This window comes from Haematobia irritans, chromosome 1 (assembly GCF_050003625.1).
Source record: "Haematobia irritans isolate KBUSLIRL chromosome 1, ASM5000362v1, whole genome shotgun sequence".
Taxonomy (NCBI): domain Eukaryota; kingdom Metazoa; phylum Arthropoda; class Insecta; order Diptera; family Muscidae; genus Haematobia; species Haematobia irritans.
This window is the reverse complement of record NC_134397.1, coordinates 43,260,435-43,380,969: the sequence shown is the minus strand read 5'-3', so window position 1 is coordinate 43,380,969 and position 120,535 is coordinate 43,260,435. Positions and strand designations below refer to the sequence as shown.

Genomic DNA, 120,535 nt, shown 5'->3' with positions numbered 1-120,535 from the left:
AAAGTGTAGAATTGCAGAATGCATTGTCACTCAGTATTCTATTAATTGCTTTACACTGAAGAGTATTCACTGCCACATTACCGAACCACGGCTTCTTCCGCACCGTCGGAAAGATTCTGAAGTAACAGGAATTTCGTACTGACGCCTCTTGTATATATTCCGTTGACCATTTCAACCACAATTTTTCCTCTATTGTACGAATAGCATCACCTAAGGGCCATTTCAAATCTAAACGCCATCCCTCTTCAAATGCCTTTTTCGCTGCTTCATCCACTTTCTCATTGTGAGGTATTCCCATGTGCCCGGGAATGAAATGTATTTCGATGCTTCCACAGTGTTCATTTGCAAGAGCCAGAAATTGATGTGCCAAAAAATTAAGTCCTCCGTTGTTTTTAAGCGCTTGAACTCCAGCTAGACTATCCGTTAAAAATGCAATATTTGTCAGCCCGTTGTTTGTAGCAAATTCAAGAGCTTTATATAACGCAACAAGCTCCGCCGACATAGAAGACAGTCTTTTGGTGACACAGAAGGCCTGAACCAAACCAGAAGCCTGGTGGTAGAAAGCAGCCCCCGTATATTCAGCATGCACTGAGCCATCCGTGAAGATTAAATCAAACTTTCTATCTTGTAGATCCGCCTCCTTCTCCAACCTCAGACTCCTAACCAGTTCAACGCTAGCTTCAGCCTTATTTTTGACAGCTCCTTTGAAAAAGTCCTCATCAAACTTTATATTACTTGGCTTAATGATTGATTCAGAGATCTGTGCGACGTCTTCAAAAATATGCTGGAATTGATGATAGATTCTGTAGTAACTAGAATTCAATGGACGATCCCGAACAGCCATTATCTCCTTTGCCGGAAGGTTCAACGCAAAAACTTTTATTAGTTCCTTTGCCGTTGCCAATTCAAATCTCTTGTCAGGAGGCAATTCACCAGCCATATGATATATGACTGAAACAGGTGTTGTGCGTATGAGACCCAGGGCCTTTCTCAGGACATTATTAAGGCAACTTTTAATTCTGCCAGAAGCAACTTGAGACATATTTGAAAGAGCCGAGGCTCCATATTCAGCTTTCGACCTCACAAATGCTTTATAAAAAAGTAATGCCTTAATCGGATGCACTCCAAAACGACACCCATTGATAATATTCATGAAGCGGCATTTCTTTTCAATCTCCCTGATCGTAAAGTCCACATGTTCGTTCGACGAACCATTTGTCGAGATCACCACACCTAGGTATTTCATTTCCTGTACTTGATTCAGGAGTGTGTTTTCAACGCATATGTTCAAATCTCGTTGTCTTCTGTTAAAGTGAACCACACTTGTCTTGGCCATGTTGAAATTAAGACTCTTTTCATTACATCTTGCCTTAAAGTCAATAATTTTAGACTGAAGCAATGTCTTGGTACTGTTAAAATCCTTGTCATAACAGATCAAAACAAAGTCATCTGCATATTGAAATAAACGACATTGACTCGAATTGACATGATGAAGTGAAATGGTGTATAAGTTAAAAAGAATTGGACTCAGCCCACTCCCTTGAGCTAGTCCACCAAATGTCTCTTTCGACTTTGTCCCGCAAATTAATATCCTTTCTCTAAAAAATTCATAGATCCACCAAGTAATGTGACTGTTAAAGCCCAAAATTTCCATGACATCCTTCAGAACCTCTATATCTGTGCAATCATACGCTTTCTCCACATCAACACACATACCCATTACATGCATTGACCTCGACTTCAGGTCGGCCACAAAATTCACAAGGTCGTTTATGCACATGGCTGTCGAATGATGAGGTCTAAAGGCATAAGAGCGTTCAGGGAGCAGGTTAAATGATCTGATATGTTCATTAATCAGATTTTTCAGCACACCTTCTATTAATTTGACATGTACACTCAGAAGCGATATCGGTCTAAAGTTTACGATCATGGTGGCATCTTTGTTCCTCTTTGGGACCGGCGTTAAAAGAATTCTCCTCCAGGAATTAGGAAAAATACCGTCCTCGAAAAGCTTCTTCAGGATTTCGAAAAACGCAATTCTGTCTGAGTCCTTTAAATTAATAATCATTTCATAAGTTATCTTATCAGCACCAGCTGCAGATCCGGGATTTCTTGATCTAATGAACGATTCAAAATCACATACTCCGAATTGAGGTAATGGGTCTCTATTTTTAAAATCAGTTGAGAGCGGCGGCGGGATGTTAATGGGAGCAGATTCTGTGACCATATTGATAAAACACTCTTTCTGTTCCTCATTCCAGATGTTGTTTATATTTTTTTCCTTACCAAATTTCCGCACGTTCTTCACTTTATCCCAAACCTCCCTCGGAGAGCAAGCCGAAGAGACTTCAGAGAGGAAGGCTTGAAAATTCGATTTCTTTAAAGTTCCAATATAGTTCTTCAATTCATTGTCAGCCATAATCCAATCTTGACAGTTCTCATAAGTTCTGTATCGGTGATATTTCAATCTAAGAGCATTGCGCCTTCGAAATAATCTTGAGGCCTCGGGGTCCCACCATGGTTTGGGTTTATATTTGTTCCTAGAATCTATGTATTCCGAACAATTTTGAATTATAGAATCCATTTTGGAACTGAATTCCTCATATGAGGTGCCCACACTCAAACGACTAACACCGTCTAATACACGGCGATGGCACACTTTGTAGAAACCCCTTGGTGCCGGATCAATATCACAGATTTCAATTACAATGGGAAAATGATTACTGTTAGTCAGTTTTGCCTTCCGAACAGACCAACTCGGATTTCGAACAAAGTTTCTGCAGAACGTAACATCAAGAAAAGAGAATTGGCCATCACGAACAGAAAAAGTGTAGTCACCAGTGTTGAGACAGCAAAAAGAAGAACCATACATCAAATCTGCAAGAATGTCACCTCTCGTATCAGAAACTGGAGACCCCCAAAGATGCGATTTGGCATTCAAATCACCGCCAAAAATCATCGGAAGGGACATGTTCTCAACAGAGTCAATGAAACTGGAAATAATCGCCTTAAAAGCACCGTTTGAGGTATTAGGTGGTATGTAAGCCGAAACAACACAGACATTTTTCCTCAAATTATGAGTACGAATACCAACCACTTCCCCAACAGGAAATTTGTCCAAAATTGAAAATGATATATCTCTTCTAATGTAGATGCCTACACCTCCATATCCATCACTCCTGTTCTTATAAACATAATTAAAATTACAAATGCTTGTAGTCGAATTATCAGTCAACCATGTTTCAGACAGTAGTGCTATGTCTATCTTGTTAGTCTCAAGAAATAATTCCAAGACATCTTTGTTCTCTCTCTTTCTCAGGCTCTGAATATTCAGTTGTAAAATTCTCATCTTTTCTTTAACAATAATAATACAATGAAAAAAAACAAAATTACACTGAGAGGCTAGTGGCCCCCCCAGCTTTTATCAACTCGACGTCTTGCGTAGCAAAAAAGCGATTCATATCTTGATGAAGATCTTGAATGAAGTTCAAATGGTCTCCTCCGGAGCCATTTGCACCCACAACAATGTAATTATTTAATTTCTTAGCTAATTCATTTATAGCTCTCTCAAAACCAGATGTCTTCAAATTCTCCGCTGCAATAATACCTACACCGTTTGGAGCTTTATACGTCTCACCTTCTTGTAAAGCAGCCTGGTGCTCTTTTTGTGTCCTTCTTGCGTTAGCCTCCTCTCGTTCCTTATTTATATTCAGTTTGGCGACTCGCGCAAACGAAAATTGTTTATGAAGATCTTTTGCTGCATCAAGATTGTTGCTCACATTGCTGTTATTAGCGAAAGGCTTAAAGTTCGGCTTGTGCCGAATGGGGGGAAAAGCCACATCAAGATTTTGATCCAAAATATCAAACCTATTCGAAAAAATGGCAGAATATTTAGATCTTGCCTCTCGGATGGATAGATTCTCAACGACCATGATTTTTTTAATTCTAAAAGCCTTTTCCCTTGCAGGGCAGTCGCGGCTATTGGAAGGGTGCGCCAGTCCACAGTTAGAGCATGTGATCGGGTTACTGCAATTATTCGGGTCAACCACTTCGTGGCGTTGGAAGCAAATACGACAATTAGCAGGTGATTTGCAGTGATCTGCAAAATGGTTAAATCGGAAACACCGATAGCATTGACCAAAGGGGATAAAATGGTGTACCCTCAATTTTGCACCACTATAGTCAATAACCTCTGGCAATTTGCGCCCCTTGAAGATGACCTTCACTCTCCTTGTATTTATGGTCTCTCCTCTTTCTTTTCTAGTCATTCGAATAATATCCAAAATCGTTGTCTCATTGGTTTTTAAATCCTCTTTTAGCTCCTCTGTGGAAATTTCTTCCGGTACATTATAAATAACTCCTACTATAGACACGAAGTGAGCCAATATTCTGGCCTGATATCCACCTTCACTTAAACGGGCATCCTTCACGAAGTTATTTGCCGAAGCACCATCTTTGAAGACAACTTTCACTCTTCCATACCCAACTTTAACAATTTCCAGAATATTGGGTATATTTAACGTTTTGAGGAATCTAGCCGCAGCCATGGTGTTAATCGGCTTTCTTTCGTTGCCAGACGTAAAAGTTTCTAAAAACGTTAAAAAGGGGCCTTCGCTTGTTGCATCATATTCATAAACACGGCTAGAATTAGTCAGCATGGTCGATTGGTTCACCTGAGAACCTCCAGATGTTTTAACATCACGGCGACCCTCTAATCTCGGTACCTTAGTGCCTTGCTTGTCCAGACTTTCCTCTCTTCCTCCTAGTTTATTCCGGCTTCTAGATCTGCATCTTCGCCCAATGTCCGGTGGTGGTGGAATTGGCGGGACATTTGCCTCAGTCCCATTCGGCATTTTTACCGCCTATAAACAAAAATCAGCAAATACACCTTGCCAATAATAGGTAACAATTTTTCTTTTCCAAATCAAAAAGAAAAGAGAAACCAAATAGATAGAATTTCACAATCTTCTTGATTTCGAAAAACCGCAGTGATCAAGTTCCGTGAAGCTCAGCCTTGAAAAAACACAACCTTGCTTGACGAACGACGCTCACGAATGTGCAGCAGACTTATTTATGCATGTGGTGGTGGTGTATGGCCAAATACGAATGTCAGTTTGAAAGAAAAATGAAGTTACGAATGTCGTCCAAAAAGTAATTAGTAACGTGCATCTAAATCTCAACGTACGCGTAATACGCTTGACGTTGGCCATCACATTTTGAACTTCGTCATTTTTACGACGCCGGTCCCGATATATATGTCCTAAGGGTACAGGAGATGGTTGTATGGGTGGTATGCGGGGGGAATATGTACGGCGTCATTGCGCTCGACGCTCTTGACGTTATATACGTATAATGATTCACGCAGAAATTATTATTTTCAATACAAACATAAAATTAATTGATCCAATTAATTCTTTTTATTGAAATTGCTTCAATCACAATGATGGCATCAATCACAAAATTACTTGGAAATTAAAAATATTATTGACTTTAATATTAACTTTCAATTAACTTCTTAATTGAGGTAATCAAACATTTATATATTAATAATTATTTTAAAATTACAAGAAAATAATTTGTAAAATAATTTTCTTGTTGAGCATTTCTTGTTTTGTATTTTGCGATTATAATTATAATTGGTCTTTTCTGTGACTAATGTTAATTTTATTAAAAAGTTAATTGTATCAGTTAAATTTTTCATTGATTACGAGTTTAACTTCAATCATTTTTTTAATTAGAAATATTACGATGATATTGTTACGTTTTTATATTGAGGCGTTTTTAATTACCCGACAATTAAAACACAGTTCTTTTAAATAACGACAATCTACAATTTATTTACTATGACTTCACACTTTACAATTCGTTCACACTGAAGTTATTCGTTTGACGCTTTAATTAAGACTGACTCGTTAGCAGCATGTGAGCGCTTTTATATATGACGGTGTGGCAATACGAGAACATTCTGGTAGCACTACAATATTCTGGTAACGCCATAACATTCTTAGACAAGGCTAGAAGGATCTACGACCATTAAGTTATTCGTCTGGTGGCTGCCAAACACATACACACTCACATAGATATATGCTCGCATTACTACAACAACAATGACAATAGACAATGAGATGAAATGAGAAAGCAAAATAACAAAGCAAAGGGGTTGTTATTCTATGAGAGAGTAAGAACTAACATTTCGGTAAGCAAACAAAAGAACATAAAAGAAATTCAGGAAAATACTAGAAAATGAGTAGATGATTCCAAGAAGTGATAGCGAAATTTTATCGTTACAATTTGAAATTTTAAATTAACGGAAACTAATTTAAATAAACTTATGTCTATAATTATCAAATTCGTCACACTGCCTCCCGCTTAAGCCTGTTCGTCCCGAACAGGCACAGAACCTGTTCCGTAAGGAGCCAATCGTTCCAGATGTACAACTTTCATCTTTGATCTAGGGCTGTCGTCCTTCTGAATCCGGTATACAACATCATTGATCCTCTTGATGACTTTGTATGGGCCTTCCCACTGTGTTTGCAGTTTAGGACACAATCCTTTCTTTCGTTGCGGGTTAAATAGCAGAACCAATTCTTCTTCTTGGAAGCCCTTAGTATTTACAGCACGATCGTATCTCGCCTTCATTCTGTTGCTGACCATTTTTATTTTGTTGCGCACTGATTCGTGAACTTCACCGAAAGTGTTTGGGATGTCGTTTCTGTTTTCTTCCATGGCGAGCTCATTAGGTTTAGCGCCGAATATCAGATCTCCAGGCAACTTTAACTCAGTTCCGAATAGAACATTGGCCGGTGTTCGAGAGGTGGAATCATGAATGGCAGATCTATAGGACAGCAAAAACTTTGGTATATGCTCGTCCCAGTCCCTCTGGCCGTTGTCCACCACTTTTCGAAGATGTTCCTCCAGGGTGCGATTAAACCTTTCTACCATGCCATCGGATTGTGGATGTAATGGCGTAGTCCTCGTTTTCTTGATACCAAGGGATTCACACATCTCTTTGAATATGGCCGATTCAAAATTTCTTCCCTGGTCTGAGTGAATCTCGGACGGCACACCGTAGCGACATATCCAGTTTTTGTTGACCACATCCACAATCGTTTTTGCCTCTTGGTTTGGAATTGCATACACCTCCGGCCATTTGCTGAAGTAATCCATGACCACAAGGACATAACGGTTTCCAGAATCACTTACTGGGAAAGGGCCTGCCACGTCCATTGCTATTCTTTCAAACGGGGCTCCTGGTCTATACTCTTGCATAGGACCTCGACTTTTCCTTGTTGGACCTTTCGCCTTCATGCACTTCTCGCAATTGGCTACCCATTCAGCAATTGATTTCTGGCATCCAACCCAGTAGAATCGTTGCTTCACTTTCTCGGCGGTTTTGGTTATTCCCAGATGACCTCCACTGGGACCATTATGGAACTCCGCCAAAACGTCTCTTATTTTGGAATCTGGAACGATGATCAAATTTCGGCTGCTCTTGCCATCTTCGCTTTCCCATTTACGTTGCAGGGATCCATTGACCAGAACTAAACTATCCCATTGAGCCCAGTATGCTTTCATCAGTGGACTTTCGGCTGCGATGTCTTTCTTGCTGGGTTTCTTATTTTCTTGTTTTGCCGAAATAATTTTTCTCAGAATGGGATCTTTACGTTGCTCTGTTGACCAGTCTGTGCCAGATTCGATGTGTAGCTGCCTGACATTTACAACTGTCTCCTTTGGTTCAGCCTTTGAGTAGCGTCCGTTTTCTACATTGCAATGCCGTCGTGACAAGGCTTGATGAATAACTTGTTTGCCACCTTTTCTATTATCCGCAAAATTTGAATTTGAGTCGCTTGGCTTTGTGGTCGGCTTCTTCTGACTATTGTTTAATGGAGATGGCGAGATTGACCCCGACGTTTTACGCCACGCTTTACATTCCCGGGAAAGATGTCCAGCCTTATCACAGTTATAGCATTTTATTCTAGATTTATTTGCCTGCTGCTTCATTTCTTGCATTATCTGCTTTAGAGCCTCTTTTTCCAATTCAATGACCGATTTCGATTCTTCACACTCGGTCTCTACTCTGCGTACTTTGTGAATTTGAGGCCGTGCCAGCAATCTCGCAGTCTCTTGTACAAGTGCAAATGTCACTGTTTCTGTGAATGTAGCTTTTTGTGCGGCATATGTTGCACATTTTATGTCTGGGTCTCGAATGCCATTCACAAAGGTCTCAATTTTGATGCGGTCCACAAGTGGGTGACTCTCTCCTGGGTATGCCAAAAGCACCAACCGCTCAACCTCTGTTGCAAAGTCTTGTAGAGTCTCATTTGACTTCTGGACTCTTCCTCTTAATTCCATTCTGAAGATGTCCTGCTTGTGCTCTCCACCATACTTGCGTTGAAGTGCCGCTATTACTTCATTATAGTTATTTCTAGAAGCAGCGGGAATGCTTTGTATCACATCAGCAGCATTGCCCTTTAATGCCAATAGAAGTTCAATTGCTTTATCATCGTCATTCCACAAATTTCTACAAGCAACCATTTCGAATTGAAATTTGAAGACATCAAATGACGTTGAGCCATCGAAAACAGGAGTTTTGATTTTTGAGCCCTCGATGACGCGCACTGGACCACCTTTAATTTCCAGCTCTGACATTTTTTTCTCGATGTGCAGAAACTTCTCATCATGAACCATAATTTTCTCATCCACGGAAAGAACTTTCTTATCCAATTCCACAATTTGATTTTCTATATGGTCCACACGTTTCTCCATGCCTTCAGAAATTTGTTGTAATTTTTCGTTGAGAATTCTAGAATTTTCGTCGAATTTTTCTTCCAATTTTCTAGAATTTGTTTCCATTTGTAGGGCATTTTCTTTCAGCAATTTTCTAGAATTTTCTTCCATTTTTCTAGAATTCTCATCCATGATTTTTCTAGAGTTTTCTTCCATCATTTTGCTCAAAACATTGAGCATTGATGTGTAATCCACAACACTCGAAGCCACAGATGGAGTTTCTACACTGCTTGTATTGACGAGTATTGATTCATCAATGTCTTCCTTATAATCAAACTCATGCGTCGCAATGTCCATATTACGCCGTTCAAACTCTTCCAGTAGACGCTTTTGAAGCTGGGCCTTATGCGCTTTACAGACTATCAGTTATTCCGGAGGGAATGTCGGTGTTTGTAAAGAATCTTACAGTATGTCGGATCGATACGACTTGTCGGCGATGACTAAATAATCGGTAAAGGTGTTATCGATCCCCTAAACATGCAGCAGTATCGATTATGCCGTCGGACTTAACTTATAATGTGCACAATATATGGGATATGTTCGACACGAGCACTGTCGTCCGGAATAACTGATAGTCTGTAAAGCGCATTATTGCCTGTTGTCGGCAGCTCCAGTTTGCTCAATTCCTTTTTTAAGTCTTCCACACGAAGCTCATTAAACTTCATTGTAGATTTTTTTTTCCGTTATTTCACTTCCGTCACCAATTGTTACGTTTTTATATTGAGGCGTTTTTAATTACCCGACAATTAAAACACAGTTCTTTTAAATAACGACAATCTACAATTTATTTACTATGACTTCACACTTTACAATTCGTTCACACTGAAGTTATTCGTTTGACGCTTTAATTAAGACTGACTCGTTAGCAGCATGTGAGCGCTTTTATATATGACGGTGTGGCAATACGAGAACATTCTGGTAGCACTACAATATTCTGGTAACGCCATAACATTCTTAGACAAGGCTAGAAGGATCTACGACCATTAAGTTATTCGTCTGGTGGCTGCCAAACACATACACACTCACATAGATATATGCTCGCATTACTACAACAACAATGACAATAGACAATGAGATGAAATGAGAAAGCAAAATAACAAAGCAAAGGGGTTGTTATTCTATGAGAGAGTAAGAACTAACATTTCGGTAAGCAAACAAAAGAACATAAAAGAAATTCAGGAAAATACTAGAAAATGAGTAGATGATTCCAAGAAGTGATAGCGAAATTTTATCGTTACAATTTGAAATTTTAAATTAACGGAAACTAATTTAAATAAACTTATGTCTATAATTATCAAATTCGTCACAATATTTTTTCTGTGCGGTTTTTCCCAATACCATTTCTTTTGATATGAGAAAAACGACTCGTTGCTAAATGCATATGTAGGAAAATCATTTCAAAAACAAAAAAAATATGCTTGGTGTGAACGCCGTACCAGAGAGATTAAAAACACAAGAGAAGGAAACTGTGAAGCGAAACTACGTCAGTTGGTGGCAGTCATGAGAAAAATTTCTCTAATAAGCCTAGTACTAAGATCACGTTTTCGCACGAAAAACTTTTGTACTCCATATAAAAAAGTTAGCGCGGAATAAATGCGAAATCTTTGTTTTGAGCAGTTTCCAACAAATATTTATACGACCCTGGATTTTTCGCACGAAAAAATAGGCAGGCATATTATTTCGCATAAATAAGATAACATCCCTGGGTTTGAGACCCAATATCATGCAGTTTTTGTCGGCGCTTCTCTCAAACATCATACACTTTGCGTCGGCGTCACTCACTAAATCATGTTTCCATTCCAAAAATAGCGCTTCGCCCGCAACGACGGTTATACCAAAGCTGCAGGCATTGTGCGACATCTATACGGTTGACATTTGTTTTCTTTGCTGAAGAGATCGTTTCGTCCTCTTGTGTTTTCTTTCTTTCTGCACGGATGAAAAAGACTTTTTCATATGTTTGGCTATAAACATTATATGTTTGGAACACAAATTTTTAAACACAATATTTTTGAGTGCAAGCATATAATGTTCATAAACTAGCATAACATGTTTGGGACATATATGTTAATATGTTAGAACATATTATGTTTGGGACATAAAATTTTTGTAAATATAATATGCTTGGATGCAAACATATATTAATTTAGAAATAGCCTATAAACATATATGTGTTTAGTAGCTTGGAGCGCTATTTAAAAGGGGCGATATTGAATTAAGTTGGTGGTTGTTGCTTGTTATTACAAAATTAACATTTTATTTTTCCTTGGGCAATTGATCAGCTACTTCTTTGATCCTTACAAACTGTGTGGTCCGCTGTTCGAATCCCCGTCCGGCAAAAGGTAAAATTAAAATAAAAAAAAATCATAAAATTGAATAATTTCTTCTACATGTTTGTATTACAAAAAAGGTGCTAAGAACTAAAAAATCTCGTGGAAGTGAGAAAGATGTCGGGGAATATACAATTGGGCAGAAACAAAATTTTGAGCATTCAGGTCCAAAACCTATGTTGTTAGCACCTATATTACCTGTTTATTTTCATAATTCATTATGATTGTAAATATATAAATAAAATTTTGAGCACAATATTGTTTGGGAGAATTTTTTTTAAGCATATAATATTTTTGGGTGCAAAATGCTTCCAAACATATTATATGGTCACATAATAACATATTGTTTTTTGGAAGACAACATTATTGAATTTGGATGCAAAAATACAAAATGTTTGGAACTTAGACTACCCAAACATATATTGTTTAGACCAATATGCTTTCAAACATATTATATATTGGTAGAGATCAAACATATAAATGTTTGGGCAATACCCAAAAATGTATATGCTTGAAGCAAAATATGTTTGGGAGTATATGTTACAGAAGCGATTTTTTGTGAGGGTGTGGCCGTACATTGATTTCTACCATGGCTGAATAAGGAGGTTGAATCAAGATAACAAAAACAACAAATTTCAATATGTTGTTTACAATTTTAAGAAGTCAAAATCAGCAGATAAAAGAATCGTATGGCATTGGTAAAAGTGGCAATTATTTATTCTTTCAATTGTCCTGAAAAAAAAATTAAAATCCAGAGAAAAATAAAGGTTCAAATTTAATTGTGTCACCTATGAGTGATTGTGAAGTGGATAATTCATCCGAGGAACGCCGATATGAGACAAATAAGACTATAATACCCACCAAAGTTAAGAATGGAAGTCAGTCAAAAACCAGTTTATGATGCAGTTTAAAAACTGATGTGCGTGGTATTTTGGGTCTGGAATATGTTATCAAGATACTCAAGTCATCTTTGAACAATTCTCCAGCTATGAATGCGCGAGTTTGTTTGAGATGCATTTGCTATGCAGTGTCATTTGGAGAGCTGCAATCACCATAAACATATGATTTTGACATCTTAATATTTTGTCGAAATAAAAAAATTGTAATCATATGGGCCCATGATTTTACCTTCTTGTTCAGCCATGATTTCTACAATTACCTCATTATCGTATCATGTGTTTTGAAGACACATTTGTCAACAAAAATCCCATAAGCAATGAAGTTGGCAACTCTGTCTATACGTCATAATAAAAAAAGAGGACTCAATAAATTCCTCTACAGAAATTGGAAACCCGGGAGTCCATACAAGGCGACAATAAACATATCGACTAATAGTTGTAGCAAAAAGAACTTTTTTGTGTCGGAAAAACAATACTTGTCGAGTCCACGTTGTTGTTCACAAATTCTGGAATCTATTTTTGCCGATAGAATATTTTTGTTGCGTTGCCTTTCAAACTTTCTGGGTTCCTATTAAAGAGTGGAATCTGGAATTATATTCACAGATTTCTAATAAGAAAATTGTTGTTGTTCCACAGCCGTTGGATTTCGAATTCATTGGTGGTCGTTGCAATTCATTCGTAATATTATCCTGCGAGATCTTAAAACAGATACTTCTGAAATGAAATGAATGTGTCCTGGATCAATGCATTTATTGGCTCCGTTATCAACAGTACAGTGACAACTTGTGGTTTAGCCGCCACAGAAATTTACAGTGCTTATCAACAACAACGTGTGCAATTGCTTGGAAACTCATCGGGGCTTAGTGTTTTGCAGTCTACATTTGCTGCTTTACATCCCAAAGCTGTATATATACGTTTAGTAGAGAAATCGGCTGAAGCCCTGGAGCATTTCATTTACGCTGCGATTGCATACTTTCTAGTATGCTTAGCCATTTACACTTTGATCTTCCGATACAAAGGATTAAGTCAATTTCGCCTGCCATGGGGTTCAAGCACAGCCAAAAGAGTACTCTTTGTTATTTCACACCCCGATGATGAATGTATGTTCTTTGGACCATTAATATATACACTAACGCGCCAGCAAAAGTGTGAGGTCTATTTACTTTGTTTGTCGAATGGTGAGTCATTATAGCCGAAAATGAAGTAATTGTATTTGGTAACAGTTTTAAGACTTTGATTTTTTTCTTTTAAACATTCAGGCAATTTTGAAAAGAAATCTTCAAAACGACGCGAAGAACTCTGGCAAGCTTGTACCCATTTGGGATTAAATCAGGGCAACATAATACTAGTCAATGCCACCAATTTGCCTGATGATCCAAATGTAGATTGGAAAACAGATATTGTAGCAAATATCATATTAAATACCGTGGAAACGCTGAGCATACAAGCGGTTTTTACTTTCGATCGTGATGGGGTTAGCCAACATCCGAATCATTGTGCTGTATACTATGCTGCTGCATCGTTGTGTTTAACTAATTTATTACCAAAAGGTGAGTATAGAAAATATATGTAAGACCAATATATTTTCATTATGCTATCAAAGTTTGGTTTGTTGTTTTTTAACTGATTTCTATACTTGAGCACTTTTTTCTAATATGAAATGCTCAAATTTTTCGTTTCAATTTCTGGGGGATTTAACAACAATTTAAATATACTTTTTGAGGTTTTACAGTTCTCTATGAGAATTTCTAACTCTCTTAAATATTCGCTTAATCCATATAGTAATAACCAATTTTGTCCAATTTCATTCTCAACTCGTGTAACAAGTGGTGGTGTAGCAGTCCGTTCACGGTTGTCACAGTTGGTAGAGTTCAGATTGGTAGAATTCTTGATGTTTTAAAAGATTTTGCAAAATATTCCTCTCCAAGTAAGAAGTATTTCATAATTTTTCTACAGAAATAATATTTTGACAAAATTTTCTATGGAAATAAAACTTTGACAAAATTTTCTATAGAAATAAAATTTTGACAAATTTTTTATAGAAATAAAATTTTGGCAAAATTTGCTATAGAAATAAAATTTTGACAAAATTTGCTATAGAAATAAAATTTTGACAAAATTTTCTATAGAAATAAAATGTTGACAAAATTTTCTATAGAAATAAAATTTTGACAAAATTTTCTATAAGAATATTATTTTGACAAAATTTTCTATAGAACTAAAATTTTGACAAAATTTTCTATAGAACTAAAATTTTGACAAAATTTTCTATAGAAATAAAAGTTTGACAAAATTTTCTATAAAAATAAAATTTTTACAAAATGTTCTATAGAAATAAAATTCTGACAAAATTTTCTATAGAAATAAAGTTTTGACAAAATTTCCTAGAGAAATAAAATTTGGACAAAATTTTCTATAGAAATAATATTTTGACAAAATTTTCTATAGAAATAAAATTTTGACAAAATTTTCTATGGAAATAAAACTTTGACAAAATTTTCTATAGAAATAAAATTTTGACAAATCTTTTTATAGAAATAAATTTTTGGCAAAATTTGCTATAGAAATAAAATTTTGACAAAATTTTCTATAGAAATAAAATTTTGACAAAATTTCCTAGAGAAATAAAATTTGGAAAAATTTTCTGGAGAAGTAAAATTTTGATAAAATTTTGACAAAATTTTCTATAGAAGTAAAATTTTGACAAAATTTTCTATAGAAATCAAATTTTGACAAAATTTTCTATAGAAATCAAATTTTGACAAAATTTTCTATAGAAATCAAATTTTGACAAAATTTTCTATAGAAATCAAATTTTGACAAAATTTTCTGGAGAAGTAAAATTTTCTATAGAAGTAAAATTTTGATAAAATTTTCTATAGAAATCAAATTTTTACAAAATTTTCCTGAGAAATAAAATTTTCTAGAGAAAATATTTTGACAAGATTTTCTATAGAAACCAAAATTTTACAAACTCTTCTATAGAAACCAAAACTTTACAAACTATTCTATAGAAATAAAATTTTCCACAGAGATAAAATTTTGACTAAATTTTCTAGAGAAATAAAATGTTGACAAATGTTATAAAAATAAAATTTTCGTTTTGTTTTGTTATTGTTGGTTTGTACTTCAATCATATTTGTTGTTTTGATCTCAGCTTAAAAACCATTGCGTTGACTAAACTACAAGAGTAGCTTAACCAACAGAGGATAATATTGTTTGTCAAATTTATGTGGATAAAGCCCTATAGACTGCAAGATGGTTGGATGGACGCACGTTTCGGAATTAACACATTCCTCATTAGCAAAACTATCAACCAATTATCAGAACAAATTCTGGTAGTTCACCAAACCCAAAGTGAACCACACTTGAACCTTCCGAAAGAAGGTTTATGATAGTCGGCTTTTGCCGAAATAAATTTTGTACAAACATTTTGACAACATTTTCTATAGAAATAGAATTTTGACAAAATTATAGGTTTTATTCTTATTAACAAAATTTTCTGGAGAAGTAAAATTTTGACAAAATTTTCTATAGGTTTTTTTGGTAGTTTTTTGGCTCGAGTGGCAACCGTGATTGCATTTTGAAACGCTATGAAAATTGTATTTAGCTCCACTTATTGAAACAAGAATAAGTCTCATGATGTTCGTAGAAAATGTGTTAAATAACCATTATCAAAATTTTCAAAAATCGATCTCCACGTACTGAAAATTCATTGTCAGACAAAACCCTCAAATTTCTTACTCATATTTATTTTTTTTTTTTAGATTGTAAATTATATGCCTTGGACTCTATAAACATCGTTAGGAAATACTTATCAATTTTAGATATAATATGTACATGTTTTATGGCAAGACATTGGTAAGTGATAAACTAACAGAAATTATAATAATAATATTAAAATGTTCCCTACGGTTTCTCATTATTTAACAGGTGCATTTTAAGCTGGCAACAAGCTTCAGTTGTTCGCAGTGCCATGAGAAAGCATGAGTCCCAAATGAAATGGTTCCGTTGGCTTTATATATATTTTTCACGGTATATGTTCATCAATTCAATAAGGGAAGTTAATCTAACCGATGTGGAACTGGAGATGCAAATTCATGATAATTAAAAATTCTAAGCCCTAAGTGTATAGAAAATACACACAAAACTAAGGACGAGTACAACAAATATTTGCCAAGGAAAACATTAGCAATAATAAACATCGAAGATGATGATGATAATAAGGTGATTTTAGCACTGATATTGATGATATTGAAACCAAATATACAGTATACCTACAAATAGAAAATGCACCAAACGCAATAATAATAACAATACACTCAAAAAAAAGGAGACAACCAACTACCTTCAACCGTAACAACAACAAAAGATACCATAAGCAAAAAGAATATAAGATTATAGAAATCTTAGAGATGGCTATCATGAATGTTCCAAGTTTTAGATAATACTAAGAAAACCTAACAAATAATCATGACAAATTGATTGATAAGAAAGACGATGATGCAAACGTTGAGTATGAAGATGATTAAAATAATTCAAAATGGTGATTTTTTAAGGAGGCAGCAGCAACGCTTTACACGCCCCATTCATACACACACACAGACACTTAATATTTATATACTTTAAATGAAATTTGTATATAGATTTTATTAATACTATTATTTTATTTTTTTGTTATGTACACAGATGCGGTAGTAACGTAACGTGAAGAAAAAAAAGATTTATTGTTTTTTTTAAGAGACTCCTATAAAATTTGTATAAGAATAAAGATTTGTATACATATACAATATGTGTATATAAGGGCCTGAACAAAAATTTCATGCTGGTGACTTCTGAAGGTTTCAAAGCTTCTTTAAATAGTTTCACAGTAACTTCAAACACTGTTCGGAAAATAGAGTTTCCTTGTTATTGAAACAAAGAATCGGACTATATATAGATTTAAAGAAAACGGCAAACTAATTTAATTTGAAAGAAAACAAATTTACCAATATACGCTAATATTTTTTCCGAACGATACCAACGCTCACTGTATTATGTCCAAAATGCATAAAACATTATGCTTTAAGGGATTTAGTTCTGAAGCAAACAAATATCTTTTTAAATATGTAAATAATTAAAAATATTAGCCGGGTTTAATTTCAAAAGTGGGTTTTCATCTGTGCCGGCTGAGTTGATTATTTGGAATGTATCACTGCAATGAAACAGAGGTTTCAACCCAGCTGGTCCTACCGCTTCCAGAACTTCCTTAAGTTCTTCCATATTTTATCCACATTGATCTGTGGATAGTAGGCAACGCTACGCATGGAGAATACACGAATATGATTCACTCCTTTGAAAGATTCCCCCAGGGCATTGCAGCTCATCGCATGCTATGCATACACATTTTTCAGATGAATCCAACGTTGACGTGAAATATGGCAAATCACTGGGAAATACCTTCCTGGGAAGTGATTTCAGACGCATATTGTAAGATTGTAGCAACAGGTGGCCTTTAAAAAAATACATAGCATTAACATATTTATCTTCATAGGTGGTGTATTCGAGTCATAATAGCATTGTGAATAGTTTGTATAAAAATTTATTTGTTTCCATTTTAAGTATTTTGAATATTAAAAATATTCCCTTAAAATATCCCTTCCAGAGATAATCGGTGCTACACATGTTGTATGATTTGTTCGCCAGTCTATGTTCTGTTCTGTTTACAAATCGAACCAACATCGTTTTACCAATAAGAAATAATCGTAATCGGTATCTGTCACACACACACAACACAACTGTCAAAATAATTATTTTTCTACGTCGTCGTTGGTCGGTGTCTGCAAATTGCGAAAAAACAAATCGTATTTGTTTGTTAAAATTAGAAGAGATAATTAATTTCAAAACGCTATTGTATAATTTTTTTACTCGTCCAATAAAAAATCAATTGGAGTACGGCTCGGTTACGGTTAGAATCAAAACAAATTATCCAATTAGAAAGTGTCCAAACCCACAAAAATAAAGGTGTGTGTGCGAGAGAGAGAGGGCTTGAGTGATTTAATGATGATGAATACAAAAACAACAAAAAATAAAATATCCATGTTATTATTATATTGAATATTTATATTTATCCAGTGAAACAAGGCAATTTGGGTGATGTTTTTTTTTCATCTATCGTAAACCCCTCTTAGCATCTATGGAAGCAAAAAGAAACAATTTTTAAGTTGCAATTGCTTGGTATTCTTAAAAATATTCCGGAAATATCGCACAAAAGGTATGTGGTATAAATGTAATTCATGTTAATGTTTTTCATTTTGAGTTGGTTACATATTTGAATAATTAGAACAAGTTTGTGTTTCATTAATACATCCATCGTCATGTCAAAATTTTCTATTAACCCGTTTGTTACACTCACTTTAAATAAAAAAAAGAACTCCCACACTCGGAAGTGATAGCGTCAATTTGGGAGTCTATGCTGTTACGTGTTGATATTAGAGGTGTGCACGTGGGTAATATTTTAGTTCACGGTCACACACACTCTCGTGACTTATGGAAACTCTGGTAACTTCCGAAAAATCGCACCATTCAAGAAAACCTTAGTAACTCGCCAATGAGTGGTATATCAAGTTAGGTTAGGTGGCAGCTCGATATATCAGGCCCACTTAAACTATTCAGTCCATTGTGATTACACAGTGGTGAACAGCGTTGCCATTTTGGTCCGATCGGACCAAAATTGGTCCAAAAGGTTTCTAATTTTTAAATTTGGTCCGATGGTCGGACCAAACGGAATTTGGTCCGTTTTGGTCCATTTTCATAAATTTTGTCATATTTATAATTTTTTTCTAGTATTTAAAATTTTTATCACATATTCAATAGTATCTATGCACTGAAAAAATATTGTCGTGAGGCCGAATATTTCATGTTGTTAAATACGAATGCGAATTTTGCTTAGCACAGTACACTCATTTCTCTGATATAAAGTTTTTTCCTTTTCAATGAAGACGTTTTGCCTGTTTTTGTTAAACGATTCGACTTAAAATTGGGTATCCTAACATGAAAGAAAATTTCGTTTTACTTAAGTCAACTTGGCTTTAATACTTCTGAAAAAAAAATCTGCAAAATTAATGAAATCATCTATAGTATTGTTGAATTTTTGTATATTGAGTATAAAACTAAAACCATATGCAAAATAATTTATTGACAGTTTATCTAAGGAATTTATATGGTAAAAGTAGGCTAGAATTTTTCTTTAACTTTTTTGCATATGAGGGATATAATTTAACACTTTATTTTAAAGTCGTTTTTTATTTGAAACATAAAATAATTTTCCCTTGTAGTCGACAAGGACAAAGACAAAATCTATGGAACCGTGAATGTTTTTTGTTTCAGTGTGAGATTAGATACCATTTCAATCACAGAAAATCTAATGAAAATTTCGTGTTTTAGATATTGGGTCAGGTTTTATATTTTTTTGACAATTTTAACCCCAATATTCGAATGTGCACAAGAAGTGGAATATTAAGATTGAGCTATATAAGAATATGGGCCGATATGGACCACATTTTCCGCATAAAATTATGGGTGCGAAGCAACACTACAGCAAATTGAATAAAAATTCGGAAATCTATTGTATTCTCTCAAGTAGGGTCCTCATGGGTCAAAGGCAATATAAACCAAATGCGTGACTGTTGTGGTCTTTAATTTCCTCTAAGTCGGAAGTTTAAATCAACTTTTTGTAATATTGAATTTCGACTTTTGATGTCAACTAAAATTGACTTTAAAATTCGACCTTTTCAAAAAGTCTATTTTCTCAAAATTAAAAAAAAAAAAAAACGATGATAAGTCGACGTTTTGATTAATATGTCAGCCGCTAAATCATATCAGTCCTTTCTGTTTACTTTACTTTTTTTTTAATAAAAGTACTATGTACGCCAATAAAATACGTTTTAAGGCATTTTTCTTCGCAATTGGAAATTTGGTCCGCTGGAGGGAATTTGGTCCGATTTTGGAAAAAAATTTGGTCCAAAATATAATTTCGTTGTGGCAACGCTGGTGGTGAACTTCTCTCTTATCCTTAAGCGCTGCCCGTTTCCATGTTAAGCTCAATGACAAGGACCTCCTTTTTATAGCCGAGTACGAACGGCTTTTAACATTGCTGTGAAACCACTTAGAGAAGTTTTGAAACACTCAGAAATATCAAATGAGTTGTATGTTACAGGTGAAGTTTCCTTTTGAGAGTGCTTAAGGAGTTGAAATACCTTCGTCGTCCAGAATAATGTGGTATTTGTTATTGGATAAGGGAACAATCCTCCATGAGTAATTTACCTGGGCTACCTGATTGATTAAAATCAAGATCGTTGTTAAATTATTAATTGATTGATTGAACTTTTCATTTAAATTGAGCCAACGAAAAAGTTTTATTGATATAATGACAATGAAAATATTCGTTATTAGTACGACACTTTCGTTGGTGAACAGAAATTTCTTTATAATAAGAAAAACAGTAAATAAGTTATAGTAACAAATTTGTTTCATTGGCTCAATTTTACGAAGTTTAGGTGTAATTAAAATGGTAATCGAATTCAACCTGTAAGCGTTATGCCCGTGAGCGGGATTATCTTTCTTCCGAAATTCATTACTCGTACACACTCACGAAAATATTATTTTCGTGGCTGATGCTCACACACGACATTTTGATTGGTTAATCACGCACACTCACGATGTTGTCATCGGCGTGACTTACTACTCACGAGTGAGTTATGAAAAATTTTCTGAGTTACGACAATTTTGTGTCACGTATACATCTCTAGTTGATATATCTTCTTTTTTCATTTTACTTACAGTGGATAAACTCTTCAGCAAAGCAGGCTACATATTAGGCATGTAAACCTATACATAAAAAAATTCAAACCTTTTTTCAATAAATAAAATAAAGTGAATAGTAATTTCTATTCATAGAATTAATATGAATAGAAATTTATAAATTTAATTTCAGCTTCCATAGTATTTATATATAATTTCCATAAATGTTTCATATAATAAAATAAGAATGGCAAGTACATACGGCCGAAAGTTCGGCCAGGCCGAATCTTATCTACCCTCCATCATGGATTGCGGACAGTTTATATTGGGGCTATATCGAAGCATAGACCGATAAAGCTCATCTTCGAACTTGACCTGCCTGCAGACAAAAGAGAAGTTTGTGCAAAATGCCATCACAATAGCTTCATTATTGAAGGTAGCGTGATTACAAAAGACAGCTAGTTAGACGTTCGTCGTTATATAATCTTAGAATTTCTCCCTGATTAAGGATATATATACGTTATATAGGCGGAAATTAATATTTTGATGTGTTACATACGGAATGGCAAACTTATTCTACCCCCCCATCACCATCCTATGGTGAAAGCGGTACTGCAAATCGGTACATTTTTTTTCTATGAATCTGAGGTTCTATTTTATTTTCAACATATAGCGTCGTTTTTATTTTCACAAAACATAGACATCAATTGATCTTTACGTAGCACTTGGTTAATGGCCCCAATCTCAATTAGTCGTAGTCTGAATTTTATGCCAATAGCATCAATGATATGACATGGTAAGTAAATACGAGTTGGGAGGGAAAGAACGAAACGAATACCAAAACAAAAGTGATGGCCACACACAAAATTATTCGTCAGATCTAATTGAAGTATAATTTTTTGTTTTTAATTTAGCCTCTCTGTTTGCCACCATCTCGCTTGAACGCATATCTTCCATAGCCCTCGTATCTTCAATAGCCTCTCTTGTGCACTTGCTATGTGCTTTAGTTTATTTCAATTTTACTTAGACATTTCCGTTCTATAACATATGTGACCATATTGAGCGTTCGTTTATTTTTACCACATATGTGCACCTTCATTCTGTAGTATCGTAAGTCTAAAATTTTGGATCTGCAGTATTTTTGTTGATGTAGATCGAAGCCTTTATAGGGGGAGTAAATCTTAAGAGTTTGTGTCCCACTCAAAGCACCATTCATCGCGACCGTTACATCACATCATGGTAATAGCTTATTTTCCATGATTCAAGATTTCCATAAAATGCATATGCTGATGGTGGTGAGTTTATTCACAAACTAATAACGTGAAATTATATTAATATCACAATATTTAAATATTACAAAATTCTACTAATAAAATTATTCTCTTTTCTCTAAAATATTTGACCAATAGAAAGAAACTAAATTGACTTATCTTCATATGAAAATAAGGTAACGATGTGCACTTAAAAATATTATTTATAAATAGCATGCATTAAAAATAATGATGCATATTTATTTAGCTAAAATGCATAAATGGGACATATATGGAATGATGCTTTTGGAATACTAGGTGGGAGATAAATATGGATCTCTGACCAACCATAATGTTTTCAAGCCCAATAAATTTAATAGTTAAATTAACTTTTTTCTATGTCATCCAAGACACTCATTTGTTTCAGAATGTGCATTGTATGACTTCCTAGGTAGAGTTTTGTTAGCCATAACAATTTTTTAATATTTCTACAATTTTGGCAACATTTTCTATAAAAACAAAATTTTTGCAAAATTTTTCTAGATAATAATATTTTGGAAAAATAATCTAGAAAACTTTAGCAAAATTTTCTATAGAAATAAAGTTTTGGTAAAATTTTCTATAGAAATAAAATTTTGACAAAATTTTCCGTAGAAATAAAATATTGACAAAATTTTCTAGACAATAAAAATTTTGGAAAAATTTTCTAGAGAAATAAAATTTGGAAAAAATGTTCTAGTGAAATAAAATGTGGACAAAATTTTCTAAAGAAATCAAATTTTTACAAAATTTCCTAGAGAAATACAATTTTTACAAAATTTTCCGTAGAAATAAAATATTGACAAAATTTTCTAGACAATAAAAATTTTGGAAAAATTTTCTAAAGAAAGAAAATTTTTACAAAATTTTCTAGAGAAATAATATTTGGACATCATTTTCCGTAGAAATAAAATATGGCAAATTTTTCTAGATAACAAAAATTTTGGAAAAATGTTGTAGAGAAATAAAATTTTGGCAAAATTTCCTATAGAAATAAAATTTGGATAAAAATTTCTAAACAAATAAAATTTTTACAAATTTTTCATTTCATTTTCATTTCATTTGTTTTATTTATTTAATCGAGCCTATATAAATAATATGTTGACAAAATTTTCCGTAGATATAAAATATTGGCTAAATTTTCTATAGAAAAAACTTTTTGGTAGAATTTTCTATAAAAATAAAATTTGAACAAAATTTTCTATAGAAAAAAATTTGAACAAAATTTTCTAGAGAAATAAAATTTTTACAAAATTTTCTAGAGAAATACAATTTTGCCAAATTTTATAGAACAATAAAATTTTGACAAAATTCTCTATAGAAAAAAAATTGGACAATATTTTCTAGAGAAAGAAAATTTATACAAAATTTTCTAGAGAAAGAAAATTTATACAAAATTTTCTAGAGAAATAATATTTAGACATCATTTTCCGTAGAAATAAAATATGAAAAATTTTTCTATATAATACAAATTTTGGAAAATTTTTCTAGTGAAATAGAATTTTCGCAAAATTTTCTATAGAAATAAAATTTGGACAAAATTTTCTAAAGAAAGAAAATTGTTACAAAATTTTCTAGAGAAATAATATTTGGACAAAATTTTCCGTAGAAATAAAATAAGGCAAATTTTTCTAGATCATAAAAATTTTGGAAAAAAATAATAAATTTTTAGTTGCAAATAATTAAACTTATTGGTTAATAACCTGCGTTAGTAGGCATTTGAGAGTAGTAATCAATTCCTAAATTTTTATTATTATATATCAAATGGTTTTTGTAACGCAGTCTACATATAGTAGTAAGATATATACTTAGTAATAAGGTGTAATAATGTCAAGTTTTTGCAGTCCTTGATTGTAGTCCTAATTATTTTTATAAATTTTTTTAAAGTAAATTTAATGTAATTCTTTATTTTGAGTATCCCTGTAACCGTATATGGCCATTTCGGCTTGGTTGTAAAATGAGTTAAATAAATAAAAAAAAAAATAAAAAAAATTTGGACAAAATTTTCTATTGAAATAAAATTTGGACAAAATTTTCTAGAGAAATAATATTTGGACAAAATTTTCCGTAGAAATAAAATATGGCAAATTTTTCTATATAATACAAATTTTGGAAAAATGTCCTACAGAAATAAAATTTGGCAAAATTTTCTATAGAAATAAAATTTTTCAAAAAAAATTTCTATAGAAATAAAATTTTGCAAAAATTTTCTATACCAATAAAATTTTGCAAAGAAAATTCTATAGAAATAAAATTTTGCAAAGAAAAATTCTATAGAAATAAAATTTTGGTAAAATTTTCTATAGAAATAAAATTTGGACAAAATTTTCTAGAGAAATACACTTTGAACAAAATTGAATAAAATGGTGACAACATTTTCCGTAGAAATAAAATATTGGCAAAAATTTTTAGATAATAAAAATTTTGGAAAAACTTTCTAGAGAAATAAAATTTGGAAAAAATTTTCCGTAGAAATAAAATATTGACAAAATTTTTGGAAAAATTTTCTAGAAAAATAAAATTTTGGCAAAATTTTCTATAGAAATAAAATTTTGGTGAAATTTTCTAGAGAAATAAAATTAGAAAAAAATTTTCTAGAGAAATAAAATGTGGACGAAATTTTCTAAAGAAATCAAATTTTTACAAAATTTTTCGAAGAAATAAAATATGGCAAATTTTTTTAGATCATAAAAATTTTGGAAAAATGTTCTAGAAAAATAAAATTTTGGCAAAATTTTCTAAAGAAATAAAATTTGTACAAAATTTTCTATATAAATAAAATGTTGACAAAATTTTCCGAAGAAATAAAAAATGACAAAATTTTCTATAGAAATAAATTTTTGGTAGAATTTTCTACAGAAATAAAATTTGGCAAAATTTTCTATAGAAATAAAATTTGGACAAAATTTTCTGAAGAAATAAAATTTGTACAAAATTTTCTATAGAAATAAAATTTTGGTAAAATTTTCTATAGATAAAAAATTTTCTGAAGAAATAAAATTTGAACCAAATTTTCTATAGAAATAAAATTTGAACAAAATTTTCTAGAGAAAAAAAATTTTGACAAAATTTTGTAGAGAAATACAATTTTTTAAGATTTTTTAAACTTGGTAGATTTTTGGTAGAATTTTCTTCAAATTTTGTTAGATTATTTTTGGCACGAGTGGTAAAAATTCAAATTCGAATTTGAAAAAGTAAATTGGTATTTAAGGTGATGGTTTATGTCTCGGCAAAGTTTTTGCTGCAAATTTCAAATTCGAATTTTCTTCAAACACATTGAAACGATTTGACAAAAATCTTCCGACTCGCAGTAATGTTTCATTTACGAAACAGAGAGAATTATGTCCATATAAGAAATATATGGAAAATATGGGATCTAGATTTATATGTGAAATATCAAAATTTCCATTAAAAGTCAATTAGTCGATTTTTGGTCGACGTCAAAATCGATTTGAGGCGAATATAAAAAAAAAACAAAAGTGTATATGTATTTTGAAAATCATAAAGAATGTCGACTTTTCAACATGTTTGTTTTTTTTTTTTATAAAAATTTATTTAGTCGAAAAGTTGATTTTCGGGTTTTGTATGCATACTACAGATGAATATAGAAGGACTGGATGTATCATTCATATTCCAGGAGATATAAAATCTGTTTGCTTGCTTCTAGCAACATACAAACTATATGCTGATATTGTATTCCGTTCTCTTCATAATATATAAAATTAAAAATAAAAAAATAAAAAAAAAATTACAATGGTGCAATTTAAATTGTTATAGAGAGTCAATTGCATCAATTGAATTATACGTTTTTATAACCATTTTTTGTAGTGATATTTACCATTTATTTATATTTTATTGGTGCATTTAAATTATAGACTTAATAATTAGTAAAAAATATACGAAATTATTATTGGAATTTTCCAATATCGACAGCACTGGTAATTGTGTAAATGCACTTCTTTTGTAAACATATACCATGATCAAAAATTATCCACCCCCAATTATAGAACTAATGGCATTGAATGGTTTTTGTTTTGTATTTAGCACATTTAATAACATAAAAAAATTGCGCCAATAAAATGTGCGTCCAAATAGTTGCCAAAAAGGGATATCTAATTTGTACAGTGAGGGCGACAAACTATTTAGATTCATATACGCACATAGCTTTGCTATTAATTTTGAATTCGTTTGTAGAGTATACATACATACATACATATTCTTTAAAATGTAATAGTTAAATGACCTTAGTCGGCTCTGTAATGGTTATTTTAAATTAGTTTAGTGTCTGATTACGCATTTGTTGTTCAATCTTATCTATATTCATATATCGTTAACGTAAATGCAAAATGGTGTAAGAAACTTTACGTTACTTCTCTACCAACTATTGGAATTTACTACCTTGCGCTTTAATTTTTCTAGGAATAAATACAGGAATGGTTAAACCGGACAAATGGGACCTTCTGCGAATCCATACATTCATATTTTGTAGCCCTTACTATGGTCTCCCAAACTTCCAAAATAGAAAAGTACCTCAGGTTGTCATCTAACAAATTGAACAGCAACTTTTTGTATGAAATTAAGTACGTAACACTATTTGTTTTACACGTTCTTTATGCGCGAAATATTTGGGAGAAAGTAGATTCCAAAATGTTTATGTTTCATAAATCGGGTTTTTCTATGGGGCCAGACTCAATGAATAGGATTGAAAAGCGGCCACCAGAGCGAGGGAGGTAGCTCCTATTGGTGCCCGTTCGAAGGCTCGAACCTTCATGGGTCGCTGGACGAAATAAAAACGATCGATTGTGAGCTGTCGAAAAGCTCAATTGTGATTTTTTTTGTTAGAGAACATGACATTTAATTTGCTCTTTCAAATAAAAAACATTGTTTTTGATCATGTGGCTCGGAATTTCTGTTGCATCCTCCGAATTTATTTATTTACACAGCATAATTAGCAGCTGGTTACAGTAAAATAAAAAGTATGACGCTTATAATACATTAAAAATAAAATAAAATAAAATATATCTATATAATCTATTTTAGAAATTGTAGGGACAATAGAAGATTTATAGGCAGGATTGGGACTAAGAATTGGATACAAACAACAAAAAAACAAGAGAAAAAAAAGAAGAGAAAAAAACGATAAGATAAGGAACAATTTTACAACAAGAATTGGGAATATAGTGTAAAGCTGGAGTAAATTCATTGCAGAAAAAATGGGATACCAGGGATAGAATGGGTTTTGTATGAGACGAATTATGGGTCAGGAACTAAGAGAATCAGGAAATAGGATGAATCAGGAACTAGGATGAATCAGGAACATGGTGATAGCAGGAATAAGAACAGCAGGAACGGATACAGGAAATGACGCCAAAGCATAGTAGGTATGTTGAAAGGAAGAAATTTAGGCAATTACAAGTCAGGAACCAGGAAGAATCAGGAACACAGCAGTATAAGGATGAATCAGGAACTAGGGTGAATCAGGAACATGGTGATAGCAGGAATAAGAACAGCAGGAACGGATACAGGAAATGACGCCAAAGCATAGTAGGAGCATAGTAGGTATGTTGAAAGGAAGAAATTTAGGCAATTACAAGTCAGGAACCAGGAAGAATCAGGAACACAGCAGTATAAGGAAATGGAAAATAAAATCGGAGAGAATAATATCGCTTGAACGGGAGTTATTGCAGGAACATGGTGATAGCAGGAATCAGGAACACAGTGATAGCATGAATAAGGATAGCAGAAACGAACACAGGAAATTACGTTAATGGACAGGAGCATAATAGGGAGTTATTGCAGGAACAGACAGGAACAATAAAATACGATATAATTATAGTTGACAACCCATTAGAGCACAAATCTAATCCATAAGGATAGCGCGTTTCAGATTTTCAGTAATTTTATTTTATTTTTTTTACAACCACGTGGATTTAGTTGAATTCAAGTCTTCGCCAGTTGTGATTTTCCAGCAAAATATAACGCAATCTCCTACTGATAGAAAACTAATTCATACACTCACAGAAAAAAGTCTGCTAAATATTGAATTGGCTTGCGCCGCTGTTGTGATAAGACGTGTATGTGGTTGCTCTGAGAAATTTGTATTGTTTACATTAATATTATATTTTTACTAGCGTAACCCGGCCCGCTTCGCTGCGCCTTCCGAAGCGTATTTTGAGGAACATTTTGCGTTAACTTAGTCAACTATATCCTTCGTGCTGAAAACAAATTCGAAAAGATTTGAATTCCTTTAAACAAATCGGACTACTTGATTTTTCGTTTATAGGTATAAATACGGCGGGAATGCATATGTAAAACGGTTCGTCTTAAGGAGAGGGTGTACCCTTTCCTCCAAATTTGTTATATAATGTTTTGTATTCAAGTAGTTGGACAATCTTCGATATTTCTTGTGAATTTTAAGTGTGGTTTGTCAAGGAAAGGTATCCTTCTCCTCAACATATCTGAAAATTAAGCACTATATTATAATAACATACATACAAAGAATTACTGTTTCCCATCCAATAAATCGGAAAAAACAAAAGTAGTAAAAAATTTTACCACATTAACATTTGCTGAAATGTTGGAAAATGATGCACCCTCTCCGTTGGCTGCCAATTTCATGTAAATGTAAGTTCTTTACTAAAAAGAAGTCTGGCAGAAGCCTGTGCAAAAATCATACAATTATGTACCGAGTTCCCATTTACGGACAACCCTCTACTTTCAATTTAAGAAAACAAAAAAACGGACAAAAGAGAACCCTCTCCCCACCTTCGCTCCACTCCGACCTGATATCGGACTATCACGTATCCTATATTAATTTCGCAACTACTCAATGGTCCCTATAAATTCTATCGAAGTAAATCGACAAAGTTTATTTAAATTTTCCCCTTCCCCAACCACATATCGAAAAATCATATACTAATTTAAAAGTCATGTATAAATTTGATCACCTCCTCCCACGTTCCCTGTAAATTTCAAGTAGATCGGCGATGCTTAAATTTTGCTCTATTGTTTTAAAGGGACGTCATTTTCCCCGATACAGTATCGACAAACACCGTAGTGAATAGCACCCCTAACCTTCCCCGAAAAATTCTTGAAACTTTCCTTCAAGTGTGGGGCAAGGAAGGTTGCCTATTCGTTCATAACCTTCCCCCACTGCTTTTGTAAATTTCAAGAAAACTTACATTTTTTTTGCAGTTTTATAGGAGGACCTCCTCCCCGACCAAATGTCGAAAAGCACATCTTTTGTAAAGGTCCCAGAAAATGTCAAGCAAATTATAAGCCTAAAGGGGCGGCCTCTCTTCCGTCCAAATATCACAAAATCAGGTATCAACTATTACGGTTGACGGAGGTTACGATCTCTCCCCAGTCCTCTGTAAATTTCAAGTAACTCGGTAAAGTTTAATTGTTTCTCTGTATGTACTTAAGAGAAGCGGATGTCTCCCTATGCCCTTTTATTTTTATTAAAAAATCAGGAACCTGATATGAATTTCATAACCCATTGTTTCCGTAAAATTTCAGTCGGGGGAGTTTAGTTTTGTTTGAACTTTCAAAAAAAAAAAAAATCTGGCAAGGGGGTGGTCCCCCTCCCCGACCAAATATCGAAAAATAATGTAGCGGATTTTTGTCTACATGCCAACCCCAATATTCAATGAAAATTTCAAGCAAATCGCATAATTTTGTTCCAAGTTTCAAAAAGTAGGGCAAGGGGGAGGTGCCCCTCCCCATCCACATATGAAATCATCGGGTACCCCATATTAATTCCATAACCTCACCACATGTTCTCTGTAAATCTCAGATAATTTAGCGAATTTTAGTTTTTTCACTGTACTTTAAAAAAGTCGAACAAAGGGGAGGCCCCCCTCCGCCACCAAATATCGAAATAAAAAGTAGCGGATCTTTGTCTAGATGCCAACCCCAATCTTCAACGATAATTTCGACCAAATCGGTCAACTTTGGTCCAATTTTCAAAAAGTCCGACAAAGGGGAAGTCCCCCTCCGCGACCAGGTGTCAAAAAATGAGGTACCCTATTTTCACCACATGAACGCCCCCTACGATCTCTGAAAGTTTTAAGTAAATCGGTTCAGCCGTTTCGGAGCCAACTCGGAACATACAAACAAACAAATAAACAAACAGATTGAATTTTATATATATAGATACTTCAGGGCCTAGCGAATAATTGGAAATATTTTGGTGATATTTTTTCTATGAAGTTGCAATTTTCTTGGTTCTTAAAATGTTGCCCAATACGATTAGTCGATTACTGTGAAAAATCTCAGAAGTGAACACCCGTCTTAATATTGTCCACATTTTGGAAGTGTCCTCTTATGAGATGTTAATTTTAATGTGATAGTATAGCAAATATCTCACGAAAACTACCTCTTTTGAGTGGTATTAGGGTTTTCTTTTTCCGGGACTTTTTGCATTCCCGGGAAAGCGGGATTTTTTTCGAATTTGCCGGGATCCCGGGAAATCGCCTAAAGCTACGGTTATAAGGCGCTCTCTGGAAAACTAACAATATATATTATGTTGTTCTCTTACATCAGCCATAAATCATACTAAAATACGAAATATTTTGTAATACAAAACATTTTGACAATGGTTAAGGCAGTCTCTTTTGCTATAGTTTTCGGAAGAACACTATTAATATAGTGGGATTTTTTGTAACACTAAAAAACTCTTCGGAAATGAAAGAAACTTTTCACCATCTATAAACGGGGTCAATAAATGCACATGTTCAGTCAATATTCCCAAAAGGGAAACACTACCATGTAATACGACATTCACGTTAAATAAGAGCTTTAAATCCCAATTTTAATAGATTTCAAGCCTAATGTGTATAAGGTATAAATTTGAAATTAAAGTAACTATCTTAAAAAAGGTTGAAATTTTCTTATTTCATAAAAAACATCCTTGCAATAGTTATGAAATTTTGAAATTATGCAATTGCCAACGTGGTTTACATAAGGTAAAATGTCCCGTTGTTTTTAAAGGTTTACTCAGTCTATCGGAATGTCTGTTTACAGAAATATGACAATCATAAATTAGGAAATGCAAACTTCTTTTAACAATTGGGAGCCCGTTGTATTCTGGATTAGAACCCACGATTTTGTATGTTCCACAAGGCAACTACTAGGACTTTTTTTATCGAACGGTCCCATCGCCCACTCCCCCCTCCCCCTCCGACCGTGAGGGCCTCGTCCCCATGACGTAGGGACTGCGTACACACCATGATCCGGACCATGGCGGGGTGGAGGCAGAGGGATTTGACCAGCTACAGAGAAGGGCTCATTAAAACACAAGATCAAATATTAGGTTATTCAATAAAATTAATGTATTAGTTATCCAAATATGCTAAAATTCTAGTCTTCATCATATCAATAATAAGGTTAGTGTCAACTAGATGATAGATTGAATTAAAAATAATGCACGTCCTACGAATAGGCTCCACAGAAGCATAATTCGAACGTTGAAAATCAATGTAAAGAAACTGGTAATTCCTAGATGCCCTAAAAGGAACATTTATCCTAATCCTACATATCAATTCCGAGCATGGAATATCCCCACTAACTAACCTATACATCATCATGGAGCTAAACATCGTCCATCGGCTCCTAAGAGTAGGCAAATTAATCAGCCTCAATCTAGAAGTGTATGAAGGAAGAACAAAGTCACTGTTCCAATGAAGATGTCTCAAAGCGAACAACAAGAACTGCTTCTGAACCGATTCTATTCTATCAATGTAAACTTCATACTGAGGATCCCACACGATAGAACCATACCCTAGAATGGGTCTAACAAGGGCAGAAAAAGCCTCTTTGTAACATAAGGGTCCGAAAACTCTTTCACCCAACGCTTTATGAATCCTAGAACCCCATACGCCTTACTCACCATCGAATCAATATGACCATTAAAATTAAGCCTACGATCCATAACAATGCCAAGATCAACAAAAGAATCAACCTCTTCCAATAACGAGCCCCGTATGCTATACCGAACATCAATAGGCCTAGACCTAAAGAATCGCATAAACTTGCATTTCCTCAAGTTCAAATCCATCAGATTTACCCTACACCAATCATCAAAGCTATCCAAATCACCTTGTAATAAATGCACCTGATCAGAATTATCAAACAAGGAGAATAACTTAACGTCATCAGCATACATCAAAATCCTAGAGTTAACCACGGACTGAGGTAAATCGTTTATAAATAACAAAAATAAGACAGGCCCCAAATTACTACCCTGAGGCACACCTGATGGGACATCAAAGCACCTTGAATAGGAATCACCAAAAGACACAATCTGCGTACGGCAATCAAGATACGACGAAATCCAAGCCAAAAGTGCACTGGCCAATCCAATCCTATCCACCTTATATATCAAGAGCTTATGATTCAGCCTTACTAAAATCCGTATAAATAACATGAGTCTGATTCCCAACAACAAACTGATTAATAACATGAGAAGTAAATTCCACCAAGTTCGTAGTAGTCGATAGGCCCTTACCATGCTGGCAGGGATCCAGTATCGAAGAAATGCCATGCGACAAAACATCAGTTACCATCTTTTCAAAAACCTTGGGAATAGCACTCAATTTTGCTATCCCCCTATAATTACCCACATCAAAGGGGCTCCCCGACTTATGAAGTGGTACGACAAAAGATCTCCTCCATCTTAGAGGGAAATAACCGAACCTCAATGAACTATTAAATAACATCGACAATGGAGCAGAGAGACATTCGGACTTGGTACCATAGCAGTTATTCACATTACACTTCCAAAATCCACTTTAACTATATTTCAACTGCCATATAAAACCCTCTATTATACATAAAATATTGTAAAAAAAATTTCCCGGGAATTTCCGCACTTCATTCCCGGGAAAGCGGGAGCGAAAAAATAACAATTTCCCGGGATCCCGTTCCCGGGAAAAAACCCTAAGTGGTATCCACTTTTAGTTAATTTTCCTAATTATGTGAACATCATTATTGCTACTTATAAAAATAAACAATTTTCGATCATACCTTCCCATTTACATACTTACCCCGATTTTCATAAAGCTCCGTTAGTGCTCCGTTTACTAACCAACTTTTAAACTGTATTATGGATGAAGCTGTCATCTTTCATATATATTCCATATACTAGTTAGGAACTTAACTGACGAAAATTTTTCAGTTAAAGTTAACTGGAGAGAAGATATTTGCAATTTACTTTCTGTTAACTGACAGTTAAAGCCTAACGGAGTAACATGAAAATAAAATTATTATTAATATAAATAAAATTATTACTAATATATCTTTCTTGTTTACAGATTGCTATGGCAACCTCACCACGTTCTGCTGATACAATATCACTATGTTCCACTGTCTCTAGCTGTCCAGATCGCAATGGATTCTATGGTGGATTTCAGCGCACAGATAAACCCAAAGAACCCCTATCGAAAGCACAAATTATAGCAAGAGAAAAGAAATGGTTATATATGATTGATAACTGGTCACTATATATGTCTAAAAATTACAAAAAGGTATGAACGGAGAATTTCCCAAAAGTATCATTGAAATAAATGTGTAATAATTTGTTTGCCATTTTAGATAAGAGATCGATGTCGCAAAGGTATTCCAAAATCGATAAGACCCAGAGCTTGGTTTTTTCTTTCTGGTGCTTATTTGTTGAAGAAAAAAAATCCAGATTTATATAAGGAATTATTGGATAAACCTGGTAATCCTCATGTCATCGAAGAAATCAAGAAGGATAAACATAGACAATTTCCATTTCATGAAATGTTTTTGGATGAGGATAAAGTTGGCCAAATTGAATTGTTTAATGTTTTAAAGGCGTATTCAATATATAATCCAAAAGTTGGTTTTTGTCAAGCACAAGCACCTATAGCAGCTTTCCTTCTAATGCATTTGCCAGCAGAGGATGCATTTTGGGTCTTTGTAAGCGTATGTGATGTGTAAGTAGATTAAAAAAAACATTATTATTTTATTTAATTATTATAATTAATTAGTTCATTTATTAATTGAGAGCTTGTAATTCTAAGCCTTTTAGGCGAAATAATTAAATTTTTTTTTACATGGATGAGCGACTTACTCATTTAATCTTTATAAATCTCCCAGTGTCTCATGTTCTAATGAGAGCGATGTGAAAATTCTTAGATTCACCGCCTTATGCAAGATCATCACAAGATCAAATAACTATCGTAGAATAAATTCTCGAAAACGGCTATTGCCGAAATTTTAGCCAGATGGGAAACGAATTTTGGACTTCAACTCATGTTGAAGCGAGAGATTCCACGGATTCTATAAAATTGTAAAAAGAAAGATAATTCGAGCAGCGTCATCAAAGAGCAATTGAATACTGTATATAATGATTTTCTAATTCGTTGTTTGCCATCTAAGAGTGGTTTAACGAGTTTCAAGGAGTAAGAATTTCAAAAGATATCGTGGGTCATATCTTCCATGAAATCTGTAGCGTGATGTACCGTGGTCAGCACGTTTGTTCCGAATACGAAGAAATAGGCAGTGAAAATTGTCCTGAATACGGCGAAACGGCATAATTAGGTTTTTTGGGATCACATCGACAATATAGAGACTACATTGCCGACATGACAGATAGGTTTAAGGAGTGTGTTGTTAAAGGTTTATCGATACATGAAAGATGTATATAAATGTGGTGCGATTTCTTTTATTTTATATTCCAAGATAAGACCTTTCGGTTTTCTGAGAGGGCAATTCTTTAATTGGATCAGTTAGAAAGATTTTACTTGCGAAGGAGACAAAGAACATATTTTCTGGTGGTGGGAACAGGACTTATGATATAGATTCATATGATAGTTTTTTCTTTGAATGTAATGAATTGTTCAGCTTTTCAAATAATGGAAATGTTTCTAAAAAAGAGTAAAATATTAAATAATGTGATGAATAGGTTGATTGCTTCATTTGACATCACAACCACGGTTACCACAGTTGGTATAATTCTACCAAAAATTGTAGTTTTTTTTTGAAAAAAAAAAAATTATAAAATAAAATTTTGACAAAATTTTCTATAGAAATAACATTTTTTTTCAATTTCAATTTATTTCAAACATCACTACATAGGAAGCCTAATAAGGCCTATAACGACTAAGTTGTAGTATAACTAATTTAATGGTAAATTTCTTATCAATGATAAATACATTACAATTAAAACTTGGTCCCCCAACCACAAAGTATTGCAAAATTAAATAATATAAAAACCCAATAACCAGCACATTTATTAAGAAAATGGTAACTCATTAAGAATGTGTGTCATTTACATGATCCAATATTACTCTTGTATGATTGGTAAGAAAAGGAAAAATTTCTTAGTAAATTAGGCAAATGATTCCAAAAGCGAAGAACTCGAATCAAAAAAGACTTTTCATATATCGAGGAATGTATCATAGGGACATCAATTTGAACATTACGCGTTGAATTTATAAATGAGAATTTATTTACAAGAACTTCTGGTTTTCTAGATTGCATAATCTTAAAAAAATGAAGAACAGTACGCACGCAGATTCAAGTAATTTCGAAAAGTGCAACCAAGAAAATCAGAAGTACATGCATGAATACGATCATGATCATACCATTTAACATCATATATATAGCGGACAATTCTGTGGACAATTCTCTCTAGCCTATCTAAATTGTAAGACCATGTTCCAGAAAATATTTCAATGCCATAGTTACAAGAGACATAAGTAAAGCCTGGGCCATTTTTTTACGATTATATCTCGGAGTATAAGCCCTCAATTGGTATAACTTTCTTAAAGTGAGGCAAATTCGATTTGACAAATAATTTAAATGAACATCAAAATTTAGATTCGAGTCAAGCATAGACCCAAGACATTTAAGAGAATCCACGTAATCAACTATCTGATTATTGATAATAATTTGAGGGCATAAAGCATTGCGAGTTCTTGTGTGGAAATGCATAGCTTTAGATTTAGCATTTTGAGAAAAATTTTCTATAGAAACAAAATTTTAATAGAATTCTTGATGTTTTGGTAGATTTTGCAAAATATTCCTCTCCAGCTAAGGGGTACTTCAATTTTCTATAGAAAAATACAAAACTTTGACAAGATTTCCCATAGAAATAAAATGTCGACAAAATTTTCTATAGAAATAAAATTTTTACAAAATTTTCTATAGAAATAAAATTTTGACAAAATTCCCTATAGAAATAAAATTTTGAGAAAAAATTTTATAGAAATAAAATTTTTACAAAATTGTCTATAGAAATAAAATGTCGACAAAATTTTCTATAGAAATAAAATTTTTACAAAATTGTCTATAGAAATAAAATTTTGACAAAATTTTCTATAGAAATAAAATTTTTACAAAATTTTCTATATAAATAAAATTTTGACAAAATTCTCTATATAAATCAAATTTTGACAAAATTTTCTATAGAAATTAAATTTTGAAAAAATTTTCTATAGAAATAAAATTTTGAAAAAATTTATATAGAAATAAAATTTTGACAAAATTTTCTATAGCAATAAAATTTTGAGAAAATTTTCAATAGAAACTAAATTATAAGAATATTTTTATTAAATTCAATATCTTTACAAATTTTAATTTTTGTACTAATCAAAAAAAAAATTGATCAAAAACTTCAAAATAATAATTTTTTTTTAAATTTGGAATATTTTTGGTAAAATTTTATTCACATTTTGGTAGGTTATGGTATTTTTTACACGACTAGAGGGTTCTTCAATTTTCTATAGAAAAATATAAAATTTTGACAAAATTTTCTATAGAAATAAAATTTTGACAAAATTTTCTATAGAAATAAAATTTTGACAAAATTTTCTATAGAAATAAAATTTTGACAAAATTTTCTATAGAAATAAAATTTTGACAAAATTTTCTATAGAAATAAAATTTTGACAAAATTTTCTATAGAAATAAAATTTTGAGAAAATTTTCTATAGAAATAAAATTTTGTATAGAAATAAAATTTTGCGGAAATTTTCTATAGAAATAAAAAATGTTTAATAAATTCAATATCTTTAAAAATTTTAATTTTCGTACTAACCACAAAAAATTAATCAAAAACTTCAAAACAATAATTTTTAGATTTGGTAGATTATTTTTTGCACGAGTGGCAACCGTGATCACAACACATTGTTTGTCTATGGTAGGTTGAGTCTGGTACTCAACCCAATATAAACAAGTGCTGTTTTTGATCTTAAGGTTGATACTATGTTCGGTTTCCGCACCTAAATCGAACTTGTACGGTTACTTTTTTGAAACAAATTTTAAAAGACAAAATATTACGCAATCCAAGTATTTCCATCCATGATGTGTTTTGGTAGAAAACCCGAGTATAGTACCCACCATTAGGAAATAGCCACCGCTTATGATCAGTAATCTATTTATAATTTTTTCAAACGAAAACTATTAATTAAATTAGTAACGACGATATTGTTATTCTTACTTTTACAGCTATTTAGAAGACTACTTTATGACTGGCTTAGAAGTTTTACAAAACGATGCTGGCATTTTAGAAGGTCTATTAAAGAAAACCTGTCCACCCGTCTACCGTCATTTACAGAAACATCGTGTCGAACCATTACTATATATGACCGATTGGTTTTTATGTGCCATGACACGAACTCTGCCATGGGAAACACTTTTAAGAGTTTGGGATTGTTTTCTGGCCGAGGGAATACGTGTCATATTTAAAGTAGCTTTGGTAATTCTAGGTGCTTCCCTTAATAGTCACAAAGTTCGAAAACAGTGCAATGGTTTATGTGAAACCCTTGAAGTACTAAGAAATCCGCCCGATAATGTGCTAGATGAAGATTTTATCATCAATCATATGCAAAGATTGAATTTGCGTGTCGAAGACTTTCAAATTGAGCACACACGTCAAAAGGCACGTCGGGCAAAACAGAAAGCTTTACAAGAAGCAGCAGCAGCGGTATCCACTGCTACAGCAACCACATCGGCAACATCGATGGCGACAATAAATACAATACCATCATCCTCCTCTGCAGCAGCAACGAACTCTCAAAATAATACATTTACACGAAGTCGTACCACTAGTCCTACAAATATAACAAGTGGTAGTGTTACAGTGGTGAATATTAGAGGTGATGATATTGCTGAGAATACAATAGGATTGAGTAACAGTAGTAGTACTGGAAATGGTATTAGTGTTAACTCTAATAATTATCATACATAATTTTAAGTTTTTTTTTTGTGTTTTGCTAAACGCTGAGCGTTGAAAAAAACAACTTCAAATAATTGCTAAAGTATTTTTATGAAATTTATGAATATTTTCTAAGTTTATTTCTTCATTATTATATTCTATTTTGAAGTTTAGAAAATGCAATAACATTTCGTAGAAACCTAAAACAGTTAATATATTTTGTTTTCAATGATTTTTCCTATTGATGAAGAAATCGAATCTAAAAGTGTCACCAATGAAGATTTGCAACGACAATGGATGACATATATTTTGTGGGCAACATAAAGTCAATTTTTTTAAAGTAATTTTAAGCCAATTTTCAAAATCATTTAGAATCAACATCTACACTTCATGACTTTTTAAATTCAGAATAATGTGAATATTTGTTTTTTTGTCAACATAAAGTCAATTTTTATGGAAAGTCATTTTGAGTCAATTTTCAAAATCATTTGGAATCAACATATCCACCTCTTGACTTTTTAAATTCAGAATAATGTGATTTTGAGTCAATTTTCAAAATCATTTGGAATCAACATATCCACTTCTTGACTTTTTAAATTCAGAATAATGTGAGCATAATGTGATTTTGAGTCAATTTTCAAAATCATTTGGAAGCAACATATCCACTTCTTGACTTTTTAAATTCAGGATAATGTGAGCAAAATGTGAGCAATAATGTGTAAGCAAAATTTTTTTATGGTATACTCAGATAGTATGGTATCGATTTGAAAGTTCAACGAAGTTCAATGGCTTTCATAAAAATGAAAAAAAAAGAGATCCTGGATTGTTGGTCCAAAATTTTTATGAATTGTTCACTATAAGGTAAACTTTTGATTCATCATTAAATTGGCTGAAGGATATTTTAATTTGTTTGGGGAAATATTTTTTCGATTAAGCAATTTTCAAATATAAGGAAATATTGAAAATATTTTTGATTATTTTATCTCTCGAAAAAAAAAATAATAAACAAACACTTTTTTAGTATAGACAATTATAAAATTATTAACTTGTACATAAGTCGAATAACTTTTTTATTACTGTTAATATTGAACCAGAGGTATTAGGATAGTATTGAAATTGGAATTGAGAACAAAGGAATTATAATTAAATAGAGAAAAGCCCACTTTTCGATTCTTTCGAAATATATCAAGTTTTTTTCGGTGTGGCATCAATTTTTCTTTATAATAGAGCCACAAAATCAAGCTAAAAAGCTTTTAAATTTTAAAAAGGTGATTTTTTTAAAGATTAAATAGAATCGATTTAGAAAATAAAGAGAAGCTGGTTCTTAAGATAATAAAAAATGGTGTAAAAATAAAAATTTACTCGAAAGATCACCAGTGTCTAAAGTAAGAGATAGGCGCATAATTTGTTCAATTTCAATTTTGATACATATCGATTTTCACTACACCTCTAAGAATTAAAAAAAAAAAAAATAAAAATTTAAATAAAAGCAAAAAGGAATTAAAATATTGCAATATTAGGTAATATTATATTTGTATTAATATTTTTACACACACCTATATATATGTATAGGTATGCCTTATAAAATTTAGATAATTTCAAAACCCAATTTTTAACTGTTTATTTAACATTCTTTCCGAAAAAAAATTCAATAAGTTTTTATTCGAATCCGTCCGTCTCCCTAAATCTAAATATATTAATTCTTCTTCTAAAAAGTTCATTATTTTCTTTAACATTTCGTTAATTTTAACTTTTTGTAAATTCGGAATTTTTTCTTGTATTTCATGCCAATTGCCTCTAGGCTAAGATTTTAGTAGAAAGGTGAATCCCCATGTTTGCCAATATTGCAATGGCTTTATAATGACTTTTATTAATGTTTAACTTTGTTTTACTCTATTTTATTTATGTGGATCAAAAATGAAGCTAATATCCAATTATTCTGGTTAAAATGGAAAAGGCATATTTTTACAAATACTTACAAATAAATTTACGAAATCTATAATTTTTGTTAATTTGTCTATTGAAATAAAAATATTTTTCCTTCCATTATATAATGTGTATAAAAATATTCTTATTATATATATTTTATAAAATTTATTTAATTTCTTATAACTACCTATACCATATAATTTGTCATTCCATTATATTTATAATTGAATCAAAGAAAAAAAAAACAAAAAACCGCAATATATTTATCTACTTGTTAACCATATACACCATGTTTTCTTTTAAGTCTATTTTTGAAAAGTGCAATTTATTCTGTAAAGAAAATTTTGTTTTATCGTTTGTTTTCTGAATTCTTGGTGTAATGAATGCACAAAAAATATTATTTATATTGATTGTATTATAATTTATTAACTACATATACATATATATCCAACTGAATTATTTTAATTGTTGCTTTTGGATTTGTCTCGTAACAAATTTAATTTGATATAATATAAATATATAGTAATTTGTATTAAAAAAACCAATCTGAGGCACAAATAAATATATATTATTTAATAATAATAATAATAAACAACCATATTTTCCAAAAAATGAAATCACACATCTGTCAATTTTCTGTTATATGTCTTTGATTTTTTTTTTAAATCCCACTTATTAATTCATTTTAAAATTAAAATATATATATATATATATATGTATGGTTATATTTCTTTAACTTATTTTATAGAAATTTTATAATAATACTTATGAAATGCAATATTTAATAAATGCACATAACCATATGCCAATGTCATGTGGATATTATAAATGAAGAAGAGCAGTCTCAGTATCATACATAGGTATTTTTTCTCTGTAATAATTTTTCCCTACTTCCCCATCAATGTATATTAAGGAAGGTACTTTCAGTACTCAGTTTTGCCCCCCATTGTACCTTGTACCCCATGTTCCAATATTTGGAATCGCATAATTTTCATTTGGCGCTATTTTCTTAAATGGTAACATAGTTCTTTTTAATGAGAAGTTCAAATTGAAATTGGATTGAAGACCGAGAGCATCTAATTTTTTTCGTTATAAGAAAAATATTAAATATTTATGGTTATTAAATACTTTAATAATCATAAAATTAAAAAGAAATTTATTTAAGTCAAAATATCAGTGTGTTTCATTATTAAAAAAAAACTAAAGTAGAGAGACTCGTAAACCAACTTTACTGAATTTACCGTGTCTTGTGGCACTTGATTACAGATGGGACACTCGTCAGCTACGCTTCTATCAATGACTGATAGCTAGGAATTGAAGCGGCTGCACTTGCCTGATCTTAATTGGGTCAAAACTATTCTGTCGTGGAAGGTTTGTTTCTTTCCTGTTATATTTTTGTAATTCATGCAAATCGGATTAAACTTTGAACTTATTTTGAAGACTTTTAAAATATTAGCTACGAACTTTTGCTAAATCGGACTAAAAGTGTGTCATATACGTCGTGAAGAAGTCCAATCGTGAGATCGGTCTATATGGGGGCTATTGCAGAATTGAATTTTACCTACCAACAGCAAAGACAATAGATAGAAGAAGATGGCAGATTGGCTGCTGAGAACATCAAACCATTTACGGTGATAGGTCCATACTTTTCGTTTATCGTACCAAACGCGTATACGACATAGCATTAAAATGCAAATAAAAAGAAATTAAGTGCAGGAAATAAATTTTCATAAACGGGAAAATGTATTTTTTTGTTGTTGCCTAAAATTTAACATTGTTTCATTAAGAAAATTAAGTTTTTCATTTTAAAAATAAAAAACAAATAAAAAAAATTACAAACTTGTAGGAACTGGCCAACGGCCAATTTCCCATCTTCTTATCTCTATTGTTTTTGACCTACAAAAAAACACATCTAAATATACCAAAGGGCAAAAATGAAAGCTTTCCTCAGCTTTTACCAATTACACATCTGCGGCTCTAGTGGAGAATAGTTGCGAAACTCACCCAACATTTATTCGCGGGCGTTTCGGTTCACGGTTGCCAATCGAGCCAAAAATAATCTACCAAAATTTGGAGAAAATTTTACCAATGAACTACCAACCAAAAAAACTTATTGTGTCAAAATTTTATTTCTATAGAAACTTTTCTCAAAATTTTATTTCTATAGAAAATTTTGACAAAATTTTATTTCTATAGAAAATTTTATCAAAATTTTATTTCTATAGAAAATTTTGATAAAATTTTATTTCTTTAGAATTTTTGCAAAATTTTATTTCTATACAAATGTTTGCAAAATTTTATTTCTATACAAATGTTTGCAAAATTTTATTTCTATAGAAAATTTTTGAAAATGTTATTTCTATAGAACATTTTGTCAAAATTTTATTTCTATAGAAAATTTTGTCAAAATTTTATTTCCATAGAAAATTTTGCCAAAATTTTATTCCTATAGAAAATGTTGTCAAAATTTTATTTCTCTTGAAAATTTTGTCAACATAGTATTTCTCTAGAAAATTTTGTCAAAATTTTATTTCTATAGATATTTTTTTTGTCAAAAGTTTATTTCTATAGAAAATATAAAATTTTGTTAAAATTTTATTTCTATAGAAAATTTTGTCAAAATTTTATTTCTATAGAAAATTTTGTCAAAATTCTATTTCCATAGAAAATTTTGTCAAAATTTTAATTCTATAGAAAATTTTGTCAACATTTTATTTCTCTAGAAAATTTTGTCAAAATTTTATTTCTATAGAATATTGTCAAAATTTTATTTCTATAGAAAATTTTGTCAAAATTTTATTTCTATAGAAAATTTTTGCAAAATTTTATTTCTATAGAAATGTTTGCAAAATTTTATTTCTATAGAAAATTTTGTCAAAATGTTATTCCTATACAAAATTTTGACAAAATTTTATTTCTATAGAAAATTTTATCAAAATTTTATTTTATAGAAAATTTTGTCAAAATTTTATTTCTATAGAAAATTTTGTCAAAATTTTATTTCTATAGAAAATTTTGCTAAAATTTTATTTCTATATAAACTTTTGTCAATATTTTATTTCTAAAGAAAATTTTGCTAAAATTGTATTTCTTTAGAAAAATTTGTCAAAATTTTATTTCTATAGAACATTTTGTCAAAATTTTATTTCTATAGAAAATTTTGTCAACATTTTATTTCTATAGAAAATGTTGACAAAATTTTATTTCTATAGAAAATTTTGTCAAAATTTTATTTCTATAGAAAATTTTGTCAAAATTTTATTTCTATAGAAAATTTTGTCAAAGTTTTATTTCTATAATTTTTTCATATTCATACTTTATTTGTAATTTCCAAGCCCCATGGCCAATTATAACAAAAGCACACAGACTACATTTCAGTCTACTAAAAAATACATAAATTCAAAACAGAAATTTGTCAAAATTTTATTTCTATAGCAAATTTTATCAAAAATTTATTTCTATAGAGAATTTTGTCAAAGTTTTATTTTTATAGAAAATTTTGTCAAAATTTTATTTCTATAGGAGTCTACCAAAACATCAAGAATTCTACCAATTTTCGGCATTAACTAAAATCGACTTTTAAAAGTCGAATTTGAATTGAAAGGGGAATGGATGCTGACACATGTTTCAAAGTCGACTCTTTTAATATTGTTATCGTTTCTTTAAACTTTGGAAAATATTAAAAAAAGGAGACTTTTTCACTAGTCCCTATACTGAGTGAAAGTACACCACTTAATATGAACTTAGTAGTATTGTATTTCCATTAAGGTGCAATGTTTTTTGCATACATAAAATGTATTCTGATAGTTTCTTTATTAATCATTTTCGGAAAAGTAAAATGACAAAATAATGGTACAATTTTTTTACATGAAAATGCATTCTTCATCTCGCCTATACTAATACTGTGCCACGAACAAAACATTTGAAATTTATCTCGTTAAAGTCATGGGAGAAAAAAATGCATACAAAGACAACTCCATAATGGAAAACGATAGTTTTCATTCTACTAGTATACTACATAAAATAATTTGTATATTAAAATTCATGTGTTAAGCATTTTATTTGATGGATATAGTTCGTTTCAATACAAAAAAAAAAACAACAGGCAATATATTGTTTTCTGCAGTCCCACAATATGTACAAAAACTCGTTTCAGGAATAAATGGCCGATATATATAGAAGAAGATATATTTCAACAAATATAGTATTCACACAATATCTTCACTTTCGTAGCCCAGTGTAATTTGATATCTACTACCATCATTATTCATTGTTTTCCTTGGCTAAATCCGAGAAAAAATCGGAAGCATTTGAGAATTTAGACGATGGTAAATTGTGTCGTTTCTCCTTGAAACTGTTGTGTTTCTCATTGTACTTGATATCACCGAATTCCTCGAAATATTTTACATTCCAAAAACGTACATCATTATTATGCGATGATGATGCTATTAATTCACCTGTGCTGCTTACATCCAGTGATTCAATTGGCATATTATGTTGGCCTACAACACCTAAAATCTTAAATGGAGCAATGTGAACGGCACGTATAATACCCTCTTCGCCAGCAACACATGCTATCCGATCAGTAATGGGTATCATTTCTGATATAGGTGTTTTTATGGATGGAAATTTATCCGAATGATATCCGAATTGACCCCAATTGAATGTGTAGAGATTGCCCTTGGATGTGCCAACCACCAGTTTTGAATCACCTCTGTATGTGCCCATACACGTTAGTTCCTCTTCATATGGTTCTGATTGGACATATAACTTTCGGGCTCCTATATTTAAGGTCGTCAAATAGCCATCACCGCTGGTAACAAGCAAAAGTTTACCCGATTCATTTGTTGTGATTTGTGTAATATAGTCTTCAACCTCTTTCAATGCGAATACTTCATTCTTCGTTCTCAAATCCCATAATTTTACCATTCCACTGTCGTCTCCAGTGGCAAAAAGATTCTCATCTATGACATGCAGCTTATTAATTGGCTCATCGTGGGCGCTTTCGTAGAATTTCTTAAGTTTTTCCGTTTCCATGTCACTGACCATTATCGATTTATCTTTGGAACAAGTCAGTAAATTAATACCATCTTTTGAGAATTCGACATCACGACAAGCTTTCGCATGAACTTCGATAGTTCGCAAATGTGTATTACCATCATTGGAGAATTTGTAAAGAGCCACATCGCCGGTGATAGTTGCCAGAGCAATGATATCCTTTTCTGGATGAAAACATATATCTGTGACAAAGTCTTCAAGTTTAATTTCAGGAGGAGATGAACGGGGTTTCTTAATAGCTGCAATAATGGCCTTAACAGTTTCATCATCTTCTTCGTTTTCGTCTAAGTCTAAAACAGATGACTTGGGACCATCTCCATCGGTTCCCCTGCCGCCACCACCACCACCTTCATCATCGTTATTTTTGGATCCTTTACTTGTTCCAGCTTCTCCAGTATTTTGTTTAGATTTAGCATTTTCCTGCGTATCACTATCACTCATTGAATCATCTGAATCTGTAGCCATTGGATCAAAGTCATCTGAACTATCATCGTCCGAGTCGTCACCAATTCCAGCTGGCCATCCATCGGGAGCTGCTACGTCCTCATCGACATCGTCTTCACTCCAATCCCCACGTGCATTAATCATTATCTCTTCATCATCCTCTAGCTCTGCGTCTCCCAATTCATCGATATCCGACCCATCCGGATCGTCTGGATTTTTAAAATAACTGCGCCTGAAAAATACCATTTAATAGAAAAATTAAATATAAAATGTGGATCGGAAATAATGATCTTGCAGATCTCTGGATTAATTATATAAATATATGTTATTTTACTCACATACGCATCGTCTAAATAAAAGTAATACGTTTTATTAAACCAACTAAGAGATATCTTTAGCGTAATTTGTATCCGAGAGGAACACACATGTTTTGTTTTCAATACAAAAGGGTATGTTCAATGTGGGCGCCTATTCATTGGCTAATGGATTTCATAATGGTGGCCTAGGTGTCGTTCAGAGTACGCTTTTACAAAATATCTGTGTGCTGAAGAAAATAAAGGGTGATTCTTTTGAGGTTAGGATTTTCATGCATTAGTATTTGACAGATCACGTGGGATTTCAGACATGGTGTCAAAGAGAAAGGTGCTCAGTATGCTTTGACATTTCATCATGAATAGACTTACGATCTGCCACAACGTCGAATTTTCAGTGAATGGGCCCTAGAAAAGTTGGCAGAAAATCCGCTTTTTTATCGACAAATTTTGTTCAGCGATGAGGCTCATTTCTGGTTGAATGGCTACGTAAATAAGCAAAATTGCCGCATTTGGAGTGAAGAGCAACCAGAAGCCGTTCAAGAACTGCCCATGCATCCCGAAAAATGCACTGTTTGGTGTGGTTTGTACGCTGGTGGAATCATTGGACCGTATTTTTTCAAAGATGCTGTTGGACGCAACGTTACGGTGAATGGCGATCGCTATCTTTCGATGCTAACAAACTTTTTGTTGCCAAAAATGGAAGAACTGAACTTGGTTGACATGTGGTTTCAACAAGATGGCGCTACATGCCACACAGCTCGCGATTCTATGGCCATTTTGAGGGAAAACTTCGGAGAACAATTCATCTCAAGAAATGGACCGGTAAGTTGGCCACCAAGATCATGCGATTTGACGCCTTTAGACTATTTTTTGTGGGGCTACGTCAAGTCTAAAGTCTACAGAATTAAGCCAGCAACTATTCCAGCTTTGGAAGACAACATTTCCGAAGAAATTCGGGCTATTCCGGCCGAAATGCTCGAAAAAGTTGCCCAAAATTGGACTTTCCGAATGGACCACCTAAGACGCAGCCGCGGTCAACATTTAAATGAAATTATCTTCAAAAAGTAAATGTCATGGACCAATCTAACGTTTCAAATAAAGAACCGATGAGATTTTGCAAATTTTATGCGTTTTTTTTAAAAAAAAAATTATCAAGCTCTAAACAAATCACCCTTTATATCTATGTAATAATTGCCATTACACTCACAATGTGAATAGAATGCTCTATCTATTCTGATGTCGAGCATAAATTAAGAGAGGACAATATTTAAGATTTGTATAGATGGTATCTGCTTCTAATGTTAAACTTTGCTTAGAATCACTTGTTGGAGATTTTACATAAAAGCTGAATAATGTCAATTGATTCAAACTAGCGCTGCCATGTGTTTTGTATAAAACCCCCCAAATGTCGTTAACATAAAAGAATAGTGTGAACGTCATATTGAACACTGGCATGTTATCCGTCGTTCACATTATAATTTTATTCAAATAATAATGTCGCTATCCAACTCAATTATTGGACACACAAGTGTTATCACAATGGACTGAATAGTCTAAATGAGCCTGAATCTTAATAGGGCTGCCACTTTAACCTTTTAATACTTCGCAAACAATTTTTAGACGATTGATCACACTGTTAGATTTTTTCAAATAGAGATTTGGTAGCTATAAACGGATGACATGAACGACACCATATATTTGTATACTAATAACGCCGACGTTTGTATTGTGTTTGTTTTAACTCATCTCTATCTAATACATTTGTATGGGTTTCTTCTGCCACCCACTCTCGTATGAAAACAAATATACAAAATAACTTTGAGAAAGTGTCATCAAATCAACTAAATTTCTTGTATTTACTTCCAAACCAACATTGACCTAATGGATTTGGGCGAATCTGTCGAAGATGAACAAAAATTTTTAATTTACAAACAAGAAGAATTGTTTAAAGAAAGTTTTCCAATATTCAAAGAAATTCGACGAATTGGTAAATTATGCGATGTAACACTAAAGGTAAGTAAGGCAATAATGGAGAGCTAATTTAATTGTTGGATTTCACTTTCATTTTTTGTTTTCCTCGCTGCTTAGGTGGAAGATCAAACGTTTTCGGCCCATCGCATAGTACTGGCGGCCACGATTCCTTATTTCTATGCAATGTTCACAAATAATATGGCTGAAAGTCGTATTAAGGAAATAACGATGAAAGAAATAGAACCATCAGCTTTGGAAGCTTTGATCAACTTTGCGTACAGCGGTCAAGTACGCATTGATAATCAAAATGTCCAAAGCCTAATGATGGGAGCGTCTTTCCTGCAACTATTAAAGGTGCGAAAGGCGTGTGCTGAATTCCTTATTTCACGTTTTCATCCACATAATGTTCTTGGAATACGACACTTTGCGGACTCCATGAGTTGCTCGCATTTAGTTAAGGCTGCTGATATATACATCGAACAAAACTTTGAAAAAGTTGTCTCACAGTCTGAAGAATTTTTAACTTTGGACTTTGAAGAACTAATTGAACTGATTAAAAGTGATTACTTAAATGTTAAATCGGAAGAGATTGTTTTTGAGGCATGTATGAAATGGGTGAAATATTGTGAACCAAAACGAGCGGAATTATTTCCTCAGGTTTTGGCTCAAGTGCGTTTGCCATTACTTTCACCACAATTCTTAGCGGATCGCGTTGCACGTGAGGAAATGATACGTTCTTCGCATAAGTGCCGTGATCTCTTAGATGAAGCCAAGGATTTCCATTTGATGCCAGAGCGACGAGGACTTCTACAGAGTTTCAGGTGATTAATTAGACATATATATTTATATTTTTTTAATACCGTCGCTTTATAAAGATTGATTTAATACAAGGTGCTCTCAGGTTATCTTATACTTTACGGAATTTACTTCATTAGCTTTCTGTGTTATAATTTGTTCTTTAAAATCTAAAGTAAAAGTGTTTTATCTATATTGATTCACAATCTGTATTTGAAGAGCGTCTTTATTATCCGATGCGCTTGAAATAGGGTTTTTGAACATGTTCTTTAAAGGTCCCTAATGTGGAGAGACTTCCTTATTTAGCTCGAGGGATTTTCCATCCAATTTTAATAATAGATATTGTCAACTATAAATGGAAACCATGCAGTACAAGTGCTAATAGGCAACCAAAATTAAAAAAGAAACTGGGAATTTAGAAAAGAAGTTATCTTTTTTAGCAACATTTCTCAAATAAGATTGTATATTAATTGGTTCGACTTGGTTAAGGAATATATAGCCGATCCCGACCGAGAATATATTTAATTTTTGCTATGTATGCAAACGTACTTCAATGACCCGAATTTATATTTTTTAGAACTCGTCATCGTGGAGAATTTATATCGGGGCAAATTTATGCGGTAGGTGGTTTAGCAAGTAATGGAGAATCTGTGAGTACTGTTGAAATCTACGATCCTATAACACAAAAATGGCGAATGGGAGAACAAATGTCCATGATGAGGTAACCAATGCCTAGTAATAACTATTTAGTTAGGAATTCCGAGTTTTTGTTTTTTTATCTATTAAGATCTCGTGTTGGCGTTGCTGTTATGAATGGACAATTGTATGCATTTGGAGGTTTTAATGGAACTGAACGTCTATCAACTGTAGAAGTTTATGATCCAGCACAAAATAAATGGTCTCAAGGAAATGCCATGAATTGCAAAAGAAGGTTATATGATCACAGTATTAACGTGGAATGTGAAATATATTTTTTTTACTGTTTTCTAGTGCTGTTGGTGTAGCTGCGCTAAATGATTGCATATATGTATGCGGTGGTTATGATGGTGTAACCTCTTTGAACACTGTAGAGTGTTATTGTCCTAAAACTAATTTGTGGAAGATTGTAAGGAATCTTTTAGAATATAAAGAGTGTCTATTTAGTCTTTTAACACATATATATGTAGGTGGCTCCTATGATGAAATATCGTTCGGCTGGTGGTGTTGCTGCTTTGGACAAATATGTTTATGCTTTGGGTGGACATGATGGACTTTCTATATTTGATTCTGTTGAACGTTATGATCCTGCCAATGATGTTTGGCATAAAATGAAACCAATGTTAAATCGTCGTTGTCGCCTGGGTGTTGCTGCTTTAAATGGTAAACTTTATGCTTGCGGGGGATACGATGGAAATTCGTTTTTGCGCTCCGTAGAAGTCTATGATCCAATCAAAGACTCTTGGTCTCTTGTAACATCTATGAATTGTAAACGTAGTCGTGTTGCTTTAGCAGCAAATATGGGAAAATTATGGGCAATTGGTGGTTATGATGGTGAAACTAATCTTTCCACAGTTGAGGTGTATGATCCGGATACAGATGAATGGTCGTTTGTTCCATCTATGTGTGCCCACAGTGGTGGAGTAGGTGCTGGCGTTATACGCAACGAGTAGTAAATTGTTATTTAATTTACATGCAAACACTCACTTAGGTTTTATTTTAAAAATTTTGCTATGTAGTTATTTAATAATTTTTAATAATCTATCCTTGACAATTCTACCAAATCGAACAACAAAAATTTGTTCCATAATATCTCATTTGTGCAATTGCATCATTCCAAAATTATCGAACAATTTACTTTTCGAGGTAAAATAAATTTCTTTACTCCCTATCTTTTCACATGTATTTTAATGCCAAAAAGTAAAATAATTACCTTACATCACAAAATACTCCCTTTATTCTATGGTCTAGATTCGATATCATATACAACTTGAATGTAATAATTAAACAAATAAAATGCAATTTATCCTCTTGGATTTAAATAGATATATAAAAATGCATTGTTTTATGTTATATTGGAGAGAAAAAAACGTAGTCGTAAAGTCGAGTGTCAAGATAATAGAAAAACAAAGCGATTATAAAAAAACATCAAAATTGTAGTAAGTCTGTTGTGCATGAACAGCTCAAGTCGATTTTTTAGTTCTGCAAAAGCCGACTTTTCGATTTTTACAAAGATTGTTTACGACGTGGTGCAATGGTTAGCATTTCCGCCTTGCATACACAAGGTCGTGGGTTCGATTCCAGTCCGGACACCAAAAAGTTTTTCAGCGGTGGACTATCCCACCTCAGTAATGCTGGTGACATTTCTGAGGGTTTCAAAGCTTCTCTTAAGTGGTTTCACGGCAATGTGGAACGCCGTTAGGACTCGGCTATAAAAAGGAGGTCCCTTGTCATTGAGCTTATCATGGAATCGGGCAGCACTCATTGATAAGAGAGAAGTTCACCAATGTGGTATCACAATGGACTGAATAGTCTAAGTGAGCCTGATACATCGGGCTGCCACCTAACCTAACTAACCTATTGAAAAGACGAACTTTGGAGTCGTGGCTTTCGACTTTTTAATGAAAAATCTACATCACATTCTCCTTCCCATTCAATACAGCTCTATTTCAGCTCTATTTCATTGTTAAAAGTTTATTTTTCTCACTATTAAAAGTCGAGTTTGGCCTAATCTCGGTTTGACTGGATTCGTTGCGGAAACTGAGCCTAATACCAACCTTTATTGTGGAGTGTTTAAAAAGAAAACCATATAATATTAAATTGTATGCAGTGTAAAATAGATTTTATTTGTACGTTTCACAAAACTTATTACATATGTAAGTACTTCAACATATTTGAGTCAGAAACGAGTAAATATTTTTACAATAAATTAAAAGTATTTTAAAACGACAAACATTTAAATAAAATAAGTACACATATATTGTTATGGGTTCGGAATTTCACAGTTTTTGTCGCTTACTATTTGATTTGAAATCATGGTATAGGATATATACATATATTCAGCTAAAAGCATTTCAGACTTTAATGAGTCTTTTTTTTAATAACTAAGTAAATATGCGCAAGTAATTTAAAAGAAGGAGAAATGGAAAGAAAACCTTGACATATTTTACACAAAACAGGATGTTCTCACTAATGACTAACGACCATTTTCATGTAGCTTCTTTAGGCTTTGTCAGTTAGCAGAAATTAAATTGCAGATATCTTTTGCAGCAATTATATTCCTGAATATATGGATAACAGACCAATGCCCATAGTACGGTTTAGAAGTTTATTGCCTAACGTAGAACTATCGTAACTGCATGAAAATGGGTATAAAAATGCAAAATATTGTCGAACTATAGTTAAAATATGTATCACTAGTCATCAACAAATGAAAATACGCCCATTGACCATATCAAAGCTGAATTTGTTTCTATTTCAACTTCTGTTGAAGAATATGTATTCGAGGAGCTTACCATTCCACCAAAATATAAAGAACTATGGTCTAGAAAGATAAAAGAAATAATTTAAAGATGACTAATTAGAATCTTTTGTTATCATTATAGCAATAATAATGGCAATAAGCGATAGATTTTGTAATATTAAAATTGTTTTTCGGAATTGATCCACTTAATTTTTTAATTGAAAAGTCTTCAATCACGAAAATCTATCACAGAATTAAAAAGAAATAAAATATTAATTGATTTCTTCTGGGACATTCACTCAATTTTTTAATGGGTTCAATTAAAAAAAATTTAATTTGGTCGCAAAACTCAATTTTTTAATTGATTATTTTAATAATTTTTTTTTAATTTTATAGAAGTTTCTTTGGATTTCTCATTAATGAACCCATGAATAGTATACAAATAGAAATTAAATATTCCCGAACAAATTCTTTTAAACTTAAATTAAATTTTTTATTGTATATACATTCCTATTCAATTAAAATGTTAATTGGGATAATTTATTTTCAATTCAAAACATTTATTTAATCAATTAAGCCCTCTTGGACCATACATATTTTAATTTCATTAATAATTATTTGTATCAATTAAATTTTTAATTTATTACGATTTCAACTTCAATCATTTTTTTAAATGGAAATATATTTGTTTTTGCATAGAAATGTCTGCTAAAAACAGCAGTCGGTGTCTGCTGTCATGTTTTTTACTTCATAGCAAAAATAGCAGATATTGTTTGATGTTTCAGCAAACACTTATTGCTTTCCCCTTTTCAAAAGTTTTTATACCTTCCACCATAGGATGTCATTCCGTTTGCAGCACATCGATATATTGGTCTAAGACCCCACAAAAGTGTATATATTTTGGTTCGTGGCGAAATTCTTAGTCGATCTAGCGATGTCCGTCCGTCTGTGGAAATCACGCTAACTTGCGAACGAAACAAGCTATCGACTTGAATCTTGGCACAAGTAGTTGTTATTGATGTAGGTCGTATGGTATTGCAAATGGGCCATATCAGATCACTTTTACGTATAGCCCCCATATAAATGGACCCCCAGATTTGGTTTGCGGATCCTGTTGGAGGAGAAAATTTCATCCGATCCGGTTGAAATTCGGTACGATCGATCCCCAGATTTGATCTCAAATTTCATACGATCCGATTGAAATTGTTTATATATGGCCTCTAACATCCGTGCAAAAATTGGTCCAAATCGGTCCATTATTATATATAGGCCCCCCATATAAACCGATACCCAGATTTGACCTCCGGAGCAAATTTCATTCGATTCGGTTGGAATTTGGTGCTTTGTGCAAGGATATGGGGAGCCACTTTAATATTGCAGGAATAATATTAGAAATGTATATAGAATAATTTGAGTACTTGACTTATAAATATAATAATAATTACTCAGGATTTGTCATAAGTAATATAAATTAATTGGCCTTATAGGCTTTGTATTACGAAAAATTTTGAAATAAATAAATAAAAAAAAAAAAAAAAAAATATGGCCGATTAGAACCATTGTTACATATGGGTATCTAGTTATATATAACCCCCAGATAAAACGACCCCCCAATAAAACAAAAATGGGCCCATATCAGTTCATACTTGTATATAGCCCCCATATAATCCGATCCCAAGATTTTGTTTGCGGAGTCTCTTGGAGAGCCAAACTTTTTTCATATCGATCCCATCACACAAAAATTGGTCCATATCGGTTCATAATTGTATATAGCCCCCATATAAAGAAGCCCCAATATTTCACTTCTGGCTCTCTAATTACCATGCAACAGTTCATATCGGTTCGTAATTATTTAGAGACTCTCTTATATATACCGATCATGAACTGAATTATATACGTATTTAAGTGTCTTTTTTTTTTGTTTAGGTTAGGTTAGGTTATGTGGCAGCCCGATGTATCAGGCTCACTTAGACTATTCAGTCCATTGTGATACCACAGTGGTTTGTTTGTTTAATATATTTTAAGATACCTCGCCTTCGGTAATCTTAATCATAATAATCTTAAGTAGAACTTTCTACGCCATCTATGGTGGAGGCAGATAAGATTCGGCCTGGCCGAACTTACTGCCGTATATAATTACTTGTTTTTTTCTGTTTTAGCAGACTTTTCCCATGTGACCACTAACAAATTTCTTTGGGTGTATGAAATATGGAGTGTGATTACAAAGAAAAAATACTAATTAATTTATTGAAGACATTTCAATTAATATTTTAATTGAAATTTCTTCGATCACAGAAATGATAAATCAATTAAAAAATTAATTGAAAGTCAATTAAAAATATAAAAAAATACTATTTAATTTATTGAAGACATTTCAATTAATATTTTAATTTAAATGTCTTCGATCACAGAAATGATAAATCAATTAAAAAATTAATTGAAAGTAAATTAAAAAATTAATTGATACTATTAATTTTTGTGATTGATTTTTGTTTCAATTAAAAAAATTGTTGAATCAATTAAATTTTTAATTGAATATTTTTTAGAACTCAATTAAGACTTTAATTGGAAAAATTTTGGTGAAATTTTTTTCTGTGTACTCTTTGCATATGAGTTCTACTTACTTAGATTCCATTTTAAACCAGATGTCGTAACATTTGTAGCTTCGTGTCCAATTGGTATTAGAGAGCACCATCTTTTTTCGTTAACCAAATATGAAGGTATAGAAATGGAATGTTTACCCGGTTTAAGCAACCATGACAAAGCACAACTGCCAAGCAAATATATTCGACAGTACTCATCATAACGGGTAAATAAAGTATTTACATTGGCCATGATTTGATCGAAACGTCCAGATGTGTCATGGAAAACAATTATATCTTGTATCTACAATATACAAAATAAAATTAGAACAAAAATACAAGAGATGTATGACATAAAACCTTTTTATTCTTAAGTAAGGGTTTTATAATGTCCACAGCCTTGCTAAAATCTGTATGGTTTTGGTCAGGTGTATGAATCCTCTTAACGTTCATCTTGTTAAAGTAATCACTTGTATCGGCAGTTATTGAATCAAAATCGCCAGTTATAAAATCTGGTAGTTGGAGATTGTATTCTTTATTGGACTCTGATCTTAGAAAATGAAGCCATCGATTTGCCCCTCCATCAACGCAGCATCTTAGCGAGGCTACACAAAGATAAAAATTATTTATATAATGTTCGTAATTGAAGTTTTCTTGATTAATTTTAATTGAAGTGTTTACCATTTTCCCACAAAGCCCTCACCACATGTGGTGGTATTTTTATTTCGCGATTTAATACAATACAACCATGACTTCGATCTGCATTAAAGGGCTCATTAAATATATTTCCGGGATGCCAAATGTAATTCATTTCCAATGGGACATTATCTCCACCGTTTGCGTCCACCATTCCAAGATAACGTCGTTGTACAACTATTGTTGTTATTAATGAATGAAACCAGCCAATATAATAGATATGTTGTTGTTGTGACGTTATTGTAGCGAACAGCTGTTTCATTGGTAAGAACACAATGAAGATATTTGCGATTCTATCCGTTATAATTATTGGGACGTTTTTCGGTTATTGTAAAATTTACATGACTTTTAAATTCAAGCTGAAACAAATTTAATTACTTGATAAAATAAGGAGATTCGGTTTACATGCACAGAAAGGTCTGCAAACAATTATAGCAAACTCAAACTGCTATTTAAACAATGTAGCAGCAATACACTTGCAATTATACAACAGCGTACTCTTTTATGATAGCTAATACCTATTAGGTGTGTTCGTGTTATCGCTAGAAAATCGCGATTTTTTAACGGTTACCTCGTACAATAGTCAATTCTATAAAAGAACATGTTGAATTGATGTATATGATCAATGCCCTGTTCCTGTATATCGAACGAAAACCCATTCGAAAGAAAGGCAGTCACTCGAATTCGAATGAATTTGAGTTTTTATATTTTTGAAAGTTCATTTCGGTTGTATGAGAAGACTTTGAATATCAAAAATGAGTATTTTCAAATGTTTGGCCTGAGAATTCATTTAAATGTTAACAATGTTTTTACTTTTTTCTTTACACTTATTGTATATGTTCGTTTATTGCTCGACAACAAAATATGAAGTGACTTGCCTTTCGAAATAGAAGAACAAAAATCAATTTTCTTTCGTTTGGAATACGAAAGAAAGCTTTCGTTCGATATACAGGAACAGGCCACAAATATAAGGCCGTTGCAGTGAAAATAAAGTTTTTTTGTTTTTATTTTTTATAGATACTTCCATTTTTATTTAAAAAAATATATATGTATATATAAGCCAGGCAAAAGAACAGCAACAATTTTTGGACACTTTCTGATCACGCGAAAGCAATCACCTATGGGAATTAAACTCATTTTTATTAATTTTTTTTCGAAAAGCGCCGGATGATAATAATGTCTTCTCATTGTGAATATCCCAATTTGGTTCATTAATAGAATTTGGCAGCGCTCTTAGATATAAAACGAATTCCTCAGTAGTATGGCAATGGACTGAGCTATATCAAGATGCTGAACTACATACAATTGCATAGGTTTCTACGAATTTTATTCGTAATCATTGAATATAAGACTTTCTCAGTATACAATTTGATTTTTTTCAACAATGTGAATAAACAACTACAACTATGTTTTATGAAAAAATATAATATAATAAATGCACTTTTCTCAAGAAAATGGTTGAAATATTAGTCATCCAGTGTGTGGCACATGTATCTATTCTCCCTTGTATACAGGTTTGCGTTTCTCAGCAAAGGCCTTCAAACCTACAAAACAAAAAATTAATTTAAATTAACTTAGAAAATCAACCGTAACGTTAAAATGCTTCAAACCTTCCATACGATCTTTGGTGGGTATGACTTGGGCATAGCAGACTTCCTCAATTGAGTAGCCAGTGCTCAAATCCACCTGCATTCCCTTGTCTATAGCCAACTTAGCCATGCGAACTCCAACAGGTCCATTGGGCAAAATTTCCTCTGCTATTGTTAAGGCCTTGCGATATGCAGCGTCTTTGGTTTCATTCTGTGGGACGACATGGTTAACAATTCCCATCTCTTTTGCCTCTTCACCATTGAACACCCTTGCGGTAAAGATTAATTCTTTGGCCAGTGATGGTGATAGAATACGTGGTAAACGCTGCGTTCCACCAGCCCCCGGAATAATAGCTAGTTTTGTTTCAACTAATCCCATTTTTGTGTTTTGGGCGGCCGTGCGCATATCACACGCTAATGCCATTTCCAAGCCACCACCAAGAGCGGCGCCATCTAAAGCCGCTATTACAGGCATTGGCAATTGTTCAATTGATATTAACAATTGACGCAATCCAGTAACAAAATCCTTGACTTCATCTTCTGACATGCCCTTACGTTCCTTCAAATCTGCTCCCGCACAAAATATACCGGGAGTCAGACTTCTTAATATTACCACACGTGAAGCATTATCTCGTTTTATTTCATTAAGAATATTGCTAAAGGTTTCCACTAATCCACGACTGAAGGCATTCTTTGCTTCCGGACGATTTAATCCCAAGACAGTGACACCTTTCTGCTCACCTTGCAAGCGTTCCACCACAACTTCCTGACCTGTTGCTGCTACCGAATAGTTATGCTTAACTAAGCACTGTGTATGTCTAAATAGAGTTGACGATAAATTCAATCTGGATACAAAAAGGGTCATTTTTGTCAATTATGTCAGGAGAATATAAAACTATTAAAAATTAGACGTCGTTGGTTATAAAACAGCCAACATTTAAAAGATATCAAACAGCTGACTTTCATAATGGGATGCCATACAAAGTAATTGTGTGCGACAGCCAAAGAACTTTTAGTTATTAGTGTGGTAACCATAACCATAGCGGTAGGCGGTAAACATGTGTGTAAACATAGCCATAGCGATAGGCGAAAACTTGTTTACGTGTATATCTAATATGCGCTTTACAGACTATCAGTTATTCCGGACGACAGTGCTCGTGTCGAACATATCCCATATATTGTGCACACTATATGTTAAGTCCGAAGGAGTAATCGATACTGCTGCATGTTTATGGGATCGATAACACATTTACCGATTATTTAGTCATCGCCGACAAGTCGTATCGATCCGGCACACTGTAAGATTCCTTACAAACACCGACATTCCGTCCGGAATAACTGATAGTCTGTAAAGCACAATAGGAAGCTAAAAATACGTAATGTGGTTTATAGACTATCAGTTTTTCCGGACGACAGTGCTCGTGTAGAACATATCCCATATATTGTGCACATTATAAGTAAAGTCCGAAGGCATAATCAATACTGCTGCATGTTTATGGGATCGATAACACATTTACCGATTATTTAGTCATCGCCGACAAGTCGTATCGATCCGACACACTGTAAGATTCTTTACAAACACCAACATTCCGTCCGGAATAACTGATAGTCTGTAAAGCGCATAACAGAATACCGTTATGGCTGGCTGCTTGTCGGAAAATTAAAATCTATTTAAATTCTTTGGCTGAAATTGCTTACAAAATTTTTAGATCACCACTAGACATTATTGTTACCTAGTCATGTGCAAACTCATTTATCTTCAAATAACTCAGTAAATATTATGACACAACGCGTTTTTATCCAGCTGCAATATTAAATATGTAAAAAGCATCTTATATTGGCATCATAAACATGAGGAAACTGGAAAAAAGGAAATTTTCGTCGAAAAAGTCATTGTATCCGTTTGCGGCGGAAAATGTTTCGCCTACCGTATATCGTTATCGTTATGTGCACAAACACTAACAGCAAAGTTTAAAAGGCGCATAAAAGCAATTGTAAGATTTGAAATATTGGCATCCCTATATGATCTGTCAATGGGGTTGTAAAGTGCTAGTGAATTGTATTGTTTTGGGAAATCAAATAATTTCTGCGAATTTAAACATAAAAGTAATATAGGAGTAGATATAACAATTTATTATAGGAATAGTAATAATTCGAGTGCATAACATACCACTTAATGTGTAAATATATATGTATGTAATTTAAACGTCGCAATGTCACGAAAATTATCCTCCCAAAAAATGCCCGCGTCAAAAAGCAAACAAATGTCTTTATCTTCCTTTCTGGGATGCTCACAACAGAAGGCAAAGAGTAAGTGACTAACATATCCCAGGATTTTTTTAATTAATTAAATATTACCCATAGCTTCAAATGACGAGAAACTCAAGCCTAAAAAACAAATCAATCCCATATATATTGATTCGGAAACAGAAGATGAAGATGATACTGATGTTAAACCTAAAGAAATTGAACCCAGTAGCAATCGACAGAAAACAAATGTTCTCATTAAGAAATATCTATTTGATGATGACTCCAAATCACCTTTAGCTCCAATCAAAGGTAGTGAACCCAGCATCAATCGTGAGAAAACAAATGTTCTCATTGATAAATATTTAGATCATCCAGCAAAAGTAAAAAATGTTACTAACAAAAAAACGGAACAAATGAGTGCTTCAACATCCCACAGAGTGAAGAGTCCATCCCCATTAAAAATAAATTTAGATGATATAGAAATAAAATATCAAAATGCCATGAAGGATCTTAACGAACGTGTAGATAAAGTAACTAAGGAACGCAGTAAATACTCATTAACCCCAGTTAAAAATCCTTCAAATTCTTCACCCACTACGAATAAAGATGTCACTCCAAAACTCGTTTTGAATAGTGGTGAAGATAAGATTATTAAATCAATAAAAGAGAGCAGGTCCCCTCTTGGCTCAAAAGTAACACAAAATTCCACAATCAATTTACGAAATTATACGCCACTAAAAGAATTAAATAATACCAATGATAGTATTGATGATATGCTTAATCAAACAATAGAATTTAAAGTGAAACAAAAAGATTTATTAAAATTGAATGATGAAAGTGAAGATAAGATCGTAAAATCAATAAAAGAGAGCAGGTCTCCTCTTCGGTCAAAGGTGACAGTAAATTCCAAATCAAAGGATTTGAATAATACCAATGATAGTATTGATGATATGGTTAATCAAACAGTTAAGTTTAAAGAGAAACAAAAAGATTTATTAACATTGAATGAGGAGAAGTTCAATTCCCAACAATCAATTGCATCCAACATTAGTAATGAAAAGATGGATCAGCCTGATAACCTTCCTTCAAAATCAGATGATAAGAAACCTAAAGGATTTGATGTCAGTGTGGTATTTGAACACGGACTTAACGAATATTTGTGCGATTTAACTGAAAGTCATCACTTCAGAACCAACAATAATGAGGTACGTTTTATATAATGTGGAAAGGTTTGATTTAAAATAATTACTTCTTTTCAGGACAATATCTATGTTCTTAAATCAAGTTTGGCATTTTTCAAAAACAATTATCTGGAGTTAATGGAGAAATATTGCAACATTGTTGATCAAATTCCAGCCTATTACTTCAATAATATATCAGGATTTGAAACTGGGACATTTTTAAAACTTAAATGCATGCGACAAAAATTCAAAGCTAAAACAAAACGTTTGCAAAGCTCTTTGGACAAATTACAGTTCAACACGTCCGACTATAAAAAAGCTGCAACATCTGCTGAGGGTTCTGGTGGCAATATGATGGCCACAAATGAAAAATTGAAAGAGGAAACTTCACGACGTGTTAATATAAAGGACTTATTATCAAAGTCGCTTGGAGAGGAACCAGGTTATAATATCGATGAAATGGAAGAGGAAGAGAGACAAATTAAGGCAGATGAGAAAAAAATTGATAGCTTTAAACTAGAAAGCAAATCAAACATTTTTTCTAATAGTCCATCATACATGGATGATGTGGAAGGAGAGGAAAAAGGTAATAAACTACAAAATAAGCCTAACATAACAAACACAAAGTTCGAATCGTCCACAACGAGACCTCCAAATAACCGTCCTCCTATCACCTACGATTATGAGCCAGATTTTGATATTGATGATATGGAAGAGGAAGAGAGACAAATAAGACTTGAGCAACAAAGTTCAAATGCTCAAATAAGAAAAGTCTTAGAGACTAATAACAATAGTAATCAATTTCCAGATGATGAGGACGATTTAGTACCACAAAAACAAAATAATTCAAAGCCCATGTCGTCGAAAGGAGAATTAATGAGAATGCAACAAGAACTTATACATGATTTGTGTGATGACGAAGATGATGAAAACGTAGATGAGGAATATATTCAAGCAAAATATTTGCAGGAGACAATATATTTGGACGATCATGATGACAGTATTGTAAATCAGTCTTCAGTTACGAGTAAAAAGAATGATATGGAAGATGATTGCGAACTAGATGATTTGCTAAATGATATCAAAGAACAAGATGCCGAAATGAAAGGAAGAAAGTCAACATTCAATGAATATGCTTATGGAGATTTTGATAATCGAAAGCAAATAGTAAAGGAAACTACCTCAGCCCAGCGTATAACATTTCCCGTTGAATCAAACAATAAAATGCCCACTGTAGAATTGGACGAAGATGGATTCGAGGTAATGATGCTAAAATCACAAGATAGGATTCTAATCAGGCTCACAAAAAGATTACTTTTTGTGTTTTTGCTTGAATTAAAAATCTACCAACGATTAGTTGACAATTTTGGAACAATATTTGACAAATGATTTTTATATTAATTTTATTTTTTTTTTTTTACTATTTTGAATGAATTTGAAGCCCAAAGCCTTATTCAAAGTTAACTTATCGTTTTTCGATCCTTTGTTATCATTGAAAAATCTAGATTGTTCTATTTCGACCTTTAATTTTTTGCAAAAAATAGATTTTTATAATTTATCTTAAATTTTTAATTTTTGATTCTCTTAAAATTCTACTTATACGAAGTTATATTAAAATGTAAAAAAATTAATTAGTACTTTTTCAACTAAAAATAGGTAAAAATGAAAACCCTTAAATCAAATAATTTAAGTTGCTATAATACACATTTTTAAGTCGAAAATGCTGTGGTAATTTGGCAAACGAGACAGCTTTTCTTTTTTCAACCTCAAAAAACTGATGGAGCAACAAACTTTTTTGCTATTATTCCTGACTTGTGATATGTTTCGTTCGTTCGTTTTTCTTTTTTACCAAAATTATAATTGCAAAAAAAATATATATATAGTACCTATTATATTTTTTTAAAACCTTAACAAACCTTGAAAAGATTCCCTGGCATTGATGGCGTAACATTTTGCCTATTGAATTTCATGCATTCAAAAAAGGTAGCCATGGAAAACATTGGTTTCCGACACGGAAACTGAAAATGTTTTTCATCTTTATATAACTAAATAACCACTTCATGACTTAATTCGTTATTTCTACTATACCAGGTCTACGATCCAGACTTATTTGAAATTAAACACTCGCAAGCTGCTGCCGCCCTCAATACATCACGAACTAATAATTCGACCATTATTATCGATGATTATGATACACCAAGCACAAGTCGGGCCTCTTATATAAATGATATGCTTAAAACACCAACCTCCAGGACGAGTGCATTAGACAAACGTACAACAAACTTAACGGCCTCAGCCCAAAAAATTGCTGGCAATTTTCATTCTAATGTTCAAAATGATGGTATTACCGGAGAATTTGATGGATCCAATTATCCACATTCTAAACGTCTAATGGAAGCTTTACGTGTTAATTTCGGCCTAAAGAGTTTTCGTACCAATCAATTGCAGGTAATCAATGCTGCTCTGACGGGTCACGATTGTTTTGTGTTGATGCCCACAGGTGGCGGCAAATCATTGTGTTATCAATTACCAGCTATATTAACAGAGGGTGTGACCATTGTTATAAGTCCATTAAAATCTTTGATATCAGATCAAGTGAATAAAATGGCTTCATTAGATGTATGTATAGTAGTAGTAAAAGTGATTTTATTTTTATTTTAATTTTCAAACCTTTTTCAAGATATATGCAAAAAATTTTTCCGGTGATCAATCGTTGCAAGAACAGAGGGCTATTTATTGTGATTTGGAAACAACACCACCTCGTATAAAAATTTTATATGTAACACCAGAAAAAATATCCAGCTCAGCGAAATTTCAAGATCTTCTAGATACCCTATATGCCAATAATTGTATAGCACGTTTTGTCATTGATGAAGCCCATTGTGTATCACAATGGGGACATGATTTTCGGCCAGACTATAAACGTTTAGGTATTCTTAGAAAACGTTTTCCCAAAGTTCCTACAATGGCTTTAACTGCTACTGCCACACCACGAGTAAGAATGGATATATTAAAACAATTAAATCTTCAAAATCCCAAATGGTTTTTGTCCAGTTTCAATCGCAGTAATCTCAAATATACAGTTCTGCCCAAAAAAGGCTCTACAACTGTGGAGGATATCAAAAACTTTATACTTTCACGTCCAGCCACAGATAGTGGTATTATATATTGTCTATCGCGCAAAGAGTGTGATGATGTAGCCCAACGTATGTGTAAATCGGGAATAAAATCGTGCTCCTATCATGCTGGTCTCTCGGATAGTGTTCGAGAGTCACGACAAAAAGACTGGATTACCAATAAATATCGGGTTATTTGTGCCACCATAGCCTTTGGCATGGGTATTGATAAGCCCGATGTACGTTTTGTATTACATTATTCTTTGCCAAAATCAATAGAGGGCTACTATCAGGAAGCAGGTAGAGCAGGACGTGATGGTGACACAGCCCATTGTATTTTGTATTACAATTACAGTGATATGATGCGGTATCGTAAAATGATGGATAGTAAGTTTAAATGTTTTTTTTTTTTTTTTTGTTAGAAATAGGAAAATATATATTTTTGAATTTATTATTAGTGGACAAATCGATTGCTGCGAATGTGAAAAATATTCACATTGAGAATTTAAACCGAATTGTTGGTTATTGTGAAAATGTTGCCGATTGTCGTCGTGCTCAACAATTGGATTACTTTGGTGAACATTTCACCAGAGAGGAATGTTTAAAGAATCGCACAACGGCCTGTGATAATTGCCTAAAACAACAACAATATACGGTATATTGAAATCTTAATAACATATGCCCTATAAGAGCTCGAATTATTTAATAATTATTTTTTTAGTTAATTAATCCATTGGAGCACTGTCGAAAGGTTGCCCATTGTGTCAAAGAAATATGTAGTGGTCGGGCTCGGTTTACGTTATTGCACATTGGTAAGTAGAAGGATTTGAAAAAAAATGTCAAAGCCAACTCAGAATTGTAATTAAAGTCTGCTAAACAACAACAACTTATAAAATGTGTAGTTTTAAAATGTAAAGAAGAATTAAAAAAAAGCTTTCCAAGGCGATAAGTTGTTTAGAGCCGATCATGAAAAGTCGATTATTCGAGTTCGCATCTATAATTGTTTACTTAGACTCCTAGATCTCTTGTACCAAAATAAGTATGACTTTGATTTTTTCAGCCGATGTCCTTAAAGGATCAAATATTAAGAAAATTATTGATTTCAATCATAACAAAACACGATACCATGGCATGTTCAAAGACTGGGACAAGGCTGATATACAGCGATTGATGCGCATTATGGTTACCAAGGAATATCTACGAGAAGATCTTATATTTGCAAATGATATACCACAGGCGTATGTATATTTGGGACCTAAAGTGGAAAAATTAATGAAGGAAACGCCCACAATGGAATTTGCAGTAACGCGTAAACAAGGTAGAGGGACAAAAGGTGCCGCAAGTACAACTGAAGAAAGTAGTTCGACGAGCAACAATGCATCCAAAGGAAGTGAACAACTCAAAGATATTTATCATCGTTGTTATTCGGATCTATTGGATTTGTGTCGCACCATTGCCGCACAAAGAAATGTTACTATGGCCAGTATTATGAATATACAAGCCATAAAAGCTATGGCTGAACAATTGCCTGAAACCGAAGCTGAAATGTGTTCTATTCCTCATGTAACCAAAGCGAATTTCGATAAATATGGTGCAAAACTCTTGGAGATCACACGGAATTATGCTGCTGAAAAGTTGTGCATTCTAATGGATCTGGAAGATATGCAAGAAAAAGCCCAGCCTAGTACTAGTGTTGTAGATGATGGCGGTGAAAGTGATGATTTTGATGATGAAGGCGGAGACGGAGATTGGAGTAGAGCGGCCGCATCTCAAGGTAGTTCGAGTGGCGGAGGTGCTAGTTATCGTGGGGGTAAACGAAAACGTACTTGGCGTGCTAGAGGTGGAAGTGCCAAAAAATCACGTAAAGCATCTGGCGGTAGTGGTTGGGGTGGCGGAAGTGGTACAATTAGCCCTTCCAAAAAGTATGGAAGTAAAAAGGTATTTGGTTCATCACCAAGTCGAGGAAAACGCAGTTCAGGTCGTGGTAGAGGTGGATCTGGAGGAACACGCGGTGGAGGTGGCACATGGATATCGAAGAAAACTGGTGAGTTACATACTGTGTCGAGTTGGGGATTTCTTTTAATTCTTCATTGTATTTTTGCAGGATCAAGTGGAGGTTTTCAATTGATGCCAATACCTACTTCGAAATAGTATTTTGTTTCTTATTCATTCGTTAAAATTGATTATCTATGTTATGTTTGTAATAATACTTCGTTTTCATGCTATTTTAATGTGTTAAGATGTGTACCAAAAGCATTTGATAAATGTAAACATAAGTTTTCTATGAAAAAAAAACTGCCCGGAAATAATAAAATACAAATATAAAAGTGTCTTTTTTAAACTTTATTTTGAATTTCAACAATTTATTTATTTTATATCATTTTATTGTAATCTGCGCTCGGAATCAACACGTTGTCGTTGCTGAAATAGCAAAAGTGTTCAAAGAAAAGTAATAAATATGCTGTTTTAGCAATCGAGAATGTTTGCTCTTTTTTCAGCAGATAAAAATGCTTGTTTGCGCCATGAAGTCCAGCATTTAAACCGCAAACCCTAATTATTTTGAAGTTCAGATTTATAATATCATTTAAGGCGGATTAAGAAGTCTAAATAGCACGAAATATTCATCTAGAAAAGTTTTGTATGGGCGTATTAGTTAGAAAAGTTGAACGTGTTTTTGACTCATTTTATTCTTCGCAATCACGCCAAAAATAACATTTTATAACATGTTATTACTTAATTTTTCTTTTGAGTGTATCTAATTCGCCGTCCCGACTATACGTTTGTCCGGACGACATTTGGGACGCTCAGACACACATATTTGTGTGATTTTATATAAACCCTTTTTTTTCCTTTTTTTTCCTTTTTTTTGGAAGTTTTAAATTATTTCGTAGCTTTGTTTCAAAAGATATACATATATCCATAATGTTTTCGAAATTTTTCATTTGAATTTCGTTCGTTAATTTATTCATTTATTTGATCAACCAACGTTGGTGATAGAATTTACTAGAGTTGTGTAGTTCCGGAGCGAACTATCTATTTGGAACTATTCCGTGGCTGGAACTAAATGAACTGGATCCGATACCTTTACTCTTTCAGCTCCTCAGTTCCTTATATTCATTTCATTGTGTACTCATTCCATTTCTTTCGCTCTTTATGACAACAACAGCTCTCACTTAAATTGAAGTTGCTAGATCCTTAATGAAGATATCGAAACTGTTTCAACCTAAATATCAATACCAACATGCTTTACAAAAATTGTGTAAATCAGCAAACCCTGAGTACAATGCGGAATAATATTTTACGCAATAGAAACAAATCATAAACGAAAGGCGAACTCTTTTGGTCTAAAGTCGGCAAAATAATTTTTTTCATAGTAACTTTTGATTTTCTCTATGAAAAAATTTAAACACAATATTTCTAAAATAAATGTAAATCTTTGTATTAGTATTGATCTCTGAAAAATTTTTACAGAGTTATACCATTATCTAATTTTAGTCCCAAAATCTTTATTATACAAATTAATGTTCAAGAAATTTGATTAAATTCTTGTGATATTTTATGTTTTACTTAAATTTAGTATTCATGCGTTTTATTTACTTGCTAAACTAAAAGAAAATGTCAATATATGGGATTCTTTAAGCACTTTCCTTATCCGGATCCAAGAGGAACTTTGGAACTAAATGATGGAACTAGTCTCTTTTTAGGAGCGGATCTGAAAAGACCGTGAGCCGAGATCGCCCAACTCTTGAATTTACTACAATTCAGCAAAAATTGCCCAAAAGTTGTGAAGATGTTTGCTTAAAGGTGTATATATCAAACAGGTGTGAATTCAAACAATTTTCAAGCGTTTGTTTACATCAGCTATCCCTGATTCACAACCTTCATTTGTTTTGCTATTGATTACACGCTAAACGTTTTCATTTAGATGAGTATAATGTTTGCGAATAAAAATCGAGCAAAAAAGAGCTTGTGTGGGAAAGAGAGAGGAATCATTAGAGCAATGGAACAATAATTTCTTTTGCTTATTTCGGCAGATGCCAATAAAGTTGTTAATTTTATTGTGCAAAATAATTGAAAATATAATAAAAGTTCAAATTTCTATTAAATATATTGGAATTAAAAATATTTTATTAAAAATAACAAACAATTTGTTGGGAAAGTGTAATCGAAACAGATAGATGGCCCAGACCAAAAGCATAAAGATATAAAGAAGAACATAAAAAGAAGAACAAGAAAAAGCAGTAAAAGGTCGGAAAGGAGAACTGAACTCAACTATTAATGAGAATTAAATCGCTTTAGTGGTAGCATAAAATATCAAGAAACCAAGTGAACTCAAATGGATGAATTAGAACCATGGAATATGTTCACTACTGATGATGGTAATCCAGACGATGCCGTGGGCGAAGAGTATGGCGGAGGAGATATGGCAGAAGATGGGGGAGCTAATGAGCACAATGGTGAGAGCGAAGACAACGAACCTTTTGCAATACCATCACCAGTGCAGGATATGCAGGTAAAAGAAGAACCCCAGGATCCCGAGTTAATACCACAGGAGGATGATATATATGATGATCCCAGTGGTTTTGGTTTTCATTCAATATTGGGTGGTGGCAGAGATATCACGGAGGACGATTCTTTATTTGATTTCAATACTGAAAATTCAAACTCGTCCCGCCCTAGTACTACTACAAGTAAACCTACACAACTTAGTGAACTTCCACCTCTCTCGGCGGAGGACGAATATTTCAATAGATTAGTTAAATATGAGGATGCAATTGCTTACATTTGCCCATCATGTGGCATGGACTTTCGTTCCCAAGAATCTTGGAAATCGCACATGAATACGGTACACATGTTCAATTCTAGACGCGGTCTAAATTTCATTCAACTTGACAAACTGTATCACGAATGCTTGGAATGCCACAAAAAAATTGCTATGCATTCAATGGAAAATTTGCTAAAACATAAATTCACCCATTTGCCATACCGTTGCTGTAAATGTTTCATATGTAAGCGCCAATATAAATATCGCCAAGATCTAATGGTTCATTTGAAATTGGCCCATAGAGACGAGTTAATAGCGATTGCAAAAGAAGAACATAAGAATAGACCTACTACTAAATCCGCACAAAATCCCACCATTCGTTCAATTCTGAATAAGCCCAGTGGCATGAATGCCTCACCAACTTCCAGAGCAAATGTCTCAATTGGCCAAATTAAAGATAGCGCCACCGATTTGTTCGAAAATGATAATATTGAAGTTCGCAATGAGGTAATAGAGGATGAGGACGATGGTGATAACTCCCTGCCAGGAATGCCCCCAGCAAAAAGAATTGCTAAAGATTTGCCATCGTTTGCCGACGATGGTTCTACAAATGGATCGGCCCAAGATCAGCGACTGTCGTCGAATGGAAGAATTTTGGATGACATTGATGAGTCATTAGAGGAATACATTTTGTTTTTGTGTCCTCAGTGTGGATCTGAATGTGATACAATAGATCAGTGGCGGAAACATATAGAATTTTCACATGATTTGGCTTCGAGAAATGGTCTAAATATGAAAGATATTAACCAGGGACAAGCGCAGTGTAATGAATGCAGTCAGGTAAGTTTGCTTTTCTGAAGATTATGGCTCAATTAATTGCAATGATTATACAAAAACGTTCTTAAAATTATATTACGAGAAGTTTTTACCGGAAAGAAGACTCGATTTGTTGAAAAGACGAAAATTTAATCTGTAAGTCGCCCAGTGCGTATAAAGATTTGGCTCCGCCAAAATCCATAATCGGTGTTTTGCATGGTAGGGCCTGTGTATGAAAAATGTTGAAATTGTGTATAAAATATGAAAATTGTAAAAACGAATATCAAAAAGAATTTGGAATCCCCCCTATTTTTTTCGTTTATTCTTCATTTTGGGAACTGTCAAAACTTGTTTGACATCGATGGGCCATCTATTACTTTGTTATCTATGCTAAAATTTAACAACATTAATTTTTAGAAGAAAAGCCTTTGTTTGAAGCATACAAATGCTCTTGGTGCGCATTTACCTTCCAAAATGTGTATCTGAATTTATTCGGAGGCACCTCAAAACTGGGATTTTAGAACATAGGTTGGTATAGTGGGGCAGCCCGTTATTTTGGGACTATTCAGTCCCAACGGCACATTAATGTGAAACCACTTAGAGAAGCTTACAAAAAACACTCGGAAATGTCAACAGCATTAGCATTGAGAGGGGTCGAATCCCGGGGGCCCCTTTGTGTACAAGGCGGATATGCCAACCATAGCACCACCTTGAGTTTGGTCGAATATGGGATTGAACCCACGACCTTTTTTATTCAAGGCGGGTATGCTAACCATTGCCCCCAATATTGGTTCAAGACCCCATACAATATATACCGATCCACTCAGTATCACCTCTGAGTCGATCTAGGTCTTTGTGCCCAACAAGAATAAGATAATAAGATTGCGCATAGGTGTCGGTGAATCATTAATGATGAACTTGTTATACAATGTCATGATTCTAAAATTTATTTATTTTATTCAAAAATTCAGTAATACAAGGCCAATAGAGAACTATAAAAAAATATATATTATATCATATTACAAATACTGAGTAGAAATTTTTAGGATAAATCTGTTTTTTTTTTTCGAAAATTATAAAATTACCTTGAAGAAATCCTAGGAGCTATATGACAGCATTTTCAAAGCTATGACGCATTGGTATATATTACGTTCTTCGTAGACATCCGATAGAAGCATTTGTTAAAAGGTTTCTTGAATGTTCCTTTGGAAACTCTGTCGCTTTTCGGAAAATTTATTGGCCTTGTAGGCTTACGTGTTACTAATTAATGAAAAAAAAAAACTAAATAAAAATAAATAAATAAATAAAAACTTTATTTTTTTAGAATAAACTTCCCACCGAAACTATTTTCATCATCTGAGTTATTTTAATTTTATTTCGAAAATTTTCAAAACATATCGTTGAATCATATCTTATGGAAAATATAACATTTTCTGCTATAGAACCAATTGGAATATCTTTTAACTAATCCATAAACTTACCTTATTACTCGACCTTATTACAGACCATAACTGGTAATACTATACGAAATCTTCAGCTTCATAAATTTACACATTTATCCCATAGTAAATGGATGAATTGTAAATTATGCTTTAATCCATTTGATGCCACCAAGGAAATAATCAAGCATTTGGCTGACAAACATCATCTAACACCGGAGAATAATTTGGACAACGATGATGATAGCCAAGACCCCATGGGTTTCGGAGGTGAGGACTTCGATGATGATTTGGATCTAGGCGATACGAAAAAATCCCTCCGATGGGATCGTGATCCCTATGAAAAGCATATTGATTATATATGTCCACAATGTGGTAAAGAGTTTGGCGACAAGAAGCTGTGGCGCAAACATCTCGTTGATATGCATCAATTTGGTGATTTGGAAAAGCTAAATTTTGAATATATAAGCAGCCGCCAGTTTAAATGCAAGGAATGCGATAAAATTATAACTGGCGCCTATGGAATACAAAATGCACAACAACATCGCATTTCGCACATGCAATTCAAGTCATTTGCAAAATGTCGTATATGCCGAAAAAAATATACAGACCGCAAGGGACTAACGAAACATTTGAGGACTGCACATGGTATGGGGACGAACAGCAGTATGGGTGGAGCTGCATCACCAATTCCAAATTTTGGTGGCTCATCTACGAAACTAAGTAATCCATATGCCTTAAAAACGAATGCTAATGCTCAAAAAAGAGAAATCGTAAGACACAATCACTTTACCTATGAGATTTGCTATTTGGATGAGGATGATGAAAACCAAGTTTACGAAAGTAGTTCTGCAGCTAGTAGGCCAGTTAGCAGCAGTGGCACATCAACATATGATTTCGCTAAAGGGGATGCTCACTTGTATCGCCGACCACCGTATCAAGCTCCATCCAGACCTGGTTTTGAACCAATAATGTCTCGCCACAGATGTGTGGATTGTGGCTCCAGTTTTCCATCACATCAATCATTGCTAAATCATATTCAATCTGAACATGAATTTGTCAATAACTCTTACCAAAAGACATCAAAGAATGATATGAGCAATAATGAAGAACAATCAAATGATGCTGACGATTTGTTGGTGCCAAGCAATCGGAAAATTGAGATTATAAGGCCACTCGAACCCACCACAACAGAGTGCAATTTCATATACATATGTCCACAATGCGGTGTCGAGTTCCGGCTTAGACATTTATGGCGTCGTCATATTAATGCCGAGCATAATTTCGATAAACGTGAATCTTTGGATTTCCGTATATTGGATAAATTCCGATTCCAATGCAAAACCTGTCATGAAGTGGTTCAGAGTTCAAAACTGAAGGGCTTGCAGGATCACAAATTTCGCCATTGTCCCTTTAGACAATATCTGAAATGTTTGATATGTGGTCAAGCCTATAATCATAAACCAAATATGATAAGTCATCTTCGGCAGCGTCATAACATAGTTGATGCGGAACCTAATCAACCACATGCGAATATGATCATAGATGGCAACTCAAGGGGTAGTCAATCGAGTTTCCAAAAAGCTGGTCCTTCGACGGCAACGCCGAAAAGTTCATTGGATTGTAATCCAGCTAATGCGAATCCAAGTCGTCCACCTGGTTTAAAGACTGTGGAAGATGTCATTTCCTATCACAATGCCGTTGATCATGAATCTATCACTTACCATTGCCCCTCATGTGCAGAAACGTTTGAGTCGCACGTCTATTGGCGCAAGCACATTGTGGATGAACACAACTTGAATAGCAGAGAAGGCTTGAACTTTCGCCAGCTCGATGATCACCATTATATTTGTTTGCAATGCTACAAAAGGGTCACTGTTACCCATACAAAGGGAGCAATTGGACAATTACAATCACATAAATTCAGACATTTACCCTATAAGTCATTTCGTTGTACTGCATGTAAGGGTGAATTTGTGAGAAAACAAATGTTCTTCAAGCATTTGGATAAAGTCACAAATAAATGTAATGGCATGTATGCAGACAACAATTTTGACCGTACTGAACAGGAGGAGGACCCTTCATTCAAAACTACCGATAGTGGTAATAGTACATTACCCGAAAAGGATAAATCTGCACAGTCTTCGACAAAAGCTATATGGCCTACACGTGCCTCGCTGCCGGCACAACCCACGATTTCCGAATCAATATCAGAAAATCAAGGCTGTTATACATTAAGCTGTCCCCAGTGTGGCATTGAATATGATTCGACTCGTGCTTGGCGAGAACACATTAACATCGAGCACAACCTGAATAGTCGTTCGGTATTGAATTTCAAGAAAATCAATTCAAAATTGCATTTGTGTTTAGAATGTAACGAACATGTAAATGGACGTAAACTAAGAGATTTACAAGTACATAAGTTTAAGCATTTGCCATATGGAGCATATCTGCATTGTCGCTACTGTACAATGAATTATTTCCACATTAGCAATATGCAGGAACATTTGAAAAACAAACATCCACAAATGATTCAAAAATTGAAATTTGATAAATATGAAGATGATACGGCCACCTTTGATGTGGAGGAAGAGGAGGATGCCAATAACTTTGCTGGTGGTGATTATGATGAGAACATGACTTCAGCATCTAGGGATGTGGGTGATGATGCAGAGGCTGACGAAGATGGTAGTCCTTGTCTGGATAATGTTGTTGACATTGATTTGTTAGAGGCCGAAGCCGAAATTGAAGAAGTTGATCCCGATAATATTGAATCCGATGATCAATATCTTTTGGGTTAAAATGTGGCCATCCTTTCAGCAATCATATAACAGCATTAAAAAACTACTAGATGTTAAAAAAAAAATATTAAACTAAGCTCCTCTCGAACAAATAAATACAATAAAAAAATATATATTCATTTGAAATATGCATAATAATGCTCGTTTGCTATTTCCATATCCATTATTTCATTGTTTCATCTCCTTCACTCTCATATATGTCATTTGTATGCTGTCTTAGTATTATTTATCTTAACGATTGTATTTTAGTTATACATTAATGAACAATGTGTTTTTTTAATTCCCTCAAAAATCCCTAAATTTTATTTATATACACATACAAATATCTATTTGTTTCTCATCCTTACAACTTAGCTTATTTAACGGTAATCTCACATTAAAAATTTGTATTTTATCCCAATCCTTAGTCTATATGCTTATTTTTTTTTAACAAAAATTAAGTCCATATTTTTATTCATTATCCCTTCCACAAACATTCAAATAAATTGTTTAAAACAAATATAAAGTTTAGAAATTATTGATTCTAACAATCTACCAGAAAGAAATTACGATTATAATAAAGTTTCGATTGTATAATTAACAAAAATTAGTTTTATTTTTTAAAATACTTTATTAAATGTAGAATGGTGACCTAGATGACCTAGAAGAAAAATATGGGAAAATATAGGCGAGCATTCAGAAGGACTTAACACAATTCTCTGGACTGATTGTAATCTATACCACCGTAAAAAAATTATATTTGCAACGTGTAAATTTATGTTCTAGTCTTATAAAGAACTTTTATTGAAAACATTTTTTTATTATTTTATTTACACTTTTGTACGTTACTAAAATACATAAACTAAATCTTTACTTAACGTTTGCTTTGACAGAAAATACATACATACTTAAATTTTTAGTCATAGAAAATATTTATATGTGCAAAATTATATTTTAGCTATATGTCAAAATAAAATTAATATAGTTTCTGATAAACTAATACGGTATAGTATTGCCCTTGTTTATTAGAATTTGCAGTAATCGGTCAGGCATAGAACATACCAAGTTTTTCAGAGTTTTCATTTTGATTTTTTCCCCATTCTGCCGTAATTGTATACTTCAGTTCTTTGGGTCTTGTATATTGCTTGAACTTCGCAAATACCTTAGCGGATAATATGCCCCAGAGATCTTCTATAGGATTTCGATCGCGATTTAGCGCTGGCCACTCCAGTAAAGGTATATCACGAGACTTAAAAAGGTTTTTTGTGAGGCATGCAACATGGATGGGAGCATTATCTTGTTGGAAAGTCCAAACTTCACCACATAACTCATCTGCAAAATCTATTGAATTGTTCTCCAATATATCGACATATATCTCTGCGTTCATTTTAGTGGGGACAAAATATATTTTTGATTTTCCTCGTGCTCCTAAATCTGCCCACACATTAAGAGATCCACCCCCGTGGGTGTGTTTATAGCAAGTTTGACGAGGGTACCGAGAATCTCGCCAATATTTGTGATGGCCATCAGGACCATCAAAATAGAATTTCTTTTCGTCGCTAAATATAACCGTTTCGAACTCTTCGTCCAAAAAACTTGTATTTTTCAGCAAAAGAAATACGAGCATTTTTATGGTGTTGTGTTAACCGTCCTATATCGTGCTTGATAATTTGCTGAATTCGTTGTCTAGTCACATTCAGACCCAATTCTACTTTTATTTCTCTGCAGCTCATATTTTCATTGGCAGCAAGTTGGCGAATACATCGCTTTGTCCTTTGGTCAACGGTTGGAATGCGCCCACTGCGTTTAGCACAACCATAGTTTGTAGGATTTTTAAAAAATTGCTAATCGTATTGCGGTGTCGATTTGTCGCCGATGCAATTTCTCCATTTTTTTTTTTTTGCCAGCTAGGTCCATTCCGATAATTTTTCCGCGTTCTTCCTCTGAAAGTTCATTTCCTCGAGGCATTTTTCACAAAGATTAAAAATTTGCACTAAATATCTTCTGAATACATAAAAAGAACATAAATGTAACTCACTCACAATCTACAGTTATTATTCACAACGAAACTGTAATGAGCCTGTGCATTCTTCAGCGTAAAAAATGCACAATGCTCATATAACTATTTTCTATTGAACTTTTAACTTTCATTACAAATTTCATATAACGGAACATCAAATTGGTGTCTAGCGACAAAATCGCTAATGATAATCATAGCATAGAGTCACCCAAACATCGTTAAAAAGGAAAATTTTAAGTGCCGTTATTTTCGTACAAAAGAGAAAAACAATTTTTGTACATATATTTATTTTACAGAGGTAGTAGATCGCTGGGTATTGCAAATTGGCAGATCCCCTGATTTGACTACTCGAATGCTTATTTTTCACCCGATCGCCATGAAATTCGGTGACATTGGAAATTGTTGCATATCAGTTTCCTAGATTTGAGCTTCCTGAAGGCTTATTTATGAACCGATCCATCTGAAATTCGGTTTGCGATAAAATATAGCCCCCATATAAAACGTCAACCAGCAATCATATAAAATTTTGTCCATAATTAGATATAGTCCCAATATAGAAAATCTCCAGAATGGACTTCTTGGAAGTGTGACCGGTTGTAAATGTAAAGGGTGATTCTTTTGAGGTTAGGATTTTCATGCATTAGTATTTGACAGATCACGTGGGATTTCAGACATGGTGTCAAAGAGAAAGATGCTCAGTATGCTTTGACATTTCATCATGAATAGACTTACTAACGAGCCACAACGTCGAATTTTCAGTGAATGGGCCCTAGAAAAGTTGGCAGAAAATCCGCTTTTTTATCGACAAATTTTGTTCAGCGATGAGGCTCATTTCTGGTTGAATGGCTACGTAAATAAGCAAAATTGGCGCATTTGGAGTGAAGAGCAACCAGAAGCCGTTCAAGAACTGCCCATGCATCCCGAAAAATGCACTGTTTGGTGTGGTTTGTACGCTGGTGGAATCATTGGACCGTATTTTTTCAAAGATGCTGTTGGACGCAACGTTACGGTGAATGGCGATCGCTATCGTTCGATGCTAACAAACTTTTTGTTGCCAAAAATGGAAGAACTGAACTTGGTTGACATGTGGTTTCAACAAGATGGCGCTACATGCCACACAGCTCGCGATTCTATGGCCATTTTGAGGGAAAACTTCGGAGAACAATTCATCTCAAGAAATGGACCGGTAAGTTGGCCACCAAGATCATGCGATTTGACGCCTTTAGACTATTTTTTGTGGGGCTACGTCAAGTCTAAAGTCTACAGAAATAAGCCAGCAACTATTCCAGCTTTGGAAGACAAAATTTCCGAAGAAATTCGGGCTACTCCGGCCGAAATGCTCGAAAAAGTTGCCCAAAATTGGACTTTCCGAATGGACCACCTAAGACGCAGCCGCGGTCAACATTTAAATGAAATTATCTTCAAAAAGTAAATGTCATGGACCAATCTAACGTTTCAAATAAAGAACCGATGAGATTTTGCAAATTTTATGCGTTTTTTTTAAAAAAAAAATTATCAAGCTCTTAACAAATCACCCTTTATTTCGAACTCAATAAATTTTTGCCATTTTTACCCCCGCCGTCAGTGTTGCCAGTATTGGGGATATTTTTTCGTGAGTGGGGTCGAAATTTCTGAGTTGGGGGCTTGGGGATTTGGTGGAGAATTTCCATAGATTTGTGGGGATTTTTTTCCGAGAAATCTGATTTATCTATTTTGTCCAAATTTTATTTCTATAGAAAATTTCGTCAAAATTTTATTTCTATATAAAATTTCATCAAAATTTTATTTCTATAGAAAATTTTGTCAAAATTTTATTTCTATAGAAAATTTCGTCAAAATTTTATTTCTAACAGGTTGGCTGATAAGTCCCCGGTCTGACACATAGATGGCGTCGCTAGTATTAAATGCATATTATTTTTATATAGTACCAACCTTCAAATGATTCGTGTCAAAATTTGACGTCTGTAAGTCAATTAGTTTGAGAGATAATTGAAAAAAATTGTAAAAAAGGAGTTTTGTGTTTTGATAAAATACTGTTTTCTGAAGGGAAAAAATACGGTGGAAGCAAAAATTTGGCTTGATAATGAGTTTCCGGACCCTGCCCCAGGGAAATCAACAATAATTGATTGGTATGCAAAATTCAAGCGTGGTGAGGGAATTTTTCCAAATTTTATTTTTATAGAAAATTTTGTCAAAAATTTATTTCTATAGAAAATTTTGTAAAAATGTTATTTCTATAGAAATTTTTGTCAAAATTTTATTTTCATAGAAAATTTTGTCAAATTTTTACTTTTATAGAACATTTTGTCAAAATTTTATTTTTATAGAGAATTTTGTCAAAATTTTATTTCTATAGAAAATTTTGTCAAAATTTTATTTCTATAGAAAATTTTGTCAACATTTTATTTCTATAGAAAATTTTGTCAACATTTTATTTCTATAGAAAATTTTGTCAAAATTTTATTTCTATAGAAAATTTTGTCAAAATTTTATTTCTATAGAATATTTTGTCAAAATTTTATTTCTATAGAAAATTTTGTCAAAATTTTATTTCCATAGAATATTTTGTCAAAATTTTATTTCTATAGAAAAATTTGTCAAAATTTTATTTCTATAGAAAATTTTGTCAAAATTTTATTTCTATAGAAAATTTTGTCAAAATTTTATTTTTATAGAGAATTTTCTCAAAATTTTATTTCTATAGAAAATTTTCTCAAATTTTATTTCTATAGAAAATTTTGTCAACATTTTATTTCTATAGAAAATTTGTCATCATTTTATTTCTATAGAAAATTTTGTCAAAATTTTATTTCTATAGAACATTTTGTCAAAAATTTATTTATTTATTTTAAAATTTCGTCAAAATTTTATTTCTATAGAAAAATTTGTCAACATTTTATATCTATAGAACATTTTGTCAAAATTTTATTTTTATAGAACATTTTGTCAAAATTTTATTGCTATAGAAAATTTTGTCAAAAATTTATTTCTATAGAAAATTTTGTCAAAATTTTATTTCTATAGAAAGTTTTGTCAATATTTTATTTCTATAGAAAATTTTGTCAAAATTTTATTTCTATAGATAATTTTGTCACAATTGTATTTCTATAGAAAATTTTGTCAAAATTTTATTTCTATAGAAAATTTTGTCAAAATTTTATTTCTATGGATAATTTCTATTTTTATAGAAAATGTTGTCAAAATTTTATTTTTATAGAACATTTTGTCAAAATTTTATTTTTATAGAGAATTTTCTCAAAATTTTATTTCTATAGAAAATTTTGTCAAAAATAAATTTATTTCTATAGAAAATTTTGTCAAAATTTGTTTTCTATAGAAAATTTTGTCAAAATTTGTTTTCTATAGAAAATTTTGTCAAAATTTTATTTCTGTAGAAAATTTTGTCAAAATTTTATTTCCATAGAAAATTTTATCAAAATTTTATTTCTATAGAAAATTTTGTCAAAATTTTATTTCTATATAAAATTTCATCAAAATTTTATTTCCATAGAAAATTTTGTCAAAATTTTATTTTTATAGAAAATTTTGTCAAAATTTTATTTCTATAGAAAATTTTGTCAAAATTTTATTTTTATAGAAAATTTTGTCAAAATTTTATATCTATAGAAAATTTTGTCAAAATTTTATTTCTATAAAAAATTTTGTCAAAATTTTATTTCTATAGAAAATTTTTTCAAAAATTTATTTCTATAGAAAATTTTGTCAAAATTTTATTTCTATAGAAAATGTTGTCAAAATTTTATTTCTATAGAAAATTTTGCAAAAATTTTTTTCTATAGAAAATATTGTCAAAATTTTATTTCTATAGAAAAATTTGTCTATAGAAAATTTTTTCAAAATTTTGTTTCTATAGATAATTTTGTTAAAATTTTATTTCTATAGAAAATTTTGTAAAAATTTTATTTCTATAGAAAATGTTAAGATTTTATTCCGATAGTCTACCACCCAATTTTGCTACTTGAATATTTAGAAGTAAATTTTCGTTCATAAATACAAGGTGACCGAACTCCTATTTTCATATCTCCAGAATTTGGAAGACGATCCACCAGTCTCTTGGTGTTGTGGTTCGAATCTTGATCTTAATACACCTTACTGGATTTGATAAAATTTTAATTTTTAAATTATTACTGATTTTCTACAGCAGAGCTTTTTGCTTTATTTTTTTTTTTTTAACTTGTCAAAAATGTATTGGGGAGTTTTGTGAGGAATTTAAATTTAAATTGGGGATTTTTGGGGACGAAAAGATCATAATTTGGGGACAAGAGACAGAAAAATACTGGCAACACTGCCGGCCGTGAATCGAACCGGCACCTCCGTCATGTAAGATTCCGCCCTCGTTGCAGTCGGGTCTATGGCCTGGGGCGAACACAGGGGTTTCAAGTCTGTCCAAGGATTGTAACCCCCAAAAGTACTGAAAATGTTCTTGGATCCAGAAGTGGTGCACAATTGACGAAGAAGCAAAGAATTTAACATGGGCTTGCCGTAGGACGGATGTCCACCAATTCAGCAGCCGTTGTTCTGAGCCTGCATCACTTCTTAAGAAGTAATCCGAATTCAGTGTTTTGGAAGTGAATTAAAAAAATTTGTGATATTTTCACAAATAAACGGTTGCCTGAAACGTTTAACCTTAAATATTTTCAAAAACTCACAAAATTTTATTAAATTGTACCATTGTTTTAATTCTTACTCTGTTTTTAACCTATTTGAAAAAAAGTTAAAATTTACCATTAAAAATATGAAAAAAGCGAGTTATAAAAAAATTAATTAAACCTGATTGGCTAGATCTATAAAGCTAATGATGTGGTGACCTAAAGGCCATCACTTGAGCAACCATGATTTTTAGGCGTATTTGTAATCTCAAGCCTAGGTCAAGTGCAGATTCCCTAAAGGTGGCTATTAAGTTCGAGTTTAGCCCCTAAAATCGTCATTTTTTCACGATTACTTTTCTTTAATAATCCATTTTAAGGTATACAAACTTTGTGAAAATTTGCTTTGGGCTATTCCCCATAGTAAAATTTGCGACAAATATGTATAATTTTATGCCTTTTTACTGATTTAGTTTTCACTTTAGCGGCAAAACTCGAACTTAGTACTAACCTTAATGCCTAACACCTACTGCTTCTAATTTTGAATATAGAGCAATTGGCATACACCTCCATCCCTAAAACTAGATCAAAACGAAAGAAATATGAATAAATAATTTTAATATCGCAGTGCAACACAAAAATTCCAAACAAAAAAAAATCACCCCAGTCGAAAGTACTCGATGAAAGGATAAAAGTAATTTTTGGATTTTGCCGTTCGTTTTTTATGAGGCTCTAAAAGTTTTTTTCTTCAATTCGGTTGCAGAGAAGTACTTCCCTCATAGGAAGCAAGACATCGATTTAATACCAGTCATTTACCAAATTTGAATTAAATTATCTCCAAGGTTATGAGGTCTTGCTGGTGAAATGAACCTTTGAAAATAAGCAAATGTTTCCTGAATATTTTCCAAGAAAAACCAAACTCCCAAACAAAAAAAAAAAATGCTTTCCACAACTGAAAATGAGCACCACCCATACCCAAAAGGAAGTCAAATGTTTTGAGTAATTTTTATTTAATAGTTTTTTTTTATATATATTTCCAGTTAATTTACTTGTGGTATTTTTCTTTAATGCATTTAAGATTTTGTAAACAATTAAAAATAATTAAAGTCAAACATACAATAGTTTCCTATAGTTAGTTTTTTTCCGTTGAATTTCTTTTTTGATTTGTTTCAGAGATATGAATGCGAATAAAAAAAACAGTTCAGAAATAAAATGTACAAAAATATATACGTATTCATAATTGAAATTACACGAATATAATTACAATGCAACAAGAAATAATTTATTAAAATATCAAAAATTAAGGAAATTTAAATAAATTATGCACTCACAAAAAAGCGGGAAACGATTATTTTTCCCCGCAAAATTAAAAATGGAATATAATAGTAATCAAATAGTAATTTTAAATACATTGATTATTGGCTTTAGAAATCGAGTTAAATATTCTTTAGTGAATTGTGGAAATGTGACGATAAAATAATAAAAAAAAATGAGACAAAATTCGTTATATTTATTCGTATTTTTATCGTTTATTGTGGTTTATAATTAAAAATGTTTACTATATATTTTTGGGGCGAGTTCATATTTGTGTCTCTGTGAATTAATTTTGTTTTCAATTTTTTTTTCGTTTGGAGGGGGGATGGGAGGACACGATCTCCGAATAAAAGTAATAATCATTATATTTTTTTATATATATATTCGTGTATATATATTTATGTATGGTTAAGTATATTGTATATACTGTGTTCATCATATTATATATATGTATTATCGTTTATATATAATGCAAATAAGAAAAAAAAGCAAATTTCTTTATATATTAATATACGAATTTTTCTGTGTGTTGGTGGTGTGGTGATATATTCTTTGTTTTTGTTTTTTTTTTCTTTTACTTCAAAAAATTTTTTAAATTTTCTTGTGGAGGGGAAGAAACTATTTGCGATTATAACTTTAGATAGTTGTGTTTAGCCTTGCGCTGAGGCTAAAGCCAATTCCCGAAAGGCTTCTTGTAGGGCATGTTGCATTTCTGGTGTAAGTTGGCTTGCACATGCTTGGAAGACTTCGGGATTCGATTCAACTTGTTTCACTATACCCAACATACGTGAACCCACATCACTGACCGGCACCACCACTTTATTCAAAAACGCTTGGGCTATAATTGAGACAATGCGTGGTAGATTGCAGTTATTTGCACCCAAAATAATGGGATGATTGCCTTGTATTAAATCACACAAATAACCATAAATATGTGTGGCTTCATCGGTGTCTTCTGTAACAGGCAACCATGAGAACCTATAAAATAAAATAAAAACAGCCATTATAATAAAAATTTTGCAATTCCATTTCTTTTTTGGTCATGAATCACTTACCAAACATTAATGATTTCATCGACATTTTGTAGAGCAGATTTGTTGTATTTCAGAATTTTAGTCACTGCTGATATGGCATTTTCTGTGGGATTTATATTCTCTGGTTCGCGACTCTTGGGATCGTTAACCACTTGTACCAACAATGGAATGATTTGTGCACAGGTTACTGCAAATTGTTCACCACCAAATTGGCCTAATACACCACAACCATAGGTGGCTGCCTGGCGTACTTCTGGTGATTTATCGGTAACATATTGCAGCAGGGCAGGTGTGAAGAATTGTTGATAAGCAGCACTGGCCGGACCGCAAAATTCTATTAAAGAAAAAATAAACACAACATTAACACTATTTGAATGTAGGCCCACAAATCACAAACCCTCCTACCTATTACATCGTCAAATGCACATAAAGCCCATTGCCTATCAGACCATGAACGTGCTGGATCCAAAAGTTTTACAAAGTTTTTAGCTATTTGATCAAAGTGAGGCAAAAACTGAACTTTGTTTGTTAGGAATAGAGCATGTAAGATATCAACCACTTTGGACAAAATATATGTGTCTGTGTCATCTTGTTCAGCCAATTCTTCTTCAACACCATCATCATAATCTTCCTCATTGCGTGCCTGTAAACGTTTATCTGCCCGTTCGAAATGTTCATCCATATATTTGGAAATAATTTCCAAAACTTGTTTCATGGCATCATCGTTCAAACAATTTGGACCCAAAGTCTCAATACACTTGGCCAATGAATTCAATAGCTCAGCTTGTACATCAGCCTCCGGTTCAGATCCAATTACCTTCAACAATTCTGGACAAATATAAAGCCACATACCCTCGAGGTATTGGGGACCCTTGATTTTAGCACATTCCAATAGGCACGGTAGAGATTCGGCTGCCGCCGTACGGACACCATCATGGAAATAGAATTTCAACATTGGTACCATCAAGCGTACTACCTCTTCGGCGTAGTCGGCAAATCCGTCTTTCAACTCACGAGCATAACAAACCAACATTTCACAAGCAGATGCCTTATCCTCCATACCGGCTGTGCGTATAGCAAAGTTTTGTTGTTCACCCAGATTGATGAAGGACCAATCGACATCACCTTCGATATCTTCGACTTCATCGTTATCCAATATAGCTACTTCGGGTTTCATGGCTGCAGTGCGCATAACAGGACCCATAACCAAGGGCAAATATTGTTCGAATTGTTTACCCAAAATTTTACACATGCGGGCCCAAGCTGTAATCAAATAGGACGTTTGTGGATCGTCATCTGATAAATCACCTTCAGAATGGGTTTTCAATAACATATCCATAACCTCGCCAGCATCAGTGATGAATTTCTCTCTACCCACAGCTAAGCCAATAAGACTGACACATTCAATGGTCTTGCCACGCAACATACGCAAATCTTCCGAGTTGGCATTTTGAATGATAAACTTGAGGCACGGCATTAATCGATCATAGTAAGCAACGAACTCCTTCTCACAAGTATCAGCCACTGAGGCAATGGTGGTCACAATTTGCTCCAATACCAATTTATTACCCTTTTCAACCAGTTCTTTGAATTTCGAATTCAATACAGCTTCCAATTTGCCCATTATGCCATCCAAATAACGTGTCAGAATATTCTTGGGACAATCTTCTGAGAAATTTACAAGAGCAGCACCAGCATGAGCCTGCACGCGTGGGTTCTGCACGTCGTCCAACAACGACAAGAGACCGGGTACAACTTGTTCGTGGAATTTCTTCTCAAATGTGGGGGCAAAATCCGTAGACATTTGACCAATGGCATTGCAAGCTGCATAGCGAACCCGTGGATGGGGATCACGCAAGAAATTTAAAACTCCAGCCATAACCTGCTCCAACATAGCTTCCATTTGTTTATGGCAACCTTCACCAATGGCTGAGATGGCCATAAGGGCAGCATACCTTTGTTTCCAATCGCTGTGGCTTAACATAGCGGGCAAGGCATTCATTACGTGAGGTAATACAGATTTACCACCCAAGCCGCATGCTAAACGATCCAATGAGGATTCGGCAATAACATTATTATCGCTGTTATCATCATCGGTTACAGAATCCGAAGTGGCCCAGTCTTCATCATCATCCATATCAGTCATCATTTGTAGTACCAAGGGAATGAGAGCAATTACATATTTTTCGGCGCGCTTCCTGACCATGGCAGGAGCATTTTCGGATAAAGACACCATTACTTCAAGAACCAAATGACGCCAACTATCTTCAACATCTTGAGAACTGAAAACCTATTAAAGGAAACATAAAAAAGATAATAACCCTATTCTTATAGCTAGGACGCCAATTTCATCAACTTACCTTCATGCAAATTTCAAAAATTATTTCCAATTGCGGACGCAAAAACTTTGGACATGTCTCAGTCATATCAATCAAGAGCTTCAACAATGATTGATCATCTTGTGCTTCAATACTTTCGGCGGTAATCATAATCATACGTGGCAATAAATCAGCAAACTGTTTATAAATAACAGCCTCTTTCTCTTTATCGTGACGCAGGATGAAAGCACCCACAGCGCGTACAGCTTGGAAACGAACCTCCACATCAGCGCTAGGCTCCATGCTCTTGGTCAGCATTTGTTTAATCAAATCCATGTACTGGGCCTCCTCATTGCCAAAAATCGATGGAACACTGGCAAAAATACGCAAGGCGGATTCTTGCAATTGGGCCGATGGTGAATTGGCACACTGGAAGAGGAATTGCAAAAAATCTGGCCATTGATTATTGCCATCATCGTCGATTAGATTACGTGCCGCTTCTGCGACAACTTCACAAATTTTCCGGCGCAAATTTGGCGTTACATCTTGTTGGACGGCTAATAGAATCTGCTGCAACAGTTGACCTTGTGCCTCTTGCGGCAGCTGGAAAAGAATAATAAAAGTTGTTTTGTTTTTGTTATAGTAGTCAGTCAACATGTGAACTAAATTAAAATATAACTTCCGGCTTTGAAAATGAATGAATGACTTTATGTACCTACATCTAAATCAGAATGTCGTCATTCAATCGGTATTCTTAGAGAAATTGAGTACGCGAGAAATGTTCATGGTGATATGTGTTAACATATACTATGTGGGCATGTACTTGGAATACATGTTATATTAATTAATAGCATTGTTCATTTCCTATCGTTGAGTTAAATTTTAGTCTCAATAATTTTCATAGGTTTTCTCTAATAATAAAAAAATTATGCTTATAATTGTATATGTTTGAGGTGACATTCTTCCTTTCGACATCCTAGCATATCGAATAAAAGCATATCCGACTGTCAATTTCTACTGGATTTGACAATAAGTTCGGACTCGTCTGAAAATATAATCGGCCTAAATCCATTGAGATCAAAGAAGTGTCCATTTTAAACTAATGAGATATTCGTCAAATAGTAGCAAAACTGGATATTTTCTATAGAGTATCGCAAAATAAGGAACAACGGATTAAATTGATTTCATCCTAAATGCGAACGTCTATTAGGTTTACAAAATTCCAAAATCAACTTTTTGTCCACAAAGAAAAGAAGTTCGAAAAGTGGCAATCGACTAATTTTCTTTTAATCGTAAGCAAAAAAACTAATCAAGTTTTAACAAAAAAAAATGTAAATGTTAAATTTGTATTGAATGGAAACGTGTATAGATCTGTTTATGTTGAGAATTCAGAAAAAAAAGTCGGAAGTTTCTACACAGAAAAAATGTTTACTAAAATATTTCCAATTAAAACCTTAATTAAATATTCAAAAATATTCAAATAAAAATTTAATTGATTCAACAAATCCTTGAATTAAAACAAAAATTAATAGTATCAATTAATTTTTTAATTGAATCAATTTTTAATTGGATCGATTAAGTTTTTAATTGACTTCGGTGAATGAAGATATTTCAATTAAAAATTAATTGGATTAATTAATTTCGTGATTGAATCCAAAAGTTATTTTTTGTGTGTGCGTCCAAAATAGTAAATATAGCAAATATATCAAAAATAGCATTTTTAAATTTGTGAAAAAAGTTTGAAATTGACTTTTGCAAAACTCGATAAAAGTTCGTGAGTTGCAATTATTATTGTCATCCGGGTAATTTTCTTGAGGCCAAACATGACGTCCAAAGTTTAAAAGCCAAAAATTGAACGAAAATGCATAAAATGGTATAAAAGCCATTAAACCTTATAAAATAATATGCAAATTATCGATTTCCGTCATCCACCATCAAATATAGAGCTGTCGTCCGTTGTCAAATTTTGTATAGATTCATGTTATATTTGGAAATATATCGAGTTAGAAAATTGATATATTTTGGTATATTTTTAGTATAAAATTAAATTAAAATAAAATTATCTGGTGATGCTTAAACCCTCAAAACGATATGCTACAGAATAGTCGACTTTTTGATTCTCATTAAAATCCTATAAAAAAAAACCGGACATAATCCGAAAATGACAAGATATAACATACTGGTATTAATTACAAATATTAAGATATTTATTCAGATCAGATCGGATGTAAATATATAAATAAAATATAATAGGATCTAAAAATAGATTTCGTGTTGTTTTATTAGTGCAGTAACAAAATGAAGTAAATATATGAATAAGGGATTTATAGTTATATAAGGAAAATATGCACCGTGGGAGTAGAGATGATTCGATTTGTAAAGGTTAGCTCATAGGGCCCCCCAATTGAGCTGTCTACACCAACTAGGTCTATACTGAAGGCTATGGAAAGGTCCATTAGACCGGACTGAAACACTGTGTTGTGAGACGTGTATAGATTTGTATCTGGCGTTTTCTGTGGCTTACCCCTTTAATGGGCAAGAGCACCTTTTCCTCCAAAAAATATAATATTCAAAATGGTAAAAAGAGTCTGCATAAAACATTTTTTCAAAAAATGTTTGTGTCTTTTTGCAAAATAATGATTGTATATTAAAAGATACAGTACTCATTAAACTTTTTTGGCTAATTTGATAACCTGCAATGAAAACACTTCCAAATATATATAACGTACATTTGAATTGAAAACAATTTTAATAAATTATCAAATTACACTAGTTTACAAAAAAAAAATCATTTACACTTAATGAGAGGCAACTTTTCTTATGTATATTGATCTGCTGAATTCTACCAACAAGAACATAATATGACATTTTTAACTCGAGATATAATTTGTTTATTAAAAAAAAAGAGCGAAGAACTAAAAATAACGGGATATCTCAAAAACTTTTCCATAAAAAATTTTAAACATTTTTTTTCGAATTAAGCAGGTCAAAATACATAAGAAAAGTCGGCTCTCATCAAGTGTACATTTTCAGTGTAAACTAGTGTTATTTTTTGTTGTTGATTTTTGTGTGACAATAAATCTAGAATTTCCTTTGAAAATTACGCGTTTTTATGAAAACCGGTTGTGCCGCTTAACCCGGTCTTTTGATCACTCTAAAACTTGATTTCGTAGAATTAAGTCAAAATTTTAAGATGTAAGAATTTTTTTGTTGTATCTTAAAAGATACAGTGCGATTTTAAGGGTTAATTCATCAAGTTCCTTAATTTTCTTTATGCATAAAGTTACAATAATGATTAATTGTAAATAAAATAAGATCTGTAAAAACGTACAAGAGCAGGCTGATCCTGCTTATTTTAATTTCTTAGCATCCAGAATCTTTATTCAATTTACAAGAAAAGGGAGCATTTTTAAATGCATAAAAATCTATAAGAAATATCGTCCATTTTTAAAATTTCTCTATTTCAAATCTTTAGGACCAAAAATTCACTCACATGTCCAATTAGTAAAAAAAATGGAATCGCCTTTCTCCCTGAACCAAAATTTATTTAAAAAAATATATATTCTGCCGAAAGGGCACAATTTTAATAATCATAGGACAATCATGGCTAAATCCCGGAAAGGGAGTGATTCCGAAGTTAATCGGTTTGTGCAAAAACATGTCAAATTATACTCAGACATACTTCCTTTGCAGACAATTTTTGACTATTTAATATACTACCTTTCCCCTTTATATCACAACTACTGGCTGGCAATTTTAAATGATCCCTCAACATAACCTATATTTTCTCCAACACATTAATTCTGCCATTAAACAAAGCACATTTTATGCTAAACACGAAAACGAATCAAAACAAAACAGACGATGAATGGATGGATACCAAAGACCATACAACAATACATGTACACACTCAGATATGTGCGAATAGAATATCTGGCTACCTTAACATAAATGTTTTGGGCTACCAAAAAACAAAAAACCAGTATGTATGTATTATGTACCTGGATCTTACAGATGCAATATTTCATTTTGGCAAAGCCATAAAAAAAGAAACACGTCAATAATGACAATGGCAGTAAAATGGCTAAATACAACAAACGTAGTAGATAAAAGGTAACAAAAGCAAAGTAATAAAATGAAATGATATTGTAGAATAAAGAGGATGAAGAGTATGGGTAATGGTAACTCACCTCTTTGTAAAATTCTAAAAATTCAGATGTGAATAGACGTCGCAATAAAACAGCAGCCATTTGTCGAGCCTCCTCAGACTGTTGGCCATTATGTATGGTGGCCAATAAATGTGTAACCTTGAGTTCTCGGGGCACATTGTTGTAGGCATCCTGGAATTAAAAAGAAATAAAAAAACAAAGAATGCTGATAAAATGTGTCCATGGAGATTGTATCTAATTAATCTATATTTAATAATTGCATGTGTAAGAAGATATTTTAAGTAGATTTTTCTTAGATATTGTTGCATTATTTCAATGGGCATCGGGCCTCTATTGTTAGTGGCCATTGTATTGTATGGCAAGGTCAATAGCAAACAAGGGGGCCCCACAACACTGAATTGGCATGGGGAAAAGTAGTTGTGGTGCAAATCTAAATAAAAATCAATAATTGAGACCGAAACAAGACACATGCATGCAAGTCGGCCGTTGAATGCATTTAGAACAACCGCACATTTATTTTTGCCATAACATACCGTTCACGATTATTTCACATAATGCGTCATAACGTAAAACCACATTTCTTTTCGCCGAATTAAAAGTATTTATGATAATATAAGGAACATAGACGTCCACTTGACGCCACCCTAAAAACCAACATTTATAATAAAAAAAAATATATTAACAATAAACAGACCGAAACGTCAGAAGCTGCTCATTCTCGTTGACTTCGTCGTAGTACAATTGTCAGTTTTTCTCGGCTATTGTTGGCTCTGTTTTGCTTCCGTTCCATGAATCATATTTTTTTTAATAGCTCTCATATTGCCTTTGAAAAATATTTTAATAAAATTTGAGAGGCTTTAGTTTGCATGAAAGAACGTGTGACAATTGAAGAACCAATTTTCTTAGTAAATTAAATTTAAGGAATCCTAAAATAATGGCTCAAAAACCAAAAATAATGGTTACTTTTCGAAGAATAACAGCCGCAAAATGCGAGCAAAAAAACACGTTTCGCGCTATAAATGAAATTCACCACGGCGGACCTAGGTCGGCATAGAAGAAAAGTTAGGGGCAAGGGCGGGCTGCTCCCTTGTTACGAACATACTATAGACACCCTTCAGTTTGTTCCAGAAAGAGCCTTGGCTTATTTTTACACATAATTGAGTTCGTTTTTTCCACTACGATAGCACTTTGGGCAATTTTTTCTATTAAAAATGACGTTTATACACACCTCAGCCTGCTGTCGAACTTCATTGTCGGTGGACAGCAAAGAATTTAAAAGTTGATTAAAATGATCAGCAGCCATTGTTCACTCGTTCACGAAAATGTTTTGTCGCCTTTTATGTTTTGCAATTGTCCAAATATTGCGATGTTTGTGAAAAATAATCTAATCACTTCCTCTTAGTGTATTTTCTTTGTATTTCTTTGAAACAATAAAAAGAAAATTTATCCGCCTCGCGAGAACCGCACGCAAGCACGAACGAGATGCAAAAAAGAACCGAGCCAATTCGTTATATTGCTGATATGCAGATTACTGAGTACTCGGTAATTGGGAGAAGTGGTGAGATGATTGTTTATAATAGGCCCTTCGCACTAAACGAGTGGTGGTTGTTGTTACCAATTTGGCAGAGTTGCCAATAGATGCGCTTTACAAAATATCAGTTATTCCGGACGACAGTGATCGTGTCCAGTGTTGCCAGGTTAGGGGTTTTCCCCCCAAATTTAGGGGTTTTTTTCACGTTTAGGGGGATTTTTAGGGGTAAAATTTATTTGGGGGGATTTTTGGGGGTAAAAAATTATTTCAGACCTTATAAAGTGGAGCAATTCTCAAGCAAATTCGGAACAATTCTAGCATGAGTTATGAGAAAAAAGATGCGGGAAGTCAACAAGAAGATCCTAAATACAAACAAGTATGCAATAATATTATTCTCGTTATCTTTTTTAAACTCTTCTGTTGAAAGGACATTTTTAATATTTGACAAATTTAAAAACAATCGTATCTTAACTTAGCAGCTGAAAGCTTTTTAAGAGTAAGCCCGCTTTTTAAATTGATATACATATTGTATTATTACATCCGAAGAAAAAATAATTTCCTCAGGGATCAAATTTTAAACAAACGAAAATCTCTTTTCTTTTAAAGTATTTTCTTAAATAGCAAATTTTATTTTTTATTTACTTCAAATGAAAAAAAAATTAGCATCAAAAGAAAACTTAGTATGTCTAAAATTTCGTTTCTCTGGAAAGAACTCTTCTTTCAGGATATATTTGTGTTAAATATAATTTTTAAAGTGTATCACTACAGGATTTTTTTCACGAAATTTTGGGACCACTTTTTGTACTTTTTATATTTTGAAAATTTTTGGGGGTTTTTGAAAAAGGCTTAGACCAATTGAGGGGTTTTTTCTTAAGATTTGGGGGGAAGAATCAAAAATCACCTGGCAACACTGCTCGTGTCGAACATATCCCATTTATTGTGCACATTATAAGTTAAGTCCGAACCCATAATCGATACTGCTGCATGTTTATGGAATCGATAACACATTTACCGATTATTTAGTCATCGCCGACAAGTCGTATCGATCCGACACACTGTAAGATTCTTCACAAACAACGACATTCCGTCCGGAATAACTGATAGTCTGCAAAGCGCATCAAGCGTGAACGGTGAATAGGAATTGTGCGGAAACAAGTATTCGCTTACCGCCTATCGCTGTTCTTGTGTCTGCACGCTAATTTTTTCCGCCATTGAAGTAGCAAAAATTGGCTACACTACCAGATTCTAACGGTTCTTACGTATTTTGTTTTCTTAACATTTGATCTTGTCTCTAGTTTCTGGGCCTTCCGACATATCTCCTTGAGAAGATGATGTCCCATAAATCTGATAAAAATAAAAACAATTTGGATGAAATTCAATCATTGCCTATTATTGAGAAGCCTAGTGTTTATAGTGATGGAATATCTTCCAAACAAAACCGATCATTGTCTGTTGGGATTAAACAAGTATATTTGGAATATTGTGCTAATACGTCAATACATGGCGTCCAATACTTAGGAGATTCTCGTCCGTGGAAGGAGAAATTCTTCTGGATTTGTGTTTTCATTGTGTCCATTTGTTGCTGCTCTAAATTAATTGGAAGAGTCTATAGCAAATGGACGGAGACACCGGTGATTGTCAGTTTTGCGGAGAAGTCCACTCCCGTTTGGAATATACCATTTCCTGCTATTACAATCTGTTCTGAAACGAAAAGACCAAAGAAAATGCAAGGTATGTGATGATATTTATTTAATTACATATTTATTCAATGAACGACTATTTGGTTAGAATCTTGATAGAATTCGATCGCAATTGCAATTAAAGAAAGAATTCAGTTTTAGTTGGGGGGAAAAGATTTACAGTATTCAAACTACCAAACCTACTTATCTTGACTTTCTTAAAACAATCTTCTGATATGTACCTAATTATAATACATATATATGAGTTCTATCTTTCAACTGTCGAGTCACTATTCATTTTGCCGATGCAAATGCTCCAAAAACCTAAACAGTTGGTGTATGTTAGTATCTGAAAACACTTCTATATCGATTAAATGATATCGTTGCGGTGTCTTGTTTATACACCATACATTCATTGATTTCTTCTCCGCATCGCATTCAGCAGTCTAACACATTTTGCAAACTCGTTAAATATCAGTAGCAAAAATTAAGTATATAGAGCATAATAAAGGGCCTTTTCGGCTGCTGCGCAACTGTTACAGCTGCTTTTTTGTTGCATATTTTTTTTGCGATTTAGAAGGAAAACACACCACAAATGGCAAAATTATATAATAAACTTTATTTTTGAATTAGATGACTGTTCAAATGAGTCAAAGCTATGTTATTTACAGAAAAAATACATCTAAAGTATAAAAAGCGAAATTTATTACTGCAACAAATTTGCAGGAAGATAAAAAAGTTTAAAAATGCAGATTAGTGAACACCAATATGGAAAATACTTGTAGCCTACTTTAAAATGACATCGGGAAATTCGTCGAAACTAAGTCGGGAGTTAGAATTTGATGTCGAATGTTCTCTATGGTGGGCTAATCTAAAGGACACTAATTAAGAAGGCTAGAGGAACTATACCGATAATATCTTCATTGAGCTACCATATCTTTCGCGTTGATGCAACCGAGAGGAAGATCGGGAACGTAGTCATCGCAGCATTCACTCGCTTATTGGAACTAAATCTAGGATATCTAGAATCTAGTGATTAGGTAGTCTATGAAAGTTCGCCAAGCATCTGGAGTGTGATCTTTTTCAATTCAATTCACAAGGAGAGTCAGGTCGCATTTGTGGTCTCCGGAGCTATACACAGGCCACGATTCACAATAAAGTCCTCAAAGTCTGATTCCGATGCAGTCCTGCGTACTCGCTCATCATACTCGATGTATGGAAAATAAGTAGAGTGACTATGCTACTGAAGCCATACATAGACTCGAGTAAGTTTGAATCGCACAGAACGACGTTTCTTCCCTTCCCAATAGTCAAAAAGAGTGTAAGTATTATCAATCCCGAACCTAGTTGTTCCGGCATTAACATGGAATCCGATAAGTAGAACATCTAGCACCACATCATATCAATAGAGATCTTATCATGTACAAGTCGTATTGTAGGATAATCTTCGTTCTTGTTGATGTATCTAAACTGCTTACCAGGCCTATGTGGACAGTGTTCATGAAGATAAAATAGACGAAGCCGCGAATAGCTCAAAAATTATTCCTCAAAGACCGACGATCGTCCAAAGCATGGCAGTTTCGTTGGCGGCTTCCCTCACAGAAGCCATTTTCGTTCGTATTTTTTCATGAAGAGGGCTGTCAATAATTAAGAACACCATGTATATTTTTATATCTGCAAATTCAAGTGTTGTTGTTGTTATTGGTGTTTTTCCTAATGGCAGTTATTGTTTCATCTTCTCATCCAACATACCTTGCAGGACCTTCTTATGCCGAGCTTTTAAAGGAATGGAAATCGAGTGTAGCTGAAGGCAAACATTTTCATCCGAATATAAATTCAACCGAATTTCTAGAATTTTTAACTTTACTACATATCTGCAATACACAAATCATTGATAGTATGCCCCGTATATCCCACCAACCCATCGACTATTTTGAAATCCTTAACCGGATGCTACCCGATTTTGATAATCATTATCTTTATTGTAAATGGTTCGGTAACTTTAGTCATTGTGATAAACTCTTTTCTAAGACCTATACGGAAGAAGGTATATGCTTTACATTTAATGGCTTAAATCCAACTGATTTATATCGAAATAATACAATTCAATACCAAAGGGCCTTAGAGACGACGACGGCTTTCAAATATTCCAAAGATGTGAATCGTTCGCTTAGTTGGTCTTTGGAAAATGGATATGACCATAATAGTGGTCTAGAGACTTATCCCGTAAGAGTTCTCAGTGCGGGGTCAAGGGCTGGTCTTTCGATTGCATTTCTAAATTTGAAACATGAAGTTGATTTTGGTTGCCGTGGTCCCGTACAAGGCTTCAAAGTTCTTTTACATTCACCCGATGATGTTCCACTTGTTTCAAAACAATTCGTACGTATACCAATGGGAAGAGAAGTTCTTATTGCTGTTAAGCCCAATATGATTACAACGTCATCTGGAATAGCGGAATATCCACCTCATAGGCGTCAATGTTATCTAAATAGTGAACGCTCTCTACGATTCTTTAAAGTGTACACACAAAACAACTGTGAACTGGAGTGCTTGACGAATTATACTTTAAAAACTTGTGGTTGTGTTAAATTTTCCATGCCTCATACACCCGATATGCCTGTGTGCACTGAAGATAAAATCCAATGCTATGATCGGGCCGAAGATGGATTATTATTTAAGGAATTCTCTGAAGGTATGAAAGGCACAAATTTCAACTCTAGAGGTGAGACCGAATGTAATTGCATGCCAGCTTGTACCTCGTTGGCATACCACACAGAAATATCACAAGGAAGTTTTGATACAGAAAATATGCTACATGCTTTTGGCGAAAAAAAGTTTCTAGAGGACAACCCTGATATAGAAATGTCTAGATTGTCGATTTATTTCAAAGAGAACCAATTTATCACATCCAAACGTTCGGAATTATATGGAGTTACCGATTTTTTGGCCAATTGTGGAGGCATATTTGGTCTATTCATGGGATTTTCAATATTAAGTATGGTTGAAGTGATATACCATTTCTCCTTACGTTTATGGTCGAATATGAGAAAGCAAAAGTAATTTTTGTTTATATACTTTTAATGTGTTATTCTGTTTACCTCCTTTTGTATATAATTATCATGTATTTAATTTGAAAATGTTTTTGTAAGTTTTGTAAATTAATTCCATTTTTTTAAAGCTTAAAATGATTTGTTACTTTATATATAGCCATTAGGTTATACTTAAGTCAAAGTTTTGTTTAACTTAGTTTTTAAGAAAAAGTTTTCTTAGCATTTGGGGGTTTTATTCGAACTTTTTCTTTAAATAATAATTAATATTTTATGTAAGCCTACTTTGTGCATATAAATAAACTATATGAACAATTCAAGCTTAAATGAAATATTGAATATTGTTTTCTTAAAATTATCCATATCAATTTTCTATTAACCCTCTCCTGTCCGAATTAAATTGCATTTTATGTGCTATATATGTTAGTCTTGGGTCACATATGTAATGAAAAAATCCTTGTCCTTGCTATCCTGGTTCGTCACATAATGCAAAAAATCGCATGTCGAACAAATCAAAATAACGGGACGTAGAAACATATAAGCACAATATTCCTATAGGCAACATTGGGCATGAGAGGGTTAAATTGTTTAAAATCTATTTTTCGATAGAAATAGATTTTGCCAAACTTTCTTTCAAAATGCCGCAATAACATTAATAAAATATTCAATTTCATTTCGCAATCCAATGTGATCATATTTCAAAAAAAAAAAAATACAATTTAATTTATATCTGCTGCTATAAGTTTAATAAATACTAAATAAAAAACTATATTTCTATGGATTTTGTTTCAGAATCTAATATCTATAAGATCTATAAATTTGTTTGTTTTGAAATTTTCTAACAAATATATTTTGTATTTAATTTCTGTATGAAATTTTGTGAAAATTTTATTTTTTGAAATTTTTGGCAAAATTGTGTGTTTACTTAATTTTTTAAGGTACATATGTATGTTTATAGTAAATATTAAAATCATATACAATTGTTTTGTTTAAATATATTTGTAAAATTTTAAATCTCATATATCCGCTAATTAAATTTTTTTTTAAATTCAAATAATATATATTTTAAAACAATGTACTATTCGTCAAAATTCCGTAAGGATAAATTAGTATGTTTATTTCCTATAAAACAGACACTTTTGAACGGGAATTTTAGACCATCAGCACTTGAGTACAGTTAGGAAATTAAAACAATGCATAAGAAAAAAAACAAAGACATTTCAAATTTAGGTTCTCAAATGTATAAAATACGATCATATATATTTCATTCCTATATGAAATTTTCATTTTTTCAAAAGTTCATTTCTATATAGAAAATTTTGTCAAAATTTCATTCCTATATAAAAATGTTGTCAACATTTAATTTCTATAGAAATATCATTTCTAAAAGAAATTTTGTCAAAATTTCATTTCCATAGGAAATTTTGTCAAAATTTAATTTCCATAGAAATATTTGTCAAAAATTCATTTCTATAGGAAATTTTGTCAAAGTTACATTTTTATAGGAAATTTTGTCAAAATTTCATTTTTATAGGAAATTTTGTCAAAATTTCATTTCTATAAGAAATTTTGTTAAAATTTCATTTCTATAGGAAATTTTGTTAAAATTTCATTTCTAAAGGAAATTTTGTTAAAGTTTCATTTCTATAGGAAATTTTGTTAAAATTTCATTTCTATAGGGAATTTGGTCAAAAATTCATTTCTATAGGAAATATTGTCACAGTTACATTTTTATAGGAAATTTTGTCAAAATTTCATTTTTATAGGAAATTTCGTCAAAATTTCATTTCTATAGGAAATTTTGTCAAAATTTCATTTCTATAGGAAATTTTGTCAAAATTTCATTTCTGTAGGAAATTTTGTCAAAATTTCATTTCTGTAGGAAATTTTGTCAAAATTGTATTTCTCTAGGAAATTTTGTCAAATGTTCGTTTCTATAGGAAATTTTGCCAAAATTTCATTTCTATAGGAAATTTTGTCAAATGTTCGTTTCTATAGGAAATTTTGCCAAAATTTCATTTCTATAGGAAATTTTGTCAAATTTTCATTTCTATAAGAAATTTTGTCGAAATTTCATTTCTATAGGAAATTTTGTCAAAATTTCATTTCTATAGGAAATTTTGCCAAAATTTCATTTCTATAGGAAATTTTGTCAAATTTTCATTTCTATAGGAAATTTTGTCAAAATTTCATTTCTATAGGAAATTTTGTCAAAATTTCATTGCTATAGGAAATTTTGTCAAAATTTCATTTCTATAGGAAATTTTGTCAAAATTTCATTCTTATAGGAAATTTTGTCAAAATTTCATTCTTATAGGAAATTTTGTCAAAATTTCATTCTTATAGGAAATTTTGTCAAAATTTCATTTCTATAGGAAATTTTGTCAAAATTTCATTTCTATAGGATATTTTGTCAAAATTTCATTTCTATAGGAAATTTTGTCAAAATTTCATTTCTATAGGAAATTTTGTCAAAATTTTATTTCTATAGAAAATTTTGGCAAAATTTTATGCCTATAGAAATTTTCGCAAAATTTCGTTTCTATAGGAAATTTTGTCAAAATTTCATTCTTATAGGAAATTTTGTCAAAATTTCATTCTTATAGGAAATTTTGTCAAAATTTCATTCTTATAGGAAATTTTGTCAAAATTTCATTTCTATAGGAAATTTTGTCAAAATTTCATCTCTATTGGAAATTTTGTCAAATTTCATTTCTATAGGAAATTTTGTCAAAATTTCATTTCTATAGGAAATTTTGTCAGAATTTTCTATATGAAAATTTTGATTTCTATAGGAAATTTTGTCAAAATTTCATTTCCATAGAAATTTTTGTCAAAATTTCATTTCTATAGGAAATTTTGTCAAAATTTCATTTCCATAGGAGATTTGGTCAAAGTTTCATTTCCATAGGAAATATGGTCAAAGTTTCTACAATCTTTGTCCTAATAAATTGAAAATTCGGTTAGTAGTACATGGTAACCAATTCATGAATTTTGTTAGATATTCCTTAAATTTTTGGAAAAATCCGGCAACATCATTGGTAACATTGTTTTTGCAAAAACTTGGCAACCCTCTTGGGTATTGTAAACAAAGCTGCTACAGGAATAATCCAAAAAATCTGAATCTGTGGAAAAAAGTGTATATTTTTGAAGAACGTGCCACGAGTCTAATTTCTATATATCAGTTGGAAAAACTGTCGTTCCAAGAGTGCTGTTGGTATTGCTAACGAGACAGCAAGAGAGGAAACATCGAAGCATCTAAATCTTACTTTCATCTTTACACAACATTTATCGCAGTAAATATTTTATAAATTAATATAAAATAAATAAAAAATTATATATAATTATTTCGTTAGTATCTGGACAACGAAAGACAGCAAAGAAAATGTCAACAAAATGCTCTATAGCAGAACAGCATTTGTTGGATAGCCATATGATATTCATATGTCCGGAATGTGGCCAGGAGAATTTTACTCAACAGGAATGGAGGAAGCACTTGAACACAATGCACGATTACGCCAAAAAGACATTTAGGGAATTAAATTTCAAGAAGGTCGATGATAACCATTATGAATGCTTGGATTGCCTGAAATGGACTTCGAGTGGTCATCAAACTACAGCGGTATTACAATATCATCGATTCAGTCATTTACCATATTCAAAAATATATCGATGCAGACATTGCTCTGCAAGTTCTTTTCTAAGAAAGCGGGCCTTAGTAGATCATCTGCAAAGTGTACATATTCGCTTGTTGAATAAATCCTGTCAGACTGCTCGTAACAATAGAGCCGCCATTGACCATCGAGATCCAAAGATAAATAAGGAATTCTACATGCGTTTTCTATGTCCACTTTGTGGTAAACTCTTTGAACGTTTTCAATTCTGGATACAACATCTAGACTCGGCGCATTCCAGTACGTCTGTAGATTTAAGGATGCATCGAATAGCCGGAACAAAAAGTTATACTTGTGGCGATTGTTCTTTTATTATGAAAGATGGTCCTACCAGAAGTCAATTGCAGAGACATCATTTTAGTCATTTGCCATATCCCTCGTATTTTCAATGTGCATTTTGCTATAGTCGGAAAGCTTATAAAACCGAATTGTTGCTACATTTTATTAAATATCATATGGCCGATTACTTGCTCTATAGAAGCTATATAGTTTTGCCCGATGAATGGGGTGGTCCGGCCGAAATGAAAGCTATACGAGAATTGAGACATTTAATGGAAGTTGCAAGTAAAAGGCCAAAAACTGATATTCTACAAAAAGCTTTGGATGATATTAATTTAGAAGATGAGGCCAAGAGTGATGTGGAAAAATTCAATCACGAAAAAGCTTTAAATCAGAGTCTTAATAGTTACGAAGACGTATTCATTAAGCAAATGAAGAAACCAAGCTCTCCCAAACGTCCATGCATAAAATTCTCCGAAATTACCCATAATGATTTGGAAAGTATATGTCAAGAAATGTTTGAAGAAATTATATCTTATCCTTCTCATGAAGATTTACAATCCTACATGCAAAGATACATTCACTATCTATGTCCAGAATGTGGTGATGAATTTGATGATCAGCCAACATGGCGTTGCCATGTCTACGATGCCCATAATCTTATTAATGCCGTGGATGCCAAATTCCGTCCTCTGAATAGCGCAAAATCCATATATCTATGTCTGGTGTGTAAACAAATTCAGAAAACTTCCAAACATGCCGATTTACGACGTCATCATTTCCAACACATGCCCTTTCAGTCCTATCTGAAGTGTACCATCTGTAGCAAAACCAAATCGAGTAAACCCAAAATGATCCAACATATGGAGAATATACATCTGTTGTTTATTAGACAAGAAATTAAAGTACCTTACATAGCAGACCTTAACACATCTAAAGTGAATGCAAAAAGATTTCAATGTTTACAATGTGACAAGACTTATGCTGTACAATCACGATTTAAAAACCATTGCCGTATGTGTCCAAAGGGTTTAACACCCTTAAATGTGGGTAAAGGGGATTTATCAAGAAATCTAAAATTATTGGAACATTTAAAGAATGCCAATTCACGTCTCGATCAAATGATTAATCAGTTTAGTGGAGATACTAAAACATAATATTTGTATGTAGAAATTTATTTTTATACACATGTTATTTTATGTAAATTAAATTTAATTACATATATTGAATATAATTCAAACATATAGTTTTTTATTTATAAATTATAAAAAGGTTTAGGTTGCCAGGTGGGGGAACAAATGTTAATTAGAATTGATGTTAAATTAGATGATACAAAAAATTATACTTTAGTTTGATTTAATTTATTTTAATTGTATTCAATTTAATTTAATACTATATAATTGCTTTTAATTTATTTTTATTCAAGAACTTTTGATAAAGTTAATTGCAGTTGTTGTTGTAGCCCTTTGGAGTTGGTATTTTCGAGTTTTTCGGGAAATAAACATACTCCAAATGGGGGTTTGCAGTCCTTGGACAGGGTTGAAAACCTTGTGGCCGCCCTGGGCCGTAGACCCGACTGCAACGAGGGCGGTAATTGAAGTTGTTGTAACAGTTTATTGTGTGATTTCATCCATTTTATGTTATACGCTTTGGTACCTCAGCTTGTGGCCACATCGAGGAACTCTGCGACTAAGGTGGGGTGTGTCCAGAGTGATCTGGTGGTAAGACGGGTTGATTTAGCTGGGCAAGAGAAAAGATGACGCGTGTCATGTGGCCCTTGGTTGCAAATTGGACATATGTCAGCTACACTGCTATCTATCATTGATAAATAGGAATTGATGCGGCTGTATTTGCCTGATCTTAATTGGGCTAAAACTACCCTAGTTTGCCGTGGGAGGCCTCTTTCCTCCGGTGCTATGGACGGTGGTCGGACTCCGAGAATCGGATTAACCTTGTAGCTTCTCGCCGCTTCAGCTACAGTATCCTCATGAGTCCTGTTCAAACCTGCCTGGTACGCTGCTTGATCTAGAGGCTCTGTTTTGTAGCGCTGGATCTCGCTCTAGATGATGTAAAGGGTGATTTGTTAAGAGCTTGATAACTTTTTTTTTTAAAAAAACGCATAAAATTTGCAAAATCTCATCGGTTCTTTATTTGAAACGTTAGATTGGTCCATGACATTTACTTTTTGAAGATAATTTCATTTAAATGTTGACCGCGGCTGCGTCTTAGGTGGTCCATTCGGAAAGTCCAATTTTGGGCAACTTTTTCGAGCATTTCGGCCGGAATAGCCCGAATTTCTTCGGAAATGTTGTCTTCCAAAGCTGGAATAGTTGCTGGCTTATTTCTGTAGACTTTAGACTTGACGTAGCCCCACAAAAAATAGTCTAAAGGCGTCAAATCGCATGATCTTGGTGGCCAACTTACCGGTCCATTTCTTGAGATGAATTGTTCTCCGAAGTTTTCCCTCAAAATGGCCATAGAATCGCGAGCTGTGTGGCATGTAGCGCCATCTTGTTGAAACCACATGTCAACCAAGTTCAGTTCTTCCATTTTTGGCAACAAAAAGTTTGTTAGCATCGAACGATAGCGATCGCCATTCACCGTAACGTTGCGTCCAACAGCATCTTTGAAAAAATACGGTCCAATGATTCCACCAGCGTACAAACCACACCAAACAGTGCATTTTTCGGGATGCATGGGCAGTTCTTGAACGGCTTCTGGTTGCTCTTCACTCCAAATGCGGCAATTTTGCTTATTTACGTAGCCATTCAACCAGAAATGAGCCTCATCGCTGAACAAAATTTGTCGATAAAAAAGCGGATTTTCTGCCAACTTTTCTAGGGCCCATTCACTGAAAATTCGACGTTGTGGCTCGTTAGTAAGTCTATTCATGATGAAATGTCAAAGCATACTGAGCATCTTTCTCTTTGACACCATGTCTGAAATCCCACGTGATCTGTCAAATACTAATGCATGAAAATCCTAACCTCAAAAGAATCACCCTTTATATCAACCCTTACGTTCCAGGGTGGTTGTTGTGTATCCATGAGATGGTGGTTTGGATGATTACTGCGATAACAACCCAGGAGATAATGATTTGACAACATGTAGTTGTGTCTTCGCACAGGGATGATCTTTGTCTCCACATAAATGTGATCCAGGGGGGTGCTGCGAGACACCCAGTCTCAGTTCTAAGGGCAGCGTCCTGGCCTGGTCTGTGTGTTATTCCACTGCGTATCACTACACAGAAAAAAATATCACCAAAATATTTCCAATTAAAATGTTAGTTGAAGTTGAAAATTTTGTCAATTAATAAATTAATCGATACAATTAACTTTTTAATCATGATAGAAAATTAAGTTAATTAAGTCAATGATTGAATATTTTAAAATTTTTAATTAAAAAATTAATTGATACAATTAACTTTTTAATCAAATTCGGAAGACTAATTCAGTTAAAAAAAGTTGCTGATTTTTTTTTAATTTTTAATGAAAAATGTATTTCAACCAATCATTTGTTAATCCAAATAAAAACTTTAAGCCAATTCAGAAAGTAATTAAAAATAGTTACCTTTTTTAATTAATAAATTATTTGAGTTTTGCAATCAACATCAATTAAATTTTTAATTGAATCAATTAAAAAATTAATTGAAATTTGCTGAAAAAAATCAATTAATTTTTTAATCAAGATTTTTTTCTATGCCCAATTAAAACTGTGACTGATACTATCATTTTCGTGATTGAAGACATTTCAATTAAAAAATTAATTGGATCAATTAATTTGGTGATTGAATCAGAAAAAATTTTTTTGTGTGTAGTCTGCGGTGTCCACACTGGAGCTGCATAGTTTACCACTGACCGGCCAATTGCCTTATAGATAGTTAACAAGGTTTGTTTGTCCGCAACCCAAGTACTGCCGGCAAGTGACTTGAGGACCTTGTTTCTACACACAAAAAAAAATGTTTTGATTTCAATCACGAAAATCGCGGATTCAATCATTTTTTTAATTGAAATGTCTTCAATCACGAAAATGATAGTATCAATCACCCATTTTGATTGAAAACCAACACGATTTTCAATTAAAAATTTAATTGACTTTTGTCACGGAATCAATTAATTGTGTGATTGAATCAATTAAAAACGTGATTAATTTTTAACATAAAATTCAATCACAGTTTTAATTGAATCAATTAAAATTTTAATTAATTTCGCGACAAAAATCAATCAACTATTTGATTCATTCAATTAAATAATTAATTGAAATTGGTTATAAATTTCGATCAAAAAATTTATATATTGCGACCCCAAAACCGTATTTAGTTTTATTTGAAATAAAAGAAAATATGTGTTTCTTATAATATTTAATATTTTATTATTTTTTTAATTATGCAAAAGACAAATAAATTTGGTTCTTTTCATTTGTGTTTTGTTCTAACATAACTTACAAATACAATTACTATCAATAACAACTATAGGGTGAAAAAATAAATTATATAAATCATTAGCTTCCTTATAATAATAACCATGTTAGCATGTTCCTTCTAATATGTAGATGCGCCTAGATTTCCAATAAATCAGCAGACTGTAAGCTAAATTAGTTTTTCTGAATGTAAACAGAATAATTCGAATTTAATTTTGTTCAATTAAAAGTTAATTTTGTTAAATATTACCTGCATAGAATATCAAGTTCAATTCTTAGTTCCAGGTTGCAGATTTATAATCTTCTTTTGCAGTTGTAGTCTTTAAGCATATAAAGGTGTATTAAGGAGCTCGGTAATTTAATTTTAGTAACAATTCCTTTCCAAAATTTCCGCACATTGAAATCGTCTATTAAAATTTGAACCAATCAAAGACAAACAAGTATATACGGCCGTAAGTTCGGCCAGGCCGAAGCTTATGTACCCCCCATCATGGATTGCGTAGAAACTTCTTCTAAACACTGCCATCCACAATCGAATTACTTAAGTTGCGGTAACGCTTGCCGATGGCATCCTAAAACCTCCTAACACCATCTTCTAAATTGGATGACAAAATTTTCTATAGAAAGAAGATTTTGACAAAAATTTCTACAGAAATAAAATTTTAACAAAATTTTCTATAGAAATAAACTTTTGACAAAATTTTCTATAGAAATAAAATCGTGGTAGATTATTTTTGGCTCGAGTGGCAACCATGATTATGAACCGAATAAAATTTGAACAAAATTTTCTATAGAAATAAAATTTTGACAAAATTTTCTATAGAAATAAAATTTTGACAAAATTTTCTATAGAAAAAAATTTTGGTAGATTATTTTTGGCTCTAGTGGCAACCATGATTATGGACCGATATGGACCAATTTTTGTGTGATTGGACCAATTTTGGTATGGTTGTTAGCGACCATATACTAACACCACGTTCCTAATTTGAACCGGATCGGATGAATTTTGCTCCTCCAAGAGGCTCCGGAGGTCAAATCTGGAGAACGCTTTATATGGGGGCTATATATAATTATGGACCGATATGGACCAATTCTGGCACGGTTGTTAAAGATCATATACTAACACCATGTTCCAAATTACAACCGCTTCTCTTGGAGACTTCGCAAGCCAAATCTGGGGATCGTTTTATATGGGGGCTATATATAATTATGAACCGATGTGGACCAATTTTTGCATGGTTGTTAGAGACCATATACCAATATCATGTACCAAATTTCAGGCGGATCGGATGAAATTTGCTTCTCTTTGAGGCTCCGCAACCCAAATCTGGGGATCGGTTTATATGGGCGCTTTATATAATTATGGACCGATGTGGACCAATTTTTGCATGGTTGTTAGAGACCATATACTAATACCATGTACCAAATTTCAGCCGGATCGGATGCAATTTGCTTCTCTTTGAGGCTTTGCAAGCCAAATCTGGAGATCGGTTTATATGGGGGCTATATATAATTATGGACCGATGTGGACCACTTTTTGCATGGTTGTTAGAGACCATATACCAACACCATATACCAAATTTCAGCCGGATCGGATGAAATATGCTTCTGTTATAGGCTCTACAAGCCAAATCTGGGGATCGGTTTATATGGGGGCTATATATAATTAAGGACCGATATGGACCAATTTTTGCATGGTTGTTAGAGACCATATACCAACATCGTGTACCAAATTTCAGCCGGATCGGATGAAATTTGCTTCTCTTAGAGCAATCGCAAGCCAAATTTGGGGGTCCGTTTATATGGGGGCTATACGTAAAAGTGGACCGATATGGACCACTTTTCGCATGGTTGTTAGAGACCATATACCAACACCATGTACCAAACTTCAGCCTGATCGGATGAAATTTGCTTCTTTTAGAGCAATCTCAAGCCAAATTTGGGGGTCCGTTAATATGGGGGCTATACGTAAAAGTGGACCGATATGGACCAATTTTTGCATGGTTGTTAGAGACCATATACCAACACCATATACCAAATTTCAGCCGGATCGGATGAAATATGCTTCTGTTAGAGGCTCTACAAGCCAAATCTGAGGGTCCCTTTATATGGGGGCTATACGTAAAAGTGGACCGATATGGCCCATTTTCAATACCATCCGACCTACATCGATAACAACTACTTGTGCCAAGTTTCAAGTCGATAGCTTGTTTCGTTCGGAAGTTAGCGTGATTTCAACAGACGGACGGACGGACGGACGGACGGACATGCTTAGATCGACTCAGAATTTCACCACGACCCAGAATATATATACTTTATGGGGTCTTAGAGCAATATTTCGATGTGTTACAAACGGAATGACAAAGTTAATACACTGTTAGAAAAATATGTTTTTCATATGTTTCGATATAAACAAAATGTGTTTCGGGCACAATTTTTAAACACAATATATTTAAGTGCAAACATGTAATGTTCCCAAACTAACATTAAATGTTTGGAACACATATGTTAATATGTTAGAATATATTATGTTTGGGGCATACATGTCTCATAAAAATTATATGTGTGAATGTAAACATATATAATTTTACAAATTTCGAGTAAACATATATATGTTGTGATATTTTATTCAGAGAGCGACAAATAGAGATAGAAACCGGGAGGGTTGACGATAGATATCAAATTAACACAGCGAGAAAATCAAAAGAGAGCAATTTCTGTGAAACCGCTTATATGTTGTTTCGGAAACTGCTTTATGATAAGGCCAAAAATTTTATATGCTTAAGTCTAAATATTATTTAATTTGAATATTAGAATGAGTATTCGGAATAAAGAGAATAGAGATTCAGAATAGACATTTGAAAAAAAACCATGTGTTTTCGTCTTGAAAGCAGCATTTTACGTATGTGTGGACATGTGTTTTGTTTATCATTTTGGCGTTATGGGTACACTATTTTTCTTGGTTCGTTAAAAGAAACCGGAACGTACGAGGAGTAAGTCAAAATATTCAGGCAAAGGAAATTAAAAAAAAACCAGTAAGGAAAGTCTAAAGTCGGGCGGGGCCGACTATATTATACCCTGCACCACTTTGTAGATCTAAATTTTCGATACCATATCACATCCGTCAAATGTGTTGGGGCTATATATAAAGGTTTGTCCCAAATACATACATTTAAATATCACTCGATCTGGACAGAATTTGATAGACTTCTACAAAATCTATAGGCTCAAAATTTGAGTCGGCTAATGCACTAGGGTGGAACACAATGTTAGTAAAAAAATATGGGAAACATTTAAATCTGGAGCAATTTTAAGAAAACTTCGCAAAAGTTTATTTATGATTTATCGCTCGATATATATGCATTAGAAGTTTAGGAAAATTAGAGTCATTTTTACAACTTTTCGACTAAGCAGTGGCGATTTTACAAGGAAAATGTTGGTATTTTGACCATTTTTGTCGAAATCAGAAAAACATATATATGGGAGCTATATCTAAATCTGAACCGATTTCAACCAAATTTGGCACGCATAGCTACAATGTTAATTCTACTCCCTGTGTAAAATTTCAACTAAATCGGAGTTAAAAATTGGCCTCTACGGTCATATGAGTGTAAATCGGGCGAAAGCTATATATGGGAGATATATCTAAATCTGAACCGATTTCAACCAAATTTGGCACGCATAGCTACAATGCTAATTATACTCCCTTTGCAAAATTTCAACTAAATCGGAGTTAAAAATTGGCCTCTACGGTCATATGAGTGTAAATCGGGCGAAAGCTATATATGGGAGCTATATCTAAATCTGAACCGATTTCAACCAAATTTGGCACGCATAGCTACAATGCTAATTCTACTCCCTGTGCAAAATCTCAACTAAATCGGAGCAAAAACTTGGCCTCTGTGGGCAAATGAGTGTAAATCGGCCGAAAGCTATATATGGGAGCTATATCTAAATCTGAACCGATTTGGCTGATATTTTTCAAGTTTTTCGAGACTCATAAAATATTCGGATGTACGGAATTTGAGGAAGATCGGTTGATATACACGCCAATTATGACCAGATCGGTGAAAAATATATATGGCAGCTATATCTAAATCTGAACCGATTTTTTTCCAAAATCAATAGGGATCGTCTTTGAGCCGAAACACGACCCTATACCAAATTTTAGGACAATCGGACTAAAACTGCGAGCTGTACTTTGCACACAAAAATACATCAACAGACAGACAGACTGACGGACAGACAGACAGACAGACGGACATCGCTAAATCGACTCAGAATTTAATTCTAAGACGATCGGTATACTAAACGATGGGTCTCAGACTTTTCCTTCTTGGCGTTACATACAAATGCACAAACTTATTATACCCTGTACCACAGTAGTGGTGAAGGGTATAAAAAAACGGTGGAAAATATACACAAATTACAAAGAGATATTCATAAAAATAACGAAAGGGCATTATACTCTTTTTAGAGTTGGGACCGTAAAATGAAAAAAGGAGGAAATAGTGAAAAAATAAAAAGTAAAATGTATAAGAACAAAGTTTAGTTCCTCTTTATTAATAAGTAGTCCAAGAGGAGTTGACGGGCACCTTCAAATATAAAAGCGGGCATTAAGTTCGAGTTTTGCAGCTAAAACATTTGAAAAAGTTTATTTTCTTTAGAATGAATTATTAAAGAAAAGTAAAAGGCAAAACAGGGTCAAAGGGTCATTTTAGAGCGATAATGCCAACTTAATACCGGCCTTAAAGTTAAAAATAAATTAAGTACAAAACATGATAAGTTTTAAATGAATTTAAAATGGTGTTAATTGCTATTAAAAAACTGTTCACGCCTAAATAAATTTATGTGTATATTATAAAATTATTTATGTATGTTTATACTCGACTCGTTCTTCTCTTGTTAGAGTTTTTGAATTCCTTCCAAGGTTAGGTTAGGTTATGTGGCAGCCCGATGTATCAGGCTCACTTAGACTATTCAGTCCATTGTGATACCACAGTGGTGAACTTCTCTCTTATCACTGAGTGCTGCCCGATTCCATGTTAAGCTCAATGACAAGGGACCTCCTTTTTATAGCCGAGTCCGAACGGCGTTCCACATTCCAGTGAAACCACTTAGAGAAGCTTTGAAACCCTCAGAAATGTCACCAGCATTACTGAGGTGGGATAATCCACCGCTGAAAAACTTTTTGGTGTTCGGTCGTAGCAGGAATCGAACCCACGACCTTGTGTATGCAAGGCGGGCATGCTAACAATGGTTATTCCTTCCAAAATTTCAAACTTTTATACCAAAAACAGTTTTTTATTACAAAATTGTTATTTTTGCAATAAAAAATAATATTTTATCCAAAAGGTCAGTCCATTTTGTTTATATCAATCACTGTTTCTGACTTAAATTTGTAATAACCCACATTTCGAAGTTTCATTATAAAAATTTAATATAGTGTAAATAGTAATGTGTAAATTAAAAAAAAACAATTGGTGTTTGGTCGGAGCAGGGATTGAACCCACGACCCTTTGCATGTACGGCAGACATGCTAACCACTGCTCCACGTTGCCAACACATGTGTGTTTCTGTTAAATAATGTTATGTTTGCATGGGCTCGTGGGCGCTGCAAACTATGCTATATAAATGTAACTTATAACGATAATTGTCTACTGGTGACTATAACATGGAACATATGTTAGAGAGGCGATTTTTTTTGAGGGTGTATACCCCCATCCTATGATGGAGGGTATAAAAATAATGGGAAAGCAATGTACTATTTGGTATTATATTGATGATAATTTGCAAATTCTGGAAATAGTTAAAAATATAAATGGAAAATACATATTTTTATTATTTTCGGATATTTTTCATATTTTTAAATCCAAAAGAAAGAACTTTTTTACCATTACATAATTCAGCTCATTAGTTTATATATCAGATATACTGCTCTCTACTTGGGTTCAAACTGAAAAAGGCAGGTAAAACAAAAATGCAATTTAATGCCAATGCCACTTCGCAACTTCAAGGTGAATCTTCCAACAAACCCATACCGCTTTTGGTTTTAAGAAAACTAGGAGTGAAAAAAATTTATAATTTTAAAAGATCAATACGGTACCCACTTTTTTATTGCAAACATATTCTTATATATTTGATAAAATGGTGGAGTTGATGGGATTGATTGGTCAATTTCACGAAATAAAATTGGTCACTAAAAGAAATGAAAAAAATATATATTCCATTGAAGCCGTTTAATGTAAACAGGCTTCAATGGAAAACGGTATTCACATTTCATAATTTCTTACCTTCAATAAACGTAGATTGTTTTCATTTTTACAATACCACAAAACACAAACACAGGTAATTTCAAAGGCGTTCTCTCATATATTTTTTTCAAACCTTTACCACGTGGCCATTTGTTGTTGCACACTTTATTTATTTCAACCCTTTGCTATGATTTGTTGTTGCGTTCAAAATATTTATGTACACATTTTCAATGCAGCAGACAGAATGTCGCCAATCATGTTTTTCAATTTACGCGAAAAACAAAAACCCAACCGTTCGTTACAAGTTACTTCTACAGACTGATCTCTCCATCATACAATGTTGAATAAATACCCATTCTCTTGTTCTCTTTTCGCTCTTTCCATTGCTCAAAATTATTCAATTTCAATCACAAAAGTGATTGGATCAATCACATGTGTAATTGGAAACGGAAAAAATTTCAATCACGTTTGTAATTGAAAATTATTTCCGAATTGATTAACAAATTGATTGAATCAATTAATATTTTAATTGGAAACGTAACAAATATCAATCATTTTTTTAATTGGGTTTTATTCGGATTTGATTAAATAATTAATTGAATCAATTAACATATTAATTGAATCCGTTTCCAAATTCAATTAAGTGTTTAATTGAAAAAATTTTGGTCATAATTTTTTGTGTGTACCACGGAGCTTATTTCAAATTGCAGTGGTATGGGCAGACGACCTGAGAAGGCTGTCGAATGTGACCCCAAGAATCTTGGGGTAATTTGTGGTCGGAATTATTTCGGTATCGACACTAAATATTCAACTGGCTGCGCACTTCTGCCGTCCATGTAGTAAATAGTGTGGCTGAGGATTTGGTGGGCGATATCCTCAAGTTTCTCGCAGTGAAATAACTGGTAAGATTAGCGATGTAGACATTTAAACGATCGCAGATATCAGCAACATTGGGCCCAGATGCCAAGATTGTACAATCGTCTGCGTATGATACAATCTCGTCGCCGTCTGGGGGGTGTGGAATAGAGGATAGGTAGAAGTTAAACAGTGCCGGAGATATCACCCCACCCTGTTTCACTCTACGGGGTCTTGATTTCCTATCCCTAAATTCCACATACGACTGGTGTCCGCTTAGATAATTAGTAACCCAACACTTGGTTCCTGCTGGTAGGGACGTATTCTCCATGTCCTCGAAATGTCTGGCATGGTTGACCGTATCGAATGCCTTCGATAGGTCAAGCGCCATGAGGACCGTCCTGTAATACGGCTTGGGCTGATTGAGTCCCCTAAATATAAATGCTGAAATGGCATGCAAAGACGTTGTCGTATTGTGTACTTTGCGGAATCCATGTTGATGATTAGCAGCTGGAAAATTCTCCACAAGGCTGGGGAGGAGTAGTGCCTCAATTGTCTTGGCTACTGACAAGAGAAGGGAAAAAATTTCATCCCTAAAGAGGAAAAATCCTAATATTAGGTTGCGAAAGACGTCGTCCTGAAGACTCTGAAGATTATTGTAACACGACCCTCACTCCAGATCCTATCTACCATTGACATTTGCTACCATTTATTCCGGCCATGCTCAGTGGATGGGGGTTGTTCTTGTCCTGGTAAATAGATCTCAGTCGGTTACAATATCAATAAAATTTAAATCTACCGTAGGTTAGGTTAGGTTATGTATATTTTAGGCTCACTTAGCCTATTCAGTCCATTGTGATACCACATGTGGTGCACTTCTTTGTTAGAAATAAGTGCCTTCTGATTCTATTTTAAGCTCATTGACAAGGAACCTCCTTCTTATAGTCGAATTCAAGCGCTATTTAATATTACGCTTAAACCACTTAAAGAAGATTTGATACAAGCAGAAATGTCACCAGCATTACTGAAAGGGGATAAACCACAGCTGAAAACATTTTGGTGTTCGTTCGAAACTGGGATAGAATTCAGGAGCCTATGTATGCAAAGCTGGCATGCTAAACATTGTACCATTGTGGCTCCCTATATCTACCGTAGAACTAGTGCTGAGGGCGGGCTGGCTGAGACCGATTCACTAATTGCAGTGAATTTCTTATTTTCCGTAAATGAAAAGAGCCCTCAGTAATGATCAAACATTCAGAGGCTCGCCTCTAGAAAGAATCATTTACTTTGGAATCTTGCTGTAAATAGTATTTGCTCCTACTAGAAAAAAAAAATAACGACAATGTCGTATTTTTTTGGACATGGAAGAGGCCCTCAATAACGTTCAAAAATTCAGGGACTCTTTCCAAAGAAGAATAATGACAGTTTCGTATTTTCTGGACATGGAACGATCTCTCAATAACGTTCAAATATTCAAAAGTTCTGCCCAAGGGAGAATTCTATGGCCTTTACTTTGGAATCTTGCTGTACACAGTTTTTTGCTCCTCCAAGAAAAGGAAGAATTACACTGGTGGCATATTAGGGAAAATAAATGCGTATATGAATACAATAAACCGTTTCTTCTGCTTTACATTTCGATGGAGTCCAGTTATGAGAGGTAAATTTTAATGTGTTAATATACCAATATATAATATATATAATATACCGACGTCTGCCCACTTTTGAGAGGTGTCCGGTTTTCAGAGTGTCCAAATTTAAGAGTTTTCAATTCCCAATATGTGTTTTCATCATGGGATAAGGGGCTAAAATATCCATCATTGCAGTATCAGTTTTCACCATGGGATAGAGGTTTAAATGATCTATCTTTCACATATAAATCTGGAGGCCCATCTTTCTCCATTTAGACGCAGGGGACACATTTCTACCGGGGAGCACTTCTTACACATTTTTTTAAGCCATATCTTGAGAATCTCAAATAAATTTTGTAATATCCGTTTTTACTATCGGATAACCACCGTGGTGCAATGGTTAGCATGCCCGCCTTGTGGAACGCCGTTCGGACTCGGCAATAAAAAGGAGGTCCCTTGTCATTAAGCATAACATGGAATCGGGCAGCACTCAGCGATAAGAGAGAAGTTCACCAATGTGATATCACAATGGACTGAATAGTCTAAGTGCGCCTGCTAAGTCGGGCTGCCACCTAACCTAACCTAACCTACTATCGGATTGAAAACTACTACATCTATCTTTCACGTATAAATCTGGATGTCCACCCATTTGGCTACTGTGGATACATTTATCTCTGCTTTGTATATACTGCATTACTGCATGACAAACGGTTTTAATACCAATCGCTTCAGTGTATCCTTGGTTAAAATTTGGCCTTTTCATGAATTTCCCTCGTTTGGCCGATTCATTCCAATTTCTATGGAGAATTATATCGTAAATTGTTTGTATTCGCGTATAAGTATTTTTTCACATATAGATGGCGCTGTAAAAGTCGAAAACAAATCATTAAAAATAGTATAAAATTTTACCTCTTTAGTGCAAATTTTATTAAAACGTAATGGGGAATACCCCAAAGCAAATTTTTACAAAGTTTATATTATTTATAATGGATTATTAGAGAACTCGAACTTAATAATCACCTTAAAATCGCCATTTTTTCACTATTACTTTTCTCTAATAATCCAATAAAAAGAATATAAACTGAAAAGTTGAAGTTGAAGTGAAAAGTTGCTTCGGGATATTCCCCATCAAGTTTTAATAAAATTTGCATCAAAGAGGTACAATTGTTTATTGGTTTTACGTATTTAATTTCGGTTTTAGCGGCTAAACTCGAACTTAATACCCACCTTAATATAGAAATGGCATAGGCTGCTGATTAGGCACGCCAATAAGAGATACTGTACGCAGAGCCCTACAGATTACTGAGAAGTGGGCCAGGGAGATTGGTCTAAACGTAAATCCAAGACAGAACTGCACAGTTAAACACTTCTCCATCGGTGACATTAGTAAGTGTGCAAAAATAACTCTGAGTTAGTTTGGTTGGGAAGCTAGACTTATAAATAAATCCAAAGTGGTTTTGAATAAAACCAAATTGAAAAATATTCTACAAAAAAATTTTAAATATTCAATAAAAAAAAATAAATAAATAAATAAAATTTATAAAAAATAAAAATAAATCAGAAAATTAATTGAATCAATTAAATGTTTAATTTAAGCAATGAATATTTAATTCTATAAATTAATTTCGTAAATGATCTCAAACTTTTTTGTGTGTAGCTAAAGATGTCGCAAAAATGAAGTTCTCAAAAATATGCCTCTAGCTGCTTGGCAGATTAGAGCAAAATTTGGGAATCAATCAAATCAATATTAGCCCTTAATAGGTTAACATTTCTGAGTGTTTCTCTAAGGGCTTTCGGAATCGGCTATTTTAAAAGAGATCCTTTGTCATTGAGCTAAAACATGAAATTGACCGGAAGTCGGTGATAAAAGAGAAGTTCACCACCACTGAAGTATTGTCAGGACGAAAGCCGAATGTACAGAATATTCAATTGTAGTTTTATTTTTTAATAAATTCAATACCTAACTAACATTTGTCATTTTCATAGATACGAAAATTTTTTTTCTTTTTTAAATCTAAGACGAAAGTTGTGTCCTTTATATTTTTAATATTTTTAGGGTGAAAAAAATTATAAATATAATTGACTTTTCCCACCCTTATGTACATGATTCTGGGGAGGCTTTTGCAGCAATTAAAACCCTATATGGTTTTCACATTTACCGCTATTTAAGGGTTGGTCCTTAGTAACAGCTGTGTCATCGTCTTTACCAACGACACCAATTTGGTCACCATAGTATACGTTCGGGTTTTTGTTTATAAACAAGTGAAAGAAAAAAAGTGAAAATCCCAAAATATTTTTTAAAATTTCAATGTAGTATAAAATTAAATTAAATAAAAATTTATAGAATTTTTGAAGTACATAAATTGAAATGACCGAAACAATGGCAAAACGTAAAGTGAACAACAACAACAATACTAATAATAACACCAATAGTAATAGCAACAATAATAGTAACAACAATAACAGCTCCATTGCCATGGAAAGGCATATGATATTCGTATGCCCCGAATGTGGACAGACCACAGATACTCAAAATGAATGGCGTCAACATCTAAATTCGGCACATGATTATGCCAAAAAGAAGCCCATTGATTTTGATTTTAAGGAAATTGATAAGAAATATCATGAATGTCAAATATGTCTCAAACGTTTGGCCCATGGCCATCATTCTCCGGTTCTATTACAATATCATCGTTTCTCTCATCTGTCCTATGGTGGCCCATTTAAATGTCGATATTGTGCTGGAACCTATGTAAAGAAAAGAGCCTTATCTGTGCATTTGTTTCGTTGTCACAGTCAATTGATGAACAAAGTCGATAATGAGTATAAAATGGAAAAAATGAAACAGGCCATACATCTGAGACATCCCCGTTTTAATAGGGAATTTTTTATGCGTTTCATTTGTCCACAATGTGGAAAATTGTTTCCACGATTTAACGAGTGGCTGGAACATCTTGATAGTGCCCACCTAAGTACTTCGAAAAATATAAGCATGCATCGTATCATTTCGACCAATGATTTTTACTGTGACCAATGTTCCGATATCCTAAAGAATTCTCCAACATGGGATGAATTACGTAGGCATCATTTTAGTCATTTGCCTTATACGACCTATTTCCAGTGTGCTTTTTGTATAACCCAAAAATCCTTTAAGACGGATTTATTTTTGCATTTCATTAAATATCATAGAGCGGAATTTTTGAAAAACAAAAAATACATTTGTGCTCCCGACGAATGGGGTGGTCCAGCCAAAGAGCTGACACTAAGGCAAATAGAGATTTATAGCAGTTCCGATGACATCTCCGTTATTGTGCAGAAAGAACGTACGAATCAAGAAGTTCGAAGAGCTATTCAGACGTTGGAAAACATTGGTGATACAGAGAAACAATATTCTAACAATGGATCAGGGGAGACAGGTTGCGATAATGGTACGGAACATTTGGTAGTCATGGACCCTTTAAATGTCTTTGGTGTGGCACAAGCACAAGATGATATTACCATGCAAACGGAGGAGCAACCCATAGTTAATGATATCTTACAAAAAGCTTTAGCTGAGAGTTGTATAAATTTTGAGGAAGACATCAATACACCGAATGTTACTACTACTACTACTACTCATCAACAAGCCCCCTTAGGAAATCCCACTCAAAATGGCTATAAAAATATTTATGTAGTCGATTTGCCACAACAACCAAAAAGTCACACGGAACATGTGGTATTGAACGATATGGAATTGGAAGAGATTTGCCAAGAAATGTTCGAAGAAATCGATGCAGAAGTCGGTACACTCTCGCCAAACACCAAAATTATAACTACAAATCGTGCTAGGATCATTGAACTGCAAAAACGTGAAATGCAAAAGTACATAAACTATCTATGTCCTGAATGTAAACATGAATTCGAAGATCAACCCACCTGGCGTACCCATGTCTTTAAAGAACATAATCTGGCCCAGGCCATTAAATCGAGATTCCGTCCTTTGAATGCTCTTAAAACCGCATTCCTCTGTTTGACATGCTATCAAGTGCAACGTAATTCAAAACATGTCGACTTACAGCGTCATTATTTTCAACATATGCCTCATCAGGGTTATCTCAAATGTACCCTATGCAAAAAGACAAAATCGAGTAAACCAAAAATGTTGTATCATTTGGAATATATCCATCGCATTGATATACAAAAGACTGTGCTAGAAGCAACCGAAAATGATGAACAACTTAAGCAACAATGTTTGGAATGTGATATGGATTTTATGGAGGATTTACAGAGCCATTTAAAAATTTGTCCTGCTCGTTTGGTGCCACTCTCTGTACACCACTATAATAATATAGAAAATAATATGAAAATATTAGAGCATTTAAAAAAAGCTAGTCTGAATTTAGATAAGATGTTATTGGATATAGGTATTGAGCCCAGTACCATATAAAATATGACAAATTATTACCAAGTATAAGTAAAGTTGTGTGTGTACACTCAACGGAACAAATTATGTATTTAATTTTTTAATTTTATACGACCTTGTCATTTTTGTATTTAGAATTTTCTTAGATCTGCTCTAACCAAAAACCAAAAAAAAAACTTTATTCTATACTAACATCTTAAGTTTTGTTGGTGCTTTCCAACCCCCATCTGGGACGATTTTTTGAAAAAATTAGTCTACTTATTTAATGGATGGTGTATGTAGGGAGTGGTTTGAGGATGATAAGTCCTTGGATCACTATCTTTGCCTCTATCCTGCCTTTTCAGGGCAACTAGTTAACCATATCGCTGAAGAGTTCGTAACCGGGTCCAGCTGGGAAGTAGGGAAATGAAATGATTTAGAATCTTCGTTAGAGAGACAAAGTTACTCACGGTTTCTATAGAAATAAAATTTTGACAAACTTTTCTATAGAAATAAAATTTTGACAAAATTTTGTATAGAAATAAAATTTTACCACAATTTTCTATAGAAATAAAATTTTGACAAAATTTTCTATAGAAATAAAATTTTGACAAAATTTTCTATAAAAATAAAATTTTGACAAAATTTTCTATAGAAATAAAATTTTGACAAAATTTTCTATAGAAATAAAATTTTGACAATATTTTCTATAGAAATAAAATTTTGACAAAATTTTCTATAGAAATAAAATTTTGACAAAAATTTCTCTTACAATAAAACTTTGACAAAATTTTCTATAGAAATAAAATATTGACAAAATTTTCTATAGAAATAAAATATTGACAAAAATTTCTATAGAAATAAAATTTTGGCAAAAATTTCTATAGAAATAAAATTTTGATAAAATTTTCTATAGAAATAAAATTTTGACAAAATTTTCTATAGAAATAAAATTTTGACAAAATTTTCTATAGAAATAAAATTTTGACTAAATTTCTATAGAAATAAAATGTTGACAAAATTTTCTATAGAAATAAAATTTTGACAAAATTTTCTATAGAAATAAAATTTTGACAAAAGTTTTGACAAAATTTTCTATAGAAATAAAATTTTGATAAAATTTTCGATAGAAATAAAATTTTGACATTTTCTATAGAAATAAAATTTTGACAAAATTTTCTATAGAAATAAAATTTTGACAAAATCTTCCATAGAAATAAACTGTTGACAAAAATTTCCATAGAAATAAAATTTTGACAAAATTTTCTATAGAAATAAAATTTTGACAAAATTTTCTATAGAAATAAAATTTTGACAAAATTTTCTATAGAAATAAAATTTTGACAAAATTTTCTCTAACAATAAAATGTTGACAAAATTTTCCATAGAAATAAAATTTTGATAAAATTTTCTATAGAAATAAAATTTTGACAAAATTTTCTATAGAAATAAAATGTTACCAAAATTTTCTATAGAAATAAAATTTTGACCAAATTTTGACAAAATTTTCTATAGAAATAAAATTTTGACAAAATTTTCTATAGAAAAAAAGTTTTGACAAAATTTTCTATAGAAATAAAATTTTGACAAAATTTTTTTTTTTCTATAGAAATAAAATTTTGACAAAATTTTCTATAGAAATAAAATTTTGACAAAATTTTCCATAGAAATAAAATTTTGATAAAATTTTCTACAGAAATAAAATTTTGACAAAATTTTCTATAGAAATAAAATTTTGACAACATTTTCTATAGAAATAAAATTTTGGCAAAATTTTCTATAGAAATAAAATTTTGACAAAATTTTCTATAGAAATAAAATTTTGACAAAATTTTCTATAGAAATAAAATTTTGACAAAATTTTCCATAGAAATAAAATTTTGATTAAATTTTCTATAGAAATAAAATTTTGACAAAATTTTCTATCATAATTTTATGGTAGTCAATGCAAAAACTACAAAGACATCAACTGCTGTTTTTTACGGAAGAATTGCAAAAACTCCGCCTGCTGCTTTCACAAACTTTTCATGCATAACTTAACTGTTATTATGAGACTTATTTCTACGAAAGAATTATTTATTTTGGTTTATTTGGTTTTTATTTACATGTACAATATTTACGGGTTTAATTTGTATTAATTCAAGGGGCTATTTTTTCGTCACGACTAACTGAAGAAAAAAAAAATTATGAAAAAATTAGAGTTTTTTTTATCTATATACATATGAGTGCAATACAATATATTTTTTTATTAGTAATAAATGCAGCTAATATATTTCCTTTGTATAAATATATTTAAAATGGTGCTTAAAAGAACATATTTAGAAATTGAAAAAAATTTTATAATCAAAATTTAAAATTAATACAAAATATGAAAAATTCAATAAATCTTAAGACGTTTTAACGTCATATAGCTAAAGATATTATATACTCGTAATAATTATAATAATAATAAAACATATCAATTATCTACATGATGAAATAGTGAGCATTTGGTAAAATAAAGTCATTGTCTCCTAAAATATTTCTCAATAAGAAAAATATCAAAAAATATTAGAATAATTTTTGACACAAAATGATTGGATGTCGAGGAACTCTTTGTAGTAAACTATAAAAAATAAAAATATTAAACAGAATATAAAACAATAAAGAGTATATTAAAAGAAATTGATTTTAGGTCTGTTGATTTTAGTGCTGGATATTAAAAAAAAAAAAATAAATAAATAAACACACACACACAAAATAATAAAATAAAACATTAAAAATAAACAACCATAATATCAGCTGTTTTGAAAAATATCAATAAAAGGCTAATGTTTTGTAATATGTCTACAGTATATGGGTATTTAAAAAAATCCTTTCTGTAATTTTTTTGTAGAAATTCGATTTTAAAAGAAATTTCAAAAAATCTTACTTTATACTTTTAAAATATTTTTGTTACAAAAATTAAAAATTAATTTTTATCAAAAAAAAAAAAATAATATCTTTGAAAAAGAATACCGAATAGTTGTCGTCGTATTACCAAATTTTCTTATAAAACAACAATTTTAACCACTGTGCAGAGAATTTTTTTATGATTCAATCACAGAATTAATTGATCCAAATAAATTTTTCATTGAAATTACTTCAAATTTCCTATAGAAACGAAATTTTGACAAAATTTCCTATAGAAGCGAAATTTTGACAAAATTTCCTATAGAAACGAAATTTTGACAAAATTTCCTATAGAAACGAAATTTTGACAAAATTTCCTATAGAAACGAAATTTTGACAAAATTTCCTATAGAAACGAAATTTTGACAAAATTTCCTATTGAAACGAAATTTTAACAAAATTTCCTATAGAAACGAAATTTTGACAAAATTTCCTATAGAAACGAAATTTTGACAAAATTTCCTATAGAAACGAAATTTTGACAAAATTTCCTATAGAAACGAAATTTTGACAAAATTTCTTATAGAAACGAAATTTTGACAAAATTTCTTATAGAAACGAAATTTTGATAAAATTTCCTATAGAAAGGAAATTTTGACAAAATTTCCTATAGAAACGAAATTTTGACAAAATTTCCTATTGAAACGAAATTTTGACAAAATTTCCTATTGAAACGAAATTTTGACAAAATTTCCTGTAGAAACGAAATTTTAACAAAATTTCCTGTAGAAACGAAATTTTGACAAAATTTCCTGTAGTAACGAAATTTTGACAAATGTTTCTATAGAAACGAAATTTTGACAAAATTTCCTATAGAAACGAAATTTTGACAAAATTTCTTATAGAAACGAAATCTTGACAAAATTTCCTATAGAAATGAAATTTTGACAAAATTTCCTATGGAAACAAAATTTTGACAAAATTTTCTATTGAAATGAAATTTTGACAAAATTTTCTATAGAAAT

General features: G+C 32.7%; 12 protein-coding genes across 16 annotated transcripts; 8 read left to right on the top strand and 4 right to left on the bottom strand.

Moving 5' to 3' along the window:
- The first annotated feature begins 12,343 nt into the window (after positions 1-12,343).
- Positions 12,344-16,832, top strand: PIG-L (phosphatidylinositol glycan anchor biosynthesis class L). Its single transcript, XM_075290126.1, has 4 exons — positions 12,344-13,191; positions 13,273-13,563; positions 15,781-15,874; positions 15,947-16,832. Exons 1-4 carry the CDS (start codon positions 12,738-12,740, stop codon positions 16,122-16,124), a joined length of 1,017 nt encoding a protein of 338 aa, XP_075146241.1. The 5' UTR covers positions 12,344-12,737; the 3' UTR covers positions 16,125-16,832.
- Positions 16,833-17,791: 959 nt separating this feature from the next.
- wkd (TBC1 domain family member whacked) lies at positions 17,792-39,745 on the top strand. Of its 4 annotated transcripts, none has more exons than XM_075290122.1 (5): positions 17,793-17,960; positions 18,128-18,266; positions 33,396-33,608; positions 33,676-34,040; positions 37,558-39,745. In XM_075290122.1, exons 3-5 carry the CDS (start codon positions 33,402-33,404, stop codon positions 38,297-38,299), a joined length of 1,314 nt encoding a protein of 437 aa, XP_075146237.1. In that variant the 5' UTR covers positions 17,793-17,960; positions 18,128-18,266; positions 33,396-33,401; the 3' UTR covers positions 38,300-39,745. The 4 variants fall into 4 exon arrangements, with proteins under 4 accessions (XP_075146239.1, XP_075146237.1, XP_075146238.1 ...); XM_075290123.1 differs by having other exon boundaries at positions 17,793-18,016; positions 18,184-18,266; XM_075290121.1 differs by having other exon boundaries at positions 17,793-18,016.
- Positions 39,746-44,236: 4,491 nt separating this feature from the next.
- On the bottom strand, positions 44,237-46,190 carry LOC142220786 (WD repeat-containing protein 55 homolog). The gene is made up of 2 exons (XM_075290120.1): positions 46,036-46,190; positions 44,237-45,929 (listed from the first exon to the last, which is right to left on the bottom strand). Exons 1-2 carry the CDS (start codon positions 46,041-46,043, stop codon positions 44,459-44,461), a joined length of 1,479 nt encoding a protein of 492 aa, XP_075146235.1. The 5' UTR covers positions 46,044-46,190; the 3' UTR covers positions 44,237-44,458.
- A 1,598-nt stretch (positions 46,191-47,788) lies between these two features.
- Positions 47,789-50,809, top strand: KLHL18 (Kelch like family member 18). The gene is made up of 6 exons (XM_075290119.1): positions 47,789-48,024; positions 48,100-48,803; positions 49,355-49,498; positions 49,565-49,708; positions 49,768-49,882; positions 49,944-50,809. The coding sequence occupies exons 1-6, from the start codon at positions 47,893-47,895 to the stop codon at positions 50,424-50,426; spliced, it is 1,722 nt and encodes a 573-aa protein (XP_075146234.1). The 5' UTR covers positions 47,789-47,892; the 3' UTR covers positions 50,427-50,809.
- A 759-nt stretch (positions 50,810-51,568) lies between these two features.
- Positions 51,569-55,771, bottom strand: LOC142220784 (thiamine pyrophosphokinase 1). Its single transcript, XM_075290118.1, has 4 exons — positions 55,480-55,771; positions 55,159-55,403; positions 54,841-55,102; positions 51,569-52,297 (listed from the first exon to the last, which is right to left on the bottom strand). Exons 1-4 carry the CDS (start codon positions 55,754-55,756, stop codon positions 52,170-52,172), a joined length of 912 nt encoding a protein of 303 aa, XP_075146233.1. The 5' UTR covers positions 55,757-55,771; the 3' UTR covers positions 51,569-52,169.
- A 1,033-nt stretch (positions 55,772-56,804) lies between these two features.
- On the bottom strand, positions 56,805-58,038 carry LOC142220783 (methylglutaconyl-CoA hydratase, mitochondrial). The gene is made up of 2 exons (XM_075290117.1): positions 57,105-58,038; positions 56,805-57,038 (listed from the first exon to the last, which is right to left on the bottom strand). Exons 1-2 carry the CDS (start codon positions 57,946-57,948, stop codon positions 56,989-56,991), a joined length of 894 nt encoding a protein of 297 aa, XP_075146232.1. The 5' UTR covers positions 57,949-58,038; the 3' UTR covers positions 56,805-56,988.
- Positions 58,039-59,127: 1,089 nt separating this feature from the next.
- On the top strand, positions 59,128-65,976 carry Blm (Bloom syndrome helicase). 2 transcript variants are annotated; one of them, XM_075290115.1, is made up of 10 exons: positions 59,128-59,393; positions 59,448-59,642; positions 59,700-60,538; positions 60,593-61,774; positions 62,606-63,133; positions 63,195-64,017; positions 64,089-64,285; positions 64,352-64,442; positions 64,691-65,674; positions 65,735-65,976. In XM_075290115.1, exons 1-10 carry the CDS (start codon positions 59,297-59,299, stop codon positions 65,779-65,781), a joined length of 4,983 nt encoding a protein of 1,660 aa, XP_075146230.1. In that variant the 5' UTR covers positions 59,128-59,296; the 3' UTR covers positions 65,782-65,976. The 2 variants fall into 2 exon arrangements, with proteins under 2 accessions (XP_075146230.1, XP_075146229.1); XM_075290114.1 differs by having other exon boundaries at positions 59,448-60,538.
- A 1,643-nt stretch (positions 65,977-67,619) lies between these two features.
- On the top strand, positions 67,620-74,437 carry LOC142220777 (uncharacterized). The gene is made up of 2 exons (XM_075290110.1): positions 67,620-69,235; positions 70,716-74,437. Exons 1-2 carry the CDS (start codon positions 67,967-67,969, stop codon positions 73,449-73,451), a joined length of 4,005 nt encoding a protein of 1,334 aa, XP_075146225.1. The 5' UTR covers positions 67,620-67,966; the 3' UTR covers positions 73,452-74,437.
- A 7,063-nt stretch (positions 74,438-81,500) lies between these two features.
- On the bottom strand, positions 81,501-90,392 carry Karybeta3 (karyopherin beta 3). Its single transcript, XM_075290111.1, has 6 exons — positions 90,121-90,392; positions 88,914-89,063; positions 84,766-85,326; positions 82,811-84,695; positions 82,427-82,739; positions 81,501-82,349 (listed from the first exon to the last, which is right to left on the bottom strand). Exons 1-6 carry the CDS (start codon positions 90,193-90,195, stop codon positions 82,022-82,024), a joined length of 3,312 nt encoding a protein of 1,103 aa, XP_075146226.1. The 5' UTR covers positions 90,196-90,392; the 3' UTR covers positions 81,501-82,021.
- Positions 90,393-91,676: 1,284 nt separating this feature from the next.
- Positions 91,677-95,843, top strand: rpk (ripped pocket). Its single transcript, XM_075290113.1, has 2 exons — positions 91,677-92,154; positions 93,862-95,843. Exons 1-2 carry the CDS (start codon positions 91,752-91,754, stop codon positions 95,160-95,162), a joined length of 1,704 nt encoding a protein of 567 aa, XP_075146228.1. The 5' UTR covers positions 91,677-91,751; the 3' UTR covers positions 95,163-95,843.
- A 2,381-nt stretch (positions 95,844-98,224) lies between these two features.
- Positions 98,225-100,342, top strand: LOC142220779 (uncharacterized). Its single transcript, XM_075290112.1, has 2 exons — positions 98,225-98,445; positions 98,506-100,342. The coding sequence occupies exon 2, from the start codon at positions 98,535-98,537 to the stop codon at positions 100,257-100,259; it is 1,725 nt and encodes a 574-aa protein (XP_075146227.1). The 5' UTR covers positions 98,225-98,445; positions 98,506-98,534; the 3' UTR covers positions 100,260-100,342.
- Positions 100,343-114,579: 14,237 nt separating this feature from the next.
- Positions 114,580-117,096, top strand: LOC142238461 (uncharacterized). Its single transcript, XM_075310111.1, has one exon. The coding sequence runs from the start codon at positions 114,627-114,629 to the stop codon at positions 116,682-116,684; it is 2,058 nt and encodes a 685-aa protein (XP_075166226.1). The 5' UTR covers positions 114,580-114,626; the 3' UTR covers positions 116,685-117,096.
- Positions 117,097-120,535: the final 3,439 nt, after the last annotated feature.

Excerpts from the sequence above, each read along its gene's own strand:
- LOC142220779 (XM_075290112.1), top strand. The coding sequence starts at position 98,535 with ATGTCAACAAAATGCTCTATAGCAGAACAGCATTTGTTGGATAGCCAT.
- LOC142220784 (XM_075290118.1), bottom strand. The coding sequence starts at position 55,756 with ATGAAACAGCTGTTCGCTACAATAACGTCACAACAACAACATATCTAT. Across the intron at positions 55,404-55,479 it reads GAGGGCTTTGTGGGAAAATG|CCTCGCTAAGATGCTGCGTT; the intron begins GTAAACACTTCA and ends ATCTTTGTGTAG. Across the intron at positions 55,103-55,158 it reads CCTTACTTAAGAATAAAAAG|ATACAAGATATAATTGTTTT; the intron begins GTTTTATGTCAT and ends TGTATATTGTAG.
- Blm (XM_075290114.1), top strand. The coding sequence starts at position 59,297 with ATGTCACGAAAATTATCCTCCCAAAAAATGCCCGCGTCAAAAAGCAAA. Across the intron at positions 59,394-59,447 it reads CTCACAACAGAAGGCAAAGA|CTTCAAATGACGAGAAACTC; the intron begins GTAAGTGACTAA and ends TATTACCCATAG. Across the intron at positions 63,134-63,194 it reads ATAAAATGGCTTCATTAGAT|ATATATGCAAAAAATTTTTC; the intron begins GTATGTATAGTA and ends ACCTTTTTCAAG.
- rpk (XM_075290113.1), top strand. The coding sequence starts at position 91,752 with ATGATGTCCCATAAATCTGATAAAAATAAAAACAATTTGGATGAAATT. Across the intron at positions 92,155-93,861 it reads AAGACCAAAGAAAATGCAAG|GACCTTCTTATGCCGAGCTT; the intron begins GTATGTGATGAT and ends CATACCTTGCAG.
- KLHL18 (XM_075290119.1), top strand. The coding sequence starts at position 47,893 with ATGGATTTGGGCGAATCTGTCGAAGATGAACAAAAATTTTTAATTTAC. Across the intron at positions 48,025-48,099 it reads TATGCGATGTAACACTAAAG|GTGGAAGATCAAACGTTTTC; the intron begins GTAAGTAAGGCA and ends CTCGCTGCTTAG. Across the intron at positions 49,499-49,564 it reads GAACAAATGTCCATGATGAG|ATCTCGTGTTGGCGTTGCTG; the intron begins GTAACCAATGCC and ends TTATCTATTAAG.
- LOC142220777 (XM_075290110.1), top strand. The coding sequence starts at position 67,967 with ATGGATGAATTAGAACCATGGAATATGTTCACTACTGATGATGGTAAT. Across the intron at positions 69,236-70,715 it reads AGTGTAATGAATGCAGTCAG|ACCATAACTGGTAATACTAT; the intron begins GTAAGTTTGCTT and ends ACCTTATTACAG.
- LOC142238461 (XM_075310111.1), top strand. The coding sequence starts at position 114,627 with ATGACCGAAACAATGGCAAAACGTAAAGTGAACAACAACAACAATACT.
- LOC142220783 (XM_075290117.1), bottom strand. The coding sequence starts at position 57,948 with ATGACCCTTTTTGTATCCAGATTGAATTTATCGTCAACTCTATTTAGA. Across the intron at positions 57,039-57,104 it reads CACCAAAGATCGTATGGAAG|GTTTGAAGGCCTTTGCTGAG; the intron begins GTTTGAAGCATT and ends TTTGTTTTGTAG.
- PIG-L (XM_075290126.1), top strand. The coding sequence starts at position 12,738 with ATGAATGTGTCCTGGATCAATGCATTTATTGGCTCCGTTATCAACAGT. Across the intron at positions 13,564-15,780 it reads AACTAATTTATTACCAAAAG|ATTGTAAATTATATGCCTTG; the intron begins GTGAGTATAGAA and ends TTTTTTTTTTAG. Across the intron at positions 15,875-15,946 it reads TGTTTTATGGCAAGACATTG|GTGCATTTTAAGCTGGCAAC; the intron begins GTAAGTGATAAA and ends ATTATTTAACAG.
- wkd (XM_075290124.1), top strand. The coding sequence starts at position 33,402 with ATGGCAACCTCACCACGTTCTGCTGATACAATATCACTATGTTCCACT. Across the intron at positions 33,609-33,675 it reads TGTCTAAAAATTACAAAAAG|ATAAGAGATCGATGTCGCAA; the intron begins GTATGAACGGAG and ends TTGCCATTTTAG. Across the intron at positions 34,041-37,557 it reads TTTGTAAGCGTATGTGATGT|CTATTTAGAAGACTACTTTA; the intron begins GTAAGTAGATTA and ends TTACTTTTACAG.
- Karybeta3 (XM_075290111.1), bottom strand. The coding sequence starts at position 90,195 with ATGGCTGCTGATCATTTTAATCAACTTTTAAATTCTTTGCTGTCCACC. Across the intron at positions 82,740-82,810 it reads TGCATTTGACGATGTAATAG|AATTTTGCGGTCCGGCCAGT; the intron begins GTAGGAGGGTTT and ends TTTCTTTAATAG. Across the intron at positions 82,350-82,426 it reads GATGAAATCATTAATGTTTG|GTTCTCATGGTTGCCTGTTA; the intron begins GTAAGTGATTCA and ends TTTATTTTATAG.